The following is a 139,079-nucleotide window of genomic DNA, read 5'->3' on the forward strand; positions in this document are numbered from 1 at the left end:
TTATACAGTGAATTACAAGTGAAATAATCTGTCTGTAAACAATTGTTGAAAAAATTACTTGTTTCATGCACAAAGTAGATGTCCTAACCGACTTGCCAAAACTATAGTTTGTTAACAAGAAATGTGTGGAGTGGTTGAAAAACGAGTTTTAATGACTCCAACCTAAGTGTATGTAAACTTCCGACTTCAACTGTATAGCCTATAGCCTGTTTTAGAGAAATTTCATAATCGAATATTGTAAGAGCTTTCATTGTCTTCTTATGTGTCCCCTTTATTTATCCTACGGTTCTGACTTGGTGTACAGATAGAAAACTGTAAGAACGGCCCATGTTCTGAATTATGTCGCTGTACATTTCTGCTAAATGATGTAAATGGAAATGGAAATGTACATTTCAAAAGTGCTGAACAAATAGTTATATTGACTACGTCCGTCTTAGCTCGCTCATTAATGTCTTAATCGAAATTATGGATTTCCTCTTATCTGCTCGTCGTACCCTTATGCCATAGCTTGTACAACTCAATTGTCAGTAGAAACCACATTTGTTTAAGCAAGTCAGCCATATCAGCTATGTTTTTTTTAAAGGCAGTAAATGAGGCTGCAAGAGGCTCCGCTGATAGCCAGGTGTAGCAGTGGTAAGGTGTTGGGACTGCTGTTGGGACTCTGCAGTTGGGACAGCTTTATGTAGGCCCTAACAGTTTGTGGGCACCGTTTGTCACCGTTATTGTGCAATTAATATATTGTTTAGTGTTGTTTTTTTTTGCCCCACCAATATTTGCATGCTAAAATCGGCACTGGTTAAAAGATGATGATAGCAGTGCCTACAGTGAGGGAAAAAAGTATTTGATCCCCTGCTGATTTTGTACGTTTGCCCACTGACAAAGACATGATCAGTCTATAATTTTAATGGTAGGTTTATTTGAACAGTGAGAGACAGAATAACAACAAAAAAATCCAGAAAAACGCATGTCAAAAATGTTATAAATTGATTTGCATTTTAATGAGGGAAATAAGTATTTGACCCCTCTGCAAAACATGACTTAGTACTTGGTGGCAAAACCCTTGTTGGCAATCACAGAGGTCAGACGTTTCTTGTAGTTGGCCACCAGGTGTGCACACATCTCAGGAGGGATTTTGTCCCACTCCTCTTTGCAGATCTTCTCCAAGTCATTAAGGTTTCGAGCCTGACGTTTGGCAACTCGAACCTTCAGCTCCCTCCACAGATTTTCTATAGGATTAAGGTCTGGAGACTGGCTAGGCCATTCCAGGACCTTAATGTGCTTCTTTTTGAGCCACTCCTTTGTTGCCTTGGCCGTGTGTTTTGGGTCATTGTCATGCTGGAATACCCATCCACGACCCATTTTCAATGCCCTGGCTGAGGGAAGGAGGTTCTCACCCAAGATTTGACGGTACATGGCCCCGTCCATCGTCCCTTTGATGCGGTGAAGTTGTCCTGTCCCCTTAGCAGAAAAACACCCCCTTAGCATAATGTTTCCACCTCCATGCTTGACGGTGGGGATGGTGTTCTTGGAGTCATAGGCAGCATTCCTCCTCCTCCAAACACGGCGAGTTGAGTTGATGCCAAAGAACTCGATTTTGGTCTCATCTGACCACAACACTTTCACCCAGTTCTCCTCTGAATCATTCAGATGTTCATTGGCAAACTTCAGACGAGCCTGTATATGTGCTTTCTTGAGCAGGGGGACCTTGCGGGCGCTGCAGGATTTCAGTCCTTCACGGCGTAGTGTGTTACCAATTGTTTTCTTGGTGACTATGGTCCCAGCTGCCTTGAGATCATTGACAAGATCCTCCTGTGTAGTTCTGGGCTGATTCCTCACCGTTCTCATGATCATTGCAACTCCACGAGGTGAGATCTTGCATAGAGCCCCAGGCCGAGGGAGATTGACAGTTATTTTGTGTTTCTTCCATTTGCGAATAATCGCACCAACTGTTGTCACCTTCTCACCAAGCTGCTTGGCGATGGTCTTGTAGCCCATTCCAGCCTTGTGTAGGTCTACAATATTGTCCCTGACATCCTTGGAGAGCTCTTTGGTCTTGGCCATGGTGGAGAGTTTGGAATCTGACTGATTGATTGCTTCTATGGACAGGTGTCTTTTATACAGGTAACAAACTGAGATTAGGAGCACTCCCTTTAAGAGTGTGCTCCTAATCTCAGCTCGTTACCTGTATAAAAGACACCTGGGAGCCAGAAATCTTTCTGATTGAGAGGGGGTCAAATACTTATTTCCCTCATTAAAATGCAAATCAATTTATAACATTTTTGACATGCGTTTTTCTGGATTTTTTTGTTGTTATTCTGTCTCACTGTTCAAATAAACCTACCATTAAAATTATAGACGGATAATTTTTTTGTCAGTGGGCAAACGTACAAAATCAGCAGGGGATCAAATACTTTTTTCCCTCACTGTATGTTATATGTGATGATTGTGAGCCGCTATACAAATTTGACAGCCACAAGAAGGGGACTTCAAATAGGCCTATGGCACGTCAAGGGAACTGTAGCCTACTGTTCAGATGGGTTAAATGGAAACTTAAATCTGGACACTGACTGTAGGTCTATAACCTCTCCAGTGGAGGCTGGTGGGAGGAGCTATAGGAGTGCGGACTCATTGTAATGGCTTGAATGGAATAAATGGAACGGAGTCAAACATGTGGTTTCCATATGTTTGTGCTTGATACCTTTCCAAAAATTCCATTCCAGACATTTCAATGAGCCTGTTCCTGTAGCTCCTCTCACCAGCCTCCTCTGAACCTCTCACATAATATTAAAGACTAACTCCTGCAGAATTAAATATTTCTTGCAGTAAAATTATACACCAAATGTACATTTTGTCTCGGGAACAGGAGTAGAGATTTATTTCTTTCAGCATCATGAGAGAATGGGAATACACATTTAGGGACCATCTGTAGAGGTGCTGTTATATCAGCATCATAAAAGCTTTAGTATTCCAACCACTTTAAATATGCATCCAAGCCGAACTGAAATCTTATCAGAAACATGTTGGGTATTTTTCCCAGCTTTCTATTTCCTTACAACTGGTCAAACTGATGTTATTTGGAAATTTTGCAAAGAAAATCTTATCCACTAGTTTTAGTTGTTTTAAATTGCATTTTCTCCCGGGTCCCTAAACGTCTTTGCTCCGCTTACAAAGCAGAGAAAACTTTACAGATGTTCTATAATTTATGACATTATTATGGTGAACAAGGGTTTATTTAGTCCTCTAGGGCAACATATAATGACAGAAGAGAAGCTGCATGTATCTTATAGACAGGTTGACTAACAAATACCCACCAAAATGTTGGAAACTATAAGCAGAAACATATCTAAATTGGGCCCCAAAAAATCCTGCACCCCTGTCAAAAAACGTTCTGCTGTCTCTGACTGTAGCCTACAGCAGATTTTCAATTTTTGCAGGTTAGGGTCGGGTGCGGGCCTCAGATTTTCACTTTATTACATTTACATTTTTAGTCATTTAGCAGACGCTCTTATCCAGAGCGATTTACAGTTAGTGAGTGCATTCATTTTCAAACTGGCCCCCCGTGGGAAACGAACCCACAACCCTGGCGTTGCCAGCGCCATGCTCTACCAACTGAGCTACAGGGGACTATATCACGATAGGCCAGATCCCGACCTGAGTTAAGCGCGTGTAAATGGAACATAATGTTTTTATGCACTTTTCTCTCTATGCGTATTCTGACCTTGAATTTAAGCATGGGAATAGTGCTATTCACCTGCTATTCGTTTTGGGTGGAGATCGAATAAATGAAGGTGTGGCGGAGGTGTGTCTACAGATATGCTGTATTCTGACTTTGATTTAAATCCCAAATAATTCCAATAGTGTGCAACTGCAGCCCGCAATTCGGGGGCGTTCCTGCATGTGGGCATTCCTTTTCATGCTTGTGTGACACTTTTGAATGTGGTACAAAAGGGAAATAAAAGTATGATCTATAGGTATTTTTGCCTCAGCCTGCTGTGTAACAGAGTCCTCCTTAGGACTAGCTGGCTAAGCTAGCACACAGTGTTCTTTGCTCCCATCTGCCCTCGCCATCTTTAACAGAACTGCAGGAAAACAGTGCCCGACAGGTTGGGGCGAAGGACACTACCGTTGTTTCCTAGCTATCCCCGCCTCTTCTTCTGTGGGGTTTATCGGCGGTTGGCACCCAACGTTATAGTGCATTACCACCATCTACTGTACTGGAAGGCCTCTTCCTATGTACAGGAGTCATAGCTTAAATATGTACCAATAAAAGTATAAAGAGGGGTTCGAACGCGTCGAATTGCGGGCTGCAGTAGCACCCTTCTCAATAATTCCCCCTCCTTTACACGTGAGGAAACCATTAATAATGTCTAGCGAACCCATCGGTTCCAAGTACTTTAGTACTCCTCTCTAGGTTTCTTCCTCGGTTCCTGACTTTCTAGTTAGGTTTCCTAGCCACCGTGCTTCTACATCTGCATTGCTTTCTGTTTGGGGTTTTAGGCTGGGTTTCTGTACTTTGTGACATCTGCTGATGTAAAAAGGGCTTTATAAATACATTTGCTTTGATGACTTGTTTTAGATATACTTTACCTTATAATCGCTGGAGACAAATAACAACACATATCAACTGCCAATTTACTGTTAGTTCCCTTCAGTTGGTATGGCCTACATTATCATTCCATTTAATTACATTGTTTCTTTAGCTTCATTTGCTTCCTCTGTAAACGCCATCACGGACATGTGGTTGTTGCTGAGGATCATTTGTAACAGTTGATAATATAAAAAAAAAAGACATGTCGGCTAATCAAATCGTTATGGAGTGGAACGCAGACCAAGCCTTAACTGTTTGAAGCCGATGCATGACGCAATACTTGGCTGTGTCATCACACAGTTCCATAGTTAGTGCGGGCAATAGACGAGGGTATAGCCTACTATTGTACACTATTCTCCCTATTATAATTATATGTACACTAATCTTCCAACATTACCATGGGTTAAAGAACTGAAAGTGTCATTTTCTGAATGAATCAAACCATCGTTTTCTTTCTTTCGTGCATAAAGGCTCTCCAAACCTGTTTTTTATGATTCATAAATACTTTCCTAACCCTAAATAATCTACAAGATCAGAGTATTTTTTAAATCTATCAATTGGTGCTGAAGCTGAATATGCATATATTTAGATGGCTTTCTTTAATTGATCCCTAATATTCTTAACCCCTTCTCTCAATATATTCTATTGAGTCTGTCGACAAAATTCGAACTGAAAGGTAGGCTACACATATTTAAAGGGATGGCTAAGATAAATGTACTTACACACCTTCATAAGGTAAGTCTGAATAACAACTACTGGGAAGTGCATAGGAAAGGCATGCATAAGAAGAGCATGATTTCCTAAGTCGAAATCGGGCCCATATAGCCTAGTTGGGTGGTTGAGGATGGGTTATTAGCAATTGCAGGCAGGTGACACTGGGAGAGCAGAGAAAAAGTTCAGGAAGAGCCTCATTTGTTGACCCCTGCAGAACCCCTGCTGCCCTATTCCCAGAAAATATCCAAGGCATGTCATGCTCGCTTCACATACTGTAGGCCTACTACTAGAGCCGCCTCAAATGACTCCAGTGAATAGCAGTGGGTTGGAAAATGAAAAAAACACAGTATTTTTTAGTCAATGAACTGTTGCATTTGGATTTTTATTTATTTTTTAAAACATTTAGCAGACGCTCTTATCCAGAGCGACTTACAGTTAGTGCAAACGCCATTCTCTACCAACTGAGCTACACAGGACTAAATTCTCCATGTAAATGCCATAAGATCAACTTGGATTAGTAAGGGTCAATGAGGTAGCTCACGGTAGAATAAGTGTTTCAGTGTTTCCTTAAAAGTTAATATGAGATTGTATTCATACATTCAGTGCATCCATATCATTGTTAATTTGTGCTCTAGGTCATGTTACATTGTGCTCTTGATCCTGTAAGGCATTCAGATATAAAATAAAACCTTCAATTGTTAGCAATACCACAGTACATTTGAAGTTTGATTTCAGTTAACAGTCTGAGTTGAATAATGCAAAACCTTTGAGATGAGCTTTACAGCTCGCTGTGCTTAATCTTCTCTTGAACCAAACGCACTTTCTCAGGGAGGATCTTTGTCATGAAGGTGAAACGGTCCCTCTTCAGGTGTTGACCAGGTACCTGCTCCAGCCCAATCCCCAGGTAATCTCCTTCTGGTCCGTACTGTGGCCACTGAACCAGGCCAGCCCCGTTAGGAGACCTAAACACACACACACACACACACACACAGTGAAGTTAAGAATCTATAACTCTTACCTATTATTTTTGTTTAAAATATTTGTTTTAAAAACATAGAACAAGCGCCTACCCTGTACGAGCAAAGTTGCCCCAGTAACGCATCATGATTCCGCTAAGCTGTTCATCTTCCTCTGTACATAAGGCTGTAAGACACAATTCCAGAGTTAGTAGCTAGTTAGTGGTGAGTGCTTGTATGACATAGACTACATTACCAAAAGTATGTGGACACGTGCTCGTCGAACATCTCATTCCAAAATCATGGGCATTAATATGGAGTTGGTCCCCCCTTTGCTGCTAGAACAGCCTCCACTCTTCTGGGAAGGCTTTCCACTAGATGTTGGAAAATTACTGCGGGGACTTGCTTCCATTCAGCCACAAGAGCATTAGTGAGGTCGGGCACTGATGTTGGGCGATTAGGCCTGGCTCGCAGTCAGTGTTCCAATTAATCCCAAAGGTGTTCAGTTGGGTTGAGGTCAGTGCTCTGTGCAGGCCAGTCAAGTTCTTCCACACCGATCTCGACAAACCATTTCTGTATGGACCTCGCTTTGTGCATGCGGCATTGTAATGCTGAAACAGCAAAGGGCCATCCCCAAACTGTTGCCACAAAGTTGGAAGCACTCAGCGGTCCTGTCTGTAAACTTGTGTGGACTACCACTTCGCGGCTGATCCGTTGTTGCTCCTAGACGTTTCCACTTCACAAAAATAGCACTTACAGTTGACCGGGGCAGCTCTAGCAGGGCAGAAATTTGATGAACTGACTTGTTGGAGAGGTGGCATCCTATGACGGTGCCACGTTGAAAGTCACTGAGCTCTTCAGTAAAGCCATTCTACTGCCAATGTTTGTCTATGGAGATTGCATGGCTGTGTGCTCGATTTTATACACCTGTCAGCAACGGGTGTGGCTGAAATAGCCAAATCCACTAATTTGAAGCGGTGTCCACATACTTTTGTATATATTGCAGGTAGAGTTGGTAGAGTATTTATTTACCATCAATTGTAATATGTGATGTTGTGAAGCAGTATCCAAAAACAAACATAAGCTCATCTCCGTGGTCAGACCCAACAAAACTCGGCCTCATCTTCTTAAGCATGCTGGGAGTTTGCTGGAACTCATACAGGTACACAGGCACACCTGCATCTGTTGTGTGGGATAAGACAGTAACAATTATGGAAAGATTGCACACAACCATCTCCACAAACTAAGAACATAGATAAAACATAGCTGCAAGCAGCCACAGCACCATCAGGACAAATTGGACACATCACTCTAGGATGAGCTACTTCTGTACTCTTACCATGCTTGCTGAATATCAGAACTCAAAATCAAACAGATCATGCAACATGCTTTTGATGTACAGGTTACTACCAAATAAAGGAAACACTTGAGTAAATGAGGGATACAAAGTATATTGAATGCAGATGCTTCCACACAGCTGTGGTTCCTGAGTTTATTAACTCATTAACATCCCATCATGCTTAGGGTCATGTATGAAAATGCCCAGTTGGCCATTATTTTGGCTGCCATGGCTAGAAGAAGAGATCTCAGTGACTTTGAAAGAAGGGTCTCAAAGGAGCATAGGGGGGTTTAAAGTGTGTGTGTGTGTGTGTGTGTGTGTGTGTCTCAGTCACCAGATCTCAACCCAATTGAACAGTGGCGCCTGAGACAGCGTTTTCAAACAAAACACAAAATTATGGAATTTCTTGTGGAAAAATGGTGTCGCATCCATCCAATAGAGTTCCAGACACTTGTAGAATCTATGCCAAGGCACATTGAAGCTGTTCTGGTGGCTCGTGGTCGCCCAAAGCATTATTAAGAAACTATATGTTGGTGTTTCCTTCATTTTAGCAGTTACCTATATTTTGGACTATTTTTTATGATGTTGACTACTTTAAACGTTTTCTTCTCCAGAACCGCTTGACCAATTGGACCAAAATGTAGTATATAGCTGTCACAACTTCCGCCGAGGCTGCCTCCCCTCCTTGTGTGGGCAGGTTTCGGCGTTCGCCGTCACCGGCTTACTAGCTACTGCCGATCCCATTCTCATCACTCCACTTGTTATGTCTTGTCTTGTCAATCACACACACCTGGTGCTCATTCCCCTAATTAGTATGTGTATAAGTGTTCCCTCTGTTCCCCTTGTCTTTGTGAGTGATTGTTTATTTTGAGAGCGAGTAGCTCGGTTGAGCTTCCATTTGTACTTGCCAAGGTGGAATATTTTCCCTTATATTAGTTTCGTTTTCATGCTGGGAGTGTTTGATTTATGTAAACGGAATAAACTCTTGACTTCGGTATTTTACCTCCTGCGCCTAACTCCTTCCTTCACACCTCATCACAATAGCATCTATCTTCCTTCCCAAGACTCTACCTTAAACAACATGGCCGCTATAAGCCAATGAGCTTGTATTATTGTTTTTCCTGTCCAACAGCGCCACCATAAGTTCAAACCTAGACTCAAATCCCTGAGCATGTTTGAAAAATGTCATCGCAGAGTCAAATAGATCAAGAGATATAGCACCATTGTGTGGTGGATCTCAATGTGTGTGCTTATGTTGAGTCTTATCAGTGTTTGGAAGATGTGTATCAAGTTTTGTTAAAATACTAATATCCGTGTCTGATTTATATGCATTTATGTGCCAGACCACGCCCACATTAATGTTTATTGGTAAGTAGCGGCCATGTTGTTTGAGATGCTAGCCTGGAAAATATTGTGTTGACTTACCTTGGTCCATTGATGCCATATATCAAGTTTCATGCAGATCGGTCATTCGGTGCCAGAGGAGTAGCGTTTTAAATGTTTTTCACTAAATTCAAAATGGCGTAAAATCCATCATATTTGATCCTTGAGGCAAATTTGTTTAATGTGAGGAGAAGGATAAATACACCAAATTTCAGGACTCTAGGTCACACCGGGTGAGGGCGTGACCTTTCAAAAATGTGCATTTTTAATTGCTTGTTATAGCGCCACCATGTGGCCAATTGGCATGGCATTGCGTGAGAGGGTGTGGCCCATGGTCCTTTACCATCATGCAGGGTTGCATCCTCCTTATTATCTCACGGGAATTTGCATCTTTTCACCAAATTTTGGCAGAACCGGATTAATAATAATAAACGGCAACAAATGTAATACGGTTTCACCCAGTTTAGCCGCTTGAACCTCTAATAATCAATAGATTAAAGTGGAAGTTCCGAATTTTACAACTTGATTTACAAGCATTTCACTACACCCGCAATAACATCTGCTAAATATGTGTATGCGACCAATAAAAATGTATTTGAATTTTATTTGATGTTAGATGGAGTTGATTTTTGTTGATTTGGTCATGATGAAATGTAGAATATTGGACGGTTGCCCCTATCACTTCCATTGATTTTAGCTAGCGGTGGCTAAAGTTAGTTTAAGTTTGTAGCGGCTGTTTAAAAAAAAAAATAACATGGATTAGAGTTTCTCCCGGCCCATACACTAATTTCAGGGTGAGGAAACATCTACATCCACTTTAATGTCATTGACTCCTGAGCTTACCTCTGTGGAAGCCTGCTGTCGTAAGAGCAGGAATGGTAAACAAAGCATCCCCAACCAGCTCAGTGAACCCATCACGGTTTTTAATCCGATCTCCAGAGGTTCCCAGGTATTCATCTGCTATCAGCTCAGTTATCCACTGATCCTTGGGCTGAAGGAGACAAAGACCATTCAGTGAAGCCACATCATGTATTGTAATCAGTAATGAGGCATTTCATCTGAGCAATTTCTTGGCAGGTGTGACTGCATATACTTACATCAGGGTAACATAATGCCAGAAGAGGCATGACCTGATCCCGGTCTATTCCATCCACCCAACCAGGAGGTGCCATCATCTAGGGAGTACAGGGAGTACAACATTCAACCATTGCAATTGGAAAATGAAAATCAAGTCACAGTGACACTTTACATTAAGTTACTCTTAAAGGGATAGTTGTGGATTTTTGCAATGAGGCCCTTTATCTACTTCCCCAGAGTCAGATGAAGTCGTGGATACCATTTTTATGCATCTGCATGCAGTTTGAAGGAAGTTGCTAACTAGCTTAACGCAATTGCTAACTAGTGTTAGCGCAATGACTTGAAGTCTATGTGAACAGCTAGCATGCTACTTAGCATTGGCTTGCGAAACTACCTCTAAGTACCTTTATACTGGATGCAGATACATAAAAATGGTATCCACAAGTTCATCTGACTCTAGGGAAGTAGATAAAGGGGCATTGCAAAAATCCCAAACTATCCCTTTAAACGTGTTACTCTCCATAGTAACAACATTGTATTATCATCTTACACAGTACTTTGGTAAGAGCATTGTAATTGTGTATAAAAGTGAAATAGTGACTCTCCCTCATTCCACTTGTATGTTAATTTAAAAAAACGACTACATTCCTATGCATTTGAAAAGCAATTGCTAAACATGTTAATGTAACCTAAAGCTGTTACTATAGTTGTTGAAACCGTTCCTAAACAGCAGAAATAACAACTTTATGTTGTTAACTTAATGATCTTAACTTAAAGTGCTATCCAAGTCACGTAAAATATCACATCCAATATTCAGTTGTTATACATATTGAAATACATGCTCAAAGCTGACTTACGTTCGCCAGTAGCCAACCTTCGTCAGTATTGGTGCCCGTCATAAATGGCACCTTGTGCATCTCATGGTTTTGGAAACTCTCAGTCAACAACTTGGGCAGGAAATGCCCGTCAACAGTCACACCAATTCGCAACATTTTGTTCTTTAAAAAGACAGGTGTTGAGAACATAATTATTCAGGCGTTGCCAGATAAAACTGAAAAGTCACACTGCATTCAAGCAGTATGCCTAAGGGGAAAGTTAGGCTCAGTCCTCGCTCACAAACATGGCTCGCTGGAAAACACTCTAGGCTATGTTTTTAGTATAATTCATATGCACTCACTAACTGTAAGTCGCTCTGGATAAGAGCGTCTGCTAAATGACTAAAATGTAAACATGTAAATGTTGCTTACTGCAAATACAGGGCCGGCTTTAGCCTTTTGGGGGCCCTAAGCGAGATTTGGTTGGGGGGCCTCACACCTTGTGGCAAAACATTTTGGTGGCCCCCTCTTGATGGTGGAGATAAATATTTTAGTTTTAAAGTACATTTCCAGCAATTCCACACATTTTGCCATAGGGTGTAGAGAAAATGTTGCAGTTTTAAAGCAAATGTTCTGCAATTCTACACATTTTCCCATGGGGTGGAGAGAAAATGTTGCAATTTTAGAACAAATGTCAAGCAAATATACTCATTTTGCCATGGGTCAAAGAGAAATTGTTTATTTTTTACAGATAATGTTCTGCAATTCTGGGGGGTGGAGATCAATTGTTGCAGTTTTAAAGCAGATTTCCTGCAATTCTACACATTTTTTAATAACTTCTGCCATGTTAATGTGATATCTGTGTGAAAATTACTAACAAAATCAATGGGGGACCCCTGAAGGTCAGGGACCCTGGGAACGTGCCCTGCGTGCCCCGTCGGTATACGGCCATGATTACTACAAGTTTAGATAGCTGGCTAGACTAACTACCAATCTAAAAATTGTTAGCTGACATGGCTAATTGAGTGACTGTCAGTGACTGGCATAACAAGAGAAAATGGCACCTGGTGTGTTCTACTATTCTTACTCTCAATAGTAAATTGAGACCCCTACTGATTTTTTTTTTTTTTTAAGACAAAAATGAAAATATAACTGAGCCTAAAAGTTTGTTGTGGCTTTTGTATCAGAGAACAGTGCTCAAATCATTCTGGTGTCCAGGACATCTCACCTGTTTATGAACATTAACTATGTCATCAGCAGTCAACTTCTCCACACAGTCTGCAATCTGCTCTGTGTTGTTGCTGTTACAGCCCAATATGGTTGCCACCATCTATGAGACAAACATAATAATCACTTGCCATGGTTGTGATGAAAAATAGGATATTGATGGTGTGAGGTAGACCTATGACTGTGTTTACCCTTCTTTTGGTGGAGAGACAGAGTTTGAAAATACCTGGGCCACAGACAAGGGGTCGGAATTTATGATAGGTTCCATAGCTGCAGTACCACTCTCAGCTATCGCATGATGGAACAGACCAGCAGACAACGGTGAATGAAGCTAGCGATAAAAAAATGACAATGTTAAGAGCCTATTCAAAAGCACAAACAATATGTGAGTGTATATGTGTGTGTGCTTCTGTTTGTGTGTGTGTGTGTGTGTGTGTCCTCACCAGTAATGATACACTCACTCCACCAGCAGACTCTCCAAATATGGTGACCGACTTGGAGTCGCCCCCAAAGTTGTGGATGTGCTCCTGGACCCACCGCAAAGCTTCCACCTGGTCAAGTAGTCCCATGTTCCCTGGGGCATACTTGTCTCCTGTGCTGTATGGAAGAGATGGGAAACTTAAGTCAAATAATGTCTTCAACATATCAAATCAAATCAAATTGTATTGGTCACATGCGCCGAATACAACAGGTTTTACAGTAAATGCTTACTTACAGCCCTTAACCAACAGTGCATTTATTTTTAACAAAAAAAGTAAAAATAGAACAACAACAAAAAAAAGTGTTGAGAAAAAAAAGAGCAGAAGTAAAATAAAGTGACAGTAGGGAGGCTATATATACAGGGGGGTACCGTTGCAGAGTCAATGTGCGGGGGCACCGGCTAGTTGAGGTAGTTGAGGTAATATGTACATGTGGGTAGAGTTAAAGTGACTATGCATAAATAATTAACAGAGTAGCAGCAGCGTAAAAAGGATGGGGTGGGTGGGCAGTGCAAATAGTCCGGGTAGCCATGATTAGCTGTTCAGGAGTCTTATGGCTTGGGGATAGAAGCTGTTGAGAAGTCTTTTGGACCTAGACTTGGCACTCCGGTACCGCTTGCCATGCGGTAGCAGAGAGAACAGTCTATGACTAGGGTGGCTGGAGTCTTTGACAATTTTGAGGGCCTTCCTCTGACACCGCCTGGTATAGAGGTCCTGGATGGCAGGAAGCTTGGCCCCAGTGATGTACTGGGCCGTACGCACTACCCTCTGTAGTGCCTTGCAGTCGGAGGCCAAGCAGTTGCCATACCAGGCGGTGATGCCACCAGTCAGGATGCTCTCGATGGTGCAGCTGTATAATTTTTTGAGGATCTGAGGACCCATGCCAAATCTTTTCAGTCTCCTGAGGGGGAATAGGCTTTGTCGTGCCCTCTTCACGACTGTCTTGGTGTGTTTGGACCATGATAGTTCGTTGGTGATGTGGACACCAAGGAACTTGAAGCTCTCAACCTGTTCCACTACAGCCCCGTCGATGAGAATGGGGGCGTGCTCAGTCCTCTTTTTTTTCCTGTAGTCCACAATCATCTCCTTTGTCTTGGTCACGTTGAGGGAGAGGTTGTTGTCCTGGCACCACACGGCCAGGTCTCTGACCTCCTCCCTATAGGCTGTCTCATCGTTGTCGGTGATCAGGCCTACCACTGTTGTGTCGTCGGCAAACTTAATGATGGTGTTGGAGTCGTGCCTGGCCATGCAGTCATGGGTGAACAGAGAGTACAGGAGGGGGACTGAGCACGCACCCCTGAGGGGCCCCCGTGTTGAGGATCAGTGTGGCAGATGTGTTGTTACCTACCCTTACCACCTGGGGGCGGCCCGTCAGGAAGTCCAGGATCCAGTTGCAGAGGGAGGTGTTTAGTCCCAGGATCCTTAGCTTAGTGATGAGCTTAGAGGGCACTATGGTGTTGAATGCTGAGCTGTAGTCAATGAATAGCATTCTCACGTAGGTGTTCCTCTTGTCCAGGTGGGAAAGGGCAGTGTGGAGTGCAATAGAGATTGCATCATCAAATTGGAGTGGGTCTAGGGTTTCTGGGATAATGCTGTTGATGTGAGCCATGACCAGCCTTTCAAAGCACTTCATGGCTACAGACGTCAGTGCTACGGGTCGGTAGTCATTTAGGCAGGTTATCTTGGGCACGGGGACTATGGTGGTCTGCTTGAAACATGTTGGTATTACAGATTCAGTCAGGGACATGTTGAAAATGTCAGTGAAGACACTTGCCAGTTGGTCAGCACATGCTCGGAGTACACGTCCTGGTAATCCGTCTGGCCCTGCGGCCTTGTGAGATGTTGACCTGCTTAAAAGTCTTACTCACATCGGCAACGGAGAGCGTGATCACATAGTCATCCGGAACAGCTGGTGCTCTCATGCATGCTTCAGTGTTGCTTGCCTCGAAGCGAGCATAGAAGTGGTTTAGCTCGTCTGGTAGGCTTGTGTCACTGGGCAGCTCGCGGCTGTGCTTCCCTTTGTAGTCTGTAATAGTTTTCAAGCCCTGCCACATCCGACGAGCGTCAGAGCCAGTGTAGTACGATTCAATCTTAGTCCTGTATTGACTCTTTGCCTGTTTGATGGTTCGTCAGAGGTCATAGCGGGATTTCTTATAAGCGTCCGGGTTAGAGTCCCGTTCCTTGAAAGCGGCAGCTCTACCCTTTAGCTCAGTGCGGATGTTTCCTGTAATCCATGGCTTCTGGTTGGGGTATGTACGTACGGTCACTGTGGGGACGACATCATCGATGCACTTATTGATGAAGCCAGTGACTGATGTGGTGTACTCCTCAATGCTGTCTGAAGAATCCCCGGAACATGTTCCAGTCTGTGCTAGCAAAACAGTCCTGTAGCTTAGCATCTGCGTCATCTGACCACTTTTTTATTAACCGAGTCACTGGTGCTTCCTGCTTTAGTTTTTGCTTATAAGCAGGAATCAGGAGGATAGAGTTATGGTCAGATTTGCCAAATGGAGGGCGAGGGAGAGCTTTGTATGCGTCTCTGTGTGTGGAGTAAAGGTGGTCTAGAGTTTTTTTCCCTCTGGTTGCACATTTAACATGCTGGTAGAAATTAGGTAGAACGGATTTAAGTTTCCCTGCATTAAAGTCCCCGGCCACTAGGAGCGCTGCATCTGGATGAGCGTTTTCCTGTTGATTTATGGCCTTGTACAACTCATTCAGTGCAATCTTAATGCCAGCATTGGTTTGTGGCGGTAAATAGACAGCTATGAAAAATATAGATGAAAACTCTCTTGATAAATAGTGTGGTCTACAGCTTATCATAAGATACTCTACCTCAGGCGAGCAAAACCTCGAGACTTCCTTAGTATTTGATTTTGTGCACCAGCTGTTGATTACAAATATACACAGACCGCCACCCCTTGTCTTACCGGAGTCAGCCGTTCTATCCTGCCGATGTAGCGTATAGCCCGCTAGCTGTATGAAATCCATGTCGTCGTTCAGCCACGACTCGGTGAAACATTAGATATTACAGTTTTTAATGTCCCGTTGGTAGGATAACCGTAATCTTAAGTCATCCAATTTATTTTCAAATGATTGAACGTTGGCTAATAGGATTGATGGAAGAGGCAGTTTACTCGCTCGCCGTCGGATCCTTACAAGGCACCCCGATCTACGTCCACGATATCTCCGTCTCTTCCTCACGCGAATGACGGGGATTTGGGCCTTGTCGGGTGTCTGTATGATATCCTTCGCGGCCGCCTCGTTGAAGAAAAAATCTTCGTCCAATACGAGGTGAGTAATCGCTGTCCTGATATCCAGAAGCTCTTTTTGGTTATAAGAGGCGATGGCAGAAACATTATGTACAAAATAAATTACAAATAACGCGGAAAAACACACATAATAGTACAATTGGTTAGAGGGCTGTAAAACGGCAGCCATCTTCTCCGGCGCTGTTCTTGAAATATAGACCCAAAACAGGTGAAATAGACATCAAATATACTCATTAACTACACCACCAAAATTAACCTTACAGTGTTGATACTGAAAACCCCTTGGTCATTAAGAATTAAAGCCTATCCAACTGACAATTTCTTAGAAAAATATATAAACTATTGGAACCAAGACCTAAAAATAACTGATATTGGCACAAGATGGAGGGAGTGTTGGAACAGAACTAACGAAATTACAGTTATTGGACATTTACTAATGTACAGAATTTGTTATACACGAGACAAAATTGACAAATTCTAAAGCACAACGGCAGAGTCATGGCTTAAGTGTAAAACTAACAGTGACTAAATGATTCATGCCTACTATAATGTCCAAAAGTTATGGGCGGAGGTAGAAAGTTGGCTGTCAGACAGATTAAACTTATATTGTTAAACTTCTATCTGCATATTTCAAAACATGGCATATGAGGGTGAGGAAAAACACCCAATGGAGTTGGAGTCGTCAATCATTTTGAAAAAAATGTTTGCTTAAAAACTGGAAATCAAATGACCCTCCATCGTTAAGAAAGTGGATGAATCAAATGCATAACTATCTAAATATTGAAAACATTTGGGCTAGAGAGACAAACAAAATAGTACAATTTGAAGCCATATGGCATAAAATATTACAAGCACTGGAGATATTCAAAGGATGAGGAAGGAGAGAAAATATTGTGAGATGGGCATGATGGGTGTGGATACAGTGGGAACATGTGAAAACATGTTGATCTGAGCAAGTGTGATGTCATTAATGTTTGTAGAAATTAATGTACAGTTGAAGTCGGAAGTTTACATACACCTTAGCCAAATACATTTAAACTCAGTTTTTCACAATTCCTGACATTTAATCCTAGTAAAAATTCCCTGTTTTAGGTCAGTTAGGATCACCACTTTATTTTAAGAATGTGAAATGTCAGAATAATAGTAGAGAGAATGATTTATTTCAGCTTTTATTTATTTCATCACATTTCCAGTGGGTCAGAAGTTGATACACTAATAGTATTTGGTAGCATTGCCTTTAAATTGTTTAACTTGGGTCAAACGTTTCAGGTAGCCTTCCACAAGCTTCCCACATTAAGTTGGGTGAATTTTGGCCCATTCCTCTTGACAGAGCTGGTGTAACTGAGTCAGGTTTGTAGGCCTCCTTGCTCGCACACGCTTTTTCAGTTCTGCCAACAAATGTTCTATAGGATTGAGGTCATGTCTTTGTGATGGCCACTCCAATACCTTGACTTTGTTGTCCTTAAGCCATTTTGCCACAACTTTGGAAGTATGCTTGGGGTCATTGTCCATTTGGAAGACCCATTTGCGACCAAGCTTTAACTTCCTGACTGATGTCTTGAGATGTTGCTTCAATATGTCCACATCATTTTCCTTCCTCATGATGCCATCTATTTTGTGAAGTGCACCAGTCCCTCCTGCAGCAAAGCACCCCCACAGCATGATGCTGCCACCCCCGTGCTTCACGGTTGGGATGGTGTTCTTCGGCTTGCAAGCGACCCCCTTTTTCCTCCAAACATAAAGATGGTCATTATGGCCAAACAGTTCTATTTTTGTTTCATCATACCAGAGTACAGTCGTGGTCAAAAGTTTTGAGAATGACACAAGTATTGGTCTTCACAAAGTTTGTTGCTTCAGTGTTTTTAGATATTTTTGTCAGATGTTACTATGGTATACTGAAGTATAATTACAAGCATTCCATAAGTGTCAAAGGTTTTATTGACAATTACATTAAGTTCATGCAAAGATTCAATATTTGCAGTGTTGACCCTTCTTTTTCAAGACCTCTGCAATCCGCCCTGGCATGCTGTCAATTAACTTCTGGGCCACATCCTTACTGATGGCAGCCCATTCTTGCATAATCAATGCTTGGAGTTTGTCAGAATTTGTGGGTTTTTGTTTGTCCACCCGCCTCTTGAGGATTGACCACAAGTTCTCAATGAGATTAAGGTCTGGGGAGTTTCCTGGCCATGGACCCAAAATGTCGATGTTTCATTCCCCGAGCCACTTAGTTATCACTTTTGCCTTATGGCAAGGTGCTCCATCATGCTGGAAAAGGCATTGGTCGTCACCAAACTGTTCTTGGATGGTTGGGAGAAGTTGCTCTCTGAGGATGTGTTGGTACCATTCTTTATTCATGGCTGTGTTCTTAGGCAAAATTGTGAGTGAGCCCACTCCCTTGGCTGAGAAGCAACCCCACACATGAATGGTCTCAGGATGCTTTATTGTTGTCATGACACAGGACTGATGGTAGCGCTCACCTTGTCTTCTCCGGACATGCTTTTTTCCGGATGCTCCAAACAATCGGAAAGGGGATTCATCAGAGAAAATGACTTTACCCCAGTCCTCAGCAGTCCAATCCCCGTACCTTTTGCAGAATATCAGTCTGTCCCTGATGTTTTTCCTGGAGAGAAGTGGCTTCCTAGCTGGCCTTCTTGACACCAGGCCAAAGTATTTGCTTCACTGTGCGTGCAGATGCACTCACACCTGCCTGCTGCAATTCCTGAGCAAGCTCTGCACTGGTGGTGCCCCGATTCCGCAGCTTAATCAACTTTAGGAGACGGTCCTGGCGCTTGCTGGACTTTCTTGGCCGCCCTGACGCCTTCTTCACAACAATTGAACCTCTCTCCTTGAAGTTCTTGATGATCCGATAAATGGTTGATTTAGGTGCGATCTTACTAGCAGCAATATCCTTGCCTGTGAAGCCCTTTTTGTGCAAAGCAATGATGACGGCACGTGTTTCCTTGCAGGTAACCATGATTAACAGAGGAAGAACAATGATTTCAAGCACCACCCTCCTTTTAAAGCTTCCAGTCTGTTATTCTAACTCAATCAGCATGACAGTGTGAACTCCAGCCTTGTCCTCGTCAACACTCTCACCTGTGTTAACGAGAGAATCACTGACATGATGTCAGCTGGTCCTTTTGTGGCAGGGCTGAAATGCAGTGGAAATGTTTTTTGGGGATTAAGTTCATTTTCATGGCAAAGAGGGACATTGCAATTAATTGCAATTCATCTGATCACTCTTCATAACATTCTGGAGTATATGCAAATTGCCATCATAAAAACTGAGGCAGCAGACTTTGTGAAAATTAATATTTGTGTCATTCTCAAAACCTTTGACCACGACTGTACATTTCTCCAAAAAGTACGATCTTTGTCCCCATGTGCAGTTGCAAACTGTAGTCAGGCTTTTTTATGGCGGTTTTGGAGCAGTGGCTTCTTCCTTGCTGAGCGGCCTTTCAGGTTATGTCGATATAGGACTCGTTTTACTGTGGATATAGATACTTTTGTACCTGTTTCCTCCAGCATCTTCACAAGGTCCTTTGCTGTTGTTCTGGGATTGATTTGCACTTTTCGCACCAAAGTACGTTCATCTCTAGGAGACATAACGCGTCTCTTTCCTGAGCGGTATGACGGCTGCTTGGTCCCATGGTGTTTATACTTGCATACTATTGTTTGTACAGATGAACGTGGTACCTTCAGGCGTTTGGAAATTGCTCCCAAGGATGAACCAGACTTGTGGAGGTCTACAATTTCTTTTCTGAGGTCTTGACTGATTTCTTTTGATTTTCCCATGATGTCAAGCAAAGAGGCATTGAGTTTGAAGGTAGGCCTTGAAATACATCCACAGGTACACCTCCAATTGACTCAAATGATATCAATTAGCCTATCAGAAGCTTCTAAAGCCATGACATCATCTTCTGGAATTTTCCAAGCTGTTTAAAGGCACAGTGAACTTAGTGTATGTAAACTTCAGACCCACTGGAATTGTGATACAGTGAATTATAAGTGAAATAATATGTCTGTAAACAATTGTTGGAAAAATTACCTTTGTCATGCACAAAGTAGATGTCCTAACCGACTTGCCAAAACTATAGTTTGTTAATAAGAAATTTGTGGAGTGGTTGAAAAACGAGTTTTATTGACTCCAACCTAAGTGTATGTAAACTTCCGACTTCAACTGACAAAAAATTTGCTTTTCTTTCGAAAACAAGGACATTTCTAGGTGACCCCAAACTTTTGAACGGTAGTGTATATTTTTGTATTGTAAGAAGAAGAAAAAAATACATACAAAAAATAAATAATTATAAGGTTTATGGCGAATGCTTGTCACTGACGGCTGTTCGCCATAAACCTTGTCAATTGTCACTGACGGCTGCAGAAAAGTTGGTTCCAATTGTGTGTGGTTCAGTAGTGGTTCTAGTCTTACCTGAAGAACCCCAGCAGTCCCAAACGGTATTGGATCAGCACCACAACCACATCCTGGTAGGCAGCCAAAGCAGAACCATCATATGTTGATGCAGAGCCCATGACAAATCCTCCACCATGGATCCAAACCATGACCTGAGAAACACAAGCAATACATGCTGATCATCTGAACTCACAGTGTACCGGAGTGATTGATGATTCATTGATTAGTGGCCTACCTTTTGTAGGCCTGCGCATCAATTTCCAAAAACAAACGTTTTTGTTTTTTTAGGAACTCAGTCTGGTCTAAACTTACTGTTAAGAGTTAGAATAGCAGAATACACAAGGTGCAATTTCGAAATTCTGTTGTGCATCAGCAGTTTTTCTCTTGTTAGGTCAGTCACTGACTTCTACATCTGCATTGCTTGCTTTTGGGGGTTTTAGGCTGGGTTTCTGTATAAGCACTTTGTTACATCTGCTGATGTAAAAAAGGGCTTTATAAATACATTTGATTGATTGACTGACAGTCAATCAATTAGCCCATGTCAGCTATCTAAACTTGTAGCAATCATGGTTGAATTACCAACCGGGTTGCCCCCATTGATTTTGTTAGTCACCCTCACTCAGATAGCATATTCAAAACTACAAACATTTCTCTCCACCCTATGGCAAAGTGTGTAGAATTGAAGGAAATTAGCTGTATAACTGCTAATTTTTCTCTCCGCCTCATGGCAAAATGAGTTGAATTGCATGAAATTAGTTATAAAATTGCTAAATCTTCTCTCCGCTGTCAAGAGGGGGGCCGCTAAAATATTTTGCTAAGCAAGATGGAGGGGGCCCCCCAACAAACTTTCGCTTAGGGCCCCAAAACGCTAGCACTGGATCAGTTTGTAGAGCATGGCGTTTGCAACGCCAGGGTTGTGGGTTCGATTCCCACGGGGGGTATGAAAAAAATAAATAAATAAAAAGTAATGTATGCACTAACTGTAAGTCGCTCTGGATAAGAGCGTCTGCTAAATTACTTAAATATAAATGTAAATGTATGGATGAGGGTATGCAGACCCCCGAGCCACTGCGGCCCCTCATGATGAGTTCTGATTTTTTGTGGCCCCCAGCCCCATCAAAGTTGCCCATCTCTGGCCTAGTTGAATCCAGTGTGTTAGTGCTTGGCTAGAACAAAATTGTGTACCTCTTTGGGTCCCCTGGACCAAGACTCAATAACACAACGTTATAATCTGTGTGTGTCTGCTATTAAACTTTATTATTTGGTACTTTTTACCTGTTTTTCATTATATTGGTAGTAACAGTCTTGTCCCATCGGTGCAACTCCCGTACTGACTTGGGAGAGGCGATGGACGAGAGCCATGCGTCCTCCGAAACACGACCCCACCAAGCCGCACTGCTTCTTGACACACTACTCACTTAACCCGGAAGCCAGCCGCACCAATGTGTCAGAGGAAACACTGTACAGCTGGCAACCGAAGTCAGCGTGCATGCGCCCGACCGCCACAAGGAGTCGCTAGAGCACAATGGGACAAGGACATTCCAGCCGGCCAAACCTTCTCCTAACCAAGACAACGCAGGGCCAATTGTAGGCTGCCTCATGGGTCTCCCGGTCACAGTCGGCTGCGACACAGCCCGGGATCGAACCCAGATCTGTAGTGACGCCTGTAGCACTGCGATGCAGTGCCTTAGACTGCTGTGCCACTCGGGAGGCCGTGTCTGCTATTAAACTTACAGGAAGCTTGGTATTCTCAGCAGGTTTAGCCGGGGTGTATATGTTGAGATAAAGACAGTCTTCTGACACTGCTGGGATTTCCACTTTGATTGACCAATTGGACGCAAGGTCTACTGTGAGCTGTCCGTCTTGAAGACACCTGTAAAACATGAAACACCTTTTAATGTCCAAGTTTCACCAGGTCTCTTTGTGCACATTGTGTGAGCCAGGTAGTGCTTTGCACATTCTGCTTGCCTCACTGTGTACATTGACTGTGCTTAATTTGTTGATTTATCTAATTATTTACTGATTGTTGATCTAACCCTTATTCAACCAACCAAGAACTTCCTTGAGATGAATTGTTTGTTCATGACCTTGCTGATCTTACATGAGAGGCTGCTGGGTGGCGTCCCTCACTCTCTCCCATCCCTCCACAGGCTGAGGTGGGGTCAATCTCAGGGGGCCAACAGGTGGTTTGGCAAACGGCACGCCCAGGTAGGCCTGCACCACCATCTCCTTCCCCTTTACACTCACATACTGCCCTCTCAGACCCCCCAGTTTGGTCTGGACCACCGGCCCAGTTTTTGGTCTGTGGAGAAATCACCAGTTGACATTGCTTTACAAGAACTCTGAATAAGGAAAACGACTGAAGGTCGGAGGCAAGGACAGAGGCAAATACATTCACATTCAGAAAACACACAACAAATATAACAAAGCAGGAATTGGGCTGCAATTACAAGGACAGAGAAAGCAGGGAAGGCCATAAAACAACTAGAGATGCTCCACTCCACAAGAAAAAAAGCCCTTCGGTTGAAAAGAGTAGGCTTAAGAGCCCTGGTGGACGCCCTAAGATCCTAATGAGACCAAGAGGATTAAGTCAAGTAAGTCAAGTAGTCACTGTTTTAACTCAATGAATTTCGTCAATCAAGTTATTCATTCCAGTAATAGAAATTGTATCTGTTTGGATCAGGAGTAATAAGAGGGACTAAAAGGAGTACACCCGTGTCCGAAACAAATTCCCCAGCTCTTGACACCTTGAAGTTTTTCCCCACACATAAATTATATCGGTGCGATTACGAATCAGATGAAGAGGAAGAATTGGATGAAATGGCATCCGACGCAAAGTCAGACTGCTCAAAACTCTAATTCACAAAGAAGGAATGTTACTCAGTCGTCCCATGTCTCCCTGATATAAATGAACCATAAATAAAATAATGGCACCCTACAGATCACTTTGCTCCATCTTCTCTCGACCCAAATGCAGTTTCTCAGGAACAGTCTGTGTCAGGAAGGTGAAGCGGTCCCTCTTCAGGTGTTGACCAGGTACCTGCTCCAGCCCAATCCCCAGGTAATCTCCTTCTGGTCCGTACTGTGGCCACTGAACCAGGCCAGCCCCGTTAGGAGACCTACACACACACACACACACACACAAACAATTGTAAACAATACTCTGTTCCTACATATTAATTTTGTTCTACAGATACAGTGGTGGCAAATATATATTGGCACCCTTACACTTTTCTTAAATAATTCCCTATTTCTTCTAAAATAAGTTGAAAAAAACAACAACAACAAAAAACATTTGGTCTCAACACATTGCTATTGGATTTTTAACATTGTAGAATCAATTTTGTTTTTTGAAACTTAAGTTTACAATTTTCATTTAGAAAAGAAAGAAGAGCTAATATTTGGTTGCTCAGCCTTAGGCCAAGATAACTGCTGACAAACACTTCTTGTAGCTATCAATGAGCTTGCTGCACCTTTCTAATGGAAGTTTGGCCCATTCTTCAGCTGCAAACTGCTCCAATTCTGCAATGTTTCAGGGGTACCCTCCACCAACTTATGTTTTCAGATCTCGCCATAGGTTTTCGATGGGATTCAAATCTGGACTCAGCGCTGGCCATTCCAGAGCATGATGCAGATGCTAAGCTACAGGACTGTTTTGCTAGCACAGACTGGAACATGTTCCGGGATTCTTCAGATAGCACTGAGGAGTACACCACATCAGTCACTGGCTTCATCAATAAGTGCATCGATGACGTCGTCCCCACAGTGACCGTACGTACATACCCCAACCAGAAGCCATGGATTACAGGCAACATCCGCACTGAGCTAAAGGGTAGAGCTGCCGCTTTCAAGAAGCGGGACTCTAACCCGGATGCTTATAAGAAATCCCGCTATGCCTTCCGACGAACCATCAAACAGGCAAAGAGTCATTACAGGACTAATCGTACTACACCGGCTCTGACACTCGTCGGATGTGGCAGGGCTTGAAAACTATTACAGACTACAAAGGGAAGCACAGCTGCGAGCTGCCCAGTGACACAAGACTTCCAGACGAGCTAAACCACTTCTATGCTCGCTTCGAGGCAAGCAACACTGAAGCATGCATGAGAGCACCAGCTGTTCCGGATGACTATGTAATCACGCTCTCCGTAGCCAATGTGAGTAAGACTTTTAAGCAGGTCAACATTCACAAGGCCGCAGGGCCAGACGGATTACCAGGACGTGTACTCCGAGCATGTGCTGACCAACTGGCAAGTGTCTTCACTGACATTTTCAACATGTCCCTGACTGAATCTGTAATACCAGGAACACCTACGTGAGAATGCTATTCATTGACTACAGCTCAGCATTCAACACCATAGTGCCCTCAAAGCTCATCACTAAGCTAAGGATCCTGGGACTAAACACCTCCCTCTGCAACTGGATCCTGGACTTCCTGACGGGCCGCCCCCAGGTGGTAAGGGTAGGTAACAACACATCTGCCACACTGATCCTCAACACGGGGGCCCCTCAGGGGTGCGTGCTCAGTCCCCTCCTGTACTCCCTGTTTACCCATGACTGCATGGCCAGGCACGATTCCAACACCATCATTAAGTTTGCCGACGACACAACAGTGGTAGGCCTGATCACCGACAACGATGAGACAGCCTATAGGGAGGAGGTCAGAGACCTGGCCGTGTGGTGCCAGGATAACAACCTCTCCCTCAACGTGACCAAGACAAAGGAGATGATTGTGGACTACAGGAAAAAAAAGAGGACTGAGCACACCCCAATTTTCATCGACGGGGCTGTAGTGGAACAGGTTGAGAGCTTCAAGTTCCTTGGTGTCCACATCACCAACGAACTATCATGGTCCAAACACACCAAGACAGTCGTGAAGAGGGCACGACAAAGCCTATTCCCCCTCAGGAGACTGAAAAGATTTGGCATGGGTCCACAGATCCTCAAAAAATTATACAGCTGCACCATCGAGAGCATCCTAACTGGTTGCATCACCGCCTGGTATGGCAACTGCTCGGCCTCCAACTGCAAGGCACTACAGAGGGTAGTGCGTACGGCCCAGTACATCACTGGGGCCAAGCTTCCTGCCATCCAGGACCTCTATACCAGGCGGTGTCAGAGGAAGGCCCTCAAAATTGTCAAAGATTCCAGCCACCCTAGTCATAGACTGTTCTCTCTGCTACCGCACGGCAAGCGGTGTCGGAGTGCCAAGTCTAGGCCCAAAAGACTTCTCAACAGCTTCTACCCCCCAAGCCATAAGACTCCTGAACAGCTAATCATGGCTACCCGAATTATTTGCACTGCCCCCCCCACCCCCACCCCATCTTTTTACGCTGCTGCTACTCTGTTAATTATTTATGCATAGTCACTTTAACTCTACCTAAATGTACATATTACCTCAACTACCTCAACTAACCGGTGCCCCCGCATATTGACTCTGCACCGGTACCCCCCTGTATATATAGCCTCCCTACTGTTATTTTATTTAACTTCTGCTCTTTTTTTCTCAACACTTTTTTGTTGTTGTTTTATTTTACTTTTTTTATTAAAAATAAATGCATTGTTGGTTAAGGGCTGTAAGTAAGCATTTCACTGTAATGTCTACACCTGTTGTATTCGGCGCATGTGGCCAATAACATTTGATTTGATTTGATTTGAACAGTCTAGCGTTTCTTCTTGAACCATTCCTGGGTACCTTTTTAAATGTCTGGGGTCCTTGTCCTGCTGGAAGATCCACAACTTTTAACCGAGTCCCAGTTTTGTGGACACTGGGTTGAACATTGGACTCCAAAACACCTTGATAATCTGCTGATTTCATGATGCCTTGCACACGTTCAAGGCCCCCAGTACCAGAGGCAGCAAAGCAACACAACAGCATTATCAAACCTCCCTGGTGCCACCTGGTGGCATTAACAAACCTCCCTGAAACACCTGGTGCAGTATGCAGCTGAAGAGTAGGCCAAACTTCCATTAGAAAGGTCAAATCAAATGTTATTGGTGATGTAAACATATTTAGCAGATTGTATTGCTGGGGTAGCGAAATGCTTGTATTCCTAGCTCCAACAGTGCAGTAATATCTAACAATACACAACAATACACAGGAATCTAAAAAAGTAAAAGAATGGAATTAAGAAATATATAAATGTCCACCATGGCAGGGTATGGCTGTTGCCCTAGATCAAGACCAAAAATGTCAAAGTAGGCTACAAAAAAGTAGCCTAAAATCATTCTAATCCCGATTAAAATGCAACGTTTTTTTAACCTATTGTTTAGCTGAATTTAGGACAATGCGGAGAATCACTCGGAGAGAAGCTGCCAGCTGTGTGCCTTTCTCTCACTTTAAGAAAGCAGAGATTAGAGACAGTGCCAGACAGTTTGCTTCGCCGGTCAGCAGTTTAGGCAGTGCGCCGATTGCTTAAGGAATTTGAACTCGGCCTTGTAATCCTCCCGCCAGCTGTTTTATGCACCGTTACTTTCACATTGATGTCGGCATAGGCTGCGCGTCCAAAAGTCAATTGAAAGTAAATTAAATTAATTTAGCCAAAATGTGCTATATAATTACTCGTGCCTATACATAAATAAAATCATTCAAAATAAAATATTAGCTGTGGATTGTTTTAAGTGTGCAATTTGGGCAGCGTGCAGCAAATAGCCTACCAAATAAATAGCTCATTGTTGAATTGCAGCGGTCAGGGAAAAGCAGTTAAATATACCTAGGGATATCGCAATATTTAAAATAAAATCGTAATAAAAACATAGTTTAGAAAGCAAATGGCTGTCACTGAAAAGAGAAGACAAAGAAAATACTGTAATCTGTCTCTAGTTACCAAAATTCTCAACTCCCGTAGAACACAAAAAACACCATCGCAGATGCTGAAGGCTGACATCGGCGGATGCAGTGGATTGAGCCCATGCAAATTTATGGAGATTTTCATTATTATGCTAATTTAATTTCCACGAGGATGCAGACTTCGACTCTAGGGGATGTTTCTCACGCCTCCAGTCATATAAAGTGTAGTAGAATTGCATGAAATGTGTTTATAAAAGTAAACATTTCTCGTGCAAAGAAAGGAGAACAAACATATCAGATTTTTAGGCCCAGAGGCATCATGCCCACATGTCCCTTAAACGTGTCCTGTAAAAATAAAATAAAAGTGTTTTGTTTGTAATACTACAAGTTGGCTTTAGCTAGCCAAGTTAGGTTCCCAATCTCCCAACCTCATAACTAACTACCAAGAAGCCATTTCAGGCTATCAATTAAGTTAGAGTAGCTAGCATGTCTAACAATCTTAGTTGGCATGCCTGCTGGCAAGGTTGGTGGACTTTAGAAAAGCAGCAATTACTAAATGTACTAAATAACGGTCACATTCCTTTCAATCTTTTACCCAGATTTTAGCAGAGATGCAGAGAAGCATATTTATACTGAACAAAAATATAAATGCAACACGTAAAAATCCCAGAAATGTTCCATACGCACAAAAAGCTTATTTCTCTCAAATTTGGTACAAAAATTTGTTTACATTCCTGTTAGTGAGCATTTCTCCTTTGCCAAGATAATCCATCCAACTGACAGGTGTGGCATATCAATAAGCTGATTAAACAGCGTGATCATTACACAGGTGCTCCTTGTGCTGGGGACAATAAAAGGCCACTCTAAAATGTGCAGTTTTGCCACATAACACAATGCCACAGATGTCTCAAGTTTTGAGGGAGCGTGCAATTGGAATGCTGACTGCAGGAATGTCCACCAGAGCTGTGGCCAGAGAATTTAATGTTAATTTCTACCATAAGCCGCCTCCAATGTCGTTTTAGATCATTTGGCAGTACATCCAACCGGCCTCACAACCGCAGACCACAGTATGGTGTCGTGTGGGCAAGCGGTTTGCTGATGTCAATGTTGTGAACAGAGTGCCCTATAGTGGCGGTGGGGATTTGGTATGGGCAGGCATAAGCTATGGACAATGAACACAATTGCATTTTATCGATGGCAGTTTGAATGCACAGAGATACCGTGACGAGATCCTGAGGCCCATTGTCGTGCCATCACCTTATGTTTTAACATGATAATGCACAGCCCCATGTCGCAAGGATCTGTACTGAATTCTTGGAAACTGAAAATGTCCCAGTTCTTCCATGGCCTGCATACTCACCAGACATGTCACCCATTGAGCATGTTTGGTATGCTCTGGATCGATGTGTACGACAGCGTTTTCCAGTTCCCGCCAATATCCAGCATGTTCTCACAGCCATTGAAGAGGAGTGGGACAACATTCCACATGCCACAATCAACAGCTTGAAAAATTATATATTTTTTGTCAAATTCTCCAAGCCCCCCTCCGGACCACCCCCCCAGCCATCCTCACATACTTTGTGCCCCCTCAGATTTTTGGGGTGCATGACACCCCTGATTAGGCCTACTCTATGCCACTACTCGCACAGGCATTTTATTTGATTTATTAGGATCCCCATTAGCCGACGCCAATGGCGACAGATAGTCTTACTGGGGTCCGACACATAACAAAAAAGACATTACACACAAAAGACATTGCAATTTATATACATTTAAAAACATTAACATGTAGTGTGTGTGTGTGTGTGTGCGCGCGCGCATCTATCAGTTACACATACATGTCAGTACATACAGTGGGGGAAAAAAGTATTTAGTCAGCCACCAATTGTGCAAGTTCTCCCACTTAAAAAGATGAGAGAGGCCTGTAATTTTCATCATAGGTACACGTCAACGATGACAGACAAAATGAGACAAAAGAAATCCAGAAAATCACATTGTAGGATTTTTAATGAATTTATTTGCTAATTATGGTGGAAAATAAGTATTTGGTCAATAACAAAAGTTTCTCAATACTTTGTTATATACCCTTTGTTGGCAATGACACAGGTCAAACGTTTTCTGTAAGTCTTCACAAGGTTTTCACACACTGTTGCTGGTATTTTGGCCCATTCCTCCATGCAGCTCTCCTCTAGAGCAGTGATGTTTTGGGGCTGTCGCTGGGCAACACGGACTTTCAACTCCCTCCAAAGATTTTCTATGGGGTTGAGATCTGGAGACTGGCTAGGCCACTCCAGGACCTTGAAATGCTTCTTACGAAGCCACTTCTTCGTTGCCCGGGCGGTGTGTTTGGGATCATTGTCATGCTGAAAGACCCAGCCACGTTTCATCTTCAATGCCCTTGCTGATGGAAGGAGGTTTTCACTCAAAATCTCACGATACATGGCCCCATTCATTCTTTCCTTTACACGGATCAGTCGTCCTGGTCCCTTTGCAGAAAAACAGCCCCCAAAGCATGATGTTTCCACCCCCATGCTTCACAGTAGGTATGGTGTTCTTTGGATGCAACTCAGCATTCTTTGTCCTCCAAACATGACGAGTTGAGTTTTTACCAAAAAGTTCTATTTTGGTTTCATCTGACCATATGACATTCTCCCAATCATCTTCTGGATCATCCAAATGCACTCTAGCAAACTTCAGACGGGCCTGGACATGTACTGGCTTAAGCAGGGGGACACGTCTGGCACTGCAGGATTTGAGTCCCTGGCGGCGTAGTGTGTTACTGATGGTAGGCTTTGTTACTTTGGTCCCAGCTCTCTGCAGGTCATTCACTAGGTCCCCCCGTGTGGTTCTGGGATTTTTGCTCACCGTTCTTGTGATCATTTTGACCCCACGGGGTGAGATCTTGCGTGGAGCCCCAGATCGAGGGAGATTATCAGTGGTCTTGTATGTCTTCCATTTCCTAATAATTGCTCCCACAGTTGATTTCTTCAAACCAAGCGGCAGATTCAGTCTTCCCAGCCTCGTGCAGGTCTACAATTTTGTTTCTGGTGTCCTTTGACAGCTCTTTGGTCTTGGCCATAGTGGAGTTTGGAGTGTGACTGTTTGAGGTTGTGGACAGGTGTCTTTTATACTGATAACAAGTTCAAACAGGTGCCATTAATACAGGTAACGAGTGGAGGACAGAGGATCCTCTTAAAGAAGAAGTTACAGGTCTGTGAGAGCCAGAAATCTTGCTTGTTTGTAGGTGACCAAATACTTATTTTCCACCATAATTTGCAAATAAATTCATTAAAAATCCTACAATGTGATTTTCTGGATTTTTTTTTCTCAATTTGTCTGTCATAGTTGACGTGTACCTATGATGAAAATTACAGGCCTCTCTCATCTTTTTAAGTGGGAGAACTTGCACAATTGGTGGCTGACTAAATACTTTTTTCCCCCACTGTACATACATACACTACATGCATTCAGAAATGTCTGTTTTACTTACTGTGATTGAGTTATATTAATCAGCCTAAATTATGACTATGCAATCTACTCATCACATTAGGTATAGTAGCCTATCTTACATTAGTCTGCAAATGCGATGACAGATGCATGCAATCCTTTATTAGAAAGATGCAATTTTAGGGTGAAAAAATAGCTTCCCCAAACTTGAAACTTACGCGCCGCCTATGGATGCCGGCATTTAAAGTTTGCCTTGTTGTGACAGCATGTATTATGCAATTATTTCACGTTGCATTTGATGTGCTGTTCCACAAGTAAATGCTTGATATTGAATATGCCGTTCCACAGACCTTTAAACCTAATATTGCGGTGATAATGAATGGCTGGGTTTCACGCCTACTCCCGCTCTCCCGCTCCGGCGCTCGACGTCGCCGGTCTACTAACCACCGGTCCTGGCAAACCACATTACGCACACCTGGCAACCATCATTGTGCACATCTGCTCCCCATCTTACACACACCTGGACTTCATCATCACCCTGTTTACTCTCCCTTTATTTAGCCCTCAGTAGCCTCAGTCTTCAGGCAGTATTGGTTTTGTTTACGTTCAGTATGCTACTCCTGTTTTGATTATCGTCATGTTTCTTATTATTAAACTCACCTTCTGCACCTGTTTCCTCACTCCCTGAGTATACGTTACACTGCGGTCATTGTTTGCTTTTGCTTTTCTCCAAATAGCATTTTACAGTTTTTAAATTGTGTAGAAATGCAGTCAGTGATCTACAACTTCCCCCACACCCTACTTTGCCATACCCAGGTTTAGCTGAACTGACGCCACTGTGTTTGTCAGCAGTAATCTTGGCCAAAGGCTGCATAACCAAGTATTATTGGATGCTAATAATTGAGTCCTTCTTTTCTACATTTAAATTATAAACTGAAGTTTCAAAAAACTAAATTGGTTCTGCAATGTTGAAAATCCAATAACAATGTGTGGAGACCCAATTGTTTTCCTTACATTTCTACTTATACCGCCACTGTATGTTCTGGAAACTGATGAAGAACAGTTCCTTACCCTGTACGAGCAAAGTTACCCCAGTAACTCATCATGATTCTGCTTAGTTGTTCATCTTCCTCTGTACAACCTGAGAAAAAGAGTGAGTAGTTGGTGGTGAGTGCTTGTATGATATACAGTATTTATGGAGAAGTTGGGGAACTGGATTGATGACATGTAGTACGATAGATTCAAGGTTGAGGTTTATTCCTTTACCATCCATTATAACATGTGATGTGAAGCAGTATCCAAAAACAAACATAAGCTCATCTCCGTGGTCAGACCCAACAAAACTCGGCCTCATCTTCTTAAGCATGCTGGGAGTTTGCTGGAACTCATACAGGTACACAGGCACACCTGCATCTGTTGTGTGGGATAAGACAGTAACATTAAGGTGAATTGGCCTCTCTGGAAATAAACTTGAATTCTGTACAAAGACCTCAGAATGTGATTGCTTTGTGAGAAAACCTCTGAAGTAGGTCTAGTGTCTGATATACCAGTCCTAATGCTGAACTCTATTGGCCCTAAAATAGTGCTCTTACCTCTGTGGAAGTTTGCCGTTTGAAGGGCAGGAATGGTAAACATAATGTCACCAACCAGCTCAGTGAACCCATCACGGTTTTTCACCCGATTTCCAGAGGTTCCCAGGTATTCATCTGCTATCAGCTCAGTTATCCACTGATCCTTGGGCTGAAGGAGACAACAACCATTCAGTGTAGCCACAGCATGTATTGTAATCAGTAGTTAGACAATATCATCTGAGTGATGGTGTGCTTTTGTCTCACATCAGGGTAGAACATGGCCATAATGGGCATGACCTTCACCCGGTCCACTCCATTCTCCCAACCTGGAGGAGCAAATAACTATGGGAAGAAAACACATTATTACTTGTCTAAAATCCAGTCTTTTCACTATTTAAAGAGGAGTATAAAGCCTTACATTATATTAAATTCACTCATTTTGGCAATAGTATGTTAAAGGGGAATTTTAATCATGGGTGGAATCCTAACTTCACTGTTCTAGCTTAGCAGCTTTGCTTCCTCCCTCAACTTGCCTTGAACTAGGGTCCTCTGCCTCGCGAACACATGTGACCACCTGCTTGATAACGTACATACCAGTTGCGCCACTGAAAATTATCCGATTCAATGGCCAGTACATACGCTTGATGCATAAATCATGCAATGGTGTAAATGGAAAATTTGAGGGAAAATGTGGGTTGCGCAAGCGATGTGTCTAAACCGGAGTCAAAATGCACTGAACAAAAATATAAACGCAACATGGAATAATTTCAAAGATTTGACTGAGTTACAGTTCATATGAGGAAATCTGTCAATTTAAATAAATTCATTAGGCCCTAATCTATGGATTTCACATGACTGAGAATACAGATATGCATCTGTTGGTCACAGATACCAATTGTGTTCGTTGTCCGTAGTTTATGCCTGCTCATACCATAACCCCACCGCCACCATGGGACACTCTGTTCACAATGTTGACATCAGCAAACTGCTCACCCACACGACGCCATACCATCTGCCCTGTACAGTTGAAACTGGGATTCATCCGTGAAGAGCACACTTCTCCATAGTGCCAGTGGCCATCGAAGGTGAGCATTTTCCCACTGAAGTCGGATATGACGCCGAACTGCATTCAGGTCAAGAACCTGGTGAGGACGACGAGAACGCCGATGAGCTTCCCTGAGATGATTTCTGACAGTTTGGCGGGAATTCTTCGGTTGTGCAAACCCACAGTTTCATCAGCTGTCCGGGTGGCTGGTCTCAGACGATCCCGCAGGTGAAGAAGCCGGATATCGAGGTCCTAGGCTGGCGTGGTTACATGTGGTCTGCGGTTGTGAGGCCGATTGGACGTAGAAATTAACATTAAATTCTCTGGTAACAGCTCTGGTAGATATTCCTGCAGTCAGCATGCCAATTGCATGCTCCCTCAAAACATGAGACATCTGTGGCATTGTGTTGTGTGACAAAACTGCACATTTTAGAGTGGCTTTTTATTGAGCCCAGCGCAAGGTGCACCTGTGTAATAATCATGCTGTTTAATCAGCTTCTTGATATATTACACACCTGTCAGGTGGATGGATTATCTTGGCAAAGGAGAAATGCGCACTAACGGGGATGTAATCAAATTTGTGCACACAATTTGAGAGAAGTAAGCTTTTTGTGCAAATAGAAAATGTCTGGGATATTTTATTTCAGCTAATGAAACATGGGACCAACACCTTATCGTTTTGCGTTTATATTGTTGTTCAGTGTTTGTAGCAGAGCACTAAAGCTGAGGATGTCACAGGATTATATCCACTCCTCACCATTAGGATTCATTGAATGCTTTCACTTTGACATTATTAATGCTATTAATTTTAGGCTATTTGTTAACTAATGATCTTTCTCCTGTGTCACTCAATAATCACATTTTCCAACACCTCTTAGGCTCAAAAAAGTTTGACGAAAAAATGATGGAGAGACCATCTTTATCAGCTTAACATCTAGCATTGATTGTTGAAACAAATTCAAATCGTCTTTCAAAATCGACTCACCTTTGCTAAAAGCCAGCCAACTTCGTTGTCATTGACACCAGTCATAAACGGCACCTTGTGCATCTCATGGTTTTGGGAAATCTCCATTGCTGATTTGGACAAGAACTGCCCGTCAACAGTCACACCAAAGTATAGCATTTGATTCTTTAAAAAGACAAGATTGATAAAAAGTGAGAAAAACATGTCAACAAGACATGACAAACAAGCAGAGACCCTCTAGAAAATGTGGTCACAAAATATTACCACAGATGAAAGGGGGTTGGTTATCATAATCTCTGATATTACCTTCTAATGCTCATAAAACAGTTATAGTCTATGATGCAATCTCTATCCACATCAAACCTATTTCCTGTCACACTATGGACATTTCTAGGCTCAGTGTTTTCGTTCATCTACCTCACTAGGCAACACAGCAGAATATGTTAATATGCTGGTTGTTTTGTACGTATATTTTAATTATGTTTGGTTTTCATTGCATTTTTTATTTAACTTTTTATTTTTCATATCTCTGTTTTGACCACACACACAACATGCATGCTGACTTACTGTTGCAGGTGTAGCTAGCTAGCTAATGTATTTTAATTCTGATTTCATCTGGATAAAGCACTGGCTTTTTTGTTTCACCTAACAGTTTTTGTTTCACCTGCCGGTTCCTGTAAGGATAGGGACTGTGTGTTGAGATGTGAGGCTGATGAGGCTCGTAGTGGGGACTTTTCCGGACCCTGGGTGATGTATGGTGTGCTTTGGCACTTCAGCTGCCAAGGCATCACCCAGATGGGTGCTATGCTTTCGTCCACGGAGGACTAGATACCTTCAGAGGAGTGGCTATTGCAAAGTGTGAATGTCCTGGGCGGCAAGGTGCCCTGATAAAGAGCTCCTGACCTGTCTGTCAGACTGACGGTTTTTACCCTGGCTGTAATATCAATGCCCCCTCTGCTCAAGCCCTGCCCAACAGTTCTGCTCAAGCCCTGCCCAACAGCTTCTTTCAAGCCAACTGCTCAACAGCTGATACTTAGTTAATTGTGTTTTAGTATAATATAAACTTAGTATACAAAACATTAAGAACACCTGCTCTTTCCATTACATAGATGTCCAGGTGAATCCAGGTGAAAGCTAGGATCGCTTATTGATGTCACTTAAATCCACTTCAATCTGTGTAGATGAAGGGGAGGAGACAGGTTAAAGAAGGATTTTTAAGCCTTGAGACAATTGAGACATGTATTGTGTATGTGTGACATTCAGAGGCTGAATGGGCAAGACAAAAGATTGAAGTGCCTTTGGACAGGGTAGGTGCCAGGCGCACCGGTTTGTGTCAAGAACTGTAACGCTGCAGGGTTTTTCACGCTCAACAGTTTCCCGTGTGTATCAAGAATGGTCCACCATCCAAAGTACATCCAGCCAACTTGACTGTGGGAGTCAACATAGGCCAGCATCCCTGTGGAACGCTTGTAGAGTCCATGCACTGATGAATTGAGGCTGTTCTTAATGTTCTTAGGGCGGCAGGTAGCTTAGTGGTTAAGAGCGTTGTGCCAGTAACCGAAAGGTTGCTGGTTCTAATCCCTGAGCCGACTAGGTGGACAAATCTGTCGATGTGTCCTTGAGCAAGGCACTTAACCCTAATTGCTCCTGTAAGTTGTCTGCTAAATGACTAAAATGTAATGTACACTCAGTGTATTTTCACACTGTAAATTGTACTCGCAATTCAGCTTGTTACTGCGAGTTGCAAAATCTCTTGAAGTAAAAAAAAACATTCTCTCTCATGTTATATGGAATGGTTATACTCATTCATACATGTTGCATGATGCTAAGTATAACCAAATGTTAAGATTGATGTCCTTTCCAAAGATATACCTAGAACGCTGGCAAGATAGGCTACTGTCCAGGATATCTCACCTGTTTTTGAATGTTCATAATGTGATCAGCGGTCAACTTCCTCACACAGTATGCTATCTTCTCTGTGTTGGTGCTTTCACAGCCAGACATGTTTGCCACCGTCTATGAGACAAGACCAATAGAATAAATCGTCATGGTTGTAATGACTATCAGGACATTGATTGATGGATGACAACTATTGATTGGGCAGTACATTTGTTTAAATATGTGCAATGCTATTTATTTCTCTCAGAGTACTGAGTTTGGTGGAGAGAAAGTTTGAAAGTACCTGTGCCACAAGCAGGGGATTGGGATTGAAGAGCACGTCCATCGCTGCGGTACCACTCTCGGCTATCGCACCATGGAACAAACCAGTAGACAACGGAGAGAGAAGCTAGCGATGAAAGAAACACAACAAGAATCAAGAAGCTATTCAAGATAGTGATGTCTCTCAATACATACAACTATATTACACACACAATAGTATACATACATTATACTGTATTTGTGGAAACATATTTTCATACGAAATTATTTGGTAATATAAGTGATACAATAAATACATTAGACAAAATGTTTAGTGCATTATATTTTACAATTTACATAAATTGCTCAATATATGTTGTGCGTGTGTGTGTGTGTGTGTGTGTGTGTGTGTCCTCACCAGTAATGATACACTCACTCCACCAGCAGACTCTCCAAATATGGTGACCGACTTGGAGTCGCCCCCAAAGTTGTGTATGTGCTCCTTGACCCACCGCAAAGCTTCCACCTGGTCAATTAGTCCCATGTTCCCTGGGGCATACTTGTCACCTGTGCTGTATGGAAGAGATGTGAAACCAGTAAAATGAGCCCAAAACAGCAGACTCCAAATACACTATCTTGCAGCAACCACTACAACACCAAAAAAATTTTTCCTAGGACTGTCTGGGAGTGATCTGAGTGGGGAGGGGAAAACTGAAAACTAGCTGTATTGGCAGAGAGCTTTGGAACTCTCTTTGTTATTGGTCTATTAAAACTTCATGTCACCAGGCAAGCCAAAACTCCACCCATGCAAAGCCTGATGAGTAGAAGGTCCTGCGTAGATTGTATTTTCAACCAGTAACTATCAGAAAATAACACTGATCACACTTTGACAGTGTTAGTTTCATCAGCTGTTGTTCAATATGATACAAAACACAAGAAAACCCTACATTTGGACTGCACTGGGCCTTTAACAGTATAGCTTCCTTCCTCACAAGTCCTTACTGGTACTTGAACTCGGATCCTCTGCCTCGCAAAATCACACTACAGTATGTTCTTAGCCAGTTGCGCCATGGCAAAAATAGCAGTTCAGCAACGCAAGTAGAGACATTTCAGGCTGAGGAGTGAGGTTACGAATCCAACACTTTTATAGGGGCAACCGTGCAATGTTAAAAAAAGGCCAAATCACCTTTACGGAATGTCAAACCAAATAATCAAGTTGATTTGACCATGACATTTAGAAAATTGCACGGTTGTCCTGATCACTTCCATTGATTTCTAGCTAGCGGAGGCTAAAGTTAGCTGACGTTTGTTGTGGCTGTTTAAAGAAAAGGGAACCATGGATTACAGTTTCTCCCGGCCCATAGACTACTTTCAGGGTGAGGAACCATCTATAACATCTAGTCGTGAAATACTGTACTTCCAAATCAAATCAAACCCAATTTTATTGGTCACATACCATGAATACAACAGGTGTAGACTTCAACGTGAAATGCTTACTTATGAGCACATTCCCAACAGGGCAGAGTTAAAAAGTAAGACAAAAAAATTAAACAATAAGGAAATCGTAACGCAATAAAAACAATAACCAGGCTATATAAAATCTCAAATTGTGTGTGGTTCTGTAATGGTTCCAGTCTTACCTGAAGAACCCCAGCAGTCCCAAACGGTATTGGATCAGCACTACAACCACATCCTGGTATGCAGCCAAAGCAGAACCATCATATGTTGATGCAGAGCCAATGGCGAATCCTCCACCATGGATCCAAACCATGACCTGAGAAACACAAGCAATACATGCTGAAAAAAGTAAATACCAGCTGCATTTAGATTCACTTTGCACTTCTCATCGTACGTATGTTGTATTATATGGTTTCATGTTTTTTGTATTTTTAAACTTATTTTATGCTGAACTCAAATTGCCCTTCAGGAACTATGCTTCTGTGTGGACTTGTAGCCTTTGATGACCTGGACGTTTTTAGCAGTTATCATTAGCTTTGACTAATGATGAAAACATCTTCCCTGCACAGCTTCACTGCACATTGACAAGTATTCCACTAAACATGTGTCACGGATTCAGCCGAGGCTGCTCCTCCTCCTTGCTCGGGCAGGCTTCGGCGTTCGTCGTCCCCGGAGTACTAGCTACTGCCGATCGATGTTTCGGTGTTTGTCTTGTTTGGTCTTTATTGTTTACACCTGTTTCCCATTATGTTGTATTGTATTCCCTATATTACCCCCTGTCTCTCATTGGTTATTGTTTGTGATTGTTCTTTGTCATTCCGGCAGTTGCTTTGGTGTACGGGTTATTGTGTTTTCCTCCCTGTTTGGAGGTTTGTTGTTTTTGCACTATATTTCTGTTGCCAGCCGCTCTGTGTCCTGCGTTTGACTTCGCTGACCGCATACACGTCGCGTGACAGAATCACACACATAGACATGGAGTCAGCAGGAGCGGCGGTGCCAGCTGGATCAATGGAGGAGCGCGTAGCACAACAAGCGGCCATGATCCAGGCTCTCGGCACCGCCATGGAACGGGTGGTGAATACCATGGAGCGATGGGAAAGAGGAGGTTTGCCCACACCTCCTCCGACGATACCACCACCATCAGCTATACCCATCGCTTCACCTCCGGGGACCAGTGGGATTCGGCTCTCGCTCCCGAGGGCTTATGATGGCACAGCGGCCGGGTGTCAGGGTTTCCTGCTCCAAGTGGAACTCTACCTGGCAACCATTCACCCGGTGCCCTCGGGATACGAGAGCGTGTCCACCATCATCTCCTGTCTGTCCGTCAAGGCGCTGGAGTGGGCCAACGCCGAGTGGGGGGGAATAGACGCCGCTACAGTCAACTATGCGGAGTTCACCCGCCGCTTCAGGGCGGTATTCGATCATCCCCCAGAGGGGAAGGCGGCGGGTGAGCGTCTGTTCCACCTCAGACAGGGGAAGAGGAGCGCGCAGGAGGTCGCACTGGACTTCCGGACTCTGACTGCCAACGCGGGATGGAATGAGAGGGCCCTCATCGACCACTACAGGTGTTGCCTGAGGGAGGACGTGCGTCAGGAATTGGCCTGCAGGGACACCAACCTAAGCTTCGATCAGCTGGTGGACATGTCGATTCGCCTAGATACCCTATTGGCTACCCGCGGACGTCCGGAGTCGGGCCGTCCATTCCATCCCCCAGCACTTCCAAGCCGAACCCTATGGAGCTCGGGGGTGCTGGTGCTAGGGAGACCAGGAGAGAGACCAGGAGAGAGGTCGTCCCCTGCACCAACTGTGGCCGCAGAGGAAACACTGCGGGTCGGTGCTGGGGAGGGTCTCCTAGGAATCGAGGCAGTAGGCAGCGCACTGATGAGTCATTCCAGGTGAGTAAGCACCCAACTCACCCAGAGCTCTCTGTTGCGCATATGTGTATTAAAGTTGTGTTTCCAGAGGTTTCTCCTCACTCCCAGCATAAGGCGCTAGTAGATTCAGGCGCAGCTGGGAATTTTATCGATCGCCGGTTCACGTATAAATTAGGGATTCCTATTGTACCAGTTGATGTGCCCTTCCCCATCCATGCCCTAGATAGCTGCCCTTTGGGGTCGGGATTGATTAGGGAGGTCACAGCGCCACTGAAGACGCAGGAGGGCCATGAGGAGATTATACGGTTATATTTGATTGATTCTCCTGCGTTTTCCGTGGTGTTGGGGCTTCCCTGGTTAACATCTCATGACCCCAACATTTCATGGCAACAGAGGGCTCTCAAGGGATGGTCTGATCAGTGTGTCGGGCGGTGTGTAGGTGTTTCCGTAGGGGCAACGACGGTGGAAAGCCCGAACCAAGTTCCCACCATGCACATTCCTCCTGAGTATGCCGATTTGGCACTCGCCTTCTGTAAAAAGAAGGCGACTCAATTACCACCTCATCGACAGGGGGATTGTGCGATAGACCTCCAGGTAGGCGCTGCGCTTCCTCGTAGTCATGTGTATCCTCTGTCTCAGGAGGAGACGGCGGCTATGGAGACATACGTCACCGAATCTCTGAGACAGGGATACATACGATCGTCAACTTCCCCTGCGTCCTCGAGTTTCTTTTTTGTGAAGAAGAAGGATGGGGGTTTACGCCCGTGTATTGATTACCGTGGTCTCAATCAGATTACAATCAAATACAGCTATCCTCTCCCTCTGATTGCTAGTATGACGGAGTCATTACACGGGGCGCGATTCTTCACAAAATTGGATCTCAGGAGCGCGTACAACCTGGTGCGCATTAGGGAGGGAGATGAGTGGAAGACAGCATTCAGTACCACCTCGGGTCACTATGAGTACCTCGTCATGCCATACGGTTTAATGAATGCTCCTTCAGTCTTCCAATCATTTGTGGACGAGATTTTCCGGGATTTGCATGGACAGGGTGTAGTGGTGTATATTGATGACATTCTAATATACTCCGCTACACGAGCCAAGCATGTGTCCCTGGTGCGTCAGGTGCTTGGTAGACTGTTGGAGCATGACCTGTATGCGAAGGCGGAGAAACGTCTGTTCTTCCAGGAGTCCATCTCCTTCCTGGGACATCGGTTGTCCGCGTCAGGGGTGGAGATGGAGATTGACCGTGTTTTAGCCGTACGTAATTGGCAGACTCCCACCACGGTGAAGGAGGTGCAGCGGTTCTTGGGTTTTGCCAATTACTACCGGAGGTTTATCCGGGGCTTTGGACAGGTAGCAGCTCCCATCACCTCCCTGCTAAAGGGGGGCCCGGTGCGTCTGCAGTGGTCGGCTGAGGCGGACAGTGCGTTTAGACATCTGAAGGACCTGTTCACCTCGGCTCCGGTGCTGGCACATCCGGATCCCTCTTTGGCGTTCCAAGTTGAGGTATATGCGTCCGAGGCGGGGATCGGTGCTATATTGTCTCAGCGCTCGGGTACGCCACCCAAACTCCGCCCCTGTGCTTTCTATTCTAAGAAGCTCAGTCCGGCGGAGCGCAATTATGACGTGGGGGACAGGGAGCTGCTAGCGGTGGTTCAAGCCCTGAAGGTGTGGAGGCATTGGCTTGAGGGGGCTAAACACCCTTTTCTCATTCTGACTGACCATCGTAACCTGGAGTGCATCCGGGCAGCGAGGAGACTGAACCCTCGCCAGGCTAGGTGGGCCATGTTTCTTACCCGATTTGTATTTAAGCTCACCTATAGACCAGGGTCACCGAACGCTAAGGCAGACGCCCTGTCCCGACGATATGACACAGAGGAGAGGTCCATTGAGCCCACTCCCATACTTCCGGAGTCTTGTCTGGTGGCACTGGTGGTGTGGGAGGTTGATGCAGACATCGAGCGGGCGTTACGTGCCGACCCTACTCCCCCACAGTGTCCAGAGGGACGGAAGTACGTGCCGCTCGAGGTTCGTGATCGACTGATATATTGGGCTCACACGTCACCCTCCTCTGGTCATCCTGGTATTGGTCGGACAGTGCACTGCCTTAGTGGGAAGTACTGGTGGCCCACTTTAGCTAGGGACGTGAGGGTTTACGTTTCCTCCTGCTCGGTGTGCGCCCAGTGTAAGGCGCCTAGACACCTGCCCAGAGGGAAGTTACAACCCCTACCCGTTCCACAACGGCCGTGGTCTCACCTATCGGTGGATTTTGTCACGGACCTTCCCCCCTCCCAGGGGAACACTACGATCTTGGTCGTTGTGGATCGGTTTTCTAAGGCCTGCCGTCTCATTCCTATGCCAGGTCTCCCTACAGCCCTACAAACTGCCGACGCCCTGTTTACTCACGTCTTCCGGCACTACGGGGTGCCTGAGGATATAGTGTCTGATCGGGGTCCCCAGTTCACCTCTAGAGTCTGGAGGGCGTTTATGGAACGTCTGGGGGTCTCGATTAGCCTTACCTCAGGTTTTCACCCTGAGAGTAATGGGCAGGTGGAGAGAGTAAACCAGGATGTGGGTAGGTTTCTGAGGTCCTATTGCCAGGACCGGCAGGAGGAGTGGTCGGGGTTTATCCCCTGGGCAGAGATAGCCCAAAACTCACTCCGCCACTCCTCTACTAATCTTCCGCCTTTTCAGTGTGTGCTGGGTTATCAGCCGGTCCTGGCACCCTGGCATCAGAGCCAGATCGAAGTCCCTGCGGTGGATGAGTGGTTTCGGCGCTCGGAGGAAACATGGAACGCTGCGCATGTCCATCTGCAGCGGGCTGTCAGGCGGCAAAAGGCGAGCGCCGATCGCCACCGCAGTGAGGCTCCGGTGTATGCACCGGTAGATCGGGTCTGGCTCTCGACCCGAAACCTGCCCCTTCGCCTGCCCTGCCGGAAGCTGGGTCGGCGGTTTGTGGGGCCATTTAAAGTCCTGAGGAGATTGAACGAGGTATGCTACAAGTTACAACTGCCTAATGATTATCACATTAACCCCTCGTTCCATGTGTCTCTCCTCAGGCCGGTGGTAGCTGGTCCACTCCAGGACTGTGAGATAAGAGAGACTCCCCCGCCCCCACTGGACATCGAGGGGGCTCTGGCGTACTCAGTCCGGTCCATCGTGGATTCGAGACGTCGGATGGGGGGTCTACAATATCTCGTGGAGTGGGAGGGGTACGGTCCGTAGGAACGGTGCTGGATGCCTAGGAGGGATATCTTAGATCCCTCCCTCCTGACGGAGTTCCACCGAAACCATCCCACGTGCCCTGCTCCGCGTCCTCCTGGCTGGAGCCGCGCATCAAGGGGGGGTACTGTCACGAATACCGCCGAGGCTGCCCCTCCTCCTTGTTCGGGCAGGTTTCGGCGTTCGTCGTCCCCGGAGTACTAGCTGCCACTGTTTGATGTTTCGATGTTTGTTTGGTCATGTCTAGTTTAGTGCACCTGTTTCGTATTCTGTCCTGATTATGTCACCTATAAGTTTCCCTGTGTTATGTTTTGGAGTTGTGTGTTGTTGTCCGCCTGTCGTTTGTCTTTGGTCGGTACCTGTTTGCATTTGTGTATTTTACGCGTTGCGCATATTCTTTGCCTCCTGTGTGTTTCGAGGCCATTAATTTTTTTATTATCATATTTGAGTCTCAGTAAAGTCGTTGGACTTATCCACTGTGTCCTGCGCCTGACTTTACCACCACATCCACTAGTGTACCGTGACACACTCACACTTATGTTGGCCATAGGTGTCTACTTACAGGAAGCTTGGTATTCTCAGCAGGTTTAACCGGGGTGTAAATGTTGAGGTAAAGACAATCTTCTGACACCTCTGGGATATCCACTGTCAAGGACACATTGGAGAAAAGGTCTACTGTAATTTGTCTGTCTTGAAGACACCTGAAAAACATAAAACTCATTGAGAAGTCCAAATTTCATCAGATTTGTGTTAAATAAACTAATTTACAACACAACCAATATAATTATTTGAATTGTGTCTTCTTTATGGCAAAGCATTGCTCGAGACAGGTTAAGCTTTCAGAATTCAGTTGTGCGCATTCAGCTTGCCTCACTGTATTTATTGATTGTATTCAATCTCATTGTTTATCTAACCCTTATTCAAATGACCAGGAACTTGATATTAATGGTTTGTTTGTGACCTTGTTGGGTCTTACATGAGAGGCTGCTGGGTGGCGTCCCTAATTCCCTCCCATCCCTCCACAGTCTGGGGCGGGGTCAATCTCAGGGGGCCAACAGGTGGTTTGGCAAACGGCACGCCCAGGTAGGCCTGCACCACCATCTCCTTCCCCTTTACGCTCACATACTGCCCTCTCAGACCCCCCAGTTTGGTCTGGACCACCGGCCCAGTTTTTGGTCTGTGGAGAAATCACCAGTTGACATTGTTTTACGATAACTCTGAATGACGTTCTATAGAGGGAAGGAAACAACTGAAAGTGGGAGGCAATGACAGAGGCAAATACATTCACATTCAGAAAACCCACAAATATAACAAGACAGGCAATGGACTACAACCTACAAGCAAAAAGAAAGCAGAGAAGGCAAAAAAACTACTACAGATGCTCCATTCTACAGGAATGAAAGCCCTCTGGTTGAAAAGAGTTGGCTTAAAGTGATGTTCCAGAGGTTTTTATATAATTTCAGCCAGTAGTTTTGAAAGTAGTGCTCACAAGCCAAACATTGTGCACAATTGTGTACTATGTCATCCATTTCATATGATTTGTTACATCCTGTGAAAATTGTATTTATTTATTGGAAATTCGTATGATATGTTAAGAATTTGTAAGTGGTTAAGATCCCTGACTGCATCTTTAAGAGCCCTGGTAGATGCCTTATGAGTTAAATCAAAAATTACATTTAGCAGACACTCTGGAGCGACTTAGAGTACTGAGTACATACATTTTTGTACTTTTTCGTACTGGTCCCCCATGGGAATCTAACCCACAACCCTGGCATTGCAAGTGCCATGTTCTACCAACTGAGCCACACATGACCCCCATGAGTACAAGGGAACCAAGAGGATTAAGTCATGATTTTGGTTCATTCTTACCTGGCCAATATCTCCAAATGCTAACTTTCTAGCATTTACCTCAATTAACTCGACTAACCGGTGCCCCCGCACATTGACTCGGTACCGGTACCCCCTGTATATAGCCTCGCTATTGTTATTTTACTGCTGCTCTTTAATTATTTGTAACTTTTATTTCATATAATTTTATATTGTATTTTTCTGTGTGATATATTTTGATTTGTTTAACACTCTTTTGGTTACTACATGATTCCATATGTGTTATTTCATAGTTTTGATGTCTTCACTATTATTCTACAATGTAGAAAATAGTAAAAATAAAGAAAAACCCTGGAATGAGTAGTTGTTTCCATACTTTTGACTGGTACTGTATACCCACGTGGGTGACTGAAAGATGAACTGAGGTCCACACTCCAGTCAAAGTTGGTTGCCAACCGCCATATTAAGTCCACAGAAGAAGAAGACTGAAGGAGAGATTACTAGAAACTAACTAGGTTTCCCCTTTAATCTGTGGATTAATTGTTGGAGTAGAGAACACACGATTTTGTGTGACTCAAAATAGGTAAAAATTCTACAAAGTTCCAGAAAAAAAGGACCTTGTGCATTTCAGGTAAAATAACAACACAATGTTTATATCCCAGGACAAATTAGCTAGCAACAGCAAGCTACCTAGCTAAATGTCCATGAATGTTTCATGTGTTTCGACCTGTCCCCAAATTCATATAGTTGGTTCTGAGTTCGTTTTGATATTTCAACCTGCGTGTCCTGATCGCGTCTAGGTAGCTTAGTGGTTAAGAGCGTTGTGCCAGTAACCGAAAGGTTGCTGGTTCTAATCCCCGAGCCGACTAGGTGAAAAATCTGCTGATGTGCCCTTGAGCAAGGTACTTGACCCTAATTGCTCCTGTAAGTCGCTCTGGATAAGAGCGTCTGCTAAATGACTAAAAAAATAAAATAAAAATAGTGTGGATGGACAAAATCAACATGCGTGCAATAGTGCATGTGCGTGCCCGGTCTAGTCAGCATATAAAAACACCAATATGTCATTTTGTAATTTAGGTGAACTATCCCTATAAGTAATACAATTATTCATTCCAGTATGGTGTCTGTTTGGATCAGGGAATACAATAAATTAATAAAGTTTAATATTAATATGCCCCCAGTGGAAAAGATAGCCCCAGCTGCCGACACCTCTCAGTGGAGTCATATTGCTCCAAAATCTAATTCACATTAGCCATCCTGCGTCTCCCTGATATACAGTAAATTAACCATAAATAAAATAGTGGCACCCTACAGATTACTGTGCTCCATCTTCTCTCGACCCAAGCGCAGTTTCTCAGGAACAGTCTGTGTCAGGAAGGTGAAGCGGTCCCTCTTCAGGTGTTGACCAGGTACCTGCTCCAGCCCAATACCCAAGTAATCTCCTTCTGGTCCGTACTGTGGCCACTGAACCAGGCCAGCCCCGTTAGGAGACCTACACACACACACACACACACACACACACACACACAATTGTGAATGATACACTGTTCCTACATATTAATTTGGTTCTACAGATATGTTCTGGAAACTGGTGGACAGTGGAGGGTGGTCGGAGGAGCTATAGGAGGACGGGCTCATTGCAATGGCTGGAATGGAATAATTGGAACGGTATCAAACAGATCAAACATATGGAAACCACGTTTGACTCCGTTCCAGTAATTCCATTCCAGCCATTACAATGAGCCCGTCCTCCTATAGCTCCCCCCACCAGCTTCCACTGCTGGTGGAGAACAGTTCCCTACCCTGTATGAGCAAAGTTACCCCAGTAACTCATCATGATTTTGCTTAGTTGTTCCTCTTCCTCTGTACACAAGACTGAGACAAACAATTCCAGAGTTAGTTAGTAGTTGGGGGTGAGTGCTTGTAATATATTCAGTATTTATGGAAAAATCAGGGGTAGTCCATGTAGAATTGGTAGATTATTCCTTTACCATCCATTATAACATGTGATGTGAAGCAGGATCCAAAAACAAACATAAGCTCATCTCCGTGGTCAGACCCAACAAAACTCGGCCTCATCTTCTTAAGCATGCTGGGAGTTTGCTGGAACTCATACAGGTACACAGGCACACCTGCATCTGTTGTGTGGGATAAGACAGTAACATTAAGGTGAATTGGCCTCTCTGGAAATAAACTTGAATTCTGTACAAAGACCTCAGAATGTGATTGCTTTGTGAGAAAACCTCTGAAGTAGGTCTAGTGTCTGATATACCAGTCCTAATGCTGAACTCTATTGGCCCTAAAATAGTGCTCTTACCTCTGTGGAAGTTTGCTGTTTGAAGGGCAGGAATGGTAAACATAATGTCCCCAACCAGCTCAGTGAACCCATCACGGTTTTTCACCCGATTTCCAGAGGTTCCCAGGTATTCATCTGCTATCAGCTCAGTTATCCACTGATCCTTGGGCTGAAGGAGACAACAACCATTCAGTGTAGCCACAGCATGTATTGTAATCAGTAGTTAGACAATATCATCTGAGTGATGGTGTGCTTTTGTCTCACATCAGGGTAGAACATGGCCATAATGGGCATGACCTTCACCCGGTCCACTCCATTCTCCCAACCTGGAGGAGCAAATAACTATGGGAAGAAAACACATTATTACTTGTCTAAAATCCACAGTATGATCTTAATACGGTACATATGCTAATTGTGTAAATCATGCAATGGTGTAAATGGAAGATTTGAGGTCAAATTTGGGTTGCGCAGAGCACTAAAGCTGAGGATGTCAAAGGATTATATCCACTCCTCACCATTAGGGTTCATTGAATGCTTTTACCTTGACAATGACAATGCCATTAATTTTAGCATCACGTTATTTAACATGATGTTTGTTAACTAATGATCTTTCTCCTGTGTCACTCAATAATCACATTTTCCAACACCTTTTAGGCTCATAAAACTTTCAGCAAAAAAGTATTATCATTGTATTGAGACACCATCTTTATCAGCCTAAAATCTAGCATTGATTGTTGACACAAATTCAAAACCGACTCTCACCTTTCCTATAATCCAGCCACCTTCGTTGTCATTGACTCCAGTCATAAACGGTACCTTGTGCATCTCATGGTTTTGGGAAATTTCCATCGCCGACTTTGGCAAGAACTGCCCGTCAACAGTCACAACAAACGCTAGCATTTGATTCTTAAAAAGACAAGATTGATAAATCATGTCAGGCATATTTTATGATGCAACCTCTATCCACATCAAGCCTGTTTCCTGTCACACCATTGGCATTTCTAGGCTCAGTGTTTTCATTCACCTACCTCACTAGGCAACACAGTAGCATATGTTACGATTATAATTCGTACATGTTGCCTGCTGCTTAGTATAACCGAATGTTAAGGCTGGTGCCCTTCCTCGAGATACCTAGAACCCTGGCAAGATAGACTACTGTCCAGGATGTCTCACCTGTTTGTGAATGTTTAAAATGTCGTCAGCGGTCAACTTCCTCACACAGTCGGCTATCTTCTCTGTGTTGGTGCTTTCACAACCAGACATGTTTGCCACCATCTATAAAACGAGATCAATAGAATAGCTTGACATGGCATGGTTGTAATGACTATCAGGACATTGATTGATGGATGACAACTATTGATTTTGTAGTACATCTGTTTATGTATGTGCTTTGTGCTATTCATACTGTATCTCTCTCACAGTACTGAGTTTGGTTCAGAGAAGGTTTGAAAATACCTGGGCCACAGGCAGGGGATTGGGATTGAAGAGCGCGTCCATCACTGCGGTACCACTCTCGGCTATCGCACCATGGAACAAACCAGTAGACAACGGAGAGAGAAGCTAGCGATGAAAGAAACACAACAAGAATCAAGAAGCTATTCAAGATAGTGATGTCTCTCAATACATACAACTATATTACACACACAATAGTATACATACATTATACTGTATTTGTGGAAACATATTTTCATACGAAATTATTTGGTAATATAAGTGATACAATAAATACATTAGACAAAATGTTTAGTGCATTATATTTTACAATTTACATAAATTGTTGAATATATGTTGTGCGTGTGTGTGTGTGTGTGTGTGTGTGTGTGTGTGTGTGTGTCTGTGTGTGTCCTCACCAGTAATGATACACTCACTCCACCAGCAGACTCTCCAAATATGGTGACCGACTTGGAGTCGCCCCCAAAGTTGTGTATGTGCTCCTTGACCCACCGCAAAGCTTCCACCTGGTCAATTAGTCCCATGTTCCCTGGGGCATACTTGTCACCTGTGCTGTATGGAAGAGATGTGAAACCAGTAACATGAGCCCAAAACAGCAGACTCCAAATACACTATCTTGCAGCAACCACTACAACACCAAAAAACATTTTCCTAGGACTGTCTGGGAGTGATCTGAGTGGGGAGGGGAAAACTGAAAACTAGCTGTATTGGCAGAGAGCTTTGGAACTCTCTTTGTTATTGGTCTATTAAAACTTCATGTCACCAGGCAAGCCAAAACTCCACCCATGCAAAGCCTGATGAGTAGAAGGTCCTGCGTAGATTGTATTTTCAACCAGTAACTATCAGAAAATAACACTGATCACACTTTGACAGTGTTAGTTTCATCAGCTGTTGTTCAATATGATACAAAACACAAGAAAACCCTACATTTGGACTGCACTGGGCCTTTAACAGTATAGCTTCCTTCCTCACAAGTCCTTACTAGTACTTGAACTCGGATCCTCTGCCTCGCAAAATCACACTACAGTATGTTCTTAGCCAGTTGCGCCATGGCAAAAATAGCAGTTCAGCAATGCAAGTCGAGACATTTCAGGCTGAGGAGTGAGGTTACGAATCCAACACTTTTATAGGGGCAACCGTGCAATGTTAAAAAAAGGCCAAATCACCTTTACGGAATGTCAAACCAAATAATCAAGTTGATTTGACCATGACATTTAGAAAATTGCACGGTTGTCCTGATCACTTCCATTGATTTCTAGCTAGCGGAGGCTAAAGTTAGCTGACGTTTGTTGTGGCTGTTTAAAGAAAAGGGAACCATGGATTACAGTTTCTCCCGGCCCATAGACTACTTTCAGGGTGAGGAACCATCTATAACATCTAGTCGTGAAATACTGTACTTCCAAATCAAATCAAACCCAATTTTATTGGTCACATACCATGAATACAACAGGTGTAGACTTCAACGTGAAATGCTTACTTATGAGCACATTCCCAACAGTGCAGAGATAAAAAGTAAGACAAAAAAATTAAACAATAAGGAAATCGTAACGTAATAAAAACAATAACCAGGCTATATAAAATCTCAAATTGTGTGTGGTTCTGTAATGGTTCCAGTCTTACCTGAAGAACCCCAGCAGACCCAAACGGTATTGGATCAGCACTACAACCACATCCTGGTATGCAGCCAAAGCAGAACCATCATATGTTGATGCAGAGCCAATGGCGAATCCTCCACCATGTATCCAAACCATGACCTGAGAAACACAAGCAATACATGCTGAAAAAAGTAAATACCAGCTGCATTTAGATTCACTTTGCACTTCTCATCGATCGTATGTTGTATTATATGGTTTCATGTTTTTGTATTTTTAAACTTATTTTATGCTGAACTCAAATTGCCCTTCGGGAACTATGCTTCTGTGTGGACTTGTAGCCTTTGATGACCTGGACGTTTTTAGCAGTTATCATTAGCTTTGACTAATGATGAAAACATCTTCCCTGCACAGCTTCACTGCAAATTGACAAGTATTCCACTAAACATGTGTCACGGATTCAGCCGAGGCTGCTCCTCCTCCTTGCTCGGGCAGGCTTCGGCGTTCGTCGTCCCCGGAGTACTAGCTACTGCCGATCGATGTTTCGGTGTTTGTCTTGTTTGGTCTTTATTGTTTACACCTGTTTCCCATTATGTTGTATTGTATTCCCTATATTACCCCCTGTCTCTCATTGGTTATTGTGTGTGATTGTTCTTTGTCATTCCGGCAGTTGCTTTGGTGTACGGGTTATTGTGTTTTCCTCCCTGTTTGGAAGTTTGTTGTTTTTGCACTATATTTCTGTTGCCAGCCGCTCTGTGTCCTGCGTTTGACTTCGCTGACCGCATACACGTCGCGTGACAGAATCACACACCTAGACATGGAGTCAGCAGGAGCGGCGGTGCCAGCTGGATCAATGGAGGAGCGCGTAGCACAACAAGCGGCCATGATCCAGGCTCTCGGCACCGCCATGGAACGGGTGGTGAACACCATGGAGCGATGGGAAAGAGGAGGTTTGCCCACACCTCCTCCGACGATACCACCACCATCAGCTATACCCATCGCTTCACCTCCGGGGACCAGTGGGATTCGGCTCTCGCTCCCGAGGGCTTATGATGGCACAGCGGCCGGGTGTCAGGGTTTCCTGCTCCAAGTGGAACTCTACCTGGCAACCATTCACCCGGTGCCCTCGGGATACGAGAGCGTGTCCACCCTCATCTCCTGTCTGTCCGGCAAGGCGCTGGAGTGGGCCAACGCCGAGTGGGGGGGAATAGACGCCGCTACAGTCAACTATGCGGAGTTCACCCGCCGCTTCAGGGCGGTATTCGATCATCCCCCAGAGGGGAAGGCGGCCGGTGAGCGTCTGTTCCACCTCAGACAGGGGAAGAGGAGCGCGCAGGATGTCGCACTGGACTTCCGGACTCTGGCTGCCAACGCGGGATGGAATGAGAGGGCCCTCATCGACCACTACAGGTGTTGCCTGAGGGAGGACGTGCGTCAGGAATTGGCCTGCAGGGACACCAACCTAAGCTTCGATCAGCTGGTGGACATGTCGATTCGCCTAGATACCCTGTTGGCTACCCGCGGACGTCCGGAGTCGGGCCGTCCATTCCATCCCCCAGCACTTCCGAGCCGAGCCCTATGGAGCTCGGGGGTGCTGGTGCTAGGGAGACCAGGAGAGAGACCAGGAGAGAGGCCGTCCCCTGCACCAACTGTGGCCGCAGAGGACACACTGCGGGTCGGTGCTGGGGAGGGTCTCCTAGGAATGGAGGCAGTAGGCAGCGCACTGATGAGTCATTCCAGGTGAGTAAGCACCCAACTCACTCAGAGCTCTCTGTTGCGCATATGTGTATTAAAGTTGTGTTTCCAGAGGTTTCTCCTCACTCCCAGCATAAGGCGCTAGTAGATTCAGGCGCAGCTGGGAATTTTATCGATTGTCGGTTCACGTATAAATTAGGGATTCCTATTGTACCAGTTGATGTGCCCTTCCCCATCCATGCCCTAGATAGCTGCCCTTTGGGGTCGGGATTGATTAGGGAGGTCACAGCGCCACTTAAGATGAAGACGCAGGAGGGCCATGGGGAGATTATACGGTTATATTTGATTGATTCTCCTGCGTTTGTCACGAGTTGCTAAGCCAGAACCCAGAAGCAGACCAGGACAAGGTAAGTTGAAACGAAGGTGAGTGTTTATTTACAAGTTCAAGAGTGATGCTGAATAATCCAGGGAACAGAGCGGGCGGCGTTGATTAGTTGTTGGGGGTGCAGTGGTTGATCCCATCCTGGGTCGGCAGCCGCCGACCACCAGGCAGAGGTTGGATGAAGGTTCCGGACGGGTGACTGCAGATGGAACAAAACGGGGGTAAGTAAGCAACAAACCAACAAGGTGCAAAAACAACAAAACTAACGCTAGGCTCTAAGACTGATACTCTGGTAAACCTACTGTTCATGGCTAACGATCCGGCAGGGAATGGATGTTAGGCCAGAGCCTAAGAAGGGTGATGATCAGGACCAGGTGTGCAGATTGCTGATGGGATGCAGGTGCGGAAATCAAGAGAGCTCCCCGGAGCGTTCCAGAACCCTCGGGAAACTGGAGATCACGAACATAACAACTAGTCCACAGACAGGACCCGACTCAGACTGCCGGGATCGTTACAGTACCCCCTCCGACGAACGCCACCGGGCGGACTCCCCGGAGCGCCAGGATGGAGGCGGTAGAAGTCACTGATGAGGTCAGCATCTAGGACCTGTCGCCGCGGAATCCAACTCCTCTCTTCAGGACCATACCCCTCCCAGTCCACGAGATACTGGAAACCCCGGCCCCGCCGTCTGGAATCCATGATGCGACGCACCGTGTAGGCAGGACCACCTCCGATCATCCGAGGAGGAGGAGGAGGAGGCGGAGGAGGCAACAGAGGACTGAGGAAAACAGGCTTGAGGCAGGAGACATGAAAGGTGGGATGGACTCTGAGCGTCCTCGGGAGTTTGAGTCGAACTGCCACCGGATTGATCACCTTCTCCACCACAAACGGACCAATGAACTTCGGTAACAACTTCCTAGACTCAGTCCGTAAAGGAAGATCCCGTGTGGCCAACCAGACCCTATCTCCGATGGTGTAGGTGGGAGCGGGGATCCGGCGACGATTCGCCTGGAGCTGATACCGGTCCGAAACTCTAAGGAGTGCTTTTCTGGCCCGATGCCAGGTCCGGTGGCAACGACGAATATGGACCTGAACAGAAGGCACTGAGAGCTCCTTCTCCTGAGAAGGGAACAAGGGAGGTTGGTAGCCATACAGGCACTGGAAGGGAGACATCCCAGTGGCAGATGTAGGGAGAGTATTGTGGGCATACTCAACCCAAGGCAACTGAGAGACCCAGGAGGTGGGGTTGGAAGAGGCCAGACAGCGTAGCGTGGATTCCATCTTCTGGTTGGCTCTCTCCGCCTGACCATTAGATTGGGGGTGAAAACCAGATGTGAGACTGACTGTAGCTCCAATGGCCAAACAGAAGGACTTCCAGACAGCAGAGGTAAACTGAGGACCACGGTCGGAAACGATATCACTGGGCAACCCGTGGACCCTGAAAACCTCCCTAACCAGGATCTCGGACGTCTCCGAGGCAGAGGGAAGCTTGGCAATAGGCACAAAGTGGGCGAACTTGCTGAATCTGTCCACGATAGTCAGAACGACCGTGTTCCCCTCAGAAGCGGGCAACCCAGTGACAAAGTCCAGGGCCAGATGCGACCATGGTCGCCGGGGAATAGGAAGGGGGTGAAGTAGTCCAGAGCTGGGCCGATTGGTACTCTTATTCTGCGCACACACTGGACAGGCAGCAACATAACCCCCGAGTATCCTCGGCCGTGGCAGGCCACCAAAAAGCGTCTGCGAAGAAACGCCATTGTCCGAGCCACGCCAGGGTGACAAGCCATCTTGCTGGCGTGGGACCATTTGAGGACAGCAGGACGAACCGACTCAGGCACAAACAACCGACCGGGTGGACCGTTACCGGGACCGGGCTGAGTCCGAAGGGCCGCCAGCACCTCCTCCTCAATCTTCCACATAACTGCTCCCACGACGCAGTTCCGGGGGAGAATTGTCTCGGTCTTGGACCCACTCTCCTCCGTCTTGGAGAACATCCGGGACAAGGCGTCCGCCTTGCCGTTCTTAGATCCAGGTCGGAACGTCAGGGAAAACTTGAATCGTCCGAAAAACAACGCCCACCTGGCCTGACGGGGAGTTGAGACGTTTAGCCGATTGCACGTAAGCAAGATTCTTGTGGTCAGTCCAGACAATAAACGGTTGCTCCGCCCCCTCCAACCAGTGGCGCCACTCCTCCAAGGCAAGTTTCACCGCGAGAAGCTCCCGGTTACCCACATCGTAATTCCTCTCCGCAGGCGAAAGGCGACGAGAGTAGTAGGCGCAGGGATGGAGTTTACTGTCCGTGGAGCATCGCTGCGACAGGATGGCGCCAACTCCCACATCAGACGCGTCCACTTCAACGACGAACTGACGGGCCGTGTCCGGTTGAGAGAGAATCGGTGCGTTGGTGAATCGCCTCTTCAAATCCAGAAACGCTCGATCCGCCTCCGGATTCCACTTGAAGGTCCTGATACTGGAAGTCAAGGCAGTTAACGGAGCGGCCACACGGCTGTAATCCCGGATGAATCTGCGGTAGAAATTCGCAAACCCCAAAAATCTCTGGAGCTGCAATCTCGTACCGGGCTGGGCCCATTCCAGAACCGCTCTAACCTTCTCCTGGTCCATCCTAATCTCTCCCCTGGAGATGATGTACCCGAGAAAGGATGTCGTGTGGGCGTGAAACTCGCACTTCTCGGCCTTCACGAACAGGCGATTCTCCAACAATCGCTGCAGAACCTGCCGGACATGCTGGACGTGGTCGGAAGGTTCCTTCGAGAAGATCAGAATGTCATCCAGGTAAACAAACACAAAGAGACCGATCATATCTCTCAGGACGTCGTTCACCATACTCTGGAATACCGCTGGAGCATTGGTCAGTCCAAATGGCATCACCTGATACTCGAAGTGACCCATCGGTGTATTGAAACCCGTCAACCACTCGTCCCCCTCTCTGATCCGGACCATGTGATACGCATTGCGTAGGTCTAGCTTGGTGAACACCGTAGCACCCTGTAAGGAGTCGAAGGCAGAACTCATCAAGGGCAGGGGATACTTGTTCTTGACCGTGATGTCATTCAACCCCCCGATAATCAATACACGGTCGAAGAGAGCCATCCTTCTTACCCACAAAGAAGAATCCTGCCCCCAGGGGGTGATGACGAGGGACGAACGAGACCAGCAGCTAGGGACTCCTTGATGTAGGTCTCCAAAGCCTCACGTTCAGGTCGGGAGATACTGTATAACCTTCCCTTGGGGTAGACAGCTCCAGGGAACAGGTTGATGGCACAATCATATGGTCGGTGGGGAGGGAGTGACAGAGCCTTCTGCTTACTGAAAACTTCCCCCAAATCGTGATATGTCTCGGGAACCAGGGACAAATCTGGGGGTTTAGCCTCAATCACCTGACTGGGAACCGAATGGGGGCAGGCAGTCTTGAGACAGTTAGCATGACAATCAAGGCTCCAACTCGTTACCTTGCCCGTCACCCAATCGAACGTGGGATTGTGTTCCTTCAGCCAGGGGTATCCAAGGACCAGAGGAACCTGGGAAGACGGCAGAATGAAGAATGAAATCATCTCAGAATGATTCCCCGACAACCGCATCTTAACCGGTTCAGTCCTCATCGTGATACGTGCCAGACTACTGCCGTCCAGAGTGGTAGCTTCAATGGCTTCCGGCAATTGCTCCTTGGAAAGCCCCAGCTGTTCCACCAACTCGGCATCTAGAAAGCTTCCATCGGCACCTGAATCGATAAAAGCGTTAATCGCTAAGCTCTGATTCCTGTTCATAAGGCTAGCCGGGAAACGGGGTCTGACAGAGGTATTGAGAGGTCGAAACTGGCTCGCTAAAAGTCCTCCCAACTTTAGCGAGCCGCGCAGTTTGACGACCCGACTGGAACCTGAGAAGCTGATCGGTTGGACGGAGCCCATTGCTTCTCCCTCCTTCGCTCTCGGACTCGATTATCCACCCGAATAGACAAGGCTACCAAGCTGTCCAGGTCACTAGACTCCGGATAGGAGATCAACTCATCCTTGAGCTGCTCCGACAGACCCTGGTAAAAGGCCGCTTGCAGAGCCTCCTCATTCCACCCACTCTCCACAGCCAACGTCTTGAACTCGATCACGAAGTCGGCCACGCTGCGAGTTCCTTGGCGGCGAAAACAGGCGCCTAGCTGCGTCCCTCCCTCGGACGGAATGGTCGAAGAGCTTCCTCATCTCGGCCGTGAACCCCTGGTATGAAGCCATGCAGGGATCCTGTCGTTCCCAAACGGCTGAAGCCCACTCCAGCGCTCGACCACGCAGCAACTCAATCACAAAGGCTATCCTAGCCTTGTCTGTGGCATAAGAGTAGGGCTGTAGATCGAACACTAATCCACACTGCATAAGGAAGGAACGGCATCTTCCCAGCTCCCCCTCATATTTATCCGGTGTCGGAACCTTGGGCTCACGGAAGGACACAGCTTCAGAAGCGGCAGGCGAGATGGGTGAAACCGGTAGTGGATCTTCCACCGGACACTTGCGTTGGTTCTGGACCTCCGTCAGACCGGTAGAAAGGTTCCGAACTGACAACGCGATCTCCTGTAGTACCGTGCTATGATGGCCCAACATCTTCTCCTGCTGGGTAATGGCATGGCGAACAGAGTCCAGGTCCGCTGGGTTCATTACTGACCGGATCGTTCTGTCACGAGTTGCTAAGCCAGAACCCAGAAGCAGACCAGGACAAGGTAAGTTGAAACGAAGGTGAGTGTTTATTTACAAGTTCAAGAGTGATGCTGAATAATCCAGGGAACAGAGCGGGCGGCGTTGATTAGTTGTTGGGGGTGCAGTGGTTGATCCCATCCTGGGTCGGCAGCCGCCGACCACCAGGCAGAGGTTGGATGAAGGTTCCGGACGGGTGACTGCAGATGGAACAAAACGGGGGTAAGTAAGCAACAAACCAACAAGGTGCAAAAACAACAAAACTAACGCTAGGCTCTAAGACTGATACTCTGGTAAACCTACTGTTCATGGCTAACGATCCGGCAGGGAATGGATGTTAGGCCAGAGCCTAAGAAGGGTGATGATCAGGACCAGGTGTGCAGATTGCTGATGGGATGCAGGTGCGGAAATCAAGAGAGCTCCCCGGAGCGTTCCAGAACCCTCGGGAAACTGGAGATCACGAACATAACAACTAGTCCACAGACAGGACCCGACTCAGACTGCCGGGATCGTTACAGCGTTTTCCGTGGTGTTGGGGCTTCCCTGGTTAACATCTCATGACCCCAACATTTCATGGCAACAGAGGGCTCTCAAGGGATGGTCTGATCAGTGTGTCGGGCGGTGTGTAGGTGTTTCCGTAGGGGCAACGACGGTGGAAAGCCCGAACCAAGTTCCCACCATGCACATTCCTCCTGAGTATGCCGATTTGGCACTCGCCTTCTGTAAAAAGAAGGCGACTCAATTACCACCTCATCGACAGGGGGATTGTGCGATAGACCTCCAGGTAGGCGCTGCGCTTCCTCGTAGTCATGTGTATCCTCTGTCTCAGGAGGAGACGGCGGCTATGGAGACATACGTCACCGAATCTCTGAGACAGGGATACATACGATCGTCCACTTCCCCTGCGTCCTCGAGTTTCTTTTTTGTGAAGAAGAAGGATGGGGGTTTACGCCCGTGTATTGATTACCGTGGTCTCAATCAGATTACAATCAAATACAGCTATCCTCTCCCTCTGATTGCTAGTATGACGGAGTCATTACACGGGGCGCGATTCTTCACAAAATTGGATCTCAGGAGCGCGTACAACCTGGTGCGCATTAGGGAGGGGGAGATGAGTGGAAGACAGCATTCAGTACCACCTCGGGTCACTATGAGTACCTCGTCATGCCATACGGTTTAATGAATGCTCCTTCAGTCTTCCAATCATTTGTGGACGAGATTTTCCGGGATTTGCATGGACAGGGTGTAGTGGTGTATATTGATGACATTCTAATATACTCCGCTACACGAGCCAAGCATGTGTCCCTGGTGCGTCAGGTGCTTGGTAGACTGTTGGAGCATGACTTGTATGCGAAGGCGGAGAAATGTCTGTTCTTCCAGGAGTCCATCTCCTTCCTGGGACATCGGTTGTCCGCGTCAGGGGTGGAGATGGAGATTGACCGTGTTTTAGCCGTACGTAATTGGCAGACTCCCACCACGGTGAAGGAGGTGCAGCGGTTCTTGGGTTTTGCCAATTACTACCGGAGGTTTATCCGGGGCTTTGGACAGGTAGCAGCTCCCATCACCTCCCTGCTAAAGGGGGGCCCGGTGCGTCTGCAGTGGTCGGCTGAGGCGGACAGTGCGTTTAGACATCTGAAGGACCTGTTCACCTCGGCTCCGGTGCTGGCACATCCGGATCCCTCTTTGGCGTTCCAAGTTGAGGTATATGCGTCCGAGGCGGGGATCGGTGCTATATTGTCTCAGCGCTCGGTACGCCACCCAAACTCCGCCCCTGTGCTTTCTATTCTAAGAAGCTCAGTCCGGCGGAGCGCAATTATGACGTGGGGGACAGGGAGCTGCTAGCGGTGGTTCAAGCCCTGAAGGTGTGGAGGCATTGGCTTGAGGGGGCTAAACACCCTTTTCTCATTCTGACTGACCATCGTAACCTGGAGTGCATCCGGGCAGCGAGGAGACTGAACCCTCGCCAGGCTAGGTGGGCCATGTTTCTTACCCGATTTGTATTTAAGCTCACCTATAGACCAGGGTCACAGAACGCTAAGGCAGACGCCCTGTCCCGACGATATGACACAGAGGAGAGGTCCATTGAGCCCACTCCCATACTTCCGGAGTCTTGTCTGGTGGCACTGGTGGTGTGGGAGGTTGATGCAGACATCGAGCGGGCGTTACGTGCCGACCCTACTCCCCCACATTGTCCAGAGGGACGGAAGTACGTGCCGCTCGAGGTTCGTGATCGACTGATATATTGGGCTCACACGTCACCCTCCTCTGGTCATCCTGGTATTGGTCGGACAGTGCACTGCCTTAGTGGGAAGTACTGGTGGCCCACTTTAGCTAGGGACGTGAGGGTTTACGTTTCCTCCTGCTCGGTGTGCGCCCAGTGTAAGGCGCCTAGACACCTGCCCAGAGGGAAGTTACAACCCCTACCCGTTCCACAACGGCCGTGGTCTCACCTATCGGTGGATTTTGTCACGGACCTTCCCCCCTCCCAGGGGAACACTACGATCTTGGTCGTTGTGGATCGGTTTTCTAAGGCCTGCCGTCTCATTCCTATGCCAGGTCTCCCTACAGCCCTACAAACTGCCGACGCCCTGTTTACTCACGTCTTCCGGCACTACGGGGTGCCTGAGGATATAGTGTCTGATCGGGGTCCCCAGTTCACCTCTAGAGTCTGGAGGGCGTTTATGGAACGTCTGGGGGTCTCGATTAGCCTTACCTCAGGTTTTCACCCTGACAGTAATGGGCAGGTGGAGAGAGTAAACCAGGATGTGGGTAGGTTTCTGAGGTCCTATTGCCAGGACCGGCAGGAGGAGTGGTCGGGGTTTATCCCCTGGGCAGAGATAGCCCAAAATTCACTCCGCCACTCCTCCACTAATCTTCCGCCTTTTCAGTGTGTGCTGGGTTATCAGCCGGTCCTGGCACCCTGGCATCAGAGCCAGATCGAAGCCCCTGCGGTGGATGAGTGGTTTCGGCGCTCGGAGGAAACATGGAACGCTGCGCATGTCCATCTGTAGCGGGCTGTCAGGCGGCAAAAGGCGAGCGCCGATCGCCACCGCAGTGAGGCTCCGGTGTATGCACCGGTAGATCGGGTCTGGCTCTCGACCCGAAACTTGCCCCTTCGCCTGCCCTGCCGGAAGCTGGGTCGGCGGTTTGTGGGGCCATTTAAAGTCCTGAGGAGATTGAACGAGGTATGCTACAAGTAACAACTGCCTAATGATTATCACCTTAACCCCTCGTTCCATGTGTCTCTCCTCAGGCCGGTGGTAGCTGGTCCACTCCAGGACTGTGAGATAAGAGAGACTCCCCCACCCCATCCGACGTCTCGTGGATTCGAGACGTCGGATTGGGGGTCTACAACATCTCGTGGAGTGGGAGGGGTACGGTCCGGAGGAACGGTGCTGGATGCCTAGGAGGGATATCTTAGATCCCTCCCTCCTGACGGAGTTCCACCGAAACCATCCCACGCGCCCTGCTCCGCGTCCTCCTGGCCGTCCCCGAGGCCAGGGTCGGCGCACGGCTGGAGCCGCGCATCAAGGGGGGGTACTGTCACGAATACCGCCGAGGCTGCCCCTCCTCCTTGTTCGGGCAGGTTTCGGCGTTCGTCGTCCCCGGAGTACTAGCTGCCACCGTTTGATGTTTCGATGTTTGTTTGGTCATGTCTAGTTTAGTGCACCTGTTTCGTATTCTGTCCTGATTATGTCACCTATAAGTTTCCCTGTGTTATGTTTTGGAGTTGTGTGTTGTTGTCCGCCTGTCGTTTGTCTTTGGTCGGTACCTGTTTGCATTTGTGTATTTTACGCGTTGCGCGTATTCTTTGCCTCCTGTGTGTTTCGAGGCCATTTATTTTTTTATTATCATATTTGAGTCTCAGTAAAGTCGTTGGACTTATCCGCTGTGTCCTGCGCCTGACTTTACCACCACATCCACTAGTGTACCGTGACACACTCACACTTATGTTGGCCATAGGTGTCTACTTACAGGAAGCTTGGTATTCTCAGCAGGTTTAACCGGGGTGTAAATGTTGAGGTAAAGACAATCTTCTGACACCTCTGGGATATCCACTGTCAAGGACACATTGGAGAAAAGGTCTACTGTAATTTGTCTGTCTTGAAGACACCTGAAAAACATAAAACTCATTGAGAAGTCCAAATTTCATCAGATTTGTGTTAAATAAACTAATTTACAACACAACCAATATAATTATTTGAATTGTGTCTTCTTTATGGCAAAGCATTGCTCGAGACAGGTTAAGCTTTCAGAATTCAGTTGTGCGCATTCAGCTTGCCTCACTGTATTTATTGATTGTATTCAATCTCATTGTTTATCTAACCCTTATTCAAATGACCAGGAACTTGATATTAATGGTTTGTTTGTGACCTTGTTGGGTCTTACATGAGAGGCTGCTGGGTGGCGTCCCTAATTCCCTCCCATCCCTCCACAGTCTGGGGCGGGGTCAATCTCAGGGGGCCAACAGGTGGTTTGGCAAACGGCACACCCAGGTAGGCCTGCACCACCATCTCCTTCCCCTTTACGCTCACATACTGCCCTCTCAGACCCCCCAGTTTGGTCTGGACCACCGGCCCAGTTTTTGGTCTGTGGAGAAATCACCAGTTGACATTGTTTTACGATAACTCTGAATGACGTTCTATAGAGGGAAGGAAACAACTGAAAGTGGGAGGCAATGACAGAGGCAAATACATTCACATTCAGAAAACCCACAAATATAACAAGACAGGCAATGGACTACAACCTACAAGCAAAAAGAAAGCAGAGAAGGCAAAAAAACTACTACAGATGCTCCATTCTACAGGAATGAAAGCCCTCTGGTTGAAAAGAGTTGGCTTAAAGTGATGTTCCAGAGGTTTTGTATAATTTCAGCCAGTAGTTTTGAAAGTAGTGCTCACAAGCCAAACATTGTGCACAATTGTGTACTATGTCATCCATTTCATATGATTTGTTACATCCTGTGAAAATTGTATTTATTTATTGGAAATTCGTATGATATGTTAAGAATTTGTAAGTGGTTAAGATCCCTGACTGCATCTTTAAGAGCCCTGGTAGATGCCTTATGAGTTAAATCAAAAATTACATTTAGCAGACACTCTGGAGCGACTTAGAGTAGTGAGTACATACATTTTTGTACTTTTTCGTACTGGTCCCCCATAGGAATCTAACCCACAACCCTGGCATTGCAAGTGCCATGTTCTACCAACTGAGCCACACATGACCCCCATGAGTACAAGGGAACCAAGAGGATTAAGTCATGATTTTGGTTCATTCTTACCTGGCCAATATCTCCAAATGCTAACTTTCTAGCATTTACCTCAATTAACTCGACTAACCGGTGCCCCCGCACATTGACTCGGTACCGTACCCCCTGTATATAGCCTCGCTATTGTTATTTTACTGCTGCTCTTTAATTATTTGTAACTTTTATTTCATATAATTTTATATTGTATTTTTCTGTGTGATATATTTTGATTTGTTTAACACTCTTTTGGTTACTACATGATTCCATATGTGTTATTTCATAGTTTTGATGTCTTCACTATTATTCTACAATGTAGAAAATAGTAAAAATAAAGAAAAACCCTGGAATGAGTAGGTGTTTCCATACTTTTGACTGGTACTGTATACCCACGTGGGTGACTGAAAGATGAACTGAGGTCCACACTCCAGTCAAAGTTGGTTGCCAACCGCCATATTAAGTCCACAGAAGAAGAAGACTGAAGGAGAGATTACTAGAAACTAACTAGGTTTCCCCTTTAATCTGTGGATTAATTGTTGGAGTAGAGAACACACGATTTTGTGTGACTCAAAATGGGTAAAAATTCTACAAAGTTCCAGAAAAAAAGGACCTTGTGCATTTCAGGTAAAATAACAACCCAATGTTTATATCCCAGGACAAATTAGCTAGCAACAGCAAGCTACCTAGCTAAATGTCCATGAATGTTTCATGTGTTTCGACCTGTCCCCAAATTCATATAGTTGGTTCTGAGTTCGTTTTGATATTTCAACCTGCGTGTCCTGATCGCGTCTAGGTAGCTTAGTGGTTAAGAGCGTTGTGCCAGTAACCGAAAGGTTGCTGGTTCTAATCCCAGAGCCGACTAGGTGAAAAATCTGCTGATGTGCCCTTGAGCAAGGTACTTGACCCTAATTGCTCCTGTAAGTCGCTCTGGATAAGAGCGTCTGCTAAATGACTAAAAAAATAAAATAAAAATAGTGTGGATGGACAAAATCAACATGCGTGCAATAGTGCATGTGCGTGCCCGGTCTAGTCAGCATATAAAAACACCAATATGTCATTTTGTAATTTAGGTGAACTATCCCTATAAGTAATACAATTATTCATTCCAGTATGGTGTCTGTTTGGATCAGAGAATACAATAAATTAATAAAGTTTAATATTAATATGCCCCCAGTGGAAAAGATAGCCCCAGCTGCCGACACCTCTCAGTGGAGTCATATTGCTCCAAAATCTAATTCACATTAGCCATCCTGCGTCTCCCTGATATACAGTAAATTAACCATAAATAAAATAGTGGCACCCTACAGATTACTGTGCTCCATCTTCTCTCGACCCAAGCGCAGTTTCTCAGGAACAGTCTGTGTCAGGAAGGTGAAGCGGTCCCTCTTCAGGTGTTGACCAGGTACCTGCTCCAGCCCAATACCCAAGTAATCTCCTTCTGGTCCGTACTGTGGCCACTGAACCAGGCCAGCCCCGTTAGAGACCTACACACACACACACACACACACACACACACACACACACAATTGTGAATGATACACTGTTCCTACATATTAATTTGGTTCTACAGATATGTTCTGGAAACTGGTGGACAGTGGAGGGTGGTCGGAGGAGCTATAGGAGGACGGGCTCATTGCAATGGCTGGAATGGAATAATTGGAACGGTATCAAACAGATCAAACATATGGAAACCACGTTTGACTCCGTTCCAGTAATTCCATTCCAGCCATTACAATGAGCCCGTCCTCCTCTAGCTCCCCCCACCAGCTTCCACTGCTGGTGGAGAACAGTTCCCTACCCTGTATGAGCAAAGTTACCCCAGTAACTCATCATGATTTTGCTTAGTTGTTCCTCTTCCTCTGTACACAAGACTGAGATAAACAATTCCAGAGTTAGTTAGTAGTTGGGGGTGAGTGCTTGTAATATATTCAGTATTTATGGAAAAATCAGGGGTAGTCCATGTAGAATTGGTAGATTATTCCTTTACCATCCATTATAACATGTGATGTGAAGCAGGATCCAAAAACAAACATAAGCTCATCTCCGTGGTCAGACCCAACAAAACTCGGCCTCATCTTCTTAAGCATGCTGGGAGTTTGCTGGAACTCATACAGGTACACAGGCACACCTGCATCTGTTGTGTGGGATAAGACAGTAACATTAAGGTGAATTGGCCTCTCTGGAAATAAACTTGAATTCTGTACAAAGACCTCAGAATGTGATTGCTTTGTGAGAAAACCTCTGAAGTAGGTCTAGTGTCTGATATACCAGTCCTAATGCTGAACTCTATTGGCCCTAAAATAGTGCTCTTACCTCTGTGGAAGTTTGCTGTTTGAAGGGCAGGAATGGTAAACATAATGTCCCCAACCAGCTCAGTGAACCCATCACGGTTTTTCACCCGATTTCCAGAGGTTCCCAGGTATTCATCTGCTATCAGCTCAGTTATCCACTGATCCTTGGGCTGAAGGAGACAACAACCATTCAGTGTAGCCACAGCATGTATTGTAATCAGTAGTTAGACAATATCATCTGAGTGATGGTGTGCTTTTGTCTCACATCAGGGTAGAACATGGCCATAATGGGCATGACCTTCACCCGGTCCACTCCATTCTCCCAACCTGGAGGAGCAAATAACTATGGGAAGAAAACACATTATTACTTGTCTAAAATCCACAGTATGATCTTAATACGGTACATATGCTAATTGTGTAAATCATGCAATGGTGTAAATGGAAGATTTGAGGTCAAATTTGGGTTGCGCAGAGCACTAAAGCTGAGGATGTCAAAGGATTATATCCACTCCTCACCATTAGGGTTCATTGAATGCTTTTACCTTGACAATGACAATGCCATAAATTTTAGCATCACGTTATTTAACATGATGTTTGTTAACTAATGATCTTTCTCCTGTGTCACTCAATAATCACATTTTCCAACACCTTTTAGGCTCATAAAACTTTCAGCAAAAAAGTATTATCATTGTATTGAGACACCATCTTTATCAGCCTAAAATCTAGCATTGATTGTTGACACAAATTCAAAACCGACTCTCACCTTTCCTATAATCCAGCCACCTTCGTTGTCATTGACTCCAGTCATAAACGGTACCTTGTGCATCTCATGGTTTTGGGAAATTTCCATCGCCGACTTTGGCAAGAACTGCCCGTCAACAGTCACAACAAACGCTAGCATTTGATTCTTAAAAAAGACAAGATTGATAAATCATGTCAGGCATATTTTATGATGCAACCTCTATCCACATCAAGCCTGTTTCCTGTCACACCATTGGCATTTCTAGGCTCAGTGTTTTCATTCACCTACCTCACTAGGCAACACAGTAGCATATGTTACGATTATAATTCGTACATGTTGCCTGCTGCTTAGTATAACCGAATGTTAAGGCTGGTGCCCTTCCTCGAGATACCTAGAACCCTGGCAAGATAGACTACTGTCCAGGATGTCTCACCTGTTTGTGAATGTTTAAAATGTCGTCAGCGGTCAACTTCCTCACACAGTCTGCTATCTTCTCTGTGTTGGTGCTTTCACAACCAGACATGTTTGCCACCATCTATAAAACGAGATCAATAGAATAGCTTGACATGGCATGGTTGTAATGACTATCAGGACATTGATTGATGGATGACAACTATTGATTTTGTAGTACATCTGTTTATGTATGTGCTTTGTGCTATTCATACTGTATCTCTCTCACAGTACTGAGTTTGGTTCAGAGAAGGTTTGAAAATACCTGGGCCACAGGCAGGGGATTGGGATTGAAGAGCGCGTCCATCACTGCGGTACCACTCTCGGCTATCGCACCATGGAACAAACCAGTAGACAACGGAGAGAGAAGCTAGCGATGAAAGAAACACAACAAGAATCAAGAAGCTATTCAAGATAGTGATGTCTCTCAATACATACAACTATATTACACACACAATAGTATACATACATTATACTGTATTTGTGGAAACATATTTTCATACGAAATTATTTGGTAATATAAGTGATACAATAAATACATTAGACAAAATGTTTAGTGCATTATATTTTACAATTTACATAAATTGCTCAATATATGTTGTGCGTGTGTGTGTGTGTGTGTGTGTGTGTGTGTGTCCTCACCAGTAATGATACACTCACTCCACCAGCAGACTCTCCAAATATGGTGACCGACTTGGAGTCGCCCCCAAAGTTGTGTATGTGCTCCTTGACCCACCGCAAAGCTTCCACCTGGTCAATTAGTCCCATGTTCCCTGGGGCATACTTGTCACCTGTGCTGTATGGAAGAGATGTGAAACCAGTAACATGAGCCCAAAACAGCAGACTCCAAATACACTATCTTGCAGCAACCACTACAACACCAAAAAACATTTTCCTAGGACTGTCTGGGAGTGATCTGAGTGGGGAGGGGAAAACTGAAAACTAGCTGTATTGGCAGAGAGCTTTGGAACTCTCTTTGTTATTGGTCTATTAAAACTTCATGTCACCAGGCAAGCCAAAACTCCACCCATGCAAAGCCTGATGAGTAGAAGGTCCTGCGTAGATTGTATTTTCAACCAGTAACTATCAGAAAATAACACTGATCACACTTTGACAGTGTTAGTTTCATCAGCTGTTGTTCAATATGATACAAAACACAAGAAAACCCTACATTTGGACTGCACTGGGCCTTTAACAGTATAGCTTCCTTCCTCACAAGTCCTTACTAGTACTTGAACTCGGATCCTCTGCCTCGCAAAATCACACTACAGTATGTTCTTAGCCAGTTGCGCCATGGCAAAAATAGCAGTTCAGCAACGCAAGTAGAGACATTTCAGGCTGAGGAGTGAGGTTACGAATCCAACACTTTTATAGGGGCAACCGTGCAATGTTAAAAAAAGGCCAAATCACCTTTACGGAATGTCAAACCAAATAATCAAGTTGATTTGACCATGACATTTAGAAAATTGCACGGTTGTCCTGATCACTTCCATTGATTTCTAGCTAGCGGAGGCTAAAGTTAGCTGACGTTTGTTGTGGCTGTTTAAAGAAAAGGGAACCATGGATTACAGTTTCTCCCGGCCCATAGACTACTTTCAGGGTGAGGAACCATCTATAACATCTAGTCGTGAAATACTGTACTTCCAAATCAAATCAAACCCAATTTTATTGGTCACATACCATGAATACAACAGGTGTAGACTTCAACGTGAAATGCTTACTTATGAGCACATTCCCAACAGTGCAGAGTTAAAAAGTAAGACAAAAAAATTTAACAATAAGGAAATCGTAACGCAATAAAAACAATAACCAGGCTATATAAAATCTCAAATTGTGTGTGGTTCTGTAATGGTTCCAGTCTTACCTGAAGAACCCCAGCAGTCCCAAACGGTATTGGATCAGCACTACAACCACATCCTGGTATGCAGCCAAAGCAGAACCATCATATGTTGATGCAGAGCCAATGGCGAATCCTCCACCATGGATCCAAACCATGACCTGAGAAACACAAGCAATACATGCTGAAAAAAGTAAATACCAGCTGCATTTAGATTCACTTTGCACTTCTCATCGTACGTATGTTGTATTATATGGTTTCATGTTTTTTGTATTTTTAAACTTATTTTATGCTGAACTCAAATTGCCCTTCGGGAACTATGCTTCTGTGTGGACTTGTAGCCTTTGATGACCTGGACGTTTTTAGCAGTTATCATTAGCTTTGACTAATGATGAAAACATCTTCCCTGCACAGCTTCACTGCACATTGACAAGTATTCCACTAAACATGTGTCACGGATTCAGCCGAGGCTGCTCCTCCTCCTTGCTCGGGCAGGCTTCGGCGTTCGTCGTCCCCGGAGTACTAGCTACTGCCGATCGATGTTTCGGTGTTTGTCTTGTTTGGTCTTTATTGTTTACACCTGTTTCCCATTATGTTGTATTGTATTCCCTATATTACCCCCTGTCTCTCATTGGTTATTGTGTGTGATTGTTCTTTGTCATTCCGGCAGTTGCTTTGGTGTACGGGTTATTGTGTTTTCCTCCCTGTTTGGAGGTTTGTTGTTTTTGCACTATATTTCTGTTGCCAGCCACTCTGTGTCCTGCGTTTGACTTCGCTGACCGCATACACGTCGCGTGACAGAATCACACACCTAGACATGGAGTCAGCAGGAGCGGCGGTGCCAGCTGGATCAATGGAGGAGCGCGTAGCACAACAAGCGGCCATGATCCAGGCACTCGGCACCGCCATGGAACGGGTGGTGAACACCATGGAGCGATGGGAAAGAGGAGGTTTGCCCACACCTCCTCCGACGATACCACCACCATCAGCTATACCCATCGCTTCACCTCCGGGGACCAGTGGGATTCGGCTCTCGCTCCCGAGGGCTTATGATGGCACAGCGGCCGGGTGTCAGGGTTTCCTGCTCCAAGTGGAACTCTACCTGGCAACCATTCACCCGGTGCCCTCGGGATACGAGAGCGTGTCCACCCTCATCTCCTGTCTGTCCGGCAAGGCGCTGGAGTGGGCCAACGCCGAGTGGGGGGGAATAGACGCCACTACAGTCAACTATGCGGAGTTCACCCGCCGCTTCAGGGCGGTATTCGATCATCCCCCAGAGGGGAAGGCGGCGGGTGAGCGTCTGTTCCACCTCAGACAGGGGAAGAGGAGCGCGCAGGATGTCGCACTGGACTTCCGGACTCTGGCTGCCAACGCGGGATGGAATGAGAGGGCCCTCATCGACCACTACAGGTGCTGCCTGAGGGAGGACGTGCGTCAGGAATTGGCCTGCAGGGACACCAACCTAAGCTTCGATCAGCTGGTGGACATGTCGATTCACCTAGATACCCTGTTGGCTACCCGCGGACGTCCGGAGTCGGGTCGTCCATTCCATCCCCCAGCACTTCCGAGCCGAGCCCTATGGAGCTCGGGGGTGCTGGTGCTAGGGAGACCAGGAGAGAGACCAGGAGAGAGGCCGTCCCCTGCACCAACTGTGGCCGCAGAGGACACACTGCGGGTCGGTGCTGGGGAGGGTCTCCTAGGAATCGAGGCAGTAGGCAGCGCACTGATGAGTCATTCCAGGTGAGTAAGCACCCAACTCACCCAGAGCTCTCTGTTGCGCATATGTGTATTAAAGTTGTGTTTCCCGAGGTTTCTCCTCACTCCCAGCATAAGGCGCTAGTAGATTCAGGCGCAGCTGGGAATTTTATCGATCGCCGGTTCACGTATAAATTAGGGATTCCTATTGTACCAGTTGATGTGCCCTTCCCCATCCATGCCCTAGATAGCCGCCCTTTGGGGTCGGAATTGATTAGGGAGGTCACAGCGCCACTTAAGATGAAGACGCAGGAGGGCCATGAGGAGATTATACGGTTATATTTGATTGATTCTCCTGCGTTTTCCGTGGTGTTGGGGCTTCCCTGGTTAACATCTCATGACCCCAACATTTCATGGCAACAGAGGGCTCTCAAGGGATGGTCTGATCAGTGTGTCGGGCGGTGTGTAGGTGTTTCCGTAGGGGCAACGACGGTGGAAAGCCCGAACCAAGTTCCCACCATGCACATTCCTCCTGAGTATGCCGATTTGGCACTCGCCTTCTGTAAAAAGAAGGCGACTCAATTACCACCTCATCGACAGGGGGATTGTGCGATAGACCTCCAGGTAGGCGCTGCGCTTCCTCGTAGTCATGTGTATCCTCTGTCTCAGGAGGAGACGGCGGCTATGGAGACATACGTCACCGAATCTCTGAGACAGGGATACATACGATCGTCCACTTCCCCTGCGTCCTCGAGTTTCTTTTTTGTGAAGAAGAAGGATGGGGGTTTACGCCCGTGTATTGATTACCGTGGTCACAATCAGATTACAATCAAATACAGCTATCCTCTCCCTCTGATTGCTAGTATGACGGAGTCATTACACGGGGCGCGATTCTTCACAAAATTGGATCTCAGGAGCGCGTACAACCTAGTGCGCATTAGGGAGGGAGATGAGTGGAAGACAGCATTCAGTACTACCTCGGGTCACTATGAGTACCTCGTCATGCCATACGGTTTAATGAATGCTCCTTCAGTCTTCCAATCGTTTGTGGACGAGATTTTCCGGGATTTGCATGGACAGGGTGTAGTGGTGTATATTGATGACATTCTAATATACTCCGCTACACGAGCCAAGCATGTGTCCCTGGTGTGTCGGGTGCTTGGTAGACTGTTGGAGCTTGACCTGTATGCGAAGGCGGAGAAATGTCTGTTCTTCCAGGAGTCCATCTCCTTCCTGGGACATCGGTTGTCCGCGTCAGGGGTGGAGATGGAGATTGACCGTGTTTTAGCCGTACGTAATTGGCAGACTCCCACCACGGTGAAGGAGGTGCAGCGGTTCTTGGGTTTTGCCAATTACTACCGGAGGTTTATCCGGGGCTTTGGACAGGTAGCAGCTCCCATCACCTCCCTGCTAAAGGGGGGCCCGGTGCGTCTGCAGTGGTCGGCTGAGGCGGACAGTGCGTTTAGACATCTGAAGGACCTGTTCACCTCGGCTCCGGTGCTGGCACATCCGGATCCCTCTTTGGCGTTCCAAGTTGAGGTATATGCGTCCGAGGCGGGGATCGGTGCTATATTGTCTCAGCGCTCGGGTACGCCACCCAAACTCCGCCCCTGTGCTTTCTATTCTAAGAAGCTCAGTCCGGCGGAGCGCAATTATGACGTGGGGGACAGGGAGCTGCTAGCGGTGGTTCAAGCCCTGAAGGTGTGGAGGCATTGGCTTGAGGGGGCTAAACACCCTTTTCTCATTCTGACTGACCATCGTAACCTGGAGTGCATCCGGGCAGCGAGGAGACTGAACCCTCGCCAGGCTAGGTGGGCCATGTTTCTTACCCGATTTGTATTTAAGCTCACCTATAGACCAGGGTCACAGAAAGCTAAGGCAGACGCCCTGTCCCGACGATATGACACAGAGGAGAGGTCCATTGAGCCCACTCCCATACTTCCGGAGTCTTGTCTGGTGGCACTGGTGGTGTGGGAGGTCGATGCAGACATCGAGCGGGCGTTACGTGCCGACCCTACTCCCCCACAGTGTCCAGAGGGACGGAAGTACGTGCCGCTCGAGGTTCGTGATCGACTGATATATTGGGCTCACACGTCACCCTCCTCTGGTCATCCTGGTATTGGTCGGACAGTGCACTGCCTTAGTGGGAAGTACTGGTGGCCCACTTTAGCTAGGGACGTGAGGGTTTACGTTTCCTCCTGCTCGGTGTGCGCCCAGTGTAAGGCGCCTAGACACCTGCCCAGAGGGAAGTTACAACCCCTACCCGTTCCACAACGGCCGTGGTCTCACCTATCGGTGGATTTTGTCACGGACCTTCCCCCCTCCCAGGGGAACACTACGATCTTGGTCGTTGTGGATCGGTTTTCTAAGGCCTGCCGTCTCATTCCTATGCCAGGTCTCCCTACAGCCCTACAAACTGCCGACGCCCTGTTTACTCACGTCTTCCGGCACTACGGGGTGCCTGAGGATATAGTGTCTGATCGGGGTCCCCAGTTCACCTCTAGATTCTGGAGGGCGTTTATGGAACGTCTGGGGGTCTCGATTAGCCTTACCTCAGGTTTTCACCCTGAGAGTAATGGGCAGGTGGAGAGAGTAAACCAGGATGTGGGTAGGTTTCTGAGGTCCTATTGCCAGGACCGGCAGGAGGAGTGGTCGGGGTTTATCCCCTGGGCAGAGATAGCCCAAAACTCACTCCGCCACTCCTCCACTAATCTTCCGCCTTTTCAGTGTGTGCTGGGTTATCAGCCGGTCCTGGCACCCTGGCATCAGAGCCAGATCGAAGCCCCTGCGGTGGATGAGTGGTTTCGGCGCTCGGAGGAAACATGGAACGCTGCGCATGTCCATCTGCAGCGGGCTGTCAGGCGGCAAAAGGCGAGCGCCAATCGCCACCGCAGTGAGGCTCCGGTGTATGCACCGGTAGATCGGGTCTGGCTCTCGACCCGAAACCTGCCCCTTCGCCTGCCCTGCCGGAAGCTGGGTCGGCGGTTTGTGGGGCCATTTAAAGTCCTGAGGAGATTGAATGAGGTATGTTATAGGTTACAACTGCCCATTAATTACCGCATTAACCCCTCGTTCCATGTGTCTGTCCTCATGCCGGTGGTAGCTGGTCCACTCCAGGAGAATGAGGTACGAGAGGCTCCTCCGCCCCCACTAAACATCGAGGGGGCTCCGGCGTACTCAGTCCGTTCCATCTTGGATTCGAGGCGTCGGATGGGGGGTCTGCAGTGTCTCGTGGAGTGGGAGGGGTACGGTCCGGAGGAACGGTGCTGAGTCCCTAGGAGGGACATCCTAGATCCCTCCCTGTTGAGGGATTTCCACCGGAGTCATCCGACTCGCCCTGCTCCGCGTCCTCCTGTCCTCCTGGCCTCCGGCTGGAGCCACGCGTCAAGGGGGGGATACTGTCACGGATTCAGCCAAGGCTGCTCCTCCTCCTTGCTCGGGCAGGCTTCGGCGTTCGTCGTCCCCGGAGTACTAGCTACTGCCGATTGATGTTTCGGTGTTTGTCTTGTTTGGTCTTTATTGTTTACACCTGTTTCCCATTATGTTGTATTGTATTCCCTATATTACCCCCTGTCTCTCATTGGTTATTGTGTGTGATTGTTCTTTGTCATTCCGGCAGTTGCTTTGGTGTACGGGTTATTGTGTTTTCCTCCCTGTTTGGAGGTTTGTTGTTTTTGCACTATATTTACTGTGTTCAGTAAATGTACGTTGCCAGCCGCTCTGTGTCCTGCGTTTGACTTCGCTGACCGCATACACGTCGCGTGACAACATGACTGGGAGTTATTCACTATGATAACTGCCTGAAAAAGTATGATTATCAATCATAATCATAATTCCTCTTTAAGGAATACCTGGAATAGTATAACAGTAATCCTTCTACCCCCCCCCCAGGAAAAAAAAAAGGTGGTTGTCCCACTGGCTATCCTAAGTTGAATGCACCAATTTGTAAGTCGCTCTGGAGAAGAGTGTCTGCTGAATGACTTAAATGTACATGTAAAATAATACAAATCACAAACATAATATATTTCAGTAGCCTATACACACCTAACAAATTTGCATTGAAAAAGTGCATCGCTGATGACAATAACATTAAAGCACTACAAATATATTTTTTAACCCAGTATGTCCTGTATTATTCAAATCTGCCACTACCGCAGTGTGACCTAACTTTCTGGTCCCCGCAACTCTATATTGTTTCAACAGCATCACTGGGAAGTCAATCAACTGTTGGCTAAGTGTCTGATATTACTTACATGAAGCCTTGTTTTCTCAGCAGGTTTAACTGGAGTGTAAATGTTGAGATAAAGACAATCTTCTGACACCTCTGGGATTTCCACTGTCATGGACACATTGGAGAAAAGGTCTTTTGTAATTTGTCTGTCTTGAAGACACCTGAAAAACATAAAACTCATTGAGAAGTCTGATTGTATTCAATCTCATTGTTTATCTAACCCTTATTCAAATAACCAGGAACTTGAGATGAATGGTTTGTTTGTGACCTTGCTGGGTCTTACATGAGAGGCTGCTGGGTGGCGTCCCTCACTCCCTCCCATCCCTCCACAGGCTGGGGCGGGGCCAGTCTCAGGGGGCCAATAGGTGGTTTGGCAAACGGCACACCCAGGTAGGCCTGCACCACGGTCTCCTTCCCCTTTACGCTCACATACTGCCCTCTCAGTCCCCCCAGTTTGGTCTGGACCACAGGTGCTGTTGAGATGTTAAGGCAGTTAGTTATAGGTGTGTTACTTTAGAAAAACAGGGGAATGTATGGTTACTCCTTTTCATTGAGTAAAAATAGGTTTCAAACACCCTTCAAATGTGTATAATCCAGTCTGTTTATCCAGATCATATACCATTCTTGTTGACAACTCATGTCAACAGCTTTGAATGTAACCCTTTGTCTATAATGTATATCTGTGCTATAGCTATAGGCCACAGTATGTCGAAAGTACCTCTCCCATAGCACTAGCATAAAATATGTTTTTTATTGCATGAACATCAAATACATTATTGCACGAGGAAAAAACCCAGAACAAACTAGGGATTATTAGACAAAAAAAAACACAGAAATAACTACAAGGGGGTTATATTTCAAGGGATACGGCAGTTCCATTGGAGCAGAGAATGGTCACATTAAAAAATAAGGTAGTGAGACATTTACTGATAGCAATATCTTCTCAGATGTTTTGTTAATTAATAAGTCATTAGAAAATGCCTTTCCACACACATGTACACTACCGGTCAAAAGATTTAGAACACCTATTCACTTAAGGGTTTTTCTTGATTTTTTACATTTTATACATTGTAGAATAATAGTGAAGACATCAAAACTATGAAATAACACATATGGAATCATGTAGTAACCAAAAAATTGTTAAACAAATCAAAATATATTTAATATTTGAGATTCTTCAAATAGCCCCCCTTTGCCTTGACGACAGCTTTGCACACTCTTGGCATTCTCTCAACCAGCTTCACCTGGAATGCTTTTCCAACAGTCTTGAATGAGTTCCCACATATGCTGAGCACTTGTTGACTGCTTTTCCTTCACTCTGCGGTCCGACACATCCCAAACCATCTCAATTTGGTTGAGGTTGGGGGATTGTGGAGGCCAGGTCATCTGATGCAGCACTCCATCACTCTCCTTCTTGGTAAAATAGCCCTTACACAGCCTGGAGGTGTATTGGGTCATTGTCCTGTTGAAAAACAAATGATAGTCCCACTAAGCCCACCCAGATGGGATGGCATATCACTGCAGAATGCTGTGGTAGCTATGCTGGTTAAGTGTGCCTTGAATACTAAATAAATCACAGACCTCACACCTCCTCCTCCATGCTTTACGGTGGGAAATACACATGCAGAGATCATCCGTTCACCCACACCGCTTCTCACAAAGACACAGCGGTTGGAACCAACAATCTCCAATTTGGACTCCAGACCAAAGGACACATTTCCACCGGTCTAATGTCCATTGCTCGTGTTTCTTGACCCAAGCAAGTCTCTTATTCTTATTGGTGTCCTTTAGTAGTGGTTTCTTTGCAGCAATTCGACCATGGCCTGATTCACACAGTTTCCTCTGAACAGTTGATGTTGAGATGTGTCTGTTACTTGTACTCTGTGAAGCATTTATTTGGGCTGCAATTTCTGAGGCTATTATCCATGAACTTATCCTCTGCAGCAGAGGTAACTCGGGGTCTTCCATTCCTGTGGCGGTCCTCATGAGAGCCAGTTTCATCATAGCGCTTGATGGTTTTTGCGACTGCACTTTAAGAAACGTTCAAAGTTCTTGAAATGTTCTGTATTGACTGACCTTCATGTCTTAAAGTAATGATGGACTGTCGTTTCTCTTTGCTTATTTGAGCTGTTCTTGCCATAATATGGACTTGGTCTTTTACCAAATAGGGCTATTTCTGTATACTCCCCTTACCTTGTCACAACACAACTGATTGGCTCAAACGCATTAAGAAGGAAAGAAATTCCACAAATTTACTTTTAAGAAGGCACACTTGTTAATTGAAATGCATTCCAGGTGACTATCTCATGAAGCTGGTTGAGAGAATGCCAAGAGTGTGCAAACTGTCATTAAGGCAAAGAGTGGCTATTTGAAGAATCCCAAATATAAATATATTTTGATTTGTTTAACACTTTTTTGGTTACTACATGATTCCGTATGTTATTTTATAGTTTTAATGTCTTCACTATTATACTACAATGTAGGAACTCAAGAACAACCCTTGAATGAGTAGGTGTTCTAAAACGTTTGACCGGTAGTGTATATGATATTTACCCATATTAATGATCACATTTATTAAGTCAGAAATGCTATCTTGAATAACATCCATATAAAAATGATAGGAGTGGTATTTCAGGAATTTTCAAAAGACAGCCATCAACTAATATCTATGAAAGGTTGCTTAGAACATGGGCAGGAAAAAAATACAGTTTCCACTTAAGAAGAAACTAAAGTACAAGGATCTGTAGATCTGTTGTGAATAAAATCACTAGCAGGGTATGTTGCTGTAATAATCTTAAATGTGTCTCTTTGACCAAAGGGACAACTGTACAGGACAAATCTAAATATATATTTTTCAATTACCCTAAATCAAAGTCTCCAAAAACCTTGTGCTTATTTGTATCCCATTATAAATGTGTTATTAAACTGTGTGTGAAATATCTGTAATTATCCTCTCTCTGAGGATAGGTAGGGCCCAATCATGTAAAACGGAATACTGATGGCCTGGTCTGTGACTCACTGACACCTTTCCTGGTCAGAGGAATTAAGCAATCTCACAGAGTTATACATAAGTGACACACAAAAGGGAACTTTATTTCCAGAGGACATGAAGGATGTGGTTTCCTGTCCACGCACTCCATTACACATGTCCACTTGAAGAGAGACTGAGTAGCCCCTGGCCTGCAGAAGCAAAGGGGGTAGTGGCTAGACCAGATCAGTGTCTTCGATTGGGCTTGGGAAGCCGGGAGCCATTTTTTTTGCCTACATATTCCTAATTGGGTATCATGCAAATGTCCCATTGCATTGCATGTTTTCAAAGAAAAGCACTAGTTGTCCCTTTTCAGGTTTACAAGAAGTGACTGCTAAATTCTAACTCCAATTCGTATAAGCTGGTTAGCATAGCTAGCATACAGAAATCGTTGATGGTAGTCAAAGTCGTTTTTTAACTGTAATGCAGTTGATTGGTAACGATGACATGAACATGTGTTAGGGTTGACCTCCATACAAGCATTATACTCTGATTTGTACCTCAACATAGTGTGAAATACACATATAAACAATAGCCTAAATATAGACTAAATTTGCTGGGCGGGCAATGAGGAAACTCGTGACCTTTCCCCTATGGCCCTTCCCCCCACGCGTTTCCATGGCAATTCCATTGTTTTGGTCGAGTTCGAATGACCTCTTTACCGCATCTATTCCATTGCAGGAGTCACATCAGTTAACATCATTTGAATGAACATTCTACATTACCATGAAAATTATTGCATCACAATACCAGGTAGTCATTGCGAGTGTACAAATGAGTTTACCAGTCAAATTGCCAGGGTTAGAGGTTCCAAGCCTGTTCTATTCATGCTATTTCTATGTGTGCTGCTGCTGCATAGTGGTCATTCAGTCAGCTGTTCATTCGACACCCCCAAAATATATTTTTCCGGTTATGACGGTTATTTTATTTTCATGGCGTCTTCATCCATAACCATTGGTTACACGGTATTTGTGCCAGCCCTAGCCTATATTATGTAAACTTAAATATCAACCTGCCATGTAGCCTACGGTAGTTAGGCAACATCCTATATCTTCTATATTTCCTGACCACAGTTGTTAGCCTATGCAATATTTCAACGACTGATATCAGCCTACTTACCATTGGATTCGGCCGAAGTATATAGAATTAGTAGGCCAATTGACAGTGAAAGTCTCAGTAAGCCTGTAGGTTTCTTCATGGCCTCAACATTCAATGATTTGAGGGCTCAGCGACACGCCTATTGTTATACAACCCCAGACCTCAACAGACTGCGGGAAAGAGTTGTGTTGAAAGGATTTGCTTAGGCTTTATAGTTTACCCTTACAGGTGTGCCGTTTACCTTTGTACCGAATAGGGAGAGTGGGGCAATTCATTGTTGGCGTGAGTTGTTGTCCTTAAATGACCAAAGCCTTGACTTTGAGGTCATGTCAATTGTGTATGTATAACAAGTCAATTACCCTATAGAAGCAAAACTGCATTATCACATCTTTTAGGTTAAAGTTTTTATCCTACCACTGTAAATTATTCTGCAATGGCCATTTATTCTGTCCTTCACGTTTTAGAGATGTGAATGTAGCCTTTACAAATAAAACTGCTTAGCCTTAGCCAATATTATTATTATTATTATGGCATAGGCCAACATACATACAACCTAAAGTACAATTCTATTTTTGCTGCACTTGTGTATCTTATCAGTGTCGTGACTAGAAAATACTGTATACACCACATCTCTAGGCTACAGTGCATTCGGAAAGTATTCAGACCCCTTGACTTTTTCGACATTTTGTTAAGTTACAGCCTTATTCTAAAATGAATTAAATTGTTTTTTTCCCTCATCAATCTATGCACAATAGCACACAATGACAAAGCAAAAAACGTTTTTTAGAAATTTTAGCAAATGTATTAAAAATACAAAACGGAAATATTACATTTACATAAGTATTTAGACCGTTTACTCATTACTTTGTTGAAGCACCTTTGGCAGATTACAGCCTCGAGTCTTCTTGGGTATGACGTTACAAGCTTGGCAAACCAGTTTTTGGGATGTTTCTCAAATTCTTCTCTGCAGATCCTCTCAAGCTCTGTCAGGTTGGATGGGGAGCATCGCTGCACAGCTATTTTCAGGTCTCTCCAGAGATGTTAGATCAGGTTCAAGTCTGGGGTCTGGCTGGGCCACTCAAGGACATTCAGAGACTTGTCCCGAAGCCACTCCTGTGTTGTCTTGGCTGTGTGCTTAGGCTCGTTGTGCTGTTGGAAGGTGAACCTTCGCCCCAGTCTGAGGTCCTGAGCGCTCTGGAGCAGGTTTAATATTTCCCTCGGTCCTGACTAGTCTCCCAGTCCTTGCCACTGAAAAACATTCCCGCAGCATGACGCCGCCACCACCATGCTTCACCGTAGGGATGGTGCCAGGTTTCCTCCAGACGTGACGCTTGGCATTCAGGCCAAAGAGTTCAATCTTGGTTTCATCAGACCAGAGAATCTTGTTTCTGATGGTCTGAGAGTCCTTTAGGTGCCTTTTGGCAAACTCCAAGCGTCTGTCATGTGCCTTTTACTGAGGAGTGGCTTCCGTCTGGCCACTCTACCATAAAGGCCTGATTGGTGTAGTTTTGCAGAGATGGTTGTCCTTCTTGAAGGTTCTCCCACCTCCACAGAGGAACTCTGGAGCTCTGTCAGAGTGACCATCAGGTTCTGGGTCACCTCCCTGACCAAAGCCCTTTTCCCCTGATTGCTCAGTTTGGCCGGGCGGCCAGCTCTAGGAAGAGTCTTGGTGGTTCCAAACTTCTTCTATTTAAGAATGATGGTGGCCACTGTGTTCTTGGGACCTTCAATGCTGCAGACATTTTTTGGTACCCTTCCCCAGATCTGTGCCTCGACACAATCCTGTCGCGGAGCTCTACAGACAATTCCTTCGACCTCATGGCATGGTTTTGGCTCTGACATGCACTGTCAACTGTGGGACCTTATAGAGACAGGTGTGTGCCTTTCCAAATCATGTCAAATCAATATAATTTACCACAGTTGGACTCCAATCAAGTTGTAGAAACATCTCAAAGATGATCAATGGAAACAGGATGCACCTGAACTCAATTTCGAGTCTCATAGCAAACGGTCTGAATACTTATGTAAATGTGATATTTCCATTTTTTACCGTTATGGGGTATTGTGTGTAGATTGATGAGGGAAAAAAGTAATTTAAGGCTGTAGCGTAACAAAATGTGGAAAAAGTGAAGGGGTCTGAATACTTTCCAAATGCACTGTATATGGCTCTGCCACAATCTGGCTGATTACCTGTCACTCACTTACTTAACAGAACCTTTGTACTATTTCCTAAGGTACAAAGGCTACTTGTCATTGTTTTTTTATCAGGTAATGATCCACCATTAGCCTGCCCTGCACATTTGGCCTGCATTATTTACAACAGGTAGGCCTATGTCACAACACAAGAAAAATTATGATGTTTTGAAATGCATGCGAGTAGGCTACATTAAACTTCACACGGGCTATTCATTGCTTGAAATGACTGTGTGTAATTTCAATTTAAATTCAGTCAACTGAAATTCTTTGAGGGAAATTCGTAGCTTTCACCCTATATGACTTGCATGAATACAACCAACTGTTATTGGTTAAGGGACCTCGCCTACAATCCACTGCAATTCCTTTTGTATCTTTTGACTGTCTATTTTCTATAAATTTTAATTGACTTTACATTTAAAAAATACTTCCTTAAAACTTCAATAGCTTCCATTCCATATGACTTTCATGAATACAACCAACTGTTATTGGTTTAGGGACCTCTTCCCTCCAATCCACGGCAAAAGCTTTTTGACTTTGTAATTTTTTAATGAATTTTAATTGAATTAAATGAGAAATACCTCCTTAAAGCTGCAGTATGTAACTTTTTGGATGACCTGACCAAATTCACATAGAAATGTGTGTTATAGATCTGTCATTCTCATTGAAAGCAAGTCTAAGAAGCGATATATCTGTTCTGTGTGCGCTATTTCTTTGCTTCCCGTACTTAAGTTTTGTTTTTGCGCCTTTTACTTTCGGTTTTGTACACCAGCTTCAAACAGCTGAAAGTCCAATAGTTGTCACGGATCCCCCTGGTACTGCTGCTCATTCCATTCACCAGCTCCGGAGGTCTACGTCACCGGTCTTCTAAGTATCACTGACATGGATCATTACCACCTACCCCAGACTGTCTTGTCTCATTACACACACCTGGTTCCCATTTTCCCTGATTAGTATGTGTATATATGTGCCCTCTGTTCCCCATTGTCCTTGTCCATTATTGTCCCATGTGCGTTGATCTCGTGAGTACCATGTACCGTGGGCGGCAGGTAGCTTAGTGGTTAAGAGCGTTGTGCCAGTAACCGAAAGGTTGCTGGTTCTAATCCCCGAGCCGACTAGGTGAAAAATCTGTTGATGTGCCCTTGAGCTGAAGTTGTCAGGAAGTTGGTATAGAGCTAGGTCATCTATGTGGATAATCGCCCCCTCTGTTACCTTAACAAAAATTGTCTGATTGGGGAGGTTCAGCTGGGTGGTTGAGTCATCGCGTTCGTAAGACATAGTGGCGGACGTGAATGGGGTGTTAATCAGCCATTGATTCCCTACCACTTGCGTGGTGGTGACTCCACCTCTTGCTGTTAGTTTGGCTCTACACCGTTCTTCGCTGGTGATAGGCTTAAGGCCACAAAGGCACTCAGTGTTATCCCTGACGAAGGGTTTGCTAGGACACAAGTAGTGGACGTCTTTGGTTAGAGTACACATTAACAGGTTAGGGGTGAGATAGAAATCTGGATTGTGTTCCTGATAAGCTATGACTGGAGGTGTGATGATTTTCACATGGGTGTTGTCGCGCCAAACTCCTATGTTTAGAACTGTTTTCAACCTATAGCTATTCTCCAGTTCAACAACCGGCAGTGTCAGTAAAAATCCCATTTCATTTCGATTAACATCAACGTGTATTGGAATTACAGACCCCAGACTATAGGCCAGGTGTGACTGTAATAGCTTTATCATGGTTGTGGTAGCTGAGGTCAATATGTTGTGCACCATTGAGAGTGGCACTAGATATGAGGGGATTCTATTAATAGCTAAGTGGTCCATAGAAGAGCTAACTTCACAGAGAAAATCCTCCAACAACAATCGAACCAATTGGACATGGGCATAGTCATGGTTCATGATCTCTACTAGCTTGCCTACCGACAGGAGGGTTTTGTTCATGAGAGTAGCGTGTGTGTTTACCACCAGAATAGTGTCCTAGAGAGACCTTCCCACATGCTGCAACCTGAGTGTGTGTGATTGCATCTGTTTCTGGATAAGTGGCATCTCTTCAGTAATCTCCCTAACATTTACTTTGACTGTGGCTAGACTGACTGCGTTGATGGCAGTGGTACGTAGAGCAAATAGTGACCCTACGGCTACACCTATTGAGAGTAGCGCCCTGAGGAATCGTTTTTCTAGCCTGGGCTCTGCTAGTTCTGACTGGGTGACTGTGAGCTTTTGGAGTTGGGCCAACATGTGGGCAGTGTCTAGCTGAGCGTGCTTAACTGCCTGGGTGGTCCAGTAAGCCCCGGCCCAACTCATATGTGCCGCAGGGGAAATGTGTTGGCGGTACACGTTCTCTGGATCTAGGCAGACGTGCACCCTCTGCTTATGTACTCTGCATTTGGTTATAAGGAGTCCTGGATCATCATGGAGAACGATTCCCGTAGGGGGTCCACTCATGAGTACATCTGCTGGATTGGTTTTGACCAAGGCGCAGAGTGTCAGGATCATCCAAAGGAACTCCATCCTACAAAAACGCATAATTAGAGATATTGTTTGATTATCTCAGTTTTGTTTTATTTTGTTTTTGTTTGTTTGTTTTTTGAAAGAAAAACATTTTGACAACAAAAGTAGCTGATTTTCCTATTTTGAACAGCACAACGCAGGACAATATCAACAATGACAACGAAATGTGTGTCTTGTAGCTGGGAAGAGAAGAAAATATGTACTGTTAGGCGCAATGTACTGACCTTCCGGAAGGGATCAGCTGAGGATACTTAAGACTTTTGTTAGTTCCTCTGATTGGCTAGGTTTCTATCTATTTGGGGCTGGCTTGCACCCCTTCTATTCCCATGGGGGGAGTGTACAACTTGATTTGGTTCCTGTGGACCCACTTGAACGTGATGTTCTGTCGACCTTTGCTGATTCTGATTTGATAAGCAACTGGTGACAGCTTTAACACGATCTCATGTGGCCCTGTCCAGTGGGGCAGGAACTTTTTCGCAACGCCCATGGGTTTGGTGTATACATAGTACCACATCATATACCCGACCTCAAACTCCTGGTGTGAGGCCTTTTTGTCGTAATGGGTTGTCAGTTCGAGCGTGGATGTGGTGTGGGAAATCAAGCGCAGGACACAGAGGCTTCGTCCAAAAGTCTTTAGTAAAGACACGAAAAAACAAACGGCTACAAAAGAGCCGGAGGCAAGTGAAAATTACGCACACTGCGTAAACCACAAAGTACAAACTTAAATGCGCACACAAGTGCGGACACTCTCTCAATAAACAAATGGAGAAATATAACTCACAGCTCCTGCTGACCGGTGAAGCAATTACACACAACACATGACAGAAACCACAAGAACTTATAGGACACATAATCAACACTAAACGTGAACAGGTGTACCAAACAGACCAAACCAAACAAACATCGAAAACAAAGAACGGTGGCAGCTAGTACTCCGGAGACGACGACCGCCGAAGCCTGCCCGAACAAGGAGGAGGAGCAGCCTCGGCCGAAACCGTGACAGTACCCCCCCCTTGACGCGCGGCTCCAGCCGTGCGCCGACCCCGGCCTCGGGGACGACCAGGAGGACGCGGAGCAGGGCGCGTGGGATGACCACGATGGAACTCAGTCAGAAGAGACGGGTCTAAGATGTCCCTCCTCGGCACCCAGCACCGCTCCTCCGGGCCGTACCCCTCCCACTCCACGAGATATTGGAGACCCCCCATCCGACGTCTCGAATCCAGGATGGACCGAACTGTGTACGCCGGAGCCCCCTCAATGTCCAGCGGGGGCGGAGGAGTCTCTCCTATCTCACAGTCCTGGAGTGGACCAGCTACCACCGGCCTGAAGAGAGACACATGGAACGAGGGGTTAACATGATAATCAATAGGCAGTTGTAACCTGTAACACACCTCGTTCAACCTCCTCAGGACTTTAAAAGGCCCCACAAACCGCTGACCCAGCTTCCGGCAGGGCAGGCGGAGGGGTAGGTCTCTGGTCGAGAGCCAGACTCGATCTCCCGGTGCGTACACCGGCCCCTCACTGCGGTGGAGATCGGCGCTTGCCTTGTGTCGACGGATGGCCCGCTGCAGATGGACGTGTGCAGCGTTCCACGTCTCCTCCGAGCGCTGCACCCACTCATCCACCGCAGGGGCCTCGATCTGGCTCTGATGCCAAGGTGCCAGAGCCGGTTGGTACCCTAACACACATTGGAAAGGAGTTAGTTTGGTGGAGGAGTGGCGGAGAGAGTTCTGTGCCATCTCGGCCCAGGGAACATACCTCGCCCACTCCTCCAGCCGGCCCTGGCAATACGACCTCAGAAACCTACCCACATCCTGGTTTACACGTTCGACCTGCCCATGCGCTCCATGAACGCTCTCCAGACTCGGGAGGTAAACTGGGGGCCTCGTTCTGACACTATATCCTCGGGTACCCCGTAATGCCGGAAGACGTGGGTGAATAGTGCCTCAGCGGTCTGTAGGGCAGTAGGGAGACCCGGCATGGGAAGGAGACGACAGGCCTTCGAGAACCGATCCACAACGACCAGGATGGTGGTATTCCCCTGTGAGGGGGGAAGGTCTGTAACAAAATCCACCGAGAGGTGAGACCAGGGTCGTTGTGGAACGGGCAGGGGTTGTAACTTACCCCGGGGCAGGTGTCTGGGTGCCTTACACTGGGCACACACCGAGCAGGAGGAAACATAAACCCTCACATCCCTGGTTAACGTTGGCCACCAGTATTTAGTGCTAAGGCAGTGCACTGTCCGGCCAATACCTGGATGTCCAGAGGAGGGTGACGTGTGAGCCCAATAAATAAGTTGATCCCGAACCTCGAGCGGAACGTACGTCCGACCCACAGGACATTGTGGAGGACTAGGATCGGTACGCAACGCCCGCTCGATTTCAGCATCGACCTCCCACACCACCGGTGCCACCAGACAAGACATCGGTAGTATGGGAGTGGGCTCAATGGACCTCTCCTCCGTGTCATACCGCCGGGACAGGGCGTCTGCCTTACCGTTCTGGGACCCAAGGATGTACGTGATCTTAAATACGAACCGGACCAGAAACATGTTCCACCGAGCCTGGCGAGGGTTCAGTCTCCTAGCTGCCCGGATGTACTCCAGGTTACGGTGGTCAGTAAAAATGAGAAAAGGGTGTTGAGCCCCCTCAAGCCAATGCCTCCACACCTTTAGGGCCTGTACCACGGCTAACAGCTCCCTGTCCCCTACGTCATAATTTCGCTCCGCCGGGCTGAGCTTTTTAGAGTAAAAAGCACAGGGACGGAGTTTAGGTGGCGTGCCGGACCGTTGCGAGAGCACGGCCCCTATACCGGCCTCAGACGCGTCCACCTCTACCTGGAATGGTAACGCGGGATCCGGATGCGCCAGCACCGGGGCCGAAGTAAACAGGTCCTTCAGTCTCCTAAAAGCCCTATCCGCCTCAGCAGACCACTGCAAGCGCACCGGACCCCCCTTCAGAAGGGACGTTATGGGAGCTGCCACCTGTCCAAAACCCCGGATAAACCTCCGGTAGTAATTCGCAAAGCCCAAGAACCGCTGCACCTCTTTAACCGTGGTTGGGGTTTGCCAATTACGCACGGCTGACACACGGTCAACCTCCATCTTCACCCCTGACGTGGACAACTGATAACCCAAAAAGGAGATAGACTCCTGGAAAAACAGACATTTCTCTGCCTTGACATACATGTCATGCTCCAACAACCTCCTCAACACTCGGCGTACCAGGGCTACATGCTCGGCTCGGGTAGAAGAGTACACCAGAATGTCGTCAATGTACACGACCACTCCCTACCCCTGCATATCCCGGAAGATCTCATCCACGAAGGATTGGAAGATTCATTAACCCGTATGGCATGACGAGATACTCGTAATGACCCGAAGTGGTACTAAATGCTGTCTTCCATTCATCGCCCACCCTAATGCGCACCAAGTTGTAGGCGCTCCTGAGGTCCAACTTTGTGAAGAACCGCGCTCCGTGTAATGACTCCGTCATAGTCGCAATCAGAGGGAGTGGATAACTGTATTTCACAGTAATCTGATTGAGACTGCGGTAATCAATACACGGGCGCAAACCTCCATCCTTTTTCTTCACAAAAAAGAAGCTCAAGGACGCAGGGGAAGTGGAGGGCCGTATGTATCCCTGTCTCAGAGACTCGGCTATGTAAGTCTCCATAGCCCTCTTCTCCTCTTGAGACAAAGGATACACATGGCTCTGCGGAAGCGCAGCTCCTACCTGGAGGTCTATCGCACAATCCCCCTGTCTATGTGATGGCAATCGCGTCGCCCTCGCCTTGCTAAACACGAGTGCTAAATCCTCATACTCGGGGGGAACGTGCATTGCGGGCACTTGGTTTGGACTCTCCACCGAGGTCGCCCCCACGGAAACACCCAGACATCGCCCCACACACTGGGCAGACCACTCCTTAAGAGCCCTCTGTTGCCACGAAATAGAGGGATTATGGGTAATCAACCAGGGAAGCCCCAGCACCACCGGATACGCAGGAGAGTCGATCAGATATAGCTGAATAGTCTCCTCATGACCCCCCTGCGTCCCCATCCTAAGTGGCGCTGTGACCTCCCTAATCAACCCCGATCCCAACGGACGGCTATCTAGAGCATGTACAGGGAAGGGATTGTTGACAGGAAGGAGAGGAATCCCTAACTCTACACAAAATTTCCGATCTACAAAATTCCCAGCTGCGCCTGAATCTACTAGCGCCTTATGCTGGGAACGAGGTGCAACCTGTGAAAAACAAACAGGTATGGTTAGGTGCACAACAGAGAGCTCTGGGTAAGTGGGGCGCCTACTCACCTGGAAGGACTCCCCAAGTGCGTGGCCTGCCTTCTCATCCCCCTGGAGACCCCCCCCCAGCACCTAGCCGCAGTGTCTCCTCCACGGCCACAGTTGGTGCAGGGGACGGCCCCCCTCGGACTCCTCCTCCGTTCTCTAGCGCCAGCACCCCCGAGCTCCATAGGACTCGGCTCGGAGGTGCTGGAGGGTGGAATGGACGACCCCCACTCAGGACGTCCGCGGGTGGCCAGCAGGGTGTCGAGTCGAATGGCCATGTCAACCAACTGGTCGAACGTGAGGGTGGTGTCCCTGCAAGCCAACTCTCGACGGACGTCCTCCCGTAGGCTGCATCGGAAGTGGTCTATGAGGGCCCGCTCATCCCACCCTGCATCTGCCGCTAGAGTCCGGAACTCCAGTGCAAACTCCTGGGCGCTCCTCCTCCCCTTCCGGAGGTAGAATAGACGCTCCCCCGCCGCTTTCCCCTCAGGTGGATGGTCGAACACAGCCCTGAAGCGGCGGGAGAACTCCGCATAGGTGATCGTCGCGGCGTCTATCCTCCTCCATTCGGCGTTGGCCCATTCCAACGCCTTGCCGGTGAGACAGGAGATGAGGGCGGAAACGCTCTCGTGTCCCGAGGGCGCCGGGTGTACGGTGGCAAGGTAGAGTTCTACTTGTAAGAGGAAACCCTGACACCCGGCAGCGGTGCCATCATACGCCCTCGGGAGCAAGAGCCGAATCCCACTGGGTTCCGGAGCTTGGACGGGCGGACTGACCAATGGTGGTGGTGAGGTAGAGGGAGGCGTGGGTACCCCACTGGTCTCCCATCTATGCAGGGTATTTATTACTCCCTGCAGAGCGGTCCCGATTTGGTTTATCCTGTCCTCCTGTCCGCGGACGCGCTCCTCAAATGACTCGGCCGCTGCTGCTGCTCCTGCTGATTCCATGTAGGCGGTGTGTAATTCTGTCAGTTCGAGCGTGGATGTGGTGTGGGAAATCAAGCACAGGACACAGAGGCTTCGTCCAAAAGTCTTTAGTAAAGACACGAAAAAACAAACGGCTACAAAAGAGCCGGAGGCAAGTGAAAATTACGCACACTGCGTAAACCACAAAGTACAAACTAAATGCGCACACAAGTGCGGACACTCTCTCAATAAACAAATGGAGAAATATAACTCACAGCTCCTGCTGACCGGTGAAACAATTACACACAACACATGACAGAAACCACGAGAACTTATAGGACACATAATCAACACTAAACGTGAACAGGTGTCCCAAACAGACCAAACCAAACAAACATCGAAAACAAAGAACGGTGGCAGCTAGTACTCCGGAGACGACGACCGCCGAAGCCTGCCCGAACAAGGAGGAGGAGCAGCCTCGGCCGAAACCGTGACATGGGTCTTGTCATCTTCCGCACTTCTTTCCAACTTTCCTTGAGCGTACGCAAAGGTAGTCTGGAGGTAGGTTCGCAAGTCTGTCACGTATTGATGGGCCGTGTACGCAGTGGCCGTGGCGACATCTCCCGGTTGGTACAGGAGATGCAGTGGAAGCGTCATTTGCTGGCCCGTCATCATCTCAAATGGTGTTATTCCTGTAGACCTGTTGCTTGTGGCTCTGATCACCATCAATACGAGTGGGAGTTTGAGGGCCCAATCTTTGTGGTTGGCTGCCACATATTTCCTCAAGATTGTGACGATTATTTGGTTGCTCCTTTCTACCCTGCCGGAGCTCCTAGGGTGGTACACAATGTGGAGTTTAGCTTTGACTCCCAGGAGCCGCCACAGTTCGGTCATTACAGCAGCCGAAAAATGGGTTCCTCTGTCGCTGTCCATGGTTTCTCCTGGCAGGCCGAAATGACAGAAAACGTGGTTGAGCAAAAGAACGGCTGTGGTTTCCGTTGTGTCATTGGGTGCGGGCAGGCACTCTACCCACTTTGTGAATGCGCAAGTCACTGTGAGGAGATACTTGTTGCCTCTTGCCGACCTGGCAACTGGGCCGACCCAGTTGATCTGGATCAAGCTCCAAGGGTAAGACACACCCTTACACTGCAAGGGTGCTCTGTGACGTAGCTTGGAGGGTTGAAACTGGCAGCAAACTAGACACCCCCTCATGTATTCTGCCACATCTTGTTCCATGTGAGGCCAGTGGGCCACCTGTTGCAATGTTTCACATGTAGCCTTGACCCTCCTATGGCCCCCACATGGCTCGTCGTGGGCATAAGCTATCATTATCCCCCTCTGTGTTTTAGGAACCACCCACCTTTGTGTGGTGTCGGTTTCTGAAACATAAACCAATAGGTCATCTACAAGTGTGAGGTGCTGTTTAGTTGCGTACAGCGAACGCCAGCTCGGACACTGGGTGATTGATGGGATCAGACAAGAAAGCCATGAAAGTGGCGAGGGACTAATCTTGGTGTTGCATTGCTTCCAGGTCACCATTCAAGAATGAATGAGTTAGCAACACATTATGTTTGTGCGAAGATTATTCCTGCGGTGCTACATGGCTACGCGTTACTGCAGACAACATGGGCTCCTCAGTGATCATTGCATCCCAAGCATCGAACACCCAAGGGGTGCCGTGAATTGCACCAGATTTCTCCATGCTGTCAGCATGATCGTTGCCAAGTTTGTCACGACCAGGTGATTTGGAGTGTCCCTTTACTTTTTTCCAATACACCTGTATGTTGTGTTTGGTTATGAGGTCATCGCAAGCTAGAATGAGCTCTTTGTTTTTCACTTCTTTGCCACTTGAAGTAGTCATGTGCTTTTGTTTCCAAAACGGCAAGTGGCATAAGAAGGTGAGTCTGGCATAGTTTGAGTCGGTGCAGATTGCCAGTTCTGACAAGTCGTGTTTTACCGCAGTTTGCAGTGTGATAAGTAAACCATCTATTTCTGCGAACTGGCTGGTCTTGTTGCCTAGCTGAAATTGAAGCGGTTTGCATGGAATGTCGTCGTGCCATACCAATCCCACACCAGCTTGCAAGTGGTCTAGCTGACGGTAAGAACAGCCATCTACAAATGCCATCGGCATGCCAAGACACACGTTGTCTTCGAAGTAGTGATGGTTCGATGGCTGGTGCGAAGTCGGTTTCATCTTCACCGCAGCGTTGACACACCGCCAAAGCACCACCCAAAGGGTGACAACCACATCATGGCTTTCCAGCGTCATGAGCCAAGCTGCTATACTGCTGTTGTGTACAGCACCCTCACTGTTTCTTTGGCTTTTCAGACAAGTCACCGGCTGGTGACATGTTTCTATGATCACCTTTTGTCCTCTGACATAAGAGGTGAAGTGCTTGACCACCCAGAATTTCGACAGCAGCGCTTTTTCGCAGTCTGAGTACTTGTGTTCAGCAGGGTTGAGTGTTTTGCTTGTGTAAGCAACCACACGTATGTCTTGGTCGTATTTTTGGTACAACCCATCACTAAGGCAGTGCTCTGAGAAACCTACTTCCAAAAATAACATATTGTCTTTGTTGGGGTAGACCAGGCAGGGTGCTGCACAAAGAAGGTATTTCAAGGAAGTCACAGCTTCGTTGTGAGTGGCATCCCAAATGAACTGGGTGTCTTTCTGAAGAAGACGGGTCAAAGGTTTTGACAAGTCAGCACAATTTTCGATGAATTGACGGGAGTAATTACATACTCCCAAGAAGCTGCGTACCTCATTTAGGTTAGCAGGTGTTTTGATGTTGCGGACTGCTTGGATTCTGCTAGATTGTGGCAGGATGCCCTCAGCACCCAAAAGAAGTCCAACATAGTTGACATTGGTCCTGCACCATTGTCCTTTCATGATAGCCAGCTTAGCCCCTGCCGTCCCTAGTTGGTTAAGAACGTGGTCCATCTCGTTGAGGTGATGTGAGCAAGTTTCACTCCTCATGAGAACATCGTCCACATAGATTATGGTTCCCCTGGTGGCTGCATCTGGCATTGCCTTGTGCAGGAAGATGTTGAACTCTGCGGCGGAGTTCGAATACCCGAATGGGCAACGATTGAACGTGAAGAGCTTGTTTGAGAAAGAGAAAGCCAACTTGTGTTGGTCACGAGGGTCGACTGTCATGGTCCAGAAACCATTCGCCACGTCGACAGTGGAGAAGTACAGTGGGGAAAAAAAGTATTTAGTCAGCCACCAATTGTGCAAGTTCTCCCACTTAAAAAGATGAGAGAGGCCTGTAATTTTCATCATAGGTACACGTCAACTATGACAGACAAAATGAGGGGAAAAAATCCAGAAAATCACATTGTAGGATTTTTAATGAATTTATTAGCAAATTATGGTGGAAAATAAGTATTTGGTCAATAACAAAAGTTTCTCAATACTTTGTTATATACCCTTTGTTGGCAATGACACAGGTCAAACGTTTTCTGTAAGTCTTCACAAGGTTTTCACACACTGTTGCTGGTATTTTGGCCCATTCCTCCATGCAGATCTCCTCTAGAGCAGTGATGTTTTGGGGCTGTCGCTGGGCAACACGGACTTTCAACTCCCTCCAAAGATTTTCTATGGGGTTGAGATCTGGAGACTGGCTAGGCTACTCCAGGACCTTGAAATGCTTCTTACGAAGCCACTCCTTTGTTGCCCGGGCGGTGTGTTTGGGATCATTGTCATGCTGAAAGACCCAGCCACGTTTCATCTTCAATGCCCTTGCTGATGGAAGGAGGTTTTCACTCAAAATCTCACGATACATGGCCCCATTCATTCTTTCCTTTACACGGATCAGTCGTCCTGGTCCCTTTGCAGAAAAATAGCCCCAAAGCATGATGTTTCCACCCCCATGCTTCACAGTAGGTATGGTGTTCTTTGGATGCAACTCAGCATTCTTTGTCCTCCAAAACACGACGAGTTGAGTTTTTACCAAAAAGTTATATTTTGGTTTCATCTGACCATATGACATTCTCCCAATCCTCTTCTGGATCATCCAAATGCACTCTAGCAAACTTCAGACGGGCCTGGACATGTACTGGTTTAAGCAGGGGGACACGTCTGGCACTGCAGGATTTGAGTCCCTGGCGGCGTAGTGTGTTACTGATGGTAGGCTTTGTTACTTTGGTCCCAGCTCTCTGCAGGTCATTCACTAGGTCCCCCCGTGTGGTTCTGGGATTTTTGCTCACCGTTCTTGTGATCATTTTGACCCCACGGGGTGAGATCTTGCGTGGAGCCCCAGATCGAGGGGAGATTATCAGTGCTCTTGTATGTCTTCCATTTCCTAATAATTGCTCCCACAGTTGATTTCTTCAAACCAAGCTGCTTACCTATTGCAGATTCAGTCTTCCCAGCCTGGTGCAGGTCTACAATTTTGTTTCTGGTGTCCTTTGACAGCTCTTTGGTCTTGGCCATAGTGGAGTTTGGAGTGTGTCTGTTTGAGGTTGTGGACAGGTGTCTTTTATACTGATAACAAGTTCAAACAGGTGCCATTAATACAGGTAATGAGTGGAGGACAGAGGAGCCTCTTAAAGAAGAAGTTACAGGTCTGTGAGAGCCAGAAATCTTGCTTGTTTGTAGGTGACCAAATACTTATTTTCCACCATAATTTGCAAATAAATTCATTAAAAATCCTACAATGTGATTTTCTGGATTTTTTTTCCTCAATTTGTCTGTCATAGTTGACGTGTACATATGATGGAAATTACAGGCCTCTCTCATCTTTTTAAGTTGGAGAACTTGCACAATTGGTGGCTGACTAAATACTTTTTTCCCCCACTGTATTTGGCGTTTGTCACCTTTGGCAACTCTTGGTCGAGCTGTGTCATAGGCCAACAAGACAACGGAACCAGCTTGTTGAGTTGTCTATAGTCAATGGTAAGACGCCATTTACCTGTTGGTTTCAAAACAGGCCACACGGGAGCGCTGTACGTACTGTTATATTCCCTGATTATCTGTTTAGCTAATAGGGAGTCTATAATCTCTTACCGCCGAGTACGCTGCAAGCAGAATTTTGTATTGTCTCACAAATGTAGGAGCTGCTCCGGGTGGCGTAGGAATACGCACGACATGAATACCCGTAACCCCGCAATCCAGTGAGTCTGTCGACCAGATCTCTCAGTTTGTTAAATAAGTCCCGCAACTGATGTCTTTCAGTGTCATTGACAAGTGCGTCTGCCTCCATCAGTAGCTGTAGTACCTGTGCATCGAAACCAGGATATGGTTCAGCAGCATTGTACAGGTCTTCATCAGGTGGTGATGACTTGTCAATGGTGGGGGAATCATTAGCTGTTACGTTATCAGTGTGTACTTCACGTGCAGAAGAAGATGCAGTATTATCCTCCGTGACGATGGAGTGTATCAACAGGTCGTTGTCAGAATTGACATCCAGCCTGAACGTTGATGTGTCGTCCAGTGGCAATACGGGAGTTATTGCGATTGCCTTTGACGGACAAGTAAAAAGCGTCCCTTCCTCACCACATAGGTCTAGGGAGGAAGGAAGAGGCCCAATTACGGGAACAACAAGTTCAAAATCATGGAATGTGCCGAGGATTTTGTACGTTTGCCCACTGACAAAGACATGATCAGTCTATAATTTTAATGGTAGGTTTATTTGAACAGTGAGAGACAGAATAACAACAACAAAATCCAGAAAAACGCATGTAAAAAAATATATAAATTGATTTGCATTTTAATGAGGGAAATAAGTATTTGACCCCTCTGCAAAACATGACTTAGTACTTGGTGGCAAAACCCTTGTTGGAAATCACAGAGGTCAGATGTTTCTTGTAGTTGGCCACCAGGTTTGCACACATCTCAGGAGGGATTTTGTCCCACTCCTCTTTGCAGATCTTCTCCAAGTCATTAAGGTTTCGAGCCTGACGTTTGGCAAATCGAACCTTCAGCTCCCTCCACAGATTTTCTATGGGATTAAGGTCTGGAGACTGGCTAGGCCACTCCAGGACCTTAATGTGCTTCTTCTTGAGCCACTCCTTTGTTGCCTTGGCCATGTGTTTTGTGTCATTGTCATGCTGGAATACCCATCCACGACCCATTTTCAATGCCCTGGCTGAGGGAAGGAGGTTCTCACCCAAGATTTGACGGTACATGGCCCCGTCCATCGTCCCTTTGATGCGGTGAAGTTGTCCTGTCCCCTTAGCAGAAAAACACCCCCAAAGCATAATGTTTCCACCTCCATGTTTGACGGTGGGGATGGTGTTCTTGGGGTCATAGGCAGCATTCCTCCTCCTCCAAACACGGAGAGTTGAGTTGATGCCAAAGAGCTCAATTTTGGTCTCATCTGACCACAACACTTTCACCCAGTTCTCCTCTGAATCATTCAGATGTTCATTGGCAAACTTCAGACGGGCCTGTATATATGCTTTCTTGAGCAGGGAGACCTTGCGGGTGCTGCAGGATTTCAGTCCTTCACGGCGTAGTGTGTTACCAATTGTTTTCTTGGTGACTATGGTCCCAGCTGCCTTGAGATCATTGACAAGATCCTCCCGTGTAGTTCTGGGCTGATTTCTCACCGTTCTCATGATCATTGCAACTCCACGAGGTGAGATCTTGCATGGAGCCCCAGGCCGAGGGAGATTGACAGTTATTTTGTGTTTCTTCCATTTGCGAATAATCGCACCAACTGTTGTCACCTTCTCACCAAGCTGCTTGGCGATGGTCTTGTAGCCCATTCCAGCCTTGTGTAGGTCTACAATCTTGTCCCTGACATCCTTGGAGAGCTCTTTGGTCTTGGCCATGGTGGAGAGTTTGGAATCTGATTGATTGATTGCTTCTGTGGACAGGTGTCTTTTATACAGGTAACAAACTGAGATTAGGAGCACTCCCTTTAAGAGTGTGCTCCTAATCTCAGCTCGTTACCTGTATAAAAGACACCTGGGAGCCAGAAATCTTTCTGATTGAGAGGGGGTCAAATACTTATTTCCCTCATTAAAATGCAAATCAATTTATAACATTTTTGACATACGTTTTTCTGTATTTTTGTTGTTGTTATTCTGTCTCTTACTGTTCAAATAAACCTACCATTAAAATTATAGACCGATCATTTCTTTGTCAGTGGGCAAACGTACAAAATCAGCAGGGGATCAAATACTTTTTTCCCTCACTGTAGACTGTATGCGGGAGGTTCGCGACAACCAGTAAGTAGTGAAATTGTTCCTTGTTTCCAATGCGGATCGACAGCGCACATACCCCTAAAGCGGTGAGTGTCGTCTGGGGAGTTGTTTCCAGTGGGAATCTGAACGTTTTCGGAACAAGGGGGTGGCAGTTAGCCGCTTTTGAAATGTTGTTGAACATTTCCAAACTGATTGCAGGTTTTTCGGACCAGGTTGCCAGTATGGCATCCTCAACCATTGTGCTGTTTAGGCGGGCGGTATGTATCAGCTGGTGATTCACCCAAGCTACATAGGAAAACCTCATGTTCGGTTAGTTTCCGAGTTGAACTAGCCACCCTGTCATCTGCCACAAATGGCGGACTCGTTACCTAGTTTACTTGGGGTATGTCAGTTGATGACGCCGAACCGTCGTCGTTGCATAACGTATTGCATAACGTATTGCATAACGTATTGCAAGTCACGTACACAGGGTGGACAAGTGACACACTTTAGAAGTTCCGTTTTAGTAGGATACGCTTGGTAAGAGGCGAGAGCCTGAGTGAAACCTCGAAGTTTAATGTCGCATCGTTCTGTTTTTAACCAACGTTTCGCTGGGTCCACTGTCCTTTTGAGTTCATCGAGCAAAGTTTGAGATATGAGGGAAATAGTCGAACCCGAATCTATCAGTGCATCACAGGTCAAACAGTCCTCTAAGACAGCTTTGAGGTATGGCCTGTTAGAGTCGGTTTTTCTTGTCATATCGCCAACAAAGTGGTGTGGGTTGGCAGAACGGAGTGGTGAGTTATCTGTGTCAATTTTTAAGACAGATTGCTGTACTTCGTGACCCAGCAACATCTATATCATGGTCTCTAGACAAAGCCCATGGGCTTGTGTCTAGATCGAGCGGGCCCTGGACTGGGATTTGAGTGAGGGCGGGGTTAAGGTGAACGTTTCCGACCTCGCAAATGGTGTTAATTTCCGTGGACCCATTCTCCGGCAATTTCACACCTAGTCATGGTGACTTATCTTTTCCCCCTTTCTCTTTTTTTTTTGCTGCAGTACATCTCTTATCAGAGCTTCTAGAGGGCTTGGGTTGCGTTTTGGTCGTCATCGAACCCTTTGTTACTCTTGATACGCTTGTTACCCTTGTTCCCTGACCATTTGTGAGGGTTAGATGCAGGAACGTAGTGGCCAGATCGACCTCTGCGGGGCCTGTTTGGTTGGGGACGTTCTTTGTAGCTATCGTTACTGCGGTGGTCATCGGTGTGGTATGTACGTGGTAGCCGCACACCTGGTGCATCATCTTTTCCCGCTCCTGTCCCTGATGCCGTACCTTCCAACTGGAGTGATTGCACCCCCCCAATCTTGAAAACCGAAGTGTCTGTCTCTCAGCCCAGCCCGCTTTGGATGCATCAAAAGCTGTGCTCGCAAGCTCTCGGAGTGCCGAGATTGGCAAACCAACGTGGGCGGTAGGGCCCAAGTAGTTAATGAAGTTGGGATACATGTTTGACAGAAACATTTGTTTGAATGGTAATAGCTCTTCCATTCCTGTTTCAGTGAGCATGCCAAACTAAGCTGAACGAAGCCTATGATAGTAGGCTTGTGGGTGTTCATTCCGAGATTGTTTGACAGTGTTAGCCAGTGAGCTGTCGTGTTTGTGAGTCGCAGAACCACTGAATTCTATTTTCAAAGCTGTGGCAAGTTTAGAGTAGTCATTTGCACGTGTTGCTGTTGTAGACAGATTAACCTTGTCACGTGTCTGTTGGACATTCGCTTCAACAGGTAAAGCCTGTCAGCATTCGTAGCGTTCAGGTAGCCATCCTAGGCGTCCTCTATGTCTGCTAAGAACGTCTCAGTGTCATTTGGCTTACCTGGAACCCCGTCAAAGATGCAGACGTTTTTGACGATTTTCTCAAGGTGTTCCGCGCCAAGTGCGCGGGGAGCGTCTGCTTCCTCCCGTGGGGAATTTTTGACCGAAGGGCCAAGAGGAAAAGCCAAATTTAAATTTAGTTGGCGAAGAGGAGCCATGTTACTCTGGGCCGAACGACCAAGATGAAAAGACTGAGGGACCCCTAAGAGAGGTGAAGTCTGAAACCTCCTGTCGTCTACACTCCTTCGTTCCCCAGGCTCCGGTTGCGAGCTTGGTTGCTCTGTTGGGTAGTCACGCGGTAGCGCGTGGCTGTTCTGGAGTTCCTCCAGATGATACTTAAGGGTGGTGTTCTGCTGCATCGCAGAGTCCACTTGGGAGCTGAGGGTATTTATTTTAGACGCGTGAGTGTCGCAGTTGCTCCATTCGGCCTCGTACTTATCTGTCATGGTAAACAGGGAGAGGTCTCAAGTGCGGAACGAGAGATTCAGTGATGAGATGGCCTCCGCTTGCTTAGAGGTCAAGTTTCCCAACTTCCTCACCTGGGTTCTCTTATCGTTCATTCGGTCAGCGACTTCAATGAGTTCCGCTGTTTTGTCATCGAACTTGGTCAAGGTGTTCATTAACTGATCGTCTTTGGTCTACAGCTTTTGGAATAGAACATTATTGCTTTGAGTGGTGTCATTTAAAACTGCTTGCAGGGCATCAAGTTGGTCGCCCTTGTTTTTAGCTAGCTCGTCAGATTCATCTAGTTTTGCGTGGACTTCGTCGTATTTACTGTTGGCTAAATCAAGTTGTTCTTGTAGAAAACGGATTTGTTCGAGAGTTTGTGCTCATTCTTCATCATAAGTGTTTGCCAGATCTTTTAATTGATCCGTTCTCAAATGCAGCTCCTCGGCTAGCAGCATCTTGTCTTTGTCGTTTTTTGTCATTAGCTTCCTGGTTCTCTCCACCTGTCCCTTCATCTCAACAGTTTCTTGCTCGTGCTTCTGCTGAGCACAGCGGTATTGGACCAATGCCCATCTCTGCTGGTGGGCATAGTTCACGGCTAAACTGGAAAGAACCTTTACAAGTCCTGTGCCTGCCGGCCTATTTTGGAGGGCGCTTATGGCATTGTGATTTAACATTCTCAACCCTTCGGCATAGTTTGGATTTGCATCACTGCTGAGGTCAGCGATCAATCTTTCTGTGGGTGAGGGTTCACTTATTAGCTGGGGAATAGATGGCACCCCCTCTGATAGCGTGCTCATTTTGATGATTATTAGTTGTTTAATCTTATGTACAATTTTGGGTTTTGAGTCGTTGGAAGCTGCAAAAACGATTTTATTCGGTTTAAAGATGACAATGAATCATCAATACTGGATCAGTAATGTTGGAGTTGGCTTTTAACGAACTTGCAAAAGCAATGTTATTGATTAATCATACCTGTATAGGTTATCTGGGAATTAAACTTTAATTAACCTGATATCATTGTTGTATCTACAGTGGGGAAAAAAGTATTTAGTCAGCCACCAATTGTGCAAGTTCTCCCACTTAAAAAGATGAGAGAGGCCTGTAATTTTCATCATAGGTACACGTCAACTATGACAGACAAATTGAGAAAAAAAAATCCAGAAAATCACATTGTAGGATTTTTTATGAATTTATTTGCAAATTATGGTGGAAAATAAGTATTTGGTCACCTACAAACAAGCAAGATTTCTGGCTCTCACAGACCTGTAACTTCTTCTTTAAGAGGTTCCTCTGTCCTCCACTCGTTACCGGTATTAATGGCACCTGTTTGAACTTGTTATCAGTATAAAAGACACCTGTCCACAACCTCAAACAGTCACACTCCAAACTCCACTATGGCCAAGACCAAAGAGCTGTCAAAGGACACCAGAAACAAAATTGTAGACCTGCACCAGGCTGGGAAGACTGAATCTGCAATAGGTAAGCAGCTTGGTTTGAAGAAATCAATCGTGGGAGCAATTATTATGAAATGGAAGACATACAAGACCACTGATAATCTCCCTCGATCTGGGGCTCCACGCAAGATCTCACCCCGTGGGGTTAAAATGATCACAAGAACGGTGAGCAAAAATCACAGAACCACACGGGGGGACCTAGTGAATGACCTGCAGAGAGCTGGGACCAAAGTAACAAAGCCTACCATCAGTAACACACTACGCCGCCAGGGACTCAAATCCTGCAGTGCCAGACGTGTCCCCCTGCTTAAGCCAGTACATGTCCAGGCCCGTCTGAAGTTTGCTCGAGTGCATTTGGATGATCCAGAAGAGGATTGGGAGAATGTCATATGGTCAGATGAAACCTAAATAGAACTTTTTGGTAAAACCTCAACTCGTCGTGTTTGGAGGACAAAGAATGCTGATTTGCATCCAAAGAACATACCTACTGTGAAGCATGGGGTGGAAACATCATGTTTCGGGGCTGTTTTTCTGCAAAGGGACCAGGACGACTGATCCGTGTAAAGGAAAGAATGAATGGGGCCATGTATCGTGAGATTTTGAGTGAAAACCTCCTTCCATCAGCAAGGGCATTGAAGATGAAACGTGGCTGGGTCTTTCAGCATGACAATGATCCCAAACACACCGCCCGGGCAACGAAGGAGTGGCTTCGTAAGAAGCATTTCAAGGTCCTGGAGTGGCCTAGCCAGTCTCCAGATCTCAACCCCATAGAAAATGGGTGGTCCTCTGTAGCTCAGCTGGTAGAGCACGGCGCTTGTAACGCTAAGGTAGTGGGTTCGATCCCCGGGACCACCCATACACAAAAAAAATGTATGCACGCATGACTGTAAGTCGCTTTGGATAAAAGCGTCTGCTAAATGGCATATTCATATTAATATTAATTAATTAATTAATAATTAATAAAATCTTTGGAGGGAGTTGAAAGTCCGTGTTGCCCAGCGACAGCCCCAAAACATCACTGCTCTAGAGGAGATCTGCATGGAGGAATGGGCCAAAATACCAGCAACAGTGTGTGAAAACCTTACAGAATTACAGAAAACGTTTGACCTGTGTCATTGCCAACAAAGGGTATATAACAAAGTATTGAGAAACTTTTGTTATTGACCAAATACTTATTTTCCACCATAATTTGCAAATAAATTCATGAAAAATCCTACAATGTGATTTTCTGGGGGAAAAAATCTCATTTTGTCTGTCATAGTTGACGTGTACCTATGATGAAAATTATAGGCCTCTCTGATCTTTTTAAGTGGGAGAACTTGCACAATTGGTGGCTGACTAAATACTTTTTCCCCCCACTGTATGTATAAGTCTTCAATTGTGGCCAGTCCCTTCTCCCTCCACTCAACAAACACCTTATCAGACAAAATAATGTTTGAAGCATATTGGGTCTGAGAGGTATAGAAGCACATTGTCTGCATATAACGAAATGTGTCTTTCTATGTTTCCTACTTTAATTATTAGGATGATCCCTTATTTGTATTGCTAGGGGTTCAAGGGTGACAGCGAAGAGCAGAGGACTGAGTGGGCAACCCTGCTGGACAGATCTATGTAGTTCAAAGGGACTGTGTCAAGGTGACGTGTATGCGGTGAACGAAGTCAAGCGCAGGACACCGAGCTACTGGCAGACGTACTTTACTAGCACAGTAAAGGAACATACAAAACAAAACCTCCTAACAGGGAGGAACAATACACGCATACAAACAGCAACTGCCGACCTTACGGAAAACAATCACACACAACAAACAATGAGAGACAGGGGTTTTTAAAGGGAATACAATGTAACATAATGGGAAACAGGTGTAAACAATAAAGACCAAACAAGACAAACACCGAAACATCGATCGGTAGCAGCTAGTACTCCGGGGACGATGAACGCCGAAGCCTGCCCGAGCGAGGAGGAGCAGCCTCGGCTGAATCCGTGACAGACTGGATATGTCGCTGTTTGTCAGAATAAAGAATGTTGGGCAAGCATTTTGACCCAGGCGTGAAATGAGTCGCCAAATCCAAACCTAGTGAGTGCTTCGAACACGTATGACCATTCTATTTGGTTAAACGATTTTTGAGCGTCTAGTGATATAATAGCCGCTTTAGAGCCTTTCCCATAATTTGCATATAGAATGTTAAGCAGCCTGCACACATTAGAAAAAGAGAACCTTCCAGGGATAAACCCTATCTGATCCAGATTAATAATGGGTGTTACATGTTTGTTCAACCTGTTAGCAATTGTTTTATCGAAATTGAGCAATGCTATGTATGCACTCACTAACTGTAAGTTGCTCTGGATAAGAGCGTCTGCTAAATGACTAAAATGTAAAATGTAAAAATGTAAATGTCTATAATTTACAGGATCTGTTTCCTTTCTGCTTTTTAACAGAAGGCAATTATTTGCTTCATAGAATTATTTCGGCAAAATATTATTTTCTGTTGAATCTGTGATCACCCTGAGTAAGAGGGGAGCGAGAACTTCACTGAATGTTTTATCAAATGTACAGCCGGAACCATCAGTGCCTGGAGCCTTTCCAGATGGGAAAGCTTTTTTTACCTCAAGTATTTCCTCTGTTGTGAAATTTGAGTACAATAATCTTTTGCCGCTATCATCACGTTTTGGCAGGCTGATGGAATCAAAGAAGGCTTATACATAAGAACTAGAGGCATCGGATCTGGAAGAATATAGCTCTGAGTAAAATTCTTTGAAGCAGTTGTTTATCTCTTTAGGATCTGTAAGCAAGGTGCCCACCCCAAAACTGGATTTTATGGATTGCTCTATTTGCCTGTGCTCCCTTTAGTTGTCTAGCCAGAAACGTTTTGTCACCTAGTTCAAATTGTTTTTGTCTCAGCTTTAACAAGAGGTTGCTGTCCTGAGAACCAAGAATAGAATTGTATTCATATTTTAATTTCAAAATATTGTTGTAGTCAACCTGAGAGTGAAGTTCTGTATGTCTCCTCCAATGCTGGGAGTGTTTTTTCTATCTCATCCAGTCTCATGCAAGTCCCTTTTTTTAATGGCAGTTAAAAGTTTCTCATAGTGTAGAATGAGATACCACTTCTGTGTCATTAGTCTTGAGGAACTCATTCAACTTGGCTGTCATGAAATCAATGAATGCTTGGTCAGTGAGCAAGGAGGGGTTAAAACACCAACTGTAATTATATTTTGGTAAAGAACGATTGAGGGACAACATAATTGGACTGTTATCACTTATTAAGATGCTATGGTACTTCGAATTGAGCACATTGGGTATCAATTTCGACTACTTTCTAGACTTGTGAACATGAGTGTCAAGGCGTCAGTGTAATGCGGTAGGACGAAGTCAGGCGCAGGACACAGAGCTAATCGAAAAAACGTACTTTACTCGTAGGTATCTTAAATAACATACCTCCACGCAGGGAGGAACAAACCCGCTCACATACCACAACCAAGACATGGACAAACACGCACAACACACAGTGAGAGCCAGAGGGTTAAATAGGGAAGACATGATTACATGATGGGAAACAGGTGAGACCAGTACAGACAAAACAAGTCGAACATAGAAACATGGATCGGTAGCAGCTAGTACTCCGGTGACGAATGCCGAAGCCTGCCCGAGCAAGGAGGAGGGGCAGCCTCGGCTGAATTCGTGACAGTACCCCCCCCTTGATGCGCGGCTCCAGCCGTGTGCCGACCCCGGCCTCGGGGACGGCCAGGAGGACGCGGAGCAGGGCGAGTCGGATGACTAAGGTGGAAATCCCTCAACATGGAGGGATCGAGGATGTCCCTCCTAGAGACCCAGCACTGTTCCTCCGGACCGTACCCCTCCCACTCCACGAGATACTGCAGGCTCCCCACCCAACTGGGGACCCCGATCCGATATCCTCAGGCACCCCGTAGTGCCGGAAGACGTGTGTAAATAGGGCCTCAGCAGTTTGTAGGGCCGTAGGGAGACCTGGCATAGGAATGAGACAGCAGAACTTAGAAAACAGATCCACAACGACCAGGATCGTGGTGTTCCCTTGTGAGGGGGGAAGGTCCGTAACAAAATCCACCGATAGGTGGGATCACGGCCGTTGTGGAACGAGCAGGGGTTGTAATTTCCCTCAGGTGTCTAGGTGCCTTACACTGGGTGCACACCGAGCAGGAGGAAACATAAACCCTCACGTCCTTGGCTAAAGTGGGCCACCAGTACTTCCCACTAAGACAGTGCACTGTCCGACCGATGCCAGGATGACCAGAGGAGGGTGACGTGTGAGCCCAATAGATTAATTGATCGCGAACCTCGAGCGGCACGTACATACGACCCTCTGGACACTGGGGGGAGTGGGCTCGGTACGTAACGCCCGCTCGATGTCCGCGTCAACCTCCCACACCACCGGTGCCACCAGACACGACGCCGGAAGTATGGGAGTGGGCTCAATGGACCTCTCCTCTGTGTCATACAGTTGGGACAGGGCGTCTGCCTTAGTGTTCTGGGAACCTGGTCTGTAAGTAAGAGTAAACACAAAACGAGTGAAGAACATGGCCCACCTTGCCTGGTGAGGGTTCAATCTCCTCGCTGCCCGGATGTACTCCAGATTGCGATGGTCAGTCAAAATGAGAAAAGGGTGTTTAGCCCCTCAAGCCAATGCCTCCACACTTTCAGAGCTTTAACCACAGTTAACAGCTCCCGGTCCCCCACATCATAGTTGCGCTCCGCCGGACTGAGCTTCTTTGAAAAGAAAGCACAGGGGCAGAGTTTTGGTGGCGTACCCGAGCGCTGAGACAGTACAGCTCCTATCCCAGCCTCAGACGCGTCCACCTCAACCTGGAATGCTAAGGAGGGATCCGGATGAGCCAGCACTGGAGCTGAGGTAAACAGGTCCTTCAGATGACCAAAAGCCCTGTCCGCCTCAGCTGACCACTGCAGTCGCACCGGTCCCCCCTTCAGCAAGGAAGTAATGGGAGCCGCTACCTGACCAAAGCCCCGCATAAACCTCCGGTAGTAGTTGGCAAAACCCAAGAATCGCTGCACCTCCTTCACCGTGGTTGGAGTCGGCCAATTACGCACGGCCGAAATGCGGTCAATCTCCATCTCCACACCTGACACGGACAGGCGGTGCCCTATGAAGGAGATGGACTCTTGGAAGAACAGACATTTCTCCGCCTTCACATACAGGTCATGCACCAACAGTCAACCAAGCACCTGACGCACCAGGGACACATGCTCGGCCCATGTAGCGGAGTATATGAGAATGTCATTAATATACACCACTACACCCTGTCCGTGCAGGTCCCTGAAAAATCTCATCAACAAAGGAGTGGAAGACTGATGGAGCATTCATCAACCCGTATGGCATGACGAGGTACTCATAGTGCCCAGAGGTGGTACTGAATGCGGTCTTCCAGTCATCTCCCTCCCGGATACGCACCAGGTTGTACGCGCTCCTGAGATCCAATTTCGTGAAGAAGCGCACCCCGTGCAATGATTCCGTCATACTAGCAATCAGAGGTAGTGGATAGCTGTACTTCACAGTGATCTGATAAAGACCACGGTAGTCAATGCATGGGCGTAAGCCACCATCCTTCTTCTTCACAAAAAAGAAACTCGAGGAGACAGGGGAAGTGGAAGGCCGAATGTATCCCTGCATCAGAGATTCGGTGACATATGTTTCCATAGCCGCCATCTCCTCCTGTGACAGAGGATACACGTGCCTCCGGGGAAGTGCAGCGCCTACCTGGAGGTTTATCGCACAATCCCCCTGTCGATGGGGTGGTAATTGAGTCGCCTTCTTTTTACAGAAGGCGAGAGCCAAATCGGCATATTCAGGCGGAATGTGCATGGTGGAAACCTGGTTTGGACTTTCCACCGTAGTTGCCCCTATGGAAACACCTACACACCTCCCCGAGCACAGGTTTGACCGTCCCTTGAGAGCCCTCTGTTGCCATGAAATAGTGGGGTCATGAGAGGCTAACCAGGGAAGCCCCAACACCACTGGAAACACAGGAGAATCAATCAGATAGAGACTAATTTCTTCATTTACATTTACATTTACGTCATTTAGCAGACGCTCTTATCCAGAGCGACTTACAAATTGGTGCATTCACCCTATAGCCAGTGGGATAACCACTTTTACAATTTATATATATATATATATATATATATATATATATATTATATATATATATATATATATATATATATATATATATATATATATATTATTATTTTTATTTTTTTTCTCATGACCCTCGTGCGTCTTCATCCAGAGTGGAGCTGTGACCTCCCTAATCAGACCTGATCCTAAAGGGCGACTATCTAGGGCATGTACATGGAAGGGCACAGCAACAGGCACAATAGGAATCCCTAAACTACAGGAAAACTGACGATCAATAAAGTTCCCAGCTGCGCCTGAATCTACTAGCGCCTTATGCTGGGAATGAGGGGAAAACTCTGAAAATACAACATCTATACACATATGCGCAACAGGGAGCTCTGGGTGAGTCGGGTGCCTACTCACCTGAAATGATCCACCATTCCTTAAAGACCCTCCCCAGCACCGACCAGCAGTGTGTCCTTTGTGGCCACAGTTGGTGCAGGGGACGGCCCCTCTACCGGTCTCTCTAAGAGCAGCACCTCCGAGCTCCATAGGGGTAGGGTCGGAAGTGGTGGGGGATGGAATGGACGACCCCTGATCCGGACGTCCGCGGGTGGCCAACAGGTTATCCAGCCTGATTGACATATCCACCAGTTGGTCCAGGTTAAGGTCGGTGTCCCTGCAGGCCAGTTCCCGACGAACTTCCTCCCTTAGGCTCCATCGGTAGTGGTCGATAAGGGTCCTCTCATTCCATCCCGCGCTGGCAGCCAGAGTCCTAAAGTCCAGTGCAAAATCCTGTGCGTTTCTCTTCCCCTTTCTGAGGTGGAATAGACGTTCGCCCGCCACTCTCCCCTCCGGTGGATGATCGAATACCGCCCGAAAGCGGCGGGTAAACTCCTCATAACATACAGATGCTGCGTCTATTCCTCCCCACTCGGCGTTGGCCCACTTGAGCGCTTTCCCGGACAGACAAGAGATGAGAGCGGACACGCTCTCGTATCCCGAGGGAGCCGGGTGAATGGTTGCCAGGTATAGCTCTACCTGGAGCAGAAAACCCTGACACCCGGCAGCTGTACCGTCGTATTCCCTCGGGAGCGAGAGCCGAATCCCACTGGACCCAGGTGGTGAAAAGGTGGACAGCGGTGTAGGTGGTGGTGTAGTTGGAGGAGGTATAGGAAAACCTCCTCTCTCCCATCGCTCCATAGTATTCACCACGCGTTCCATTGTGGTGCCGAGAGCCTGGATCATGGTTGCTTGTTGTTGGACGCGTTCCTCCATCGATCCGGCTGGCATGGCTGTACCTGCTGACTCCATATTAGGTGCGTGTTTCTGTCAAGGTGTCAGTGTAATGCGGTCAGGCGCAGGACACAGAGCTAATCGAAAAACGTACTTTACTCGTAGGTATCTTAATGAACATACCTCCATGCAGGGAGGAACAAACCCGCTCACATACGACAACCAAAACATGGACAAACACGCACAACACACAGTGAGAGCCAGAGGGTTAAATAGGGAAGACATGATTACATGATGGGAAACAGGTGAGACCAATACAGACAAAACAAGTCGAACATAGAAACATGGATCGGTAGCAGCTAGTACTCCGGTGACGACGAACGCCGAAGCCTGCCTGAGCAAGGAGGAGGGGCAGCCTCGGCTGAATTCGTGACAATGAGAGTAGAATAAGCATTGGCGACCCGTCATTCAGGGCAGGTGGGGCAGTTTTGAGCCCCCACATATTTTACTTTTGTTGGGGGGGTTGCCTGTTTTACATGTTATTTTAGCATTAATACGTGTCACATATCAGTTTGCAAACAATGTAAAAAACAAATATTGAGTAAGGCAGCTCCAAAAGGCAAGTGTTTCAGCCTAGCTCAGTGCTTTCTGTGGTGGTGTGGCAGCCAGCAGAAAATACGGAGCGTAGGGGTTGGTCTAGTTGCGCCGTGATTGGCTCAGTGTTCTGTCACTAATGGGGTCAGTACATCACCGCCAAATCTAAGGGTAGAGCTCGAAAATTCAAGCCCCTTGGGTGCTGCCATAGAGTTACACTAGAAGTGCCCATCCAAGAAGGCTCAAGTTCATTGGCCAGAGATAAAATGACGTCAAATCACGTTGTATCTACAGTAGCTTTGATTGGACTGATCATGTCAACATCATACTTTCAAAATCTTAGCTAGCAGTCATCATCATGAATCAAGTTGACAATCTACTAGCAAATCTTTTTTAATCCTTGTCATATGAAGAGAAATAATGAAGAGAAATTATAGATAAAACATATCGGTGCTAATCGGCCAATGGACATAAACATTACGCAACAAGTTGGAAATCGCAAATTCAACAATGAGTGGTTTGGAAGGAATCAGTGGCTAACTGCAAGCATTGCAAATCAATCACTAGCCTGCTATTCAGTGGAGTGGCTGTGTGGTCCCAAGTCTGGGTTTAAGGGTCTCTTTTCCAAGCTTAAAATGATAAACATTCAACATTGGCCATGCTGTCAATCCAGCATGATTTCTGCCGCACTCAAAACAACTGTTAACTCGGAACTGGGAAATCTGACTACAGTGAGTTCAAGACAACTGGGAACTCGGGAAAAAACGAGCTACGACTGGGAAAATACATTTTGAACGGTCATCCAACTCGGAATTGTAAGTCGGGAACTCGGGTCTCTTTCTAGATTTGACATTGAGATCCCAGTTGTCTTGAAAGCACCATAAATCCAGAGAATGGCATACTTTGATGACAAAGTTTGATGACAAATTTGCCCACGAAGGACCGCCGCGCCACCTTCCTGTTCAAGTGAGCAACAAAAATGTCTTGTTTGCTTCTGCATAAATGATGAAATATGCCAGGGAGATATGTATACTGTAGCTAAGAAAGCACAGGGGCTTGCGAAAGTATTCACCCCCCTTGGCATTTTTCCTATTTTGTTGCCTTACAACCTGGAATTAAAATGTTTGGGGGTTTGTATCATTTGATTTACACAACATGCCTACCACTTTGAAGATGCAAAATATTTTTTATTGTGAAACAATAAATAAATAAAACAAAAAAACAGAACTTGAGCGTGCATAACTATTCACCCCCTCCCAGAGTCAATACTTTGTAGAGCCACCTTTTCTCTTGGGGTATGTCTCTATAAGCTTGGCAAATCTAGCCACTGGGATTTCTGCCCTTTCTTCAATGCAAAACTGCTCCAGCTCCTTCAAGTTGGATGGGTTCCGCTGGTGTACAGCAATCTTTAAGTCATACCACAGATTCTCAATTGGATTGAGGTCTGGGCTTTGACATTCCAAGACATTTAAATGTTTCCCCTTAAACCACTCGAGTGTTGCTTTAGCAGTATGCTTAGGGTCATTGTACTGCTGGAAGGTGAACCTCCGTCCCAGTCTCAAATCTCTGGAAGACTGAAACAGGTTTCCCTCAAGAATTTCCCTGTATTTAGCGCCATCCATCATTCCTTCAATTCTGACCAGATTCCCAGTCCCTGCCAATGAAAAACATCCCCACAGCATGATGGTGCCACCACCATGCTTCACTGTCGGGGTGGTGTTCTCGGGGTAATAAGAGGTGTTGGATTTGCGCCAGACATAGCATTTGCCTTGATGGCCAAAAAGCTCAGTTTTAGTCTCATCTGACCAGAGTACCTTCTTCCATATGTTTGGGGAGTCTCCCACATGCCTTTTGGCGAACACCAAACGTGTTTGCTTATTTTTTTCTTTAAGCAATGGCTTTTTTCTGGCAACTCTTCCATAAAGCCCAGCTCTGTGGAGTGTACAGCTTAAAGTGGTCCTATGGACAGATACTCCAATCTCCGCTGTGGAGATTTGCAGCTCCTTCAGGGTTATCTTTGGTCTCTTTGTTGCCTCTCTGATTAACGCCCTCCTTGCCTGGTCCGTGAGTTTTGGTGGGCTGTCCTCTCTTGGCAGGTTTGTTATGGTGCCATATTCTTTCCATTTAAATTACAGGTTGTAATGCAACAAAATAGGAAAAATGCCAAGGGGGATGAATACTTTTGCAAGGCACTGTTACACTAAGTGTATGTTGTGTAGTAAGCTGTTAGTCGCCCATGTGCCTCACCCTAATAATTTGGTCTGTTTTCACCTCTTAATTTTGCCTACTGTTCTTACTTGGTGGTGCACATATAGCCTATAACCTATTTTAGAGAAACATAATCATCGAATATTGTAAGAGTTTTCATTGTCTGTGTCACGCCCTGGCTCTGGGGACTCTTTATGTTGAGCCAGGGTGTGTAGGTTTCATTGTTTAGTTTTCTATGTTTGTGTTCTAGATCGTTTAGATCTATGTTGGCCAGGGTGGTTCCCAATCAGAGGCAGCTGTAGCTTGTTGTCTCTGATTGGGAACCATACTTAGGCAGCCTGCGGGCATGTTACTTTGTGGGATCTTGATCTGAAAGGTTTGTGTTATGACATAGGACTTCACGTATCGTTTCTTGTTTTGGTTCGGTTCGTGTTGTGTACACTCAATAAAGTATGTACGCCTATCACGCTGCGCCTTGGTCCGCATCTGTCGACGATCGTGACAGAAGATCCCACCTCGACTGGATCAAGCAGCGTGACGAGGAGAGAGGATGGACCTGGGAGGAGATGAGTGAGAGTCTGGCAAGAGGGATGGAGGCCATGAGCACGGGGGAGAGACAAGCCCAACATTTTTTTAGGGGGGGGCTCACGCCGTGGACGACGAGGCAGCGGGAGGCCGCGATAGAGCGGTTCAGCAGTTTGGCAGAGGAGGCCGCCTGGTTAAAAAAAAAAAATTGTTTTTATAAATTTTTGTTTATGTAAAAAAAATTTAATTTTTAAAAAATCTTTTAAAGTTTTTTTTATGGATCAGCTTAATATTGCAGATAGATTGTAACTTATATCAATGTAATTGTCTGCATCACTTCCAATCCCCCATGTATTTTTTTATTTTTATTTTTTTTATATATATACACTCCCCTTTATTACTTTTCAACCCCACCATCCTTTCCCTACTTGGAGTAAATTAGTGAACAACAATGCCCAGGCCTCTACTTCCGGTCTATACTTACTATCTACACCTTATGGACAGAGTTCATTTTACAATAATTATATTATATATATATATATATATATATATATATATATATATTTTTTTTTTATTGCTCCTGAAATTCTTCTACTCTCAACCTCTCCGATCATTTTCATGATGTCCATCCGGTTTGCTTCTATATGCCATATCTTTCTAACTGTGCTCTTTCCCAAAAGCTCCCAACATACAACCTATATACTTATTATGGACACAGTATGCTTACATTATTAGCTATCTTTGTTATTATTTGTTGTTATTTGTTATTAGTCCCATCCTTCAACTCTATTCAATACCTCCCATCTATCTCTTAACACCATCCATATAGGATTTCTATTTGCCATAGATATTTCAACCGTACTGTGATGTTTTACAAAAGTTCTGAACCTTTCTATTCTCATTGCTTCTACAGATTGTGAATTAAAAATAAACATTTTTGCTAAAAGTATTACTATATTATTGATTGATTGACTATGACTTTTCAGATCACCCAGTAATGCTATCTGCAAGGTTAGTTCCAGGTAAATATTGCAATCCTTTAGCCATTCCTGGACCTGTGTCCAAAAACAAGCTACAAATGGACAGAACCAAAACAAATGATCTAATGATTCTGTCTCTTCACAGCAAAATCTGCAGAGCTGGGAAGATTGTATCCCCCATATAAATAACATTCTATTGGTAGCAAGAATTTTATATAATAATTTAAATTGAAAGATTCTAATTTTTGAATCCGGTGTCGTTTTGCGTGTCAGTTCATAAACACTATGCCATGGGATCGGTACGTCAAAGATCTCTTCCCAACTATTTTGCAATCTATATGGGACGGCTGTCAATCCTTTGGTCCTTAAGTGAAACTGATATACTTTTTTATTTATCACAATTTTCCTTAACCAATTATGTTCTTTAATGCAAGGCCGACAGACAAGTTCCTTACTTTCTCCCCCTTCCACTTTCCTCTTCCACTTTTGCGGTAAGGCTGCAATTATTTGGTTGTAATTTTGGGTAGAGCAGACATTTCCATATGTTTTTGTCAGCTGCTTGTGCGACATAACTCCACCAGTCCTACCGATGATATCATTTACGAAGATTATACCTTTTTTAAACATTCTGTAAAAAAAGAAAGGTTTTTTGTCAATTAGTATATTTGAATTTAACCACAATATTTGTTGCATTATTTGTTCTGTCGTTTCTGGAGGATTAAATTGAAATTGCAACCAACTTTCTATGGCTTGTTTTAGAAATAGTGACATTTGGGAGATTATTTCCTTTTCAAATAACTGAAAGTGAGAGGTTGTAATCTGAATAAAGGGAAAAAGGCCTTTCTTGAACATTGGGTGAGACAATCTTACTAATTTGCTTGAGAACCAGTTCGGATTTAAGTATAACTTTTGTATGACTGAAGCTTTTAGTGATAGGTCTAATGCTTTAATATTTAATAATTTACGGTCCTCCGAATTCATATTCATTATATAAATATGCTCTTTTAATTTTGTCTGGCTTGCCGTTCCAAATAAAATTGAATATTTTTTTCTCATATAATTTAAAAAACTGTTCGCTAGGCGCAGGCAAGACCATAAGCAAATAGGTAAACTGGGATAATACTAAAGAGTTAATCAGGGTGATTTTTCCACAAATTGACAGGTATTTTCCTTTCCATGGTAGTAAGATCTTATCTATTTTTGCTAACTTTCTATAAAAATGTATTGAAGTGAGATCATTTATTTCCTTTGGGATATGTATTCCGAGTATATCCACATCACCATCAGACCATTTTATTGGTAAACTACATGGTAATGTAAAAATTGTATTTTTTAGTGATCCAATACGTAATATAGTACATTTGTCATAATTTGGTTGTAATCCAGAGAGGTTAGAAAATGTATCTAGATCCTCTATGAGGCTGTGGAGGGATTCTAGTTGTGGATTTAAAAGAAAACATGAATCATCAGCGTACAATGACACCTTTGTTTTTAAGCCCTGTATTTCTAATCCTTTGATTTTATTATTGGATCTGATTTTAATAGCTAACATCTCGATGGCCACAATAAATAGATATGCCGATAGTGGACAACCTTGTTCCACTCCTCTTGACAGTTTAAAACTTTCTGAGAAATAGCCATTATTTACTATTTTACACCTAGGGTTACTATACATGATTTTGACCCATTTTATAAGAGATTCTCCAAAATTGAAATGCTCCAGGCATTTATATATAAACCCCAGTCGAACTTTATCAAATGCCTTTTCGAAGTCTGCTATGAATAGCAGGCCTGGTTTCCCATATTTTCCATAGTGTTCTATTGTTTCCAATACTTGCCTTATATTATCTCCAATGTATCTTCCATGTAAAAAACCTGTCTGATTAGAATGAATAATATCCGACAATACCTTTTTAATTCTATGCGCTAAACATTTTGCTAGGATTTTTGCATCACAACACTGAAGTGTAAGGGGCCTCCAATTTTGTAAATGGACTGGATCTTTATATTTTCCACTTGTATCCTGTTTCAGTAATAATGAGATCAGACCTTCTTCTTGAGTGTCACGCCCTGGCTCTGGGGACGCTTGTATGTTGAGCCAGGGTGTGAGTGTTCTTTGTGTTGTTCTAGTTTTGTGTTTCTAGGGTGTTCTAGTTATTGTGTTTCTATGTTGGCCAGAGTGGTTCTCAATCAGAGGCAACGAGTGTCAGCTGTTGCTGGTTGTCTCTGATTGGGAACCATATTTAAACAGTCTGTTTTTCCACAGTATTTGTGGGATCTTGTTCCTGTGTAGGTTTGTGTTTTGCACCTTTGGACGTCACGTATCGATTTTGTTATTTTGTTCGTGTAATCATAAATAAAAGCATGTTCGCAAATGACGCTGCGCATTGGTCCTCTGTTCCCGGCGAGCGTGACAGAAGATCCCACCAAAACTGGACCAAGCAGCGTGTCCAGGAGCCATCGCCAGGGGAATCTCTAGCGGATCTCCGTTGCAACCTCGACTGGGTCAAGCCAAGTGAAGAGCAGAGAGGTTGGACTTTGGAGCAGTGGAGTAAGAGTCTCGACTGGGCCAAGCCAAGTGAAGAGCAGAGAGGTTGGACTTTGAAGCAGTGGAGTGAGTGTCTGGCTAGAGACATGGAGGCCTGGTCCAAGAGGAGAGCCGCCCAGAATTTTTTTAGGGGGGGGCTCACGCCGTGGACGACGGGGCAGCAGGAGGCCGCAATAGAGCGGTCCAGCGGGTTGGCAGAGGAGGCCGCCAGGTTACGGGGGCCGCTGGTCACAAAGGGGAAGGAAAGTGTAGAGGCACGGCGAGAGGTACTGGGGTGTGTTACCAGTCCGGTCCGGCCCGTTCCTGATCCCCGCGTAGGGCCAGTGGTGTGTGTCCCCAGTACGGTCCGGCCTGTTCCTGTCCCTCGCACCGAGCCTGTGGTGCGCGTCGCCAACCCAGTCCGGCCTGTTCCTGCTCCCCGCACCAAGCCTATGGTGCGCGTCGCCAGCCCGGCCCGGCCTGTTCCTGCTCCCCGCACCAAGCCAATGGTGCGCGTCGCCAGCCCGGCCCGGCCTGTTCCTTCTCCCCGCACCAAGCCTATGGTACGCGTCGCCAGCCCGGCCTGTTCCTGCTCCCCGCACCAAGCCAATGGTGCGCGTCGCCAACCCGGCCCGGCCTGTTCCTGCTCCCCGCACCAAGCCAATGGTGCGCGTCGCCAGCCCGGCTCTGCCTGTTCCTGCTCCCCACACCAAGCCAGTGGTGTGCGTCGTCAGTCCGGCACAGCTTGTGCCTGTTCCACCGGTGCCTGGTCCGGCACCGGTCAGCTGCTCCACGCCGGAGCTAGAGCAATCCGCTCCACCAGTGTTCAGTCCAGCTCCGGCCAGCAGGGCCAGACCGGACCAGGGGTACGGTGGGGGGTTAGAGAGGGAGTGGGGATCATGCCCGGAGCCGGATCCGCCGCCAAGGCGGAGTGCCCACCCGGTCCCTCCCCTGTGGTGTTCTGGTGGCGCGGTCGGAGTCCGCGCCTTTGGGGGGGGGGTACTGTCACGCCCTGGCTCTGGGGACGCTTGTATGTTGAGCCAGGGTGTGAGTGTTCTTTGTGTTGTTCTAGTTTTGTGTTTCTAGGGTGTTCTAGTTATTGTGTTTCTATGTTGGCCAGAGTGGTTCTCAATCAGAGGCAACGAGTGTCAGCTGTTGCTGGTTGTCTCTGATTGGGAACCATATTTAAACAGTCTGTTTTTCCACAGTATTTGTGGGATCTTGTTTCTGTGTAGGTTTGTGTTTTGCACCTTTGGACGTCACGTATCGATTTTGTTATTTTGTTAGTGTAATCATAAATAAAAGCATGTTCGCAAATGACGCTGCGCATTGGTCCTCTGTTCCCGACGAGCGTGACATTGAGTGTCAGATAATCTACCATTTACATAGGAGTGGTTAAAACATGCTAATAACGGTCCTCTTAGTATATCAAAAAAGGTTTGGTATACCTCGACTGGTATGCCATCCAACCCTGGAGTTTTCCCAGACTTAGTCTTTAATTGCATCCAGAAGTTCCTCCTCTGTAATTTCACCTTCACATGAGTCTTTCTGTGTGGCTGTTAATTTGACATTATCTATAGAAAAAAAATCTCTACAATTAGCTTAAGTTAGAGGAGATGGAGGCGACTGAAAAGAAAACATATGCTTAAAGTACTTTGTTTCTTCCTTCAAAATATCATTTGGTGAATTATGGGTGACTCCATCAATTGTAACCAGTTTCATTAAGTTCTTTTTGGTAGCATTCCTATGTTGAAGATTAAAAAAGAATTTTGTGCATTTTTCCCCATATTCCATCCAGTTTGCTTTATTTTTATAATATATTACACTTGATCTTTCTTGAATAAGTTTCTCCGTTTCTTTTTGTTTTTCCTCTAATTTATTCTGAGCCTCTATGTTACAGTTTTTATTGCCATCTATCTGTTCTGTTAGACTTTCTATTTCCTTTCTTAGTATAAACTCTTTTGACCTAAATTGCTTTTGTTTTCGAGATGAGTACTGAATTGCATGGCCTCCAGGTTACGGGGGCCACTGGTCACGAGGGAGAAGGATAGTGTGGAGGCACGGCGAGAGGAACTGAGTAGGCAGCAGAGGGAGCGGAGGTTTATGAGGAAACCCAGTCCCGCTCCTCGCACCAAGCAAGTGGTGTGTGTCACCAGTCCGGTCCGGCCCGTTCCTGATTCCCGCACAAGGCCAGTGGTGTGTGTTCCCAGTACGGTCAGGCCCGTTCCTGCTCCCCGCACTAAGCCTGTGGTGCGCGTCGCCAGCCCGGTCCGGCCTGTTCCTGCTCCCCGCACCAAGCCAATGGTGCGCCTCGCCAGCCCGGTCCGGCCTGTTCCTGCTCCCCGCACCAAGCCAATGGTGCGCGTCGTCAGCCCGGTCCGGCCCGTTCCTGCTCCCCGCACCAAGCCAATGGTGCGCGTCGTCAACCGGTCCGGCCCGTTCCTGCTCCCCGCACCAAGCCAGTGGTGCGCGTGCGTCAGCCCGGTCCGGCCTGTTCCTGCTACCCGCACCAAGCCAGTGGTGCGCGTCGTCAGCCCGGTCCGGCCCGTTCCTGCTCCCCGCACCAAGCCAGTGGTGTGCGTCGCAAGCCCGGTCCGGCCTATTCCTGCTCCCCGCACCAAGCCAATGGTGCGCGTCGTCAGCCCGGTCCGGCCCATTCCTGCTCCCCGCACCAAGCCAATGGTGCGCGTCGTCAGCCCGGTCCGGCCCATTCCTGCTCCCCGCACCAAGCCAGTGGTGCACGTCGTCAGTCCGGCACGGTCCGTGCCTGTTCCACCAGTGCCTGGTCCGGCACCGGTCAGCTGCTCCACGCCGGAGCCAGAGCAATCCGCTCCACCGGTGTTCAGTCCAGATCCGGCCAGCGGGGCCAGACCAGACCAGGGGCGCAACGGGGGGGTAGAGAGAGTGTGGTGGTCCGGATCCGCCTCCAAGGCGGAATGCCCACCCGGCCCCTACCCTGTTGTGTTGGTGTGGCGCGGTCGCAGTCCACGCCTTTGGGGGGGGGGTACTGTCACGCCCTGGCTCTGGGGACTCTTTATGTTGAGCCAGGGTGTGTAGGTTTCATTGTTTAGTTTTCTATGTTTGCGTTCTAGATCGTTTAGATCTATGTTGGCCAGGGTGGTTCCCAATCAGAGGCAGCTGTAGCTTGTTGTCTCTGATTGGGAACCATACTTAGGCAGCCTGCGGGCATGTTACTTTGTGGGATCTTGATCCGAAAGGTTTGTGTTATGACCTAGGACTTCACGTATCGTTTCGTTTATTGTTTTGGTTCGGTTCGGTTCGTGTTGTGTACACTCAAAGTATGTACGCCTATCACGCTGCGCCTTGGTCCGCATCTGTCGACGATCGTGACAGTCTGCTTAAACAGTGGGGAGAACAAGTATTTGATACACTGCCGATTTTGCAGGTTTTCCTACTTACGAAGCATGTAGAGGTCTGTAATTTTTATCATAGGTACACTTCAACTGTGAGAGACGGAATCTAAAACAAAAATCCAGAAAATCACATTGTATGATCTGATTGTTGACTTTTAGTTAAATGCACAATGTATTTTTCCTACACTTTGTTCAAGTAAAGCAGAAACGTATCAGGTTTGTTTAAACTTCTTATTCGATTAGTCTATCTTGCAATTGTTTGTTATCTCTCTCATTATTACTATACTAGGTGTTATTTAGGCTATTCGCAAACAACTTTCTGAGATGGAAGTCCGTTAGGCCTATAGATTAAATCAATGGTTGATCATGAAAGAGTAGGCTATGCCTCGGCCATCAAGTCACATTGACATCGAATGGGGATTGGGAAGAAAAACTTAAATTAAGAATATAAAACAATAAGCCAGACAACAGAGTGTCCGCTGCAAAAGTCCCATGATCATCCGGCATTGGAGAGGAGTGGGGGGAAAAAACACGTTAGGCCCTATCTGATATTTTGCCCTACTTTGGTGCTCTCCGCTCTTTCTACAATCTACGTTGTTCTCTTACATTATGTTAAGCGTAACTACCACATACAGTGGGGAGAACAAGTATTTGATACACTGCCGATTTAGCAGGTTTTCCTACTTACAAAGCATGTAGAGGTCTGTAATTTTTATCATAGGTACACTTCAACTGTGAGAGACGGAATCTAAAACAAAAATCCAGAAAATCACATTGTATGATTTTTAAGTAATTAATTTGCATTTTATTGCATGACATAAGTATTTGATACATCAGAAAAGCAGAACTTAATATTTGGTACAGAAACCATTGTTTGCAATTACAGAGATCACACGTTTCCTGTAGGTCTTGACCAGGTTTGCACACACTGCAGCAGGGATTCTGGCCCACTCCTCCATACAGACCTTCTCCAGATCCTTCAGGTTTCGGGGCTGTCGCTGGGCAATACGGACTTTCAGCTCCCTCCAAAGATTTTCTATTGGGTTCAGGTCTGGAGACAGGCTAGGCCACTCCAGGACCTTGAGATGCTTCTTACGGAGCCACTCCTTAGTTGCCCTGGCTGTGTGTTTCGGGTCGTTGTCATGCTGGAAGACCCAGCCACGACCCATCTTCAATGCTCTTACTGAGGGAAGGAGGTTGTTGGCCAAGATCTCGCGATACATGGCCCCATCCATCCTCCCTTCAATACGGTGCAGTCGTCCTGTCCCCTTTGCAGAAGAGCATCCCCAAAGAATGATGTTTCCACCTCCATGCTTCACGGTTGGGATGGTGTTCTTGGGGTTGTACTCATCCTTCTTCTTCCTCCAAACACGGCGAGTGGAGTTTAGACCAAAAAGCACTATTTTTGTCTCATCAGACCACATGACCTTCTCCCATTCCTCCTCTGGATCATCCAGATGGTCATTGGCAAACTTCAGACGGGCCTGGACATGCGCTGGCTTGAGCAGCGGGACCTTGCGTGCGCTGCAGGATTTTTATCCATGACGGCGTAGTGTGTTACTAATGGTTTTCTTTGAGACTGTGGTCCCAGCTCTCTTCAGGTCATTGACCAGGTCCTGCCATGTAGTTCTGGACTGATCCCTCACCTTCCTCATGATCATTGATGCCCCATGAGGTGAGATCTTGCATGGAGCCCCAGACCGAGGGTGATTGACCGTCATCTTGAACTTCTTCCATTTTCTAATAATTGCGCCAACAGTTGTTGCCTTCTCACCAAGCTGCTTGCCTATTGTCCTGTAGCCCATCCCAGCCTTGTGCAGGTCTACACTTTTATCCCTGATGTCCTTACACAGCTCTCTGGTCTTGGCCATTGTGGAGAGGTTGGAGGCTGTTTGATTGAGTGTGTGGACAGGTGTCTTTTATACAGGTAACAAGTTCAAACAGGTGCAGTTAATACAGGTAATGAGTGGAGAACAGGAGGGCTTCTTAAAGAAAAACTAACACGTCTGTGAGAGCCGGAATTCTTACTGGTTGGTAGGAGATCAAATACTTATGTCATGCAATAAAATGCAAATTAATTACTTAAAAATCATACAATGTGATTTTCTGGATTTTTGTTTTAGATTCCGTCTCTCACAGTTGAAGTGTACCTATGATAAAAATTACAGACCTCTACATGCTTTGTAAGTAGGAAAACCTGCAAAATCGGCAGTGTATCAAATACTTGTTCTCCCCACTGTATGTCCCCTTTATTTATCCTACGGTTCTGACTTGGTGTTCAGGGAGGATACTGTAAGAACGACCCATGTTCTGAATTCTGTCGCTGTACATTTCAAAAGTGCTGAACAAATAGTTATATTGACTACATCCATCCTTGCTCGCTCATTAATGTCTTAATCAAAATTACAGATTGCCTCTTATCCACTTGTCATTCCCTTATGCCATAGTTTGTATATCTCAATTGTCAGTAGAAACCACATTTGTTTAAGCAAGTCTGCCATATTAGCTATGTTTTTTAAAAGGCAGTAAATGAGGCTGAATGAACTGTTTCTCTGCCAGACAAGGCTCCGCTGATAGCAGTGGTAAGGTGTTGGGACTGCTGTTGGGACTCTGCAGTTGGGACAGCTTTATGTAGGCCCTAACAGTTTGTGGGCACCATTTGTCACCGTTATAGTGCATTTAATGTATTATTTTGTGTTGTGTGGCTTTGCTGGCATAAAAACGTTTCCCCAGCCAAGATTGACATGCTAAAATCGCCACTGAGAATTATTAGTCTTTGTCTGTGGGATGTTGCAGTCTCCAGATGTCCACTAGATTCCTGGATTTGATTTGATTATTTAGAACCTGGACAGAGGTGATATTTGGTGGAGTACATGTAGACAGTCTGTCAAGATACGGATCAAGGTAACAATTAAAATCGCCTCCAATTATTAGATCAGTGGTATAAAGATCTGGGAGTAAATGAAAAACATTACAAAATAAATTTGGGTCATCAATGTTTGGGCCATAGACGTTCAATAGGGTGATAGTATTATGTACCCAGTGGTGGAAAAAGTACCCAAATGTCATACTTGAGTAAAGGTAAAGATACCTTAATACAAAATGACTCAAGTAAAAGTGAAAGTCACCCAGTAAAATACTACTTGAGTAAGTCTAAAAGTATTTGTTTTAAAATATACTTAAGCCTCAAAAGTAAATGTAATTGCTAAAATATACTTAAGTATCAAAAGTAAAAGTAAATCATTTCAATTTTCCTTACATTAAGCAAATCAGACGGCACCATAAAAAAAAGGGGTAGCCAGGGGAAGACTCCAACACTCAGACATAATTTACAAACAAAGCATTTGTGTTTAGTGAGTCCGCTAGATCGGAGGCAGTAGGGATGACCAGGGATGTTCTCTTGATAAGTGCGTGAATTTGACCATTTTCCTGTACTGCTAAGCATTCAAAAGGTGTCAGGGAAAATGTATGGAGTAAAAAGTAAATGATTTTCTTTAGGAATACAATGAAGTAAAAGTAAAAGTTGTCAAAAATATTAATGGTAAAGTGAAGAACATATACCCCAAAAAACTACTTAAGTAGTTCTTTAAAGTATTTTTACTTAAGTACTTTACACCACTGGATGCACCTACCGTACGGGTTTGTAGACATGGACGAGAGTTGAAAAGGGATGTTTTTATAAAAGAAAATAGCAACACCTCTAGCCTTGGCAGAGAAGGGTGATTGATAAAAATTGTCAGCACCAAGTGATTTTAAGTGCTTAAATACATTTTTACATTTAACAGACGCTCTTATCCAGAGCGACTTACAGGAGCAATTAGGGTTAAGTGCCTTGCTCAAGGGCACATCGACAGATTTTTCACCTAGTCGGCTCGGGGATTAGAACCAGCGACCTTTCAGTTACTGGCACAACGCTCTTAATCACTAAGCTACCCGCCGCCCCAAATACCATGCCCCTCTTGCGCGTGCCCGAGACCATGCACATTCCACGATACTAAAAGGGCAGTATACAGTGGTCCTCTGTAGCTCAACTGGTAGAGCACGGCGCTTGTAACGCCAAGGTAGTGGGTTCGATCCCCGGGACCACCCATACACAAACATTTATGCACGCATGACTGTAAGTCGCTTTGGATAAAAGCGTCTGCTAAATGGCATATTATTATTATTATTATTATTATACACTAGGGGGCGAACCCCGCTTCCCATTAATTTTCAATGGAAGGAAAGCGGTGAGAAGCGAAGTGGGCGGAGGAGCCTATTGGCAATGTGTTTACACAGTGGGAAATGCAGAAGTATTTAATTTTTCGCTGTAATCAGCTCGTAAAAAATTGAAGGATACAAACTTCCAACCACTGATCGTGACAATTTAGCCCACAGAATGAAACTCCTGGACAGCAGCTGTTGGTAGCCTGATTGTCCATTCCATATTGTCCATTTTACTTTGACCTGTCCTGTTTTTAGAATATGTTGTTTGTCAGCGTATTTTTATTTAATTGGGCGCCATTTAGGTTATTTGATCGGAGAAACCTGATGTAAAAAGTTCCCGTCTCATTACATTGTCATACATTTTATGTCCAGTCTGTAGGCTACAGAAAAGGCCACATACTATTTCTACCATATGCTATATCTGCAACATAATTTTTTGACAGAATGTTGGTGGAGCGCTGCAGCGATGCGTATCTCCAACAGCACCCGGGAGAGGCGTGCTGGGAATGGACAAGACAAAGTGGGCACTGCTTATTACAGGGCGGCATCAGCGCTCACCTAAAAAGCCCATATGATTGAGAGAAGTTGTTTTCGGGCAGAATTATGTGAGGTTTTATGTGTTTTATGTGGCTGCCCTTGGTCAGCTTCGATCCTCAATCTGCCACCATATAGGCGGCCGCCACGGCCAGTGCACACTAGGGGGCGGAACCGTGCGGTGAAACACCGCTTCTCACCACTTTCCTTCCATTGAAAATGGAACGGTTCCGAGTGGGCGGGGGAACGTTGGCGGCGCGAACGTGGCGTGGTAGGCGGTGAAAAAGTTCAGCATTTCCCGACTTTATGCAAATCACCATAAAGTATATGTACGAAAATTGCTATATAACAAGCTAGCTGAATAGCTAATATTAGCCAGCTAGTTTGCTTTATGGGCGTTTTGACATGAGTTTGATTATTGTTGTGATGGGGTTCCCAGAACTCTATGACGTGACTCTTTTTATAGAGACACAAACAAAACACAGCGTGGAGGAATGTGGCAGAAGTCGTTGGTGTCCCTGGTGGGTTTCATAAAATAACATATATGTCAATATTAAATATAATGTCAATATTAGCTAGCTGGCTAACTAGATGACTGGCTGGCTAGCTATAAACCTCAGCTAGCATAGCCGGTTGTATTGATGTCACGATCGTTATTGGATGAGACGGACCAAGGCGCAGCGTGATAAGCGTATATCTTTAATTAGTACTTAACACACGAACAAAACCAAACCAACGATACGTGAAATCCTGAGGTTACACACACCAAACCTTTATGGATCAAGATCCCACAAACTAACTGGTGCCAACAGGCTGCCTAAGTATGGTTCCCAATCAGAGACAACGAGCTACAGCTGCCTCTGATTGGGAACCACCCTGGCCAACATAGAACTAAACGATCTAGAACAAAAAACATAGAAAACTAAACATAGAAAATCCACACCCTGGCTCAACATTTAAGAGTCCCCAGAGCCAGGGCGTGACAATTGACTTCAAGACACTATGAATGGCATCAATGAAGCCTATGGATTGAGTAGAATATAACTGAACTTATGGTTGGATAAGGATGCAAGTCGTATATAGCTACATGTTATTACCAAGCATGAGTTCCCCACATTGTAGCCTATACATTGAATATATTCACTGATCATGTAGTCTATTCTCTGTGTTACATACCATTAATGAGTTTCAGATATGACCTTGTAGTTACATTTCTTTGTTCAGTGAGAACATATGCTCAATCTATCACCGTAAAAAGTAACATTTTGTGACGAGGTGTGAATGAAGGAGTCAGGCGCAGGAGGTAAAATACCGAAGTCCAGAGTTTATGCCGTTTACATAAATCAAACGCCCAAAGCGTCAAACAAAACAATTACAAGGGAAAACATCTACCTTGGCATAAACACAGTGAATAGTAGCTCAACCGAGCTACATACTCTCACAACAAACAATCACTCACAAAGACAAGGGGAACAGAGGGAACACTTATACACATACTAATAAGCCCTTTTCACGTGACGTCAGACAACTTCCGTTCTGCCGCGATGCAGGTTATGTTTACATCCGGTGTCGCTTAGGAACGCTTAGCTAGTAGCACATCATTATGGAGTTCACCCAGTCCCTTTCACATCTGCCACCAATACGACTTAACGACGTAGAACGACTTGCTGACAAGTGGTCCCTTACTTCAAGATCGAAGCTTGATAAAGGCTACAAGTTCTTCGTTGAAGGTTACCTGTTTGATTATGAAGGTACGTGTTTATCTTTATTTAGCTTAAATTAGCCCTATGCTAGCGAAGGTTATGAGCTGACGAGTTTTCTGTTTTGCAGCCTCTTTTTAATATTACTGCTGTTTGTATCGACCGTAAGATAAGAGTCAGTAATGTATTAATGGCTAATGCTGCGCCCTTTCTCCCAATCACTGTATTGAAACAGTCTCAAGTGTAGTTAACGGTGAGGTGACAGTGAGAGGGCGATGTTACAGGTCCATGAAGAAAAATGAGGAGGCTCATCGGCTTCAGGTTTCTCAGATAAACAGTTGGATGGGATACTGTTGCGATACAGACACCGAGAGAAAAGAAACAGCTAAATTAACATTCAGCTTTGACCAGGAATCAATATTTATCTAGCTATCATGCACAACAGTATTTGAATAGGTGAGTTACTATACATTCATGAATAAACTAACTGCCTAACAAAGGGTTAGATAGCTAGCTAAGTAAACTTGTTACATTACAGCCAGGCAGCAATGTAACGCTACCTTTTAACGTTATCGGTATCTGGTACTAAGTTGTTGTTAGCTAACGTTAGCCCACTTTTAAGTAACTAAGGCAGTGAACAATTATGAATTAACAATAACGTTAGCAAGTTACAAACCATTGCATATACGTAAACATTATTACTCTTAACTTTACTAATTTAACTTAAACGTACCTTTTGGAATTTCTTCAAGTAGCTAGCTTGCTAGTTAGTGGTCAACAGTTGTATTTTCGTTGAGAAGTCTCAGGTTACGGGCGAACGGAAGTGAAGTTAACCTGCTACGCGGAAAGGCGGAAGTTAGATGACGTCATCGTGAAAAGGGCCTATTAGGGGAATGAGCCCCAGGTGTGTGTGACTGTCAAGACATGACAAGTGGAGTGATGAGAATGGGATCGGCAGTAGCTAGTACTCCGGTGACGACGAACGCCGAAGCCTGCCCGAACCAGGAGGGGGGGCAGCCTCGGCGGAAGTCGTGACACATTTAGATCATTTAATAAATCTGGTTCAAGTACATAAAATGTGATAATGTTACTTTAATTTCATTAATTTCGTTTTTCACCAGTTTTCATTAGATGAACTTTGCAGGAGAAAGTGGAAGAACCTCAGGGACAATTTCGTCAAGCAAAGAAACATGGAGAAGGAGTTGAGGAGGAGTGGGGCAGGGGCAGTACAACACCGGTCATGGCGCATCATGGCTGTCATGAGTTTCCTCAACCTCTTCCTTGAGTCCCGCCAGACCACTTCCAACATGGCTGGAGGGGTTGGGGAGCGATGGACAGCCATGGAGCGCCAGGAGGAGGACAAGTAGGAGCGGAGGAGCAGCAGTAGAGGTGGCAGGAGGAACAGCAGTAGCAGTGGCAGGAGGAGCAGCAGTAGCAGTGGCAGGAGGAGCAGCAGAAGCAGCGGCAGGGGGAGGAACAGCAGTAGTAGCGGCAGGGGGAGGAGCAGCAGTAGCAACGGCAGGGGGAGGAGCAGCAGTAGCAACGGCAGGGGGAGGAGCAGCAGTAGCAACGGCAGGGGGAGGAGCAGCAGTAGCAGCGGCAGGGGGAGGAGCAGCAGTAGTAGCGGCAGGGGGAGGAGGAGCGGCGGGGGAAGGAGCAGCAATAGCAGTGGCAGGGAGAGGGGAAGTAGGAGCAGCGGCAGGGGGAGGAGAAGTAGGAGTAGCAGCGACGAAGGAGGAGTGGCAGGGGCAAAGAGAGAAAGAGGGAGAGACGGAGGAGAAGCCACATCATCAGAGAGTGAGGATAGTGACGGTGAGGGAAATGGTCAACCACAAGCAACCACAAGCAACTCAGTGTTCCCTCCCAGGGCTGAGCCGGAAGCCCCCTCTGTCAAGAGACGAGTCCCCCCCAGAAACCAATGACTCTTTTCGAGAAAGAGCTCCTTGTAGTACCAAGGAAGGCGTTGGCGTGTCGACCATCACCACCACACACCCAGGCCCCAATCCAGGCCCCTCTGGATCTGGATGAGGACAATCTTTTTATTAAAAGCTTACTCCCACCCATGAAAAAGCTGACCATTGCCAAAAAAGCAGCCGTCAGAATCCACATCCATAGGATCATTTATGAAGCAGAGGCCAAGGAGGACTAGCTGTGCGTGTGTGTGTGTGTCTGGCCCCCGACTATATATACACTTCAGAAATTGAAACTAAGAATCAATGGAAATGGAAATGGTTACAGAAGCAATGTTAGTTTAATGTAATGCTTGGCGTGATGATCACTCACTGTCTGAAATGTTAATTACGGATTTTACATTTACATTTTAGTCATTTAGCAGACGCTCTTATCCAGAGCGACTTACAGTTAGTGAATACATTTTTTTTTTTTTATACTGGCCCCCCGTGGGAATCGAACCCACAACCCTGGAGTTGCAAACGCCATGCTCTATCAACTGAGCTACATCCCTGCCGGCCATTCCATCCCCTACCCTGGACGACGCTGGGCCAATTGTGCGCCGCCCATGAGTCTCCCGGTCGTGGATTCGAACCAGGATCTCTAGTGGCACAGTTAGCACTGCGATGCAGTGCCTTAGACCACTGCGCCACTCAGGAGTGTAATACAATAACCGGCAAAAAATGTTTTTGCTGTTTTATTCCTATTGATAATCTATCTGGCTGTTGGAAATTGTGGTTTTTGCACTGAGCTCACTATCAGTGTTCTTGGTATTGATATCAAGTTCAATTCACACCACGCGTGCCTCAAAGTTGAATCAATCAATCAATCACATTTTATTTATAAAGCCCTTTGTACATACACTTAGGTTGGAGTCGTTAAAACTTGTTTTTCAACTACTCCACAAATTTCTTGTTAACAAACTATAGTTTTGGCAAGTCGGTTAGGACATCTACTTTGTGCATGACACGTAATTTTTCCAACAATTGTTTACAGACTATTTCACTTATAATTCACTGTATCACAATTCCAGTGGGTCAGAAGTTTACATACACTAAGTTGACTGTGCCTTTAAACAGCTTGGAAAATTCCAGAAAATGATGTCATGGCTTTAGAAGCTTCTGATAGGCTAATTGACATCATTTGAGTCAATTGGAGGTGTACCTGTGGATGTATTTCAAGGCCTACCTTCAAACTCAGTGCCTCTTTGCTTGACATCATGGGAAAATCAAAAGAAATCAGCCAAAAATTGTAGACCTCCACAAGTCTGGTTCATCCTTGGGAGCAATTTCCAAATGACTGAAGGTACCATGTTCATCTGTACAAACAATAGTACGCAAGTATAAACACCATGGGACCACGCAGCCGTCATACCGCTCAGGAAGGAGACGCATTCTGTCTCCTAGAGATGAACGTACTTTGGTGCGAAAAGTGCAAATCAATCCCAGAACAACAGCAAAGGACCTTGTGAAGATGCTGGAGGAAACAGGTACAATAGTATCTATATCCACAGTAAAACGAGTCCTATATCGACATAACCTGAAAGGCCACTCAGCAAGGAAGAAGCCACTGCTCCAAAACCGCCAATTTTTTAGAAATAATATTTTTGTGCGAATGGAACATTTCTTTCTTTTTAGAGAAATGTCCTCTGGTCTGATGAAACAAAAATAGAACTGTTTGGCCATAATGACCATTGTTATGTTTGTAGGAAAAAGGGGGTGGCTTGCAAGCCGAAGAACACCATCCCAACCGTGAAGCACGGGGGTGGCAGCATCATGCTGTGGGGGTGCTTTGCTGCAGGAGGGACTGGTGCACTTCACAAAATAGATGGCATCATGAGGAAGGAAAATTATGTGGATATATTGAAGCAACATCTCAAGACATCAGTCAGGAAGTTAAAGCTTAGTCGCAAATGGGTCTTCCAAATGGACAATGACCCCAAGCAGACTTCCAAAGTTGTGGCAAAATGGCTTAAGGACAACAAAGTCAAGGTATTGGAGTGGCCATCACAAAGCCCTGACCTCAATCCTATAGAACATTTGTGGGCAGAACTGAAAAGCATGTGCAAGCAAGGAGTCCTAAAAACCTGACTCAGTTACACCAGCTCTGTCAGGAGGAATGGACCAAAATTCACCCAACTTATTGTGGGAAGCTTGTGGAAAGCTACACGAAATGTTTGACCCAAGTTTAAACTCATAAATTCTAGGGACAATAAGGAGGCCTGCGTCTTGTGACCGTAGCGTACGTGTAGGTATGTACGGCAGGACCAAATCGGAGAGATAGGTAGGAGCAAGCCCATGTAATGCTTTGTAGGTTAGCAGTAAAACCTTGAAATCAGCTCTAGCCTTAATAGGAAGCCAGTGTAGCGAGGCTAGCACTGGAGTAATATGATCAATTTTTTTTTGGTTCTAGTCAAGATTCTAGCAGCCGTGTTTAGCACTAACTGAAGTTTATTTAGTGCTTTATCCAGGTAGCCGGAGAGTAGAGCATTGCAGTAGTATAATCTAGACGTGACAAAAGCATGGATGAGCTTTTCTGCATCATTTTTGGACAAAAGGTTTCTGATTTTTGCAATGTTACGAAGATGGAAAAAAGCTGTCCTTGAAATATTCTTGATATGTTCGTCAAAAGAGAGATCAGGGTCCAGAGTAACGCCGAGGTCCTTGAGATGACTGTACAACCATCAACATTAATTGTCAGATCCAACAAAAGATCTCTTTGTTTCTTGGGACCTAGAACTAGCATCTCTGTTTTGTCCGAGTTTAAAAGTAAAACATTTGCAGACATCCACTTCCTTATTTCTGAAACACATGCTTCCAGGGTAGGCAATTTTGGGGCTTCACCATGTTTCATCGAAATGTAGAGCTGTGTGTCGTCCGCATAGCAATGAAAGTTAACATTGTGTTTCCGAATGACATCACCAAGAGGTAAAATATATATTGAAAACAATAGTGGTCCTAAAACAGAACCTTGAGGAACACCGAAACGTACAATTGATTTGTCAGAGGACAAACCATCCACAGAGACGAACTGATATCTTTCCGACAGATAAGATCTAAACCAGGCAAGAACTTGTCTGTGTAGACCAATTAAGGTTTCCAATCTCTCCAAAATAATGTGGTGATTGATGGTGTCAAAAGCAGCACTAAGGTCTAGGAGCACGAGGACAGATGCAGAGCCTTGGTCTGACGCCATTAAAAGGTCATTTACCACCTTCACGAGTGCGGTCTCAGTGCTATGATGGGGTCTAAAACCAGACTGAAGCGTTTCGTATACATTTTTTGTCTTCAGGAAGGCAGTGAGTTGCTGCACAACAGCTTTTTCAAAACATTTTGAGAGGAATAGGAGATTCGATATAGGCCAATCGTTTTTTACATTTTCTGGGTCAAGGTTTGGCATTTTCAAGAGAGGCTTTATTACTGCCACTTTTAGTGAGTTTGGTACACATCCAGTGGATAGGGAGCCATTTATTATGTTCAACATAGGAGGGCCAAGCGCAGGAAGTAGCTCTTTCAGTAGTTTAGTTGGAATAGGGTCCAGTATGCAGTTTGAAGGTTTAGAGGCCATTACTATTTTCATGAATGTGTCAAGAGATATAGGATTAAAAACTTGAGTGTCTCCATTGATCCTAGGTCCTGGCAGTTTTGTGCAGACTCAGGACAGCTGAGCTTTGGAGAAATACGCAGATTCAAAGAGGAGTCCGTAATTTGCTTTCTAATGATCATGATCTTTTCATCGAAGAAGTTCATGAATTCATCACTGCTGAAGTGAAAGGCATCCTCTCTTGGGGAATGCTGCTTTTTAGTTAGCTTTGCGGCAGTATCAAATATACATTTTGGATTGTTCTTATTCTCCTCAATTAGGTTGGAAAAATAGGAGGATCGAGCAGCAGGGCTCTTCGATATTGCTCTGTTCTTTCTTTCCAAGCTAGTAGAAAGACTAACAGTTTGGTGGAGCGCCATTTCCGTTCCAATTTTCTGGAGGCTTGCTTCAGGGCTTGGGTATTTTCTGTATAGCAGGGAGCTAGTTTCTTGTGACAAACGTTTTTTGTTTTTAGGGGTGCGACTGCATCTAGGGTATTACGCAAGGTTAAATTTAGATCCTCAGTTAGGTTGTTAACTGATTTCTGTACTCCGACGTCCTTGAGTAGGTGGAGGGAGTCTTGGAAGGGCCTCTAGGAATCTTTGGGTTGTCAGAGAATTTATAGCACGGCTTTTGATGGTCCTTGGTTGGGGTCTGAGCAGATTATTTGTTGCGATTGAAAACGTAATAAGATGGTGGTCCGATAGTCCAGGGTTATGAGGAAAAACATTTAGATCCACAATATTTATTCCACAAGACAAAACTAGATCCAGGGTATGACTGTGGCAATGAGTTGGTCCGGAGACATGTTGGACAAAACCCAGTCGATGATGGCTCCGAAAGCCTTTTGGAGTGGGTTTGTGGACTTTTCCATGTGAATATTAAAGTCACCAAAAATTAGAATATTATCTGCTATGACTACAAGGTCCGACAGGAATTCAGGGAACTCAGTGAGGAACTCTGTATACGGCCCAGGAGGCCTGTAAACAGTAGCTATAAAAAGTGATTGAGTAGGCTGCATAGATTTCATGACTAGAAACTCAAAAGACAAAAACGCAGTCATTTTTGGGAGGGTAAATTGACATTTGCTATCGTAAATGTTAGCAACACCTCCACCTTTGCGGGATGCGCAGGGGATATGGTCACTAGTGTAACCAGGAGGAGAGGCCTCATTTAACACAGTAAATTAATCAGGCTTAAGCCATGTTTCAGTCAGGCCAATCACATCAAGACTATGATCAGTGATTAGTTCATTGACCATACCTGCCTTGGAAGTGAGGGATCTAACATTAAGTAGCCCTATTTTGAGATGTGAGATATCACAATCTCTTTCAATAATGACAGGAATGGAGGAGGTCTTTATTCCAGTGAGATTGCTAAGGCAAACACCGCCATGTTTAGTTTTGCTCAACCTAGATCGAGGCACAGACACGGTCTCAATGGGGATATTTGAGCTGACTACACTGACTTTGCTAGTGGCAGACTCCACTAAGCTGGCAGGCTGGCTAAAAGCCTGCTGCCTGGCCTGCACCCTATCTCATTGTGGAGCTAGAGGAGTTAGAGCCCTGTTTATGTTGGTAGATAAGATGAGAGCACCCCTCCAGCTAGGATGGAGTCCGTCACTCCTCAGCAGGCCAGGCTTGGTCCTGTTTGTGGGTGAGTCCCAGAAAGAGGGCCAATTATCTACAAATTCTATATTTTGGGAGGGGCAGAAAACAGTTTTCAACCAGCGATTGAGTTGTGAGACTCTGCGGTAGAGCTCATCACTCGCCCTAAATGGGAGGGGGCCAGAGACAATTACTCGATGCCGACACATCTTTCTAGCTAATTTACACGCTGAAGCTATGTTGCTCTTGGTGACCTCTGACTGTTTCATCCTAACATCGTTGGTGTCGACGTGGATAACAATATCCCTATACTCTCTACACTCGCCAGTTTTTGCCTTAGCCAGCATCATCTTCAGATTAGCATTTACGTCGGTAGCCCTGCCCCCTGGTAAACAGGGTATGATCGCTGAATGATTCTTTTTAAGTCTAATATTGCGAATAATGGAGTCGCCAATGGCTAGGGTTTTCAATTTGTCAGAGCTAATGGTGCGAGGCTTCGGTGGCTCAGACCCAGTAACGGGTGGAGGAGAGACTTGAGAAGGCTCGGGCTCTGACTCCGACTCGTCTGACTCCGACTCGTTGCTTAATGGGGAGAACCGGTTGAAAGTTTCTGTCGGCTGAATGAGCAAGACCGGTTGAGCATGCCAGCATTTCTTTCCAGAAGCCTTGAGAAAATTGTCCGGCTGCGGGGACTGTGCAAGGGGATTTATACTACTATCTGTACTTACTGGTGGCACAGATGCTGTTTCATCCTTTCCTACACTTACATTGCCCTTGCCGAACGATTGCGACAGAAGCAGTGCTTGCAGCACGGCTATCCTCACCATAAGGCGATAGTTCTCCTGTATATTATGAGTACAGCGACTGCAATTAGATGGCATAGTGTAATGTTACTACTTAGCTTCGGCTGGTGGAGGTCCTGTAGAACCATGTCCAGATAAAGCGTCTGGGGTGAAAAAGTTGAATGAAAAAAGTTGAGCGAGGAAGAAAAAAAAATATATAAAAATAACTAAGACGTTGGTAAAATATGTTAAGTGAAGATAGATTAAACGGCAGGAAGCCAAGCAGCAACAAACAGCGTAGCACGGAGACAAGTGACGCGCTGAAAAACAGAGTGACAGCATGATTCGTTTCTGCAAGCTGTTGCTGCACATTCTCACTAGACCCAGGTCAAACGAACGACTAAAATGAACGCGTCACTCAGAAAAGCGAATCATGACTATCGAGTCAGTAAAGAGTTGTTTGCGAACTGTACATCTCTAGTGTGTGTGTGTGTTTGTCATTATTGTTATTGTTGTTAAGTTATTATGCCTTGGAAAATAAAGGTGCTGTTCAGTTATGAATGTCTGTAAAACATTATTTTTCAGTCATATCCAATACCAGGAGTATCAAACTCCAAACGTCTTTGAATGATGCTGTGTCCGCATGTATGTATTACAATTATACACTTCAACAGTGTTTACCAATCCTGTTCCTGGGACATCAATGGTTACACATTGTAACTCTGCAGTAGACTAAGACACATGATTTAACTAGTTAAAGGCTGATTTATAATTCAAATATATAGGACCAGAATTAAAAAACAGTACACTACACTTCCTATGCATCATTTAAATAATGTAAAACAGGTTCATCCCACCATCTCAGTTCCTTTATTAGCACTGATCTGAGGACTCAGGATAGGTGTAGTATTTCATCGAATGAAAGACTTAATTTCAACCAGAAGAGAAAGTAAACCAATTCCAGTAGAGAATGTGAAAAGGTTTATTGAAATAAGTACATTATCCAAGTGTTATAAATGCATAAGACATGCATTATAAATATGATAATTGTAATATTTATTATATTATAAATACAAGTTCAATCTGTACTTCAATGAACATCTGGTGTGCATTATAAAAACAGAGAGGGGAAGAAAGAGAGGACTGGGAGAGAGGTGTGAGAGAGTGTAAAAGACAGAAAGGGAAAGAGTTAAGAACAGAGGAGCAGGGAAGACAGTATATGATTAATGAATTACAGCGCTACTAAACTTTATATTCTCTCAGGTCATCACAATTCCATAATAGTGTCTCTAGCGGTGTCTCCTAACAGGCCTTGGGCCCCCAGTTGGCCTGAGGGTTATCTTAGAGTGAGTGAGGTGGCGATGACGGGACTGACATCAAAACATACCTACAGATGAGAGACAGATGGCGAGAGAGATGGCATGATTAAGCCTTGTGTCTTTTTAATTCTAACACTATCTCAGTCATCATAATCATCAGGTGAAATGCTAAACTGACCTTTGATCATTAACTCTGGGACTACTACATTTATATCGGTATTACAATGTAAAGCATCTCTTTAATAATACTTCCTGTTGACCCGACCAAGTGACCTCTCACCTCTTTGATCATGCTGTGCCCTCTGTGTCAGGCAGTTCAGAAGGGGAGGGGTTCACTGACACAGATTACATAATCTAGAGGATTTAGGGAGAAGGGGGAAGAGGGATGAAGTGAGGGAGGGAGACTAAATACCTTATTTTCTCAGTAACAAAGAGTTCAACAGGAATCTCTGTGTTTGTCTGTGGCCTCACCTGGTGTTATGATGAGTTTCTCGGGTATCAAGCAATTCATGATGCAAGAAGATATTTAACACTTAGATGGAGAGTTCATACAAATATTTAATAGGTACGGTACCGGGTTCATCTAACAAAAGGCTAGTACTGTTCTGCCTCTTGTCATACCAACTACTAGACAAAGAAAACCTCTCAGTTTATATACGTCAAGTTAAACGTTTCTTCCACAACATCTGTTAACCATCAGTGGGCCCTCCCTTCTTTGATGTTATTACCTTGTACCCCAAGTCAGTATATTATGTCCATCAATCATTCTAAGATAAACCTCAGTAATCTCCCTCAACATCCTGGAATCCTTGTTATTCAGACTGTGTGGCACCAAGAGTCACCTATCTACTAGATTTAACCTTGTTCCCACAACACCATGAAAAGACATCATAACAATCCTTATTTTATTTTTTCTTTGTGGTAAGTAACAATACTCAGATATAACATTTACTTAACCCCAACAATTCACCTAAAACTTCATATAAAATAAAATGTTCTCCAACCAGTAGTATAGATATATGATTAGAGTCTAAACTATGATAGATAACTGAGAATTCATCCCCCTTACTTTCTATACCTGAATCCAACCAGATTCTCAATATATTTAATCAACAAAGGTATACATTCTCAGTCACTTATCTCATGCACCATCAAACCTCTCTAACCTTTATGTAGTCAGTCTGGGTAAAAGATAGATACATGATTAACTACTATATATTCATGCTAAAAATATATGTAGTCAAAACCTTACTGATATATAAGGAAAAAATCCCACATAGACAATCCCTATTTTTTAAAATGACACCCTTGTATACATCATTTTCAAATATACCCATCCTCTTAGACATGCTACCAAGAAAACAAATAAATTCTTAACATCATGACATCATCCACACAAATACAATGATACATGACACTTTCTACGTTACATGGATATTATAATATGGTCAGATGAATATATCTAAATAAAAATAACGTCAGTCTTCTTCATCCATGTTCATTAAGAGGAACCCCAAGCTTTTCTCTGGTCACTTGGGGCGCTATCTGATCGACTGAGAGTCTTGTTTCCCCATCTTCAATCCTGTAAACCTTAAATTCCACGTTATACAGTTCCAACTTAACATTCCCCATTCAATCAACATTATCAATGAACTCTACACTGGAATAAGATGATATAGATTCATAATTAGTACTTTCCCTCCTTGCATTAATATTGACTGATACATCTCTAGCTGTAATCACTGGCATATAATCGCATACATTCCCCCGTTATCTACTGTAATAGCATCCAATGCTATGCGATTATCAATTGCATAGTGCCCAATGAGTGACATTTCAGACCCAATTGCTTGAAAATCCAAGACTATTAATATGTACCATGTTTACTCCGAACTCTGTTCAACCCTGACTCCATTACCATAATATGCCTGAGATAGAGATAAAGGATAACACTCTGTTTTCAGTCCCTGTTAAATCAGTACCTCCTTGGACTAGTTAGGATTGAGGAATTCAACCAAAGTCAGATCAGATGAAAATAGCCTAAACATTCCTATGTCTCAAATACCAAAACCCCATGATAGGAACCACTTAAGTTATTGCCTAGCATCAGAGATATGTACCACACTAAACCTCCATTTCAATACCACCCAATACTTCAGATGTATATAGTGACTAATATGTTAATATGGTAACTTAATAATCAACATATTCATGATTTCAGTCACAATGCTCACATTAACTTACATGTTTCAAACTTTAAGATTAAAAAATGTCTACTTAAAATAAATCATATAAGTGTATCCCAAAACAGTACCATAATGTTTAGCTGTTTTAACCATAATATCTATATAAGACTGTTATCACAATTGTACAAAGAATACCCTGCATGCTGAAAATAGTTATACTAATGATTTACTTAAATCACTCAGTCATCTTATGAATTATAACCAAAACCAAATTACTTAACTCAACCAAATTTAGAATGACAATTCTTATTGATTCACTTGGTCCTTATCAATCAAAGTTAAAACCCACAACTCTATCACCCATTACAACTGTCAGAATGAACACTTATATTAACATACATTATATATCTCCATAATGCTATTATTATTTTCCTCATCCAGAGAATAATTACAGACCATCATCTCAATGCATTCCTAGTACTATTAATTTAGCAGTGTGTATACCTCCTACCCAAATTAGCTAAATTAGATAAATCCAAATGTATTATCAACCCAGCTAAGCAACCCCTTCTTTCTCCGGCACTTAAATCTTCTGGCGTCCCTTCATTATGTTCTTCAGACAGCTTCATATTTCAAAATGAATTGCCCATGACAATGTCACAATTACAATGTCTCATCCGAGTCACCACCATCCCTACAACCTCATTGTCTCTTGTCCATTTTGCCAACCATTATACCACCAACATGAGAAATGTTGCATTTGAACAGATATTTCTCCCTTCTCACTCAATGGTGGACTTCTGTCCCACTCCCTCGAGATAAAAACATGAGAGAAAATCCGTTGATAGCTTCGATTGGCTGTTGTAGACCGGTTGCATGTAGAAGTGGTGCTGTACAGGAACATCTTCAGCCGGTTCAGAGGTTGTTTCTTTTAAAGGTTCACACCATTCTATCCCTGCTATGCATCAAGACACCATCTGTATTTACCTCACTAGAAGACAGAACATAACAGTTTAGTTGAGTTCATTTCTAATCCAATAAATCCATATAAGCATTGCCTATATAACAAATTATTATGTTTTACCAATTATTCTTAATACCAATTACTAATATACTCCCCAATTTCTGTCAGGTAAACCCTCCACAGACATAGAACTGAATGGTGTGACAGTCAGGTGATTCTTGAAAATCTGGAAGATCTTGAAGTACTTGGAGGTCTGCCTCCACCGAGGGAATCAGCTATAACACATAGCTCATCAGTAGCATTCCCCTTGACATCGTCTCCCATCACCTAATCCTTGTCAGATCCATTATCCTCATCTCGTCGTTTCCTCGTAGTAGTCTGTTGGAGTGGTTTACATGATATCAGGTCGATCTCCCCTCTATCCGTACATCCGTTGGTGTATGACTGGGTGACGATGTATGGTCCCTTTAGCTCTGAATCTTCTTCCGTCACTAGGGTCTCTGGATCATCCAGAGTCCCTCTCAATCCATCGACATCGGTCTTCGGAGAGTGTCCTTCTGGCAGCTTACCAAAGGGAAGTTGAGTGTCCCTGCTGCAAAAACACACAGACATAAAAGAAAACAATGCTCCGCAGTGGCGATGCCATCTTCCTCCTCTGAGTTAGAAAACTCTTACAATGGGACACATAGATCTAGGAATCTGTCTCTGCTACTTTCCCCTCCATCGAGGTAGCCAGCAACACCTAGTACTGACCTCCCCACGTAGGTTTTGTCCATCTCTGACTTCTGTAATCCTTTACTGCCACATAGTCTCCAAGGCACAGAAAATGCTCAGATTCTCCTGAGGTTGGCAGAGAAGCCTTCACCCTTGGGAAGAAAGCCACATTGTTAGGTGAGACACCATATGCTACCATACCCTGTCTTCTCATCAGTCAGGAGAAGCCTTGATATTAGGAAGTGCACCTCTTGCAGCTTGTTGCAGTCCACTCGTTCCATAGACAGGCCTCCTCTACATCCCGCCTTACACCACAAAAAAAAAAATCTAACCCATAACACATTAATTACTACTGCTCATATTCTTACTACAATTTGCATATTGACCAAAAATCATTATGCGATCAGTACTTCGCCCCTTAGGACACATGACTCACATCTTGATTAATGCGTTCAAAAACAAAACAACAACATTGCCTATTAAACCAAAATAATAAATGAAATTAAAATGACAACATTTGATAATACCTTAACTTACTTGTATCCCATAAAGTAATTCAAGTAATATCAACATTGACTAGCGCCAGGTGTTCCTCATTCAGGACTAGCTCTCTAACTCTGACCTTATTATGGTCCGAATCATATATATGACTATTGCCAAATTATAAACTTCTTCATAATTATCAGTATTATAAATTATCCTCAACTCTGTATAATAAATTACCTTAAATTCCTCATCCTATGTCTCTCGGTTTTCCAGTGTGGGTGATCAAATCACACTAGAAAGTCAGGACAGAGTTCAGAGGTCATTCAAACCCTTCAAAGAAATGTTCCATTCTATAGTATAAACTAATCACTAACAGTCAAAACATTTCATAAATGTTACTTATCCCAAGTGTACATTAAGTCCTCATGACATTTCTTCTCAAAATAAATCACGTGTTTACCCAAAACTTACTCATAAAAGAAAATAAACTTAATAAAGCTCCATGTGTGTGCTCCTTTAAGACGTAACATCTTTGACCTGTTAAAACCCCCTAAAATCAAAATAACAACTCTATATAACCATTGTAATAGGTGGGTTGTGTGTGGTTATTTGAAAAACCCAATTGGAAAACAACAAACAAAAATAGCCAGGCCTTATTTAATTTGGTAGCTCCCTTTTACGGCCTAATTATAAGAGTGCCGAATTTTACTAACTGCTCCCCCCAGCCCACAGACTTGGGAAACATTCCAATGAGAGATAAGGAAATCCCCATTCTCCTGGAAGAGAAAGTATACATTTCATTAACATTCAGTTACAATCAGTAATCCAAAAATGGTAATTACACACTAAACATGATGCAGATGTACACCATCCTACCTCACACCAATAATCATTTGTTTCAATCTAATTCCTCATAACTACTCCAGAAGAAGATTACCTAAAATATCTCAAAAGATGAAAATCACTCACGTTTCCCTGAGTTTACAATGAGTATTTTTACTTGATTACCCTTTAGACTTCATCCTCTGTAATGCTCACAATGATTATTCAACCCCAAAATCAGCTCCGTTTGATCCCATATGAAATTATGCTAGTATCGTTACTTGATCAATAACATAGGAAATATCTGTTTCCCCTTATATTGTTCCTGTCACCCCCCTAAATGTCATATTTTATTCATTCGCCAATATAATCAATTACTCTGCGTAAGGAAACCGTTATATTTTATCCCAGGCATTAAAACAATTGTTTGAGACATTGTCTCCTACTTTTCCCTTAACATATACTGTAGGGGACCTCACTACACCTACTAATATAAACCTATAACCCCTTTTCAGTAATGTAATCTCCTCCACTTGTTGCATTGATGTCTTAAAACAAAAACGTATTGTTTAATAACTTCAGAACTTACAAAAAAATGTTTACTACTCCATCAGCCTAATAGTAAAAACTATCTGCCATTGTTCAATGTACCAGAAACATATTATAGTTTTTAGAATTAATGAACTGCCTGCATAACTCATTGTTGTCTAAACAAACTATAGAATTTTATAATAATAATTAAAAATTGTCAAAGAACGTTCTATATTCAACTATCTAGACATGTGCTCCACATTACCCTCTGCGTCCTGTACATCTCAATATAGCCCAACTAGCATTATTCTCTTTCACCCTCTTACTAAATCATGGCATTAGTAAATTCTATCCACAAACCACTACTACTTAATAACATATTTTCATTCACCTAACTAGAAAGCATTATTTTAATACCACTCTACTCAAACAATCCAATTCAACATTTCTCATCTCCCAATTAACCTACTTTCCTTCTTCAAACAATCCAATTCAACATTTCTCATCTCCCAATGAACCTACTTATCCTTATAACACAGAAAACCCTCTACAATATCTATTATTCTCTATCGCTGACTTTCCATCTAACGGTACTTTAGCATATGACAAATTATTTTTAAGTTATAGTCAAAACAAACAAAACATCTGTTCACAGTGATGCAACTTTAATTACTATGTTATCCTATGCCGCCATGTGTTGGTAAGACAATCCCTTTCCTATAATCGTATCAATTCACCCAGTGATCTAGGTCAATAGCATCAATGGAACAGTTTTGCTTCCGTCCCTACATGGGCTTGAACCAGGGACCCTCTGCACACATCGACAACAGTCACCCTCGAAGCACCGTTACCCGTAGCTCCACAAAAGCCGCGACCCTTGCAAAGCAAGGCAAACAACTACTTCCATGTCGCAGAGCAAGTTACGTCACCACTCTAAACGCTACTAGTTCGCACCACTAACTAGCTAGCCCTTTCACATCGGTAACATTCACCACCCTTTGACTTCCTCCTTCTTCGCAGCAATCAGTGATCCAGGTACACCACATTTAACACATTATGACACTTACTTCTCTCTCACGTTCAGCGAGCCCCAGTTGCTAACACCCGCAGATCAACACCTAGAAAATGTGCCACCGTGGTTTTATACAAGACCACATTTTGATCTTAGCCTGATCGAATAAAAGAAACAGTGGTGTGAAGAAGATAATGTAGGAACAATAGTGGATCAATATATTAGTAATCTGTTTTATTCTTGCCTTGCAGTGTATACAGATGGTTCAAAGGATCCCATAATTGGGAAGACAGGACCAGGTGTATTTATTCCTGAGTTCAATGTTATTCTATGCAAGAGACTAACAAATGATTAATCTGTATATTCAACAGAAATGGTTGCGATAATTGTTGGATTGCAATGAATAGAGGAGGTGCAACCAAGAAGAATAGTAATATGTTCGGACTCTGCATCAGTTTTGTGTAGTTTAAGATCTGGAAAGTCAGAACGTGAGGATTTATGGTTAGAAATAATGAGGCTGTTGTTGGGCTTGCAAAGAAATGGTATTGACATTCAGTTCTGTTGGATTCTGGCTCATACAGGAGTTTATGGAAATGATAGTCGATATAATAGCAAAAAAAGCAGTAAAAAATAATATTGTGGATATACAGGTGCAGTTGGGTAGAAGGGCATTAAAACATTGATTCTGAAAAATGGGTTAGACTGCTGGCAGAGATAATAGGATGAAAGTAGTAAGGGCAGACATTTTTATAGTACAAGGAAATCTGTATGGGAGATAGTGTCATATAATGGGAATAGTTATGTTGAGGTTATGTTGTGTAGGAAGAGATTAGGGCATACGGGATTGAATACCTCTGAAATTGATAGAGAAACATGGTACTGGAATGTGTAATGGCTGTATGGTAGAGGAAACGGTTGAACCAAGTATTATTATTTTGTGAAATGTATGATGTAGAAAGGGAGAGCTGGTTTGACAGGGTCAGAGAGGTTGGACGGGAATGGG

General features: G+C 45.2%; 1 protein-coding gene and 1 non-coding gene across 2 annotated transcripts; both read right to left on the reverse strand.

Moving 5' to 3' along the window:
* Positions 1-3,549: 3,549 nt before the first annotated feature.
* On the reverse strand, positions 3,550-3,624 carry trnaa-ggc. The gene has a single exon. It is a non-coding gene; the product is annotated as a tRNA-Ala (tRNA).
* A 2,415-nt stretch (positions 3,625-6,039) lies between these two features.
* On the reverse strand, positions 6,040-77,490 carry ces2b (carboxylesterase 2b). The gene is made up of 50 exons (XM_045205104.1): positions 77,351-77,490; positions 73,487-73,676; positions 73,226-73,364; positions 67,305-67,438; positions 66,083-66,236; positions 65,706-65,810; positions 65,424-65,525; positions 65,012-65,155; positions 64,514-64,591; positions 64,271-64,418; positions 63,945-64,091; positions 63,756-63,828; positions 63,526-63,541; positions 63,263-63,441; positions 61,102-61,302; positions 60,688-60,826; positions 49,970-50,103; positions 48,748-48,901; positions 48,353-48,457; positions 48,071-48,172; positions 47,660-47,803; positions 47,162-47,239; positions 46,919-47,066; positions 46,593-46,739; positions 46,404-46,476; positions 45,914-46,093; positions 43,751-43,951; positions 43,337-43,475; positions 37,858-37,991; positions 36,636-36,789; positions 36,261-36,365; positions 35,993-36,094; positions 34,100-34,243; positions 32,334-32,411; positions 32,091-32,238; positions 31,765-31,911; positions 31,570-31,639; positions 23,201-23,380; positions 22,363-22,563; positions 21,996-22,134; positions 20,280-20,413; positions 12,543-12,696; positions 12,326-12,430; positions 12,101-12,202; positions 10,915-11,055; positions 10,078-10,155; positions 9,824-9,971; positions 7,291-7,440; positions 6,373-6,445; positions 6,040-6,264 (listed from the first exon to the last, which is right to left on the reverse strand). Exons 1-50 carry the CDS (start codon positions 77,427-77,429, stop codon positions 6,081-6,083), a joined length of 6,504 nt encoding a protein of 2,167 aa, XP_045061039.1. The 5' UTR covers positions 77,430-77,490; the 3' UTR covers positions 6,040-6,080.
* Between the last annotated feature and the right edge of the window lie 61,589 nt (positions 77,491-139,079).

Source organism: Coregonus clupeaformis, chromosome 19, assembly GCF_020615455.1.
Source record: "Coregonus clupeaformis isolate EN_2021a chromosome 19, ASM2061545v1, whole genome shotgun sequence".
Taxonomy (NCBI): Eukaryota; Metazoa; Chordata; class Actinopteri; order Salmoniformes; family Salmonidae; genus Coregonus; species Coregonus clupeaformis.

Coding starts and splice junctions, on each gene's coding strand:
- ces2b (XM_045205104.1), bottom strand. CDS start 77,429: ATGAAGAAACCTACAGGCTTACTGAGACTTTCACTGTCAATTGGCCTA. Junction 36,790..37,857: donor GGACTGCTGGGGTTCTTCAG/GTAAGACTGGAA, acceptor TCTTCCATACAG/CACAGGTGACAAGTATGCCC. Junction 32,239..32,333: donor TGGCCATGTTCTACCCTGAT/GTGAGACAAAAG, acceptor TGTCTCCTTCAG/CCCAAGGATCAGTGGATAAC.